Raw genomic sequence first — 144,179 nt, forward strand, 5'->3', positions numbered from 1 at the left:
TTATGAAAAATAAATCACTGATATTTCTTGGTGGGGGGTGTGGAGGGGAAGTATTTTCCATAGGAAAAATTTGTGTACTTCATTTGGCAAGGATAAATATCTATCATGTCTAATATTCTTTGTAAAAATATGTGATCCTTATCAGAGTGGAAATTACTGATCAACTCACCTGCTTAGACAAGAACTCATGCACCTGTTTGGCAAGGCTTTGTCGGTTTTGCACTAACAATAGTGCAATGGATAATCATGGGAAGGTTTCTGGCCCTAGAATGCAGGGCAACACCCCCACCTAGTGGCTCCTTTGCCAAGTTGTGCACAGTTTGTCAGATAATCAGTGCACATCCTGAGTGTACACATCTTTGCACATGTATCCTTGCCTGCTATTTATACTGCAACTATCATCTTGCCGTCTAGAAACATGCAGTCAAAAAAAAAAACTGCTTAAGAGTGGATAATGGACTCACAAGATTTAGAGAGTCACAATACCCTTAGAAATCATTTTAAATTAAGACGTCATGTGTTTGGAAAATGCCTATGGTAAATCCAGGCAGGCTTCTGAGAAAGGTATCCTTAAGTCGTGATTTTTAAGATGGGAGCATGGAAGGTATAAAGAGGATACATTGATATGCCATGTTTGCCTTTGCTTCAAGTTAAACCCCAAGTTATTTCTGGGCGAGGTATCTACCCCATTATATCATATTAGGATGTTGAACGTATTCAGTATGGGAAAGTCACGTGGAATTATAAAAGATTTGTTATTTTCAGGTTATTGGTTTGAAGAAGAAGAAATCTGCTAGAAAATCCAAAAAAGTATCTATCTAGCAGTAGAATCTAGATGTTTAATGGGAATATTCAAAGACTTGTCAGATGTTGAGATAAGAGCTTAAAATTTAGACTTTCAGGGTGTTAAAATTTAGACTTTCAGGGTGTTAAAATTTTAGAATAATACACTGAAATTTTTCATTTTTATTGTCATAGAATTAGAACCTTAGAGGCATACAATAGGATGCTCGTACCTTAAAATCAGTTACTTACAAAGCTAGTCTTGGAAGGCTCTGGAAAATAGTCCCTTTTCCTAACATCAGCTTCAGGGACAAACTTGAGGGACTTACTTCCTTTTGAGAGTTTCACCAATAAATAACTCAGGAATGTTTTTAGGAAGATCTGTTTCTCTTGGAATTGGTCCCTGAAATATTCTCTATCATATAGATAAGTTAATGTTGGGGGTTCTTTATGGGTAATTTCAGTAAGAGATAGCCAGACTAGGATAGCGTGCCTCATGGAGCTTGAAGAATGTAAGAAGGTCAGTACTGTGGGCATTATTTTGTTAAATTTGGGGAAAAGGGGTGTTTGGATAGCTAGTCCTCCCAAAAAGAAGTGGATTGGCACTCACACTTACAGTAATAAGATCTACTTGCAGAGAAGAGCTTTCTGAGTATTATTCACTGCACTGGACCTTTTACAAGTTTATTAAGCTCAACTTATCTGTATGTAATAAAGAAATGAGGAAGGACATTAAAAACGCAAGGGAATATGTGAAGGTTATGGTGATGACTGTATACCAGAAATTTCATTCAGTTTCATTAAATTCATGACAACCTCTAAGCTGAGATTTGTTATTTTTTTCAGACATGAAAAATGAAGCACAAAATGATGAAGTAAGGTCTCCAAGGTCAAATAGCCAGCCAATGTAGATCAGAGTCTTAATATAGATCTATTTTACTCTAAAGTACTTTCTCTTTCTAAAATACTAGGTAGTTTTCAATGACAAAACTACCCATTAAACCTCTAGAACATGCATTTACTCTAGATTACAACTTTGCATGCAATAATTAGTTGTATTTCCTCAATGATGTCATCTTGAAGTGGCTATTATTTTTCTTATTTCACTGATGAGAGATGTAAGGGTCACCTGAGGGACATATCAAGTGGTCAAATCACTATTCAGTAGCTATCCTTCTTACTTCAAAACTCTGTGGTCTGCTCAAAATCCTCTACTAAGTAAATATGCTAAGAATGAGTTCTCTTCTGTTACTGACCTCTTATCTTGGTCCTTGTTAATTTCCCTCATTTTCTTCAAATCTGGCAAATTAATTCAAAAGAAAACATAGTTAGGAATAATCTCTCTCTGATGCAGGTCTTGAAAGCCAAAAAAAAAAAAAAAAAAAAAAAAGAAAAGAAAATGGAATTAGAAATAGGATGACTGTGGTCTCTGTTCTGGTTTTCTTTTTCCATATTCACACAGCCTTATCAGAACCCCTGTGACATTGTACAAAACGCTGGCCTTATTTCCACTAACCGTTGTTGGTTTTGTTGTTTTCTTCCAGATACCTTAGTCATAGGTAATTGGATTTCCTTACTACAGAAGAACTGGCATTTTTGTGATAATGAAGTTGAGAACAGGGGTTTGTTTGACATTAAAGGTGCTTCGCAAATATACTATAAAAACCTGGTTTAGAAGGGTACATTAAGGAATAGAGTGAGGGTTTAATCTTCAAGAAATATACTGAAATATCCAGAGGATACTAGGCAATGGCATGTGAATAAGCTCTTAAAGCATCCCTGCATTACCTGATACTCAGGTATGTTTCTTAAGTGTGGCCCTTGTTTTAAATTGCAGATTCATTTCCCATATTCTTTAAGTCTTCCAGAAAAGTGGCAAGGCTACTGTCAAAAACAAACAAACAAAAAACCCAGGAAACAAAAACTGAAAAAATATAAAATTGGAATATGATTGTTTTCAAAGGCAAGAAAAAGACTGATCAGCTAGAAGGAAGAGGATCCATACAGACACGAAGGTAGAAAAATACATAATGTATAATACTTTGATTTAAATACATTATCACAGATGTCTAACATTTTCAACAAAAACACATACCTAACCAGTCTGAATTGAATATGATTTGAGGTTATTGATTTATTCATATATTCATATGTAAGTTCGAGTCTCACTTGAATGAGATCTTCAAAAATAGGTATAATGTGGATAGAAATAAAATCAAGGATATTCATTAGTTTAAGTGAGCCATTTTTAGTACATTTATCACTGTTAGAAGTAAATGTTGAAGTCTAGATGTTCACTGAGAAACCCAAATGCTAGAGCATTTTGAAGGATTTTAAATGGTTTCATTTAATAGCACATGTGTATGTTTGGAAGGAAATTATTGGGGATAATATAGAGAAAAGTCTTAATGAGACTGTCAAAGAAGAGAATGTGAATTGGAGATCAAGAAAAGAAAAAAAAAGCCATACATTCACATTTTACAATTTACAATTCTGCAATATATAAATTTTTGCAACAAAAAACACAAGAATTATAATGTGAAACAATTTTAATTTTTGAAATATTAAAAAACTTTTTAAAGCCTATCTTTTCCAAGTGTGCATATTTTCCTAAGCCAGGATCAATAAAATACCAACGTAAGGGCACACAGTGGATTCATTTCAGAATCAGACCTGTAGCTAAGGTTTCCTGAGACTTAGTCAAGTGTGTTTAATGGTACAATATTCAAAATGGGTGCAGGATCAAGCACAGGCTAATATTCTAATAAGCTAGAGTGGCATTTTTAACACAGAGATTTTCTTAATAACATAAAATGGACTCAGATGTGTATCTTTTCAAATATTAAAATTCAGTCATTTCTTTAAGTATCTGATCCACTTAAAAACAAAATATGTTTTAAAAGTATGTTAATGAACAAATAATTCTTTGAAAATAAATTAATTCAATTATAGATTCACTCACTCCATCTTTCATAATGACTTGGGCAGTTTAATTGCCAGCATTTTAATTTCCAATTGTTTCCTGCTACTCTATAAGAATGGAATTAATTTTGAATTATTAGCCTTGTGTATCTAAATTCATGAATAATGTTGAGTAAGCTTTTGGTTTCTTGTTTTGTTTCATTTTTATTTTCTTTTAATTTTTGATTCCTTGGGATTTTCTACATAAACAATCATCTCTTCTGCAAATAAAGGCCATTTGGCTTCTTCCTTTAAAATTTTTAAGCCTTTTCTTTATCTTAACTCATTGAAATCTCTAAGACCACCAATGCAAGGCTGAATAGAAGAGGTTTTTTATTTTCCCCAAAACAAGAGGAAACAATTCAGTTGCCTTATTTTTGAAATCAGAGAGAAACAATTGTCTCTCACTGTAAGGTTTGCTGTCAATTTTCCATTTGTGCTTTTTTAAAATTTGAGGAAGTTCCTTACTATTTTTACTTTAGGTGAGTGTTAAATTCTGTCTAATGTACTTTATGTACCTATTTAAAAGAACCTTTTTATTCCCAGAACGTGGCAAATTTTATTGACTGAATTTTTGTTAACATTAAACTAACCACACAATCCTGGGTTAAATTCCACTTGATCATGAAATATTAAATTTTAAATATCTATTATTAGGTTCTATTTGGTAATATTTTGTTTTGTGCCTATAAATGTAAAGAACATTGGTCCGTAATTGTCTTTTTTGAATGCCTTTGTCAGATTTGGTATTAGGGTTGTGCCGGTCTTTTAAAACAAGTTAAGCAATGATCCCTCTTGCAATATTTTCTGAAAACGTTTATAGAAATGTGTGTAAATCTTCCATATGCACACACTCAAACACACACCTACAAACCTCATTAGTTTTCCTTCATCTGAGAAGGTCTATTTTTCACTCTCATTCTGAAAAATATTGTTGCTGAATGTAGAATTCTGTTGTAACATGGTTTTCTTTGATTCTTTTAGTTATTTCATTTTCTTCTGGCCTCATATTTCTGACGAGAAATTCACAATCATTCAAGTCAGTATCTCCTGTGTGTAATATATGATTTGTCTTTTGTTCTAGCTATTTTCAACATTTTATACTTACATTTGATGTTTAGCAGTTTAATATGTTGTATCTAAAAAATGGTTAACTTTGAGTTTATTGTGTTTAGATTTACTGAGCTTTTTTGAAACTATAAATGTAAAATTTTTAGTGATTCTCTAAACATGTTTTTCATAGCTACTATGTTTTCTCTATTTCTGTTACCTCAATGGTATGTATATTAGACATGTTGAAAATTTCCCACAGAATTTTTAGATCTGTTTCTTCCCTAATATTTTTGTCTATTATTTAGAATGGATAATGCCTATTGATCTATCTTCAAATTGACTGGCTTTCTCTTCTATTATCGATTCTGCTATTGAGCTCATTTAGTAAACTTCTCTTTTAAATTCTGTATTTCTACACTCAAAATTTTCACTTAAAAAATACATCTCTTGACTCCGGACCTCTTTCATATGAATTTGAATGCATAGCTCTTTACCTCATAGAACATGGTTTTAATAGCTGGCTTAAAGTTCTTCTGTTTTTATAATTATTTTAATACCTGAGTCATATTGAGGTTAGCATCTATTGATTATTGATTGCTTTTCCACCTGAAAATTTGTTTTTTATTTATTTATTTAATGTGTCTGTGTGTGTCTGTGTGTATGTATGTGTGTGTGTGTGTGTGTGTATACATATATATATATTTATTTTTATTTTTTGAAATAGGGTCTCGCTCTGTTGCCCAGGCAGTGGTACAATCTTGGCTCACTGCAGCCTCAACCTCCTGGGCTCAAGCAATTCTTCCACCTCAGCCCCCCAAGTAGTTGGGACCACAGGCATACACCACCATGCCTGGCTAATTTTTGTATTTTTTGTAGAGCCAGGGTTTCGCTATGTTAACCAGGCTGGTCTCAAACTCCTGGGCTCAAGCAATCTGCCTGCCTCGGCCTCCCATACTGCTTGGATTACAGGCATAGGCCACCATACCTGGCCTATTTTTTGTATATAAATAATTTTGAATTTTAACATGGGTATTGTGAATGTTACCTCGTGAGGATGCTAGGTAGTATTATAATCATATAGATGATGATAATGTTTTGTTCTAGGAGGCAATCAGCCCAGATAGGTTCAGATTGCGAATTCCATCTCATCTTCTCTTTGTGATAGCTCAAATCTCAATCATATCTCTAACTCTACTATGCTACTTTGCATCTGATTTATGCCTGCATAGCTCAGGGAATGGCGTGAGACACGGGTGTTTACTTTTGATTTTACTTCTGTTCTCTAAGCTTTTGGTACATTGGTTTGGGTGTCTTCCCTGCATGTGTAATCCTGGAGTAAGTTGGAGACTGAGCAGCAGTCCAAATCTCAGTTCAGCTTGCCAAACCTCTGTTATACTTGTTTGGGTCTCTCTCACACATGCATAGCTCAGAAATAAGTCTGCAATTTTGGTTCATTTATAGATTTAGCAGACGTATGTCTATAGTTATCAATAATCTCAAATTTTTCCCACGTGCTCCTGTTCGCCTCTTTCCTCTGGGCAGATATAGGTGATTCCTCTTTTTGTTTATCCAGCACCACGGTACTTTTTCTCTCCAAATGGGGGTTGATCGTTGGACCGAAGTTGAGAGAATTTTTTTTTAGAAAGCAAATAGATATGAAAAATTACAGAACCTCACCCCTAGGAGGTCACTTCTCCAAGTTTTGACTCCTCTGTTTTTGCATACTTTACAGAGTCCTCATGTACATTTCCTTGGTGTTTGTATGTTTTAGTATGTAAGTCCAAATGCCTGCTTCTGAATCTTATATTGTAATTTTATATATGTTTGTATATACACTTATCCATATTAAATTTCAACTCAACAGCTATTTACCAAGCAACTACTATGTAAAAGTACTGTATCGTGCATTGCTGATACAGATGTGGATATCTCTAATCTTGAAGGAGCTCAACATTTAATGATGCATTTATCCTTTTACATGAATGACCATGACACAATATGGAAACTACTATCAGCGATAGATTTGCAAAGTATTGTGATCACACAGATGCCAACTTGTTTGATTCTACCAAGAGGCTCAAAAAAAAAGCTCTAGATGTTTGGTTGTTTTTCCTTCAGTTCCAGAAGTAAGGAGGAGAGAATTTTAGGCAAATATGAATGAGAGGTGGAATGATAGGAAGTTCTTTCATGTGGTTATGGAATTAACTGGGTAGGGATAGAAGGTTAATAGAGAGCAAACAAATCTCAGAGTATGCTCTAAAGGAGTTTCAGTTGAATGGGTTGGTGATGCTGTGTTTTTAAAGATGAAAGTTAAAGCAATAGACCTTTTGAAATAAAACATATAAGTGTATTTTTGGTTTATTTCCTAAAAACTTAGGAAATGTTTTCTAGGATCATTCAGCAAATCTGTATGCTATAATTTGAATGTGTTCCCCAAAGTTCAGGTGTTGGAAGCTTAGTCCCCAATTCAACAACATTGAAAGGTGGGACCTTTAAAAGGTGATTAGATAATAATTCCTCTTCCCTCATGAATGGATTAATGTCTTTACCATGAGAGTAGGTTAGTGTATTAGGCTGTCCTTGCATTGCCATAAAGAAATACCTGAGACTCGGTAATTCATAAAAAAAAATAGATTTAATTGGCTCATGGTTCTGAAGGCTTTATAGGAAGCCTGGTGCTGGCATCTACTCAGCTTCTAGGGAAGCCACAGAAAGCTTATAATCACGGCAAAAGGTGAAAAGGGAGCAGGCACATCACATAATGAAAGCAGGAGCAAGAGAAAGTTGTTGGGGTGGGAAGTCTGCAAAAATGCCACACACATTTAAACAACCAGATCTTGCGGGAACTCACTCACTATTGCAAAGACAGTACCAAGCCATTAAGGATCCCACCTCCATGACTCAAACACCACCTCCCACCAAACATCACCTCCAGAACTGGTGATGACAATTCAACATAAGATTAGGGTGAGAACAAATATCCAAACTATATCATCTAGCTATTATGAGAGTGGTTTCCTGACAAAAGGATGAATTCAGCCCCATTACACACACACACTCTCTCTCTCTCTCTGTCTCTCTGTCTCTCTGTCTCTCTGTCTCTCTCTCTCCCTCTCTCTCTTGCATGTCCCTGTTTGCTGACCCCCCATGGGATGACTCAGCGAAAAGGCCCATACAAGATGCAGGCCCATTGACCTTGGACTTCTCATCCTCCAGAACTATGAGAAGCAAACTAATTTTATTTATATATTATCCAGTCACTAGTATTCGGTTATAGCAACAAAAATGAACTAAGAACTCTGCTAGCTTCCTGCCAGGTGCTAGGTTGACTCTTCATAAACATACCTTCTTTTTTCTTTTTCTTTTTTTTTTTTTTTTGGAGACAGAGTCTCGTTCTATCACCCAGGTTCGAGTGCAGTGGTGTGATCTTGGCTCGCTGCAAGCACTGCCTCCTGGGTTCAAGCGATTCTCCAGCCTCAGCCTCCTGAATAGCTGGGACTACAGGGGCATTCCACCACACCCAGATAATTTTTGTATTTTTAGCAGGGAAGCGGTTTCACCATGTTGGCCAGGCTGGTTTCTAACTCCTGGCCTCAGGTGATCCACCTGCCTCAGCCTCCCAAAGTGCTAGGATTACAGGTATGAGCCACCTTGCCCAGCCATAGTTTTATTTATAAACTGACATCACCAATGTATAAAGTAGAAAAGGAAAATGTTGAATTCATAATGAAGGGCTTGTAATGGGTGCTATAATGATATGCTTTTGAATTACCCTATTTGTTGACTTTATACGTTTATGATACAAAGCTCCTGCTTTGCCTTATTTCCTGCTATGAAATTCAAACTTATTTGCAGAAAAAATAAAGAAAAAAAGTCCTAAGAATATTAATGTATTCAGTAAAGGCCTGAGCATTTCCTGTGAAGTACACAATTATTCCTAGAACAGAATCTTGACCAGAGAGCTCTCCTCGAATTTTGCAGGAGTCTTCCTCTCATTTGGACATCAGCCTTCCTGTCGTCTTTGGCCTTGGCACATGTGGGAGTGTGTGTATGTGCAGGGAAACTGTGTCATTCAGTGCCATTCCCAAAGACTTTCAAAGACCCAACAGAGATTTAAAATAGTTCTTTTTATCCAGTTCTGTTATGAAAATGGAATTTTGAATCTGCAGATAGCAAATTTGAGACTCATTTAAAATTTAATAAATAACCATAATATATTAAAAGTCAAATTATAATAGTGTGATGTTGTTGAATTAGGGCAAATACACTACACTGTGAACTCCTTCATAAATTTTACATGAGGCTTTCTGAATTGTTTACCTCAATTTGGACGATTTCAGAGATTAAAGAGTAATTTAGTTTGTAGTTTTAGGGTGTAATGGAGAGAAGAGAAACATAGCTTGTATTTGTTCTGGCTTATTTTTGTATTAGTGTCTTTCACAATTGTGTTTGAAAACATTTATTTATTTATTTACTTTATATTAATATTGCTTATCGTTCAATGTTTTCAGAAGTAAATCAACTTCAATAGAAGTTAAAAATGAAAGCTTCTTTTGGAAATGAATGTGGTTACTCTCACAAATCTTATCTATCTCTTGACTCTTTGTAAGACAATTGTCTACTCATATGTTTATTTTCAAAATCATCTACTTCAAGCTTTAACATCAGATCAAAATGTTTCTTGCTCATGAAACAATGAGAAATAGTAGTGTGTGTGTGGTGTGTGTGTGTGTGTGTGTGAATTTTCCCTGGAGGAAGAGTTGAATGTCTAAAATAGGCAAAATAAAACACAATAAGGTAAATGTTTTCATAGAGATACTTAATTATTTGATGGGTCTTTGCTGCATATGAGGAGAGTAAGCATCAGGGTCGAGAAATATGAACTCCCTCTGCCAAAATAGAACAGAATTGCTGGTGGGAACCTGGGAGCAGCTTAGGCATAGGGACTCAGAATTGGAAGCACAGAGATACTGTAAACAATTGCCTCAAGAAAATATATTTTCTCTTCCATCAACTTGACTTCGTGGTAAGTTAAGATGTAAGTATCAACCCAATTTTTCAGTCCGTCTGCATCCTAATATATATGTTCATGCACCAGTGAATCGCAATTACTCTCGTTCACTTTCAGAGCTGAGATGAGTCCCAGCTTTGTGTTCTGATTCACCAGGTATTAGCACTTCTCTGTCAGCAATATCAGTGTGCTTCTCTGAGGGGTGTACTGCACCATGAGTTTTGCCCTGGTCCTCTCCTAAGGAGAGAACATAGTTTTATGGTACAAAACTATCTCAAGAGGGCTGGTAATTGTAGTCTTCCTGTGTGCGTAGGAAACAGGGGAAAAAAAAACACAAATTGATAAATAGTATCAATCTCTGCCATACCCAGTCCCTTCAGTTTGAAGCTTTGACACCTCATTTGGCAGAGCCAATATTGTATGCCCATTAAATTATTTCCTTTTTGTCCTTAACAAATAAGAAGACTACATTTCTCAGAACTCTTACATTTTCTTGGGATAATATGATGAAGTCTGGCCAATGAACATGGACAGGCATCATGTACACCACAAAACTCTCCAGAGAGATCACTGATATCTCTCTCTCTCTCCCCCAACTCCCTGAGTTACAGTAAAGGCAGTCTGAAGATTTAAGCCACTATAAATAAATTTCTCAAGGCTCTTTCTAAAATGCTACAGATGGCCCTTCATGGTGAGTGGATTTGGCATTGAAAATAAAGGCAAAACTTTGCTAAGCACACATCTGGTGATGTAAATTCATCACAGTCTACTGATAATCTAAAAAGCAACAGCAACAACAACTCATCCTCGTGTCCTCATTCATTCCTGTGTTCATTGCAACTGATACAATCCATGATACCTTTTAGGCTCTGGGTAAATATTTTGGTGAAAGGCAAAGGCAGTCTAGATAGAAAAAAATAAAAGGCTCACTCTTGAGCAGATGTTATTTCGGAGGATAAAAAAAAGGTAGAGAGATAACATCTCTGTATTTTTACAAAGGTTTTTTTAAAAAAAACAAAGGTTATTTCTGCCTTTCCTATTTGTGAGTCAGCAAGGGTTGGTTGGTCTAGTTGAACACGTCTCCAGGCTATGAATTAGAACCAGGTCTGGCCCACTTCTCTTATTCTTCTGGGCTGAAGGGAAAATGTTGCATAACTTTTTCATGGCAATGACAGAAGTACAAAGCAGCAGGTGAAATCACACAAACACATTTTAAGCCCCCACTTGCATCATGTTTGCAATGACCCATTGGCCAAGTTCAAAGCCATAGACAAAAGAAGTAGCCTTCACCTGCTACCAGACCATGGCAAGGAGGTGAATGTATAATGCTTCATATTATAGGAGAGTTAAGAATGGTGACTAGGCCAGGCATGGTGGCTCATGCCTGTAATCCCAGCACTTTGGGAGGCCGAGGTGGGTGGATCACGAAGTTAGGAGATTGAGACCATCCCGGTCAACATGGTAAAACCCTGCCTCTAATAAAAATACAAAAAAAAAAAAAATTAGCTGGGCGTGGTGGTGGGCGCCTGTAGTCCCAGCTACTTGGGAGGCTGAGGCAGGAGAATTGCTTGAACCCAGGAGGCAGAGGTTGCAGTGATCTGAGATCACAACACTGCACTCCAGCCTGGGTGACAGAGTGAGGCTGTGTCACAAAAAAAAAAAGAAAAAAAAAGAAAAAGGATGATGACCAATAACTTAATCTACAGTATGTATTGAGAACTTAATTTATAAAACAAAATATCAAAAAATGGAAGGTATCGGGAAATAGAATAAGACAATAATAAGAAAAAAAACCAAAGAATCAGATGGTGAAATGTGGCTTCACTCTTTATTATCTTTGTTTTCTCAGAAAATTTATTTAACTCAATTTCTACACTTAAACAATAAAAGACTTAATAATCTAGACTTAAAAAAATAGTTTTAACACTTAAAGTTCCTGACTTTAAGCAGAGGTTTGATAGTTGCTAGTTCCCCAAACTTAGCACTGAGAAGCAAATCTATATTTGACTCCAAATTTCAGTCTTTTAACCAGGATGCAAAATTCATGCACTTGATGGGCCCATCATTATTGATAGGGCCAGCCTCATTCATTCTTTTTTTTTTTTTTTTTGAGACAGATCTCGCTCTGTCGCCCACGCTGGAGTGCAGTGGTATGATCTCGGCTCGCTGCAACCTCCCCCTCCCTGGTTCAAGCAATTCTCCTGCCTTGGTCTCCCGAGTAGCTGGGATTACAGGCACCCACCACCACGCCCAGCTAATTTTTGTGTTTTTAGTAGAGATGGGGTTTCATTATGTTGGCCAAGCTGGTCTCAAATTTCTGACCTCAGGTGATCAGCCCACCTCAGCCTCCCGATGTGCTGAGATTACAGGCATGAGCCACCGCGCCTGCCCCAGCCTCATTCTTGTAATGGATATGTTTATCAATGTAATAAAATGTCAGTGGTTTAATACAAAATTAAAAAAATCCTGTGGTGGTGCATTCTACTTCTGCACTCATTTTCAAACCCATTTTCAGCACGTAGATTGTGCCATTTTCAGCACAAAGCTCAATCTCAGTTTTATGGTACAAAACTATCTCAAGGAGGCTGTCAAGTGTAGTCTACCTGTGTGCTTAGGGAGGAGGGGAAAAACACACATATGGATAAGTAGTAGCAGTCTCTGCAATACCCAGTCCCTTCCATTTGAAGCTTTGGTGATAGCCTAGACTCCTCTTTTGGCAGAGCCAATACTGTACGCTCATCAGATTATCTCCTTTTGTCCTCAACAAATAGGAAGACTACATTTGCCAGAATTCTTGCATTTTCTTGAGATAGTATGAGGAGGTCTGGCCAATGTGCATGGACAGGCAGGATGCACACCACAAAACTCTCCAGGAAATTCACTGATCCTTCTCTTTCAGCTCTTTGGCTGATTGGATGCAGAACCCTGTGGAGGATTTTAACAAGACACAAGATAAGAGTGATGTTGCAAAGTAGAAGGGCTCAGGATCTCTAAATAACTACTTGGTGAGTGGAAGACCACTCACCAAATATTCAATTAGACAGGCTGTGTCAGAGACATCAAACACATTTTTATTTTTTTAAATCATTGATGTATGTGTGTTTGTTACAGTAGCTAGTATTAAAACAATAGAGAAAGCTACCTTGAATTAGAAGGTGGCAAAAACAAAATTCTAACAGTTTCAGTCTCAGCAGTCACCACAGTAGACAGAAAGGACACTAACATCAGAGGCTGGGAAAATGTCAGTGCATGATATAAACTAGCAAAATATTTGGTAAGCACATAGGCCCTGTTAACTTGAGAATCATACCATATAACTGTTGAGCTTGTGGTTGAAAAACAGAATATTCATGGTCAACATAGGGGGAAAAAAAAAGCAAAAACAAAAACCAGGTAATTTGTAAACTGATGCAAAGATAAGTAAAGAAAATCCAGACACTCAGGACCTTGTTGAATTAGAAAACCTGACTGTTTCTAGAATCAAAGAGATGGTATCTTCAAAGGACATGAGTGACATGTGAGTGAGAAAACTCTGGCAAAACTTCTCTGTTAAACAAAGTGACTCAGGGCATGGATGTGATTGAAGTGTGACCTTCTCACGTGCTCCTCCTGGTGTTCTCAAGGTTACTGCCATTAATTTGAGAGAAAGTAAGATGTAAAAAAATATAAAACAAAACAAATAGCCAAGTTTGGGAATCATGCCCAGGAATCATGCCCACTTTGATTGTGGTTAACTAAGCATTGGACTGATGGCTAGCAAGGGGATCACAAACACACCATGTGTTTGAAAGGCCTGTGTTTTCAAGCAAAACACAAGCAAGGACTTAAAATGTTTTTGATTTTCCAAACGGTAAAATAATTTCAGATTGCAAACCTCCCAGAAGCAGAAAGCAGACTCCACAGACTATAAGTTTCCCAAAGAAGGCATATTCCTTAAAATCCATTTCAGACACGGCCAACAAAGAAAATGTATTCCCAGAGCTAAGAACCAAATGGAACAATAGACAGACCAGTTTTTCTTTGAGAAAGACCAGAGTCTAATGAATGAATTTCCACAGAGCACAGGAAAACTGGACCATTCCATTGTCCCTCCACAAGGTACTTTAGAGATTCCATGGAACATCAAGTACTATATATATATCAACTACGTCAACTGCTATATGTTTCCTATTTTCCCTAATTTGAAGGCAAGTGCCAACTATGGGGTTCCTTTTTGGGTTCTGCCATCATGTATCAAGTAGGAGTCTGGAGGCGAACAACTTGTATTATTCTGTTCATAGGTTGAGAACCAGGAAAGTCATATCCAAATCTGATAGAGGGCACTGCATTTCACCAGGAGATCCTGGACTTATGATTGGATGAATTCACTGAATGAGATTTGAGGTTGTAATTCTTGAAGAGGAAGTAAAGAGTTCTATAGGAGGGAGGAAAATGAAACAGAAGGAAAGATCATATAATTTATTTCTTCCCTGTTCCCCTCATGCTATTTTCTTCACGAGAAAACCTTCTTCCCCAAATTTCTGACCACATCCCTCTAAGTTTTTTGAGTTAAGACTAAATAACCATCCCTTCCATAGAGCATTTTCCCCTACAACAGGAAAATGTTATCTGTCCTTCCACTAGAAGCCCACAACAGTCTATCTGTATCTTTTTACAGCTCATTGACATCAAGATTGACTATCAAGAAGTGGTGTGGTTTAGGCCTTATTCTCTCACTTTTCTGAACTTCAGTTTCCCCAACTATATAACATGAATATAAACATCAGGATAATGGGAATATAGTGAGAATTAAATGAAATAATTATGAAATTACTCAAAGGAAGACACCCAGTTACTATGTTTCACCTCATCCCCTGCTTTTCAAGACAGAAAGATCTCTAAGATTTTTTAAGAGACGTAGCACATATTAGCTCTCAATAATGTTATTTTAAGAAAATTAGGCTGGGTGCGGTGGCTCACACCTGTAATTCCAGCACTTTGGGAGGCTGAGGCAGGAGGATCACGAGATCAGGAGTTCGAGACCAGCTTGGCCAACATGGTGAAACCCTGACTCTACTAAAAATACAAAATTTCGCTGGGCGTGGTGGCACGTGCCTAAAATCCCAGCTACTTCAGAGGCTGAGGCGGGAAAATCACTTGAACCTGAGAGGCAGAGGTTGCAGTGAGCGGAGATCATGCCATTGCACTCCAGCCTGGGCGACAGAGCAAGACTCCATCTCAGAAAGAAAAAGAAAAAGAAATTTAATTAAAATGTCTTCACTAAAATATATTTTGAACTATGGTTCAGACTTAATAGTCTTTTATAGCATTTCTCAGGTAGACAGTCCTTTGGTCTCCTGAGCACAGCTGAGACTGTCTCAGGTGCCCCAGGCTTAATGAGAAACTCTGTCCCCCTCCTGCATATATGGTGTGATATCCTCTCATGATGTTTAACAAGACAAAATAAATCACAGAAAAAAATGCTGAAGTTTCAGGGAAATGGTAAAACAAGGAAAAAAGAGAACAAAATAATTTATTTCCTCTGTGTGTGTGTGTATGTGTGTGTTTTCTAGCAGTTCCATTTACTTATTTTTAAAGGTTATCACCTGCTTCTCTCTGGCTAAAAATAAATTAATGAAAAATTTTTCCAGAAGGCTTTTCTTTGAAAACTCTAAAACTGCAGTGAATGATGCCTAGACTGAGGGTTTTGAAGCTGAATAACAACCAGAGAAAGGTAAGACTGGTTGAGGAACGAGGAGGAGAAGGACATCATGTCTATCTTGGTAGCAAAGTCACATTCTTATCACAGCCCTGACAGCTGCTCTGATTCACACGTAGATGACAATGAAGCTGTGATTAAACTCATTGTTTTTGGTTTGGTTTTTATTCTCATCATTTTTTTATATACCCAGATGTTTGGCATCTTGGAGTGAAAGCCGACAACTAAGTTTTTATGGATGCATGTGTAGAAATATACATGCAGGCATTAGAGAGATTTCTCCCATATCCTGTGGAATGGCATGGTCATGGAGATGTCACGGGGACCACTTCTGGTGTACTGCAATCTCCTGTCCACCTCCACCTGGGCTTCCAACTCAACACACACATGCACACACACACAAATCAGTACATTTCTCTACATTTATGCATCGCAACTTGTGTCTGTAACCATAGAGCAGGAGAGATTTTGTAGTGTGACAGATCCAGAAATAAAATGGAGGCAGATTAGGATAGTGTAACCTCAGTTTTCTACCACATTCTGGCGACCTGGGTAACATGGGACAGCCAGTGGAAGTCAGAAGCTATTGCAAATATTCAAGAGATATTTTCAGGGGCTCTAGGCATTTGCTAAATTTTTCACACCAGGAGGATCAAATGAAGCATTAAGTAAACTAAAAAATAGTTCTCCATCCTTCAGCAGGGAATTCAGACAGGGGCTGCAACCCTACAGAAAGGAAACTTAGGAGCAGTCGTGTACCAGTCCAGTCAGTGGGAGTGGTCTGTCCTGCGGGGCTGGTCATGGGTTGTTCATTGTCTGTGGAAATGTGGAAACAATGACACTGACCCAGAGTCAGTCTGTTGGTTACAATTACAACGTATCAGACTTTCTAAACACCGTCAGTGATAAAGCACTCTCAAAACAAAACAAAAATAAAACTACATGTTTTCTCCAAATTTTACGCAACTCCTGCTGCTGTTGTTGCTTTGGAAGTACACATACACAGTCACAACACACATTTGCTTCAAATTAGTGCATTTTTCAAATTACTTTTCTTTAAATAAACATGATATTCTCCAAGGAGGTTAAATTCTTAGAAATCTTGGAGAGTCAGGTCCTGATATACATGGACTGAGATACACATAAGGGATTCAAGAGTGAGTTTGTGAAGATTCAAAATCATTGAGCTTGCTCTGGGTGTACTTCATGTTCCATCCCATGTGTCACATGACAGCCGAGGATTCAAGGTGAAGTTGATAGCACAGAGATTGCAAAGAAAAAGACAAAGAAATGAGATAATGAAAAATGCTATCTTTTTTTTTTTTTTTTTTTTTTTTGTGACGGAGCCTGGCTCTGTTGCCCAGACTGGATGCAACCTTGGCTCACTGCAACCTCCACCTCCAGGGTTCAAGTGAATCTCCTGCCTCAGCCTCCCGAGTAGCTGGGATCACAGGTGCGCACCACCACACCTGGCTAATTTTGTATTTTCTAGTAGAGATGGGGTTTCACCATGTTGGTCAGGCTGGTCTCAAACTCCTGACTTCAGGTGATCCACCTGCCTCAGCCTCCCAAAGTGCTGGGATTATAGGTGTGAGCCACCACCCCTGCCCTAATGCTGTCCTTCTTAGTGACCCCTTGCCAGTTTCATTTATGCTTAACATTCACTACAGTGAAGCACTGTGTGAATTGTGAGGTGTAAGATTTCTGTTTGGTGAGTGCAGATTTTAGTTCATATGTAAAATATTTAATTAAATTTATAACATTTGAAAATTGCATTTTGATCTCCTTTAAGGTTATTTTAAAACTAAGGCACAATACAGAAAATAGTGATTATAATGAAAAGCAAGTTTGCCAAAAAGAACCAGGCTGTGCAAATGCCTTCTGGACTCTATGGCTTGGGAACACCAGAGCTGGTTTCATCGGCTTAGTCATACAGCTGTCTAAGCAGATAGAAGCAGTGAGGCTTGCCCACTCAACTCAATGAGTGGGAGAAAAGAAGTGGGAGGCAGGGCAGGAGAGGAAATGTAGGGGGATTGATGTGTGTTGCCTGCAGGTGGGAGCCGGGTTTGTGAAAGCCATGACTCCTTTGGGTATTTCGCAAAATAACTAAAGAGTTCTTTGAGAAGTGCTTTAAGTCCCGATCTTCCAGTGATGTGCTGCCAGGCAATGGGTTTAGATCCATCAACCTCCTCATTTATAAAAACTATAGCCTTCATGTGTCTGGACTTCCTCTCTTTCTAGTACTCAGCCATACATTATCTCACAGGCACTTACAGCAAGTTGATCAGGCTCCAAGAACCCAAACTTCTGAGAGCAAATAAGGCCTTGAAAAAGATTATTTCAATAAACATAGCTAATATATATTGAGAAATACTCTATTTCAGGTGGACATTCTTCTAATTTAAAAAGTGAAAAAACCTGAAATACGGAGAATTTAAATAATTTGTCAAGGATGTATAAAGTTATTCATGTAGGAAGTAGCTGTGTAGGATTTTATCTCAGGAACCCATTCAAGGATGTGTTCTCTTAAACAAGTAATCTTTTTGATTATTGATATGATTTGGCTGTGTCCCCACCAAATCTTATCTTGAATTGTAGCTCCCATAATTCCCATGTGTCGTAGGAGGGACTCTGAATCAGGGGGTGGGTTTTTCCCATGCTGTTCTCGTGATAGTGAATAAGTCTCATGAGAACTGATGGTTTAATAAAAGGGACATTCCCCTGCACACGCTCTCTCTTGCCTGCCACCATGTAAGATGTGACTTTGCTGCTCATTCACCTTCAGCAATGATTGTGAGGCCTCCTCAACCATGTGGAACTGTGAGTCAATTAAACCTCTTTCCTTTATAAACTACCCAGTCTCAGATATATCTTTATTAGCAGCATGAGAACAGACGAATACAACTATCATAAAAGTGCTGCTTTTAAAAATATTTCCCTCCATGTCTTTCCCATTTAAGATTTACATTTTATTAATGCACCTATAATATCTTCCCCAACACTACATTGGTGCATCTGCATTCCATAACCTTTTGTTCAAGTAAGGTCATAGTATTTCCTTAGTCCCAATATACATGGCTATGTAGTATACTAGGCTAGATAGTGCCAGTCCTAGCCATAACAATCCACAATTCAGATCACTTCATTTAGTAGTCATAGTCTTCTCAGGGCTGGAAACACAGAAACACTCAACATGGCACTCAAGTATCATAGTTTTTGATTGATTGATTTTCTACTTGATCTAAGACAAACCAAGGGAAATAACAGCTTACTGCCTCCTCCAATCCAGGAAAATGTTGCAAGCAACCTAGTGAACTTGATAAAAATATAGGTATTTGCTTCTCTTTGCCTTCCAGATGATCGTATGTCAGTGTTAATTCCTGGGTCCCATCCCATGCCCCAAAGCTCTCTTTGTTGTATAACTTTTTAAAATTTTGTTTATTAAATTTGCTTATTTCAGTTTGTTCTCTTTCTCTTAAACATGAGTATAATATTTACATTTTACTATCCCATCATTCTACATTTGAAATTTTTCAATCTATACCAAAATCCTAATGTTTTCCATATTTCTGTCTCCTGATCTTACCTGACAACCCCTATAGTAGTCAGGGTAGGCCAGTTTATGCTGCAGCAACAAATAACCCTAACCCCTCAACCCAGTGACTTATGAAAACAAAATTCCTTTATTTTCACCCCCAGGCCAACAGGGACGTCCTCTTACTCTAGTTGTTTATGACTCCAGCAGATGGAAGCATCATTCAAAAATGTAAGAAGCAAACAAGGTGAAGAGGGAAAGATACATTATTCACTGACTGTCAAACCTTCATTACTGAAGTGACTGATACAAGTTCTCTTCATTTTTATTGGTCAAATTAAGTGACATGATTGTGCCTGATTTCAGTAGGAGCGAGAAAGAACAACCTATATTGTGTGCCATTGTGAACAGCCCTCACTGCTGGGATAATCACGTGATTATAAACCAATGATAGAAAGGGAAAGTGACACATCACTCAACTTTAGTTAAAGCCTTTCAGTAACCTAAATTCAAAGAAAAACAATAGAAACATAAACTTCAAAATAAACATCCCAGTTCTTTCTGTAATACTATATCCCAAGGTAGCAAACCTTTTTGGATTTATAGTTTGCATAGTCCATTTGATATTCTAAGAATTATAATAATATTTTAAAACTATACAATGCTTTACCTGCTTCTCAAATTTTCAGGTTTCTGCTCTTTGATATCAATATGACACAGCTCATAACACACCATATGTGTAGTCAGGATTGCACATACAAGGTCCAGGCTGTGTAGTAAATCAGGTGTGATATCTGCCCTCTCCTTAATTAAGTTTTCTAGTTTTTACTCTATTAAAGCATCATCAGACTATGGCTTCTGAGGTTTGAGAATCTGCTGACACTGCATTACTGAGGGAAGCAGGTGATACTAATGGAATAAAGATGGGGAGGGGAGGAAGACTGTGATGTAGAGAGAGAGGCCTTGATGATAGAGATGGCATTAACACAAAGGGGATGGGAGAGGATATGGTGGATGGTGTAACCTTCAGAAATACAGAGCAGGTGGTTCCAGGAAGGAAGAGCAATCAGTGTAATATGGGTGTTTCCATGTACACCTGGAGATAAAGCAAGGGAGGTGGGGGAGCACAGGCACAGCTTCCTCTGTAGACAGTCACGTTTTTATCTAAGCAAGGAGGTAAGAAGACCATATATGGCGAAGAGCAGGAAGATGTAGGCAAGGTACTTGCCCTCTTATCACTTTTTGCATCTGTGAAAGCGGAATCTAGGACCCGTTTCCTTCCTCCTTCTTTCCCTCCTTTCTATCTTCTTTCCTTCCTTCCTTTAGTCCAATGAATATTTTGAAAATCTTGTATTTACCAGGTTCTATTTTGGGGACTTAGGTCCAGCAATGAACTCAACAGACTATGTACTTGCTTTCTTGGGATGGAGATACACACACACACAAACACACACACACCCTGATACGGTTTGGCCGTGTCCCCATCCATATCTCATCTTGAATTGTAGTTCCCATAATTCCCACATCTTGTGGGAGGGACTCGGTGATCTGATGATTTTATAAGAGGAAATCCCTTTCGTTTTGTTCTCATTCTATCTTGCCTGATGCTATGTAAGACGTGCCTTTTGCCTTCCACTATGACTGTGAGGCCTCCCCAGCCCCATGGAACTGCGAGCTCTTTAAACCTCTTTTTCTTTATAAAACACCCAGTCTCAGGTATGTCTTTATCAACAGCTTGAAAACAGACTAACACACCCCAATACATATATGTTGTAGTCTCATTTATCAATTGTGAAGAAAAGAACAGGATAAAAGGACATAGATGATGGGGATGGGAGTTGTCTCTGGAGATGGCAGGTCAGCGGACACCTAAATGAAGTTACAAAGCAGCTGTTATATAGACATCTGGGGGAAGAGTGTTTCAGGCAGAGCAGGCATCATGGAGAAAAGTGGGGATGTGCTCTCTGTATTCAAGGAAGAATAACAGGCCAAGGATATCTGCAGCCAAAGAAGCAAGGAAGTCATTAAAAAAAAAAAGAGTAGGACTGGCAAGGCCATGCAGAGCACATTAGGAATCTTGGAGTTTGTTCCCACTGTAATGAGAAGACTTTGGAGAGCTTTGAACAGAAGAATAATATTATTTTCAATTACAAAGATGAAACTGAATGTTGTGTGGACAGAAGTCACCAAGAAGAATCAGACAATTCTGAAAAATCTTCAACACATTTATAGGTACCCAGTGAATATTTGGTGAAAAATAAATAAATGAATTATTTATTCCCTTTATTCTAGTTACTTAAAAGTGAAAAAATTATGTAGGAGCCTGATGCATATTTGCTGTGTGTGCACACGAATGAGTAGGCAACACTTGTCACTGTCTGGCTCCCAGAATCTAGTGCCAGGTTCTCTATTCAAGATGAGCCAACTGGAGGGAGGACAGACATGTGACTTGGGTGGGGGCAACTGAAGCCCCCTCTTATTTCTTTGAGTCAGTAACACAGTGGCAGTGGCATGTAGCCCAGTCCAATCCAAAGATGTGACCTCTGCCAGCTTTCAAAGAACTTCATCCCCTGTTGGCAATTTGCTGGAGCCTCCAGTTTTCAGTCCACACTATGAGTTTCCAAGAACATTTTAACAAATGTCCATCATGCTTAAGATAATGTTGTGGACACTGTTATTGCCATAGCTATTTCCCTTCCTGTCCCTTTTACCAGATCTGTACATTCATCCATCTTCTTCTGCCTGAAGTGATACTGATTGCACCTGATATATTCAAGAAGGTATGTTGGACGCTGGAGCTGCATATCAGCTGGTAGGAAGATCCCAAGGTCTGTGAGTTGAGAGTTTTACATACATCCCTACCCTACCCCAAACATACACAGAGCCTACTGTTAATTCTTAATAGCCAACTCATATAACTAACATGGAAGCCCAGATGCCCAGCTCCTTTTGCTTGAGGCAGGACTAACTGAGGTGTCTGGCACACTGAGAGCTTCTTTCGCAATCAGGCTGAACCTGGAGCTTCTTCTGAAATTGCAGCTGTGTTTGTCTCTTTTCCATTCCCTTTCATGCTTCAACCACCCCTTTCTGTTTTCTCTTGGTCAGATTTAGAAAAAGCATATATATAAGGCACCCAGTAGAATTTGAATTTTAGTTAAATAACAATTGTTGCTCTTGTTGCTGTAGTTCTTGTTTTTGTTTTGATTTGTTTCAGTACAAGTATATCTGATGCAATATTTGTGATACAGTTATACCGAAATATTATTTGTTGCTTATATAAAATTGAAATTTAACCAGATATTCAATATTTTATGTGGTATCCCTAGCTGGAAAGTCTTCCACCCAAAAATAACCTGCACCTTTATTCTTTGCTCAGGATCTGCTTCTGGGAAAATTATTTCAAAACAGGCAGTTGGAGTCCATTTCTGTTGTCTACAACCAGTAAAACTGAGGAAGGCAGATGTATTCTGTTTCCAGAGTTACACAATAAGGATAATATATAACCTTTATGGTCTTGTAACAACCAACTATAAAAGTAGATATTGTGTTGGATATTATTTATTGGCTCCTCCAAATCCATTTTCTACCATTTTCCACCTTTGTCTATTCCCTAAGGGCTGAATGGCTGAACCTTGTGTCAGGCATAACCTGTCCTATTCTGCCCTGTGACCTCTGGGGTTTTGGGGGTAGGAACCACGGAAAACCCCCACAGGAAGTCTGAGTATGGCAGGCAGAAGATACATGTTTCGGTGTTCATGTACCTGATCTTTTCCCTATCAGGCCAAGGGTTTAAGCAGCTATACTTCTCCGCTTAAGGCCCCAGCTCCTGTCTGTGGCCTCATCTCCTGCTCTGTTCTCTGTTGATTTTAGTGACTTCTCACTCCTCTTGAGCTCTCAAGCCTAGGGGTAATAACCCTCTTTATTTTGTCTAGCCCAAGGGTGCTTCATCACCCCTTATTAATTTCCCTTACCTTGGCCCACACCTTTGTAAGTATTCCTACATTAATAATCATTCTTCAATCAACACTTTGCCGTGTTTCTGCCAGGGCCCCAACTATTCCAAATATTAAAGCATTAAAAACAAACAAACAAACCCACCCAAAGTAGTAGTAGAAATTATTCTTATCTTATTGTAATAACATTTTTATTAATAATATCTGGGATATTACTAATATCCCAAATTTAATTTATTTAATAACTTAAATTAATTCATGATGATGTGATAATTTATTTATTTAATTAATTTTTTTTTAAGACAGAGTCTTGCTCTGTCACCCAGGATGGAGTGCAGTGGCATGATCTTGGCTCACTACAGCCTTAGCCTCCCAGGTTCAAGCAATTCTTGTGCCTCAGCCTCCTGAGGAGCTGGGATTACAGTCATGCACCACTACACATGGCTAATTTTCATATTTCTAGTACAGATGGGGTTTCACCATGTTTCCCAGGCTGGTCTTGAACTCCTGACCGCAAGTGATCCACCCACCTCAGCCTTCCAATGTGCTAGGAGCAACTGTGCCTAGCCTGATAGGTTAATTTAATTAATCTATTATTAATTTATTAATTTAATGTAGATATTATTTTACATTTAAGCCAATGTTTCCAATTTATCTATAATATTTATATTGCTTTAATGACAATATTGGAAACCTAAAATATGAAGTTTATTTAACAATTAGAGGAGTTATTTTAAATGTTGCGCTTCACTGATGGTCAGAACATGGACTTTGATACCAGAAAAACGTGTTTGTTTCTTGGACCAAATTCATAATAGGTATAAAACCTTAGTTACTTTATCTTTAAAGATTTCAACTTTGATATCCGTTAACTTAGAATCATTGAACTTACTTTGTGGAAAGTAAGTTGTGAAGAAGAAACTGAAAATGTATGTCAAGTTCCCAGCACAATCTGGTATTTGTGTTATAGATAGAATAATTGGTGGCCATTTGTACCCATTTACATATTATTGGATTTAACCTGAAATTTTCTCTAGTTTTGTGATAGTAGTAATTTGCAAAATTTTTAAAGAATTATAAGCACTCTATATGCAATGTATGACCCCATAAATGTAGGCAATCATTAACACGAGGGAGAGAAGAGATGGAAGCCAGACCAGGTACAAGAAATGTTTTCTAGTCTTTCTCCAGGAGTGTAATAAATTATGAGATCAAGTACAACAACAAAAAATAATATTCTTGTGGGAGTTTAGAAATAATATTTCTAAGTAAAGAAAGTTTTTGTGGCCACTCACCAGTAATGACCTTAATCTTCCTGATTGCTAAGACCTTTGCTCTCTTCCCCATCTGAATCCTAATATGTCTTCTTGTTCTAATAGGATTAAGACTGGAATAATTCTGAGGCCAGTATCTGAATGAGGCACACATATTACCTGCATCCACGTTCCTAGAGATGGGGTGCAGTGGCTCATGCCTGTAATCCCAGCACTTTGGGAGGCCAAGACAGGAGGATCACTTGAGGCCAGGAGTTGCAAAACAGCCTGGCCGACATGGCAAAACCCTGTCTCTACTAAAAATACAAAAATTAGCTGGGCATGGTGGCAGACACCTGTAATCCCAGCTACTCAAGAGGCCGAGGTAAGAGAATTGCTCGAACCCAGGAGGCAGAGGCTGCAGTGAATCGACATTTTACCACTGCCCTCCAGCCAGGGCGACAGAGTGAGACTCTCTCAAAATACATATACATATACATATATATATATATATATGTATATGTATATATATATACACATATATATATGTATATGTATATATATATACACATATATATATGTATATGTATATATATACACACACACATACACACACACATTCTGCATCAAATATATATATACATATATGTACATATATATGTATATGTATATATATACATATATGTACATATATATGTATATGTATATATATACATATATGTACATATATATGTATATGTATATATATAGGGAGTATATATATGGAGAATATATATACACATATATGTATATATATATAAGGAGTATATATATGGAGTATATATGTATAGATAAGGAGTGTATATATATGGAGTATATATATATGGAGTGTGTATATATATATAAGGAGTGTATATATATATATAAGGTGTATATATATATCAGGAGTATATATATGTGTATATATATATAAAGAGTGTATATATATATATGTATATATATATAAGGAGTACCAGGGATTCCTGAGCCAGGAAGCAAGGATGCAGTTCTTTTTTAAAGTCATGATTTTATTACATCAAAGGCAAGTATGTTCTGGGGTTAGAATCCAGGACAAAGGATGTATTTATCCTTTTTCACTTCTCTGTGCTCACATTATCCTTCTAATATTGTGTTAACCCTTTCATCATACAGATTAAGAGAGAAATATAATTCTCACATATACCTCCACCATCATAATATGTTTTCTTAGCTCTGTTGCCTTAAAGATGATGTTCAAGCAATCCACCATGGCACACATTTACCTATGTGGCAAACCTGCACATCCTGCACATGTACCCCAGAACTTAAAATTAAAATGAAAATAATTTAATAAATCAATAAAGATGATATTCAGACTCATTTTCATGACAAGAGTAGAGCATCTTTGATGTAGAATTCCTGTCTACCTTTCCGGTTCCCTTTTTTAAATCAATATCCCAAATGTCTTCATGCCAACCTGACTAGTCATTGTCACTCTCCAACCTCACAAGCAGCTCAATCACACAGTTGGTGACGATGACCACCTCTGCATCCCCTCATTTCTCCTCCATGAAACAGATTATTGGAACTGTTTTTTTTTTTTTTCTTTTGAGATGGAGTATTGCTCTGTTGCCCAGGCTGGAGTGCAGTGGGGTGATCTCGGCTCACTGCAGCCTCTGCCTCCTGGGTTCAAGTGATTCTCCTACCTCAGCCCCCCAAGTAGCTGGGATTACAGGCGCACACCAGTGTGCCTGACTAATTTTTGTATTTTTGGCAGAGACAGGGTTTTGCCATATTGGCCAGGCTTGTCTCGAACTCCTGACCTCATGTGATCCACCTGCCTCAGCCTCCCAAAGTGCTGAGATTACAGGCATGAGCCACTGCGCCTGGCCTGAAAGTTTTTTTTTTTTTTTTTTTTTAACAGAACTTACAGGGAGTCACATTCTTCCTTTGGTTCAGTTTCCCATGCTTCATATCCCCACCAAAATAGTAAAGCCTCTACATCCACCATCAGGGCCTAGATAGAGGAAAGACAGGAAATTTGTTCCCCTATTAGGCCAGCTGTTTCCGGTGATCCCTTCAAGCAGCATGCTGCAAGCGTAAGCAGCCTGTCTGCTCTGTGTCATCTCCTTCAAAAACTTCGGCACACCAGTTGAAAGGCACGGGAATCATCTTCTTGCTATTTTGTCAGGTGTGAAATATCATGAAATAAGTTGAAAATTATGTTCTCTAGGCTTTCAATGAACAAACAAAATGAATCCTGGAAGTTCATCTGTGGTCTTGCGTAGCTCACCAGCATATGTCTTCAGCAAGATTTAGGTGTGAAAAGCTTACACGGGGAGAGTTTCCATGAAATTGGAAACTTTATGGAAGCTCAAAGTTGCCCAAGGAGTCAGAGGTCATGCCTGCCTCCCATATCTGCATTTTTAATGTACACACACCTAAGAGCTGACAGAGATCAGCAAATTAAGAGGTTGGTGTTGGAAGCAAAGATCAGTAAGATGAGTAGGAAAACTCCAGTGACAATGCACCTGGGTTTTTGTAGACAAAACGTTTCGTTGGAAGAAGGTGGGGACTAGTATCGGCTCAGAAAGCAAGGTCCGGTTTTGATGGGGAAGAGGGATCAGTTCTGGAGGCAGGAAGGTGTCATCTCCGGATGAAGAGAGCTCTGATGTGTGGGCACTGATGGAAGGTATGGCATTCACTTCTCCAAGTGGATGTGGGGCTCCCTTTGTTTCAGTCAGAGCCCCAGAAGGGATTTAGTATTATTGGGGAAATTGCTACTGGTGAGAAACTGGCAGAAAGTATGTTTCATGATGCTTTTACAGTAGTCAAGTTTAGCCAAGTCTTAAGGAAGAATTCAGATATTAATGCAGAAGAAGGTTTGAGGTGGGACGAGGGGCCACAGGCACTCTCTGGACTTCGGGGCCTTGGAAGCAGCTCTGGCAGCAGCCTCTCCTCCCATCTCTCTTTAGAAAAAGTAGCTGCTATTGTGAATAATGCCGCAATAAACATACGTGTGCATGTATCTTTATAGCAGCATGATTTATAGTCCTTTGGGTATATACCCAGCAATGGGATGGCTGGGTCGAATGGAATTTCTAGTTCTAGATCCCGGAGGAATCGCCACACATGTATACATATGTAACTTCCCTGCACATTGCGCACATGTACCATAAAACCTAAAGTATAATAATAATAATAATAATAATAATAATAAAAAAATAAAATTTTAAAAAAAAAGAAAAAAAAAAGAAAAAGTAGCTGCAGATCCAGGGAGCTTTTGTCTCCTTAACATACATACAGGCGTCTGTAAATTAGATGTTCGCTGTTAAGTTTGCAGATGGAGGATTCTAGATAGCCAGCAGGGATTGAATAGCGCATGCGATAAGTGCACCCTAAACGTCTTTCTTTGGTACTTCCTTTTAACTCCGCAAAATAAGATAGCACTAGTAGGAAAGAAACCAAGGAATCTGCTTGGTAAGTTTTTAAAGTAAAGAGAAAAACATGTTTTAGAGGTGAATACATGGCACATCAGATGGGACATAGGACGAAAACTCTCCACAGTAATGAAGAGTTCACTGAGTCTATATGCCTCCATGGAAAGAGACAGTGGAAGAGCTGAATGCCCGGTAGAGTATGTGTGAGTTGAAGAACCAAGCCACTTCCATCACCTTTTATCACAGACATGACTTAGCAAAGGCCTGGTATCCAGGTCCCTTTCACCTCTCTGGGTCTTGGCCCTGATGCCCTTTGCTGTTTTTCTTTCCACCTCCTTTTCTGTCTCCCAAACTCTAAGTCATTTTACAGCTTGTTGGCTTGTGACCGTAATCTGACCTGCAATTTTTGGATTGCTTTTAAATTGAATTTAAATGTTTTTAGTTACTAATATGCTCTCTCCAGTAAAACATTCGATATTACATGCTTTACTTCTGCTTTATACACGTTCTTAACTTCCTGACGGCTATTATGAGTCTGTGCCTACCAGTGAGTCCCCCTTCACCTCATCCAGGAAGGCTTTCCTCTCCACCGTGTGATGGTTAATATTGAGTGTCAACTTGATTGGATTGAAGGATGCAAAGCATTGTTCCTAGGTGTGTCTTGGAGGTTGTTGCCAAAGGAGATTAATATTTGAGTCAGTGAACTCAGAGAGGCAGACCCACCTTCAGTTGTGGTGGGTATCCTCAAATCAGCTGCCAGCAAGGCTAGGATAAAAGCAGGCAAAGGAACGTGGAAGGACTAGACTGCCTGAGTCTTCCGGCCTCCATCTTTCTCCCATGATGGATGCTTCCTGTCCTCGAATATCAGACTCCAAATTCTTCAGCTTTTGGGCTCTTAACCTTACACCAGTGATTTGCCAGGGGCTGTTGGGCTTTCAGCCACAGACTGAAGGCTACACTGTCAGCTTCCCTACTTTTGAGGTTTTGGGACTCAAACTGGCTTTCTGGCTCCTCAGCTTGCAGATGTCCTGTGGTGGGACTTCACCTTGTGATCCTGTGAGGCAATTCTCCTAATAATCTCCCCTTCAGGTATTCACCTATCCTAATAGTTCTGTTCCTGTAGAGAACCCTGACTAATACATCCTTAATATAAACTGAGTGATCTTGTTATGAGTTCCCACAGAGAAGCATTCCTATATACAGCATAGCTCTTATTACACTGCATCCTTCTTGAAAACAGGGGTTAGTATTTTATCTGTGTCACCAATACTTATTATGGTGCTTGACACATATACATACTCTTTTATCTATCTATCTATCTATCTATCTATCTATCTATCTATCTATCTATCTATCATCTATCCATTCGTCCATCCTCATCTCCCTCTCTATTTAGTTTTAAGGATTCTGAAAACAGAATATTCAGATAATGCTGAGAAATTGTGCCATTCAACAGATGATGAAAGAAGCTGAAGCCTGTTAATTTAGAAAAGTTAAACCATTTGAGGACACAATGTTTTTATAATGCACCATTTCATAATAGAGCAAACTATTTTACTTTTTCCCCCTAATTGCATGCACTGCATTTTTTATTGGACCATGCACTCCTTAGGAGCAGAGAGCCTGCTTGCTACTTCTGCATTATGAAGTCTCCAGAGCCCTGCAGATGGTATATGTGCAGTAAATCTATTATAAATGAATAAAATATCTGAAGCCTTGGGGGTAAGGAAGCATGTTTATTTGCTTTTCAAAATGTAGAGCTAGATCCCATGGGTGACACTTAAAAGGAAGAGGACTCGAATTCTCTGAGAGAGGGGATGAAATGACTGGAGTGGCACAAACATCTGATGGACTATTTAGTGAGAGTCATGAGTGTTGGGGTTCATGGCCATTTGAGATCCCTCTTCAAAAGTACACACTTCCCTTTGAGGCCATGTGGTTTGATGCTCTCATAACTGCAAGTCCCTGGCACTCTATCAAGAAGAGATTTATTAAATGTAACAGACCAGAATATTATTACATAAAGAACACTTTCCCTTAGCTGAAATCAAATTACCCAGCCATCTGACGGTTTCCCTCATTTCCTGAGCAGTTTATATTTTCTATCGCTGCTATGTGGTGAGGACCAGATTTGTGCCTGTCCACCGTGCTGGACACAGCCGCATTGGAAATTGTATCTCCAATATCAATTGAGTAGAAATATCAGAGGACTCAGTACCAGGTGGTTTTTTAGTCTGTTGGATATTTACTGTTATTTTGCTGCTTATTTTTTGGTACAAATTTCTCTTTGGTGTTCCAACAAAAGTTAAAGTAGCCAGTTAGTGACCCTTGATTTTTATCCCACCCTATTGCTTCTAGTTTCTGAATAGTTTTTGAAAATCTTTTAAAGTGTTATGTCCAGTGATTTACATACAAGTAGAAGACTGTGAAGTTGATAGTTGGCTATCACGATGATGGTATGATATAAGAACCCAGGGATACCTGATATGACTCTTCAGGCAAACATGACTCCACAGGTGTGTGAAACATGAAGACATTGAGACATCTGCAAGTTGGAAGCAGCCCAGGTGACAATTCACTCTTAGGTAGGGCTTTAGACACAACTCCCGATCAAACTTGAGTAAGCTGTCATGGATACAAATGAATTGCAACTCTCACATGCTGTATGAGTCATCTGTGAATTTGATTCCTTTTAGCCTCATCACCAAAAGCCACACTCTTAAGCTGTTGTCAAGACATATTTTGTTCTCTGGGCTAATCCAAAGCTATATCCGGTGTGTCAGGCAAGTATTTAACAACACCCGTGAGATCCTGGGAAGTCCTTCGTCTAGCTGAGAGGGTCTACCAGGCATCACCTTAATTATTTATGAATTCTTAAATATTTAAACTCTGACTTCAGGTTTAATTTCACTTAGAGAATTGTATTTCCTAGGGAGACTCTAGCTCAGAAACAGCTTTAGTTTTTACTTGGCAATTTGGATATCTTCTCTATGTATGTCCTGCTTGTAGACTTATACTATGTACAGTTGACCCTTGAACAACATGGAGTTGAATTGCACAAGACTGCTTATACACAGACTTTCTGCTACTCCTGCCACCCCTGATATAAAAGACCAACCACTACTCATCCTTCACCACCCCAGGCTACTCAACTTAAAGATAATAAGGTTGTAGAGCTATATGATGACCCACTTCCACTTAATGGATAGGACATATATTTTCTATTCCTTATGCTGTTCTCAATAAAATTTTCTTTTCCTCTAGCTTACTTTATTGTGAGAATACTGTATATAATACATATAACATACAACATATGAGTTAATCAACTGGTTATATTATCAGTAAGGCTTCCAGTCAACAGTAGGCTATAAGTAGTTAAGTTTGCAGGAAGCCAGAAGTTGTACACAAATTTTAAACTGCATGGGGGGTTGGTTTTCCCTCACCTCCACATTGTTTAGGGATCTGCAGTACCTAGGACAACTAGCTGTTATCTATAGCATACTGACTACAGATTTGTTCAGTTAAGCCAAAAGTTTATTTGATACTTCTTTTTTAACCTTTCAAAATGCTGTAGGCTATGTTTCTGCCATTTACTTTGATACTCCATGAAAAGGACTGCCATTTACCCAGCCAGCTCGAAAAGTTACCTCAATGTTTTCCCAGCCTCTGGTGTTTCCTCGCTTTTCAGCTTCTTTTTGCCAGTCTTTATCAAAGCCAATGAAATACACTATGTTAGTTCCCGAGTCCTAGATTCCAACTTCTGTATCAGTTAGCTATTACTATTTAACAAAAATGTCAAAACCTAATTACTTAAAATAACCATTTATTTAGCTCATGATTCTGTATTTTGGAAAACGTCTGGGTTCAACCTTTGCTAAACTTTTGGCTTTGCTCTCTTTTGTGTCTGTGGCTTGTAGTGGGAAGTTATTCTAACTTGTCCTGGCTCATGTTGTCTTTTATTTTCCAGCAGGCTAGACCATGTGGCCTCCTGATGACTCAATAGCTGATTGCACATACATGAGTGAGCGAAGCTGGGAAATAAAAATCACCCATTTGAATTCAGATAAAATTCCCAACTCAGAATTTTAAAGCTAAATATGTGGTTGTTGTTTTAAGCCCCAGTATTTAGGGGTGTAAAAGCTAACTCTTATTACTACAGGACATGTCAAAAACCTATAGTACGTATATTTCCCAATGTCTGTGGAATTAAGGCAGAAAGGCTACTGATAAATCTGCATACTTAAAAGTCTCTTGTGTATCTACATGGAAACAAGTAAAAATAAATGAATGATAAAAAATAAATAAATAAATGGGAAGAAAGAATAAGTCAGAATTGGTTAGGAAAAGACTAAAAGAGTAAGAGAAGGCCGGAAGTGGTGGCTCACACCTGTAATCCCAGCATGTTGGGAGGCCAAGGCAGGCAGATCACAGGGTCAGGAGTTTGAGACCAGCCTGACCAACATGGTGAAACCCCGTCTCTACTAAAAACACAAAAATTAGCTGGGTGTGGTGGTGTGCACCTGTAATCCCAACTACTCAGGAGACTGAGGCAGGAGAATTGCTTGAACCCAGGAGGTGGAGGTTGTAGTGAGCCAAGACTGTGCCACTGCACTCCAGCCTGGGTGACAGAGCAAGATTCTGTCTCAAAAAAAAAAAACCCCACAAACAATAAGAGAAAAATGACTTGGACATTTCCAGGTCTCAATAGAAAAGAACATGGATACAGTGTATGGGTAGAAGCAGCAGATAACTTTAATTTCCTTCTCCAGAGATCAACATTGATTTTTGGTTGCATGTCAGAAAGTGTGTATGGGGTTGGGACCTCCATTATTGTTTGGTTGGCTTAACAGAGGTCTTGAGGAGATGGAACTATTAGGACAAGTGTTCGGAAATAAAATTGCATCTAAATTAATGACGACTTTCCCTTGCACGATGGGTCCTTTTTTTGGTCCTGGAAACTGGACTCTTTCCATGAAAACAGCGACACATGGCCCCATTACTACAATAAAGGGCAGTCTTCAGGTACAGTGATCATATCCCCCCATGCACACAAAATTATGTTCTGCAGGTGTAAGGGAAGTATAGGAAAAATACTGCGACAAGATTTTCTTACTACTCCAGAGAACATGTTATCCTTGAAAAACCTAAATTACAGTTCAGATCATAGGCCTATCAGTCAAGTTAATCCCTGAACAGAATGAAAAGCTGAACTTTTAATACAATCATAACTCTCTTCACTCTATCTCTTGCCCTTTCTCTCTCTCTTGGTTATGACTTTGTTGAACGTTTACATAATGTAACAACTAATCAAATAATCTGTCCTATAAACATTTAAACTTTCTAAAGTTGTTACTAATTACAACCCTACTTTTGCTGCACTAGAATCAGATTAAATGCCATAACAATAATCCAATGCCTTATGATAAAGTAGTAGGTGCATTAGCAAGAAAAATGTGGTTGTGTTTAATTTAGATTCTTCTTGTATGCTCATGGCATATTCTAGCATAAAACATTTACCTTTAAGCCCTGGAAACTGGCTTTATGGATCTAGGCTTTTACATTTAGTGGTATGTGTCAACAAGGAAATCTTGTATTTTCCCTCGTACCCAACATTTGCAAATCAGTGTAGAGGTCATATTTAATAAGCCCTACGTTCCAAGTTGGAAAACAATAAACAAAATTAAGTTAAAGTTACCAGATGGTGGGTTAATAGATGCTGAGTAGCAAAAATAACATTGGCCACTATAATTAACATTTTCTCTTGCTGAATTATCCTATCTATTAAAGCATGTGATAACCAGTGCTCTCTTTTGGTTTAATTATTGCCAAGAGGGACCAGGGATTCTGTAGACACTTGGATTATACAGCACTGCAGCTGTTGTAGCTGGCTCCCTGCAGTGGGTGCAATAGAGTCCCTGCTGAGGGCTGATCCTCCTCTGGAGGAATACTGAAAAAGACAAAAAGACAGTAGTTGTAGAAGACCAGGAGACAGACCTGTTGGAGCTCTCCATTGAGGAGGTGGCTCAGGAGGCACATGGGGCTAAATAAATCTTGGAAATGGAAAAAACTGGGTTTGTTACAGTAAAGAATATTTGTTTTAATTTCAAACTACAGGATCTTAAAATATATTTCTCCCTTTCATCATATATCCCCCTGCTCCATGAAGATTCATTGTATTGTTTTTATTGATGTAACAAACCTCACTGATATTTACTTACATACAGCTGTAGCAATATTTATTTTAATTATGAATGTACTATTTGGAAAGGAATTGACAGTAGGTCATTACTGCTCCATTTGGCTTCAGCTGGCTCTGGGGGTGAGAACAGCTGGGACAATGTCTCCAGTATCATTTGCTTTGTGGACTCCCTAGCACGGTGGCTTCAGGTAGCTGGACTTCCAGGATGGCAGCTCAGGGTTCCAAAGACACATTCTGAGAGAGTTAGAGAGAGAGAGAAAGAGGTGGAAGATGTAGCCCCTTTTCTAATTTAGCCTCAAAAGTCACACTGTATTGCTTCCACCTCATTCTATGCATTATAAAAAAGTCACTAAAGCAAGTTTATATTCAAGGAAAAAGGAATTATTCCTCACCTTTTTATGGGAGAACTGCCAAACATTTAGATGTAAGGTTTAAAACCCTCACTCTTTGAATCTTAATATGTTAAAATTCTGTGCTTTATATAAGTTTTATTTATCTTTAACCAGATCTTTGGACAGATGCTCAGAACTTATTCTTTAATAATGTCATTTTTAATTGGTATACCTCTTGGTATAGCTGGATTTTTGTTGAACTAAACAATGTGTATTCCACTGTCCCTCTGACAGTCGTCTCCAGTGATCCTGCCAGTAAGATAATTGGGAGGTCATGCTTAAAAAAAAAATTAAAAAAAAATAAATAACAGGAGAATATATCAGGCCACAACTTAAGATACTTTCCAATTAAAAACTTTTAAATGGAGGGCAGTCCATATATAATTTCTATATAAATAATCTCAAGATGAGTATTTTATTGAAAGGAGCCATGTCTATTTTCTAATAATTTAGCATGCCAAGTACCTTGGGATATACCCCAAACACACTAAAGAAATGGTTGTTAGCAGGATGTATAGTCCTCTCAAGATAACCATTATAAGGAATGTAACCACTAATATCTATTGAACGCTTCCTATAAGTCAGACATTGGTACCTAAGTAGAAGTCCTTAAATATTTTTGAATGAGGTGAAACACAAAACAAATCACATAAATAATAATGTATTGTCATTATTTGACCTTCCTGAAGCCTCTTCAGAAGAGCTCCTAGCACAGTGCTGAGCTCTAGAGCCATTTGTGTTTGTGTGGGGCGGGTGGGGGAGGCAGATCCCCATGCCACAGCCACAAGGAAAGGCAGAGGGGGTTCAATAGAGGTACCTGCAGTGCGCCATATGCATGGAAATGGTAGTGAGAGTCCAGCTGTTGTTGCTGGGGGAGACCATTTCATGATGGAAAAATCAAGCCCAGAGAGAGTAAGAGTCTTCCTGTGTCCCAGAACTAATTGATGGAGGAGCCAGGATATGCCCACATGGTCTAATTCAAGCCTTTATTTAGTAAGTGGTCTCCAGAGTGGCAAGGTCTCATTCTATGGATTTACAGATTGATCTACTGGGGTGTCAAAGTAAAATAGAACAATTCTCATACATATTTTTCTCACATTTTAAAAATAAATTAATATGGTTAAATGTGTGCACAAACACATATATAAAGACATTAAGATATATACATATACGTACACACACACATACCTATAGAAAAAAATATTCGTTTTTTAAATTTACATGTATATGTGAAAACGTTTTAAGGTGATCGCTGAATTAAGTCATAATTGGTGCTGCCCACTGGTGTTCTTAAAGTGAGAACCACTTGTTCCAATATTTACATCAAGAACACAAAGGCCGGGCACAGTGGGTCATGCCTGTAATCCCAGCACTTTGAGAGGTCGAGGTGGGCAGATCACCTGAATTCGGGAGTTCAAGGCCATCCTGGCCAACATGATGAAACCGTGTCTCTACTAAAAATACAAAAATTAGCTGGGCGTGGTGGCATGCGCCTGTAGTCCCAGCTACTCAGGAAGCTGAGGCAGGAGAATCGCTTGAACCCGGGAAGAGGAGGTTGCGGCGAGCCGAGATCATACCATTGCACTTCAGCCTGGGCAACAAGAGTAAAACTTCATCTCAAAAATAAAAAAATAAAAAATATAAGAAATAACATTTTTCTGAGTTGAAATATGTGTTTGATTATTCTGAGTAGCTTTCCAGTTGATAGTCAAGTGGCATGATTATTTCAAAAGCTATTAGTTCCTATAGATTAAATTATATCTAACACTCACCACCCTCAACCCCATTAAAACATCAGGACATTTTATACCGTTCTCTCAGCTTTCTCAAGGGCTCCATTAGCATCATGAGAAACTTAACACTGAATTGGCAAGTAATTAAATGAAGCATATGATGAGCTTCCAAAGCCCTGTTTCTTTTTGGAGGAAACCCAAGTGTCTCACCTGAGTGGAAGTATCAGAAGATTTCTGTCATCTGGAAACATTATTCCTGGAGCAGGAAAGATCATATTCTATTGTTGATGAGGGGGATAATAGAAAATGTGCTTATCAGGAAAGACGAAGTTATGTTACCTGGCATGGCTGAGCGTTCACAACCTTTTGTAGCAGAGCTAAGACAATTCACTTCCTTTCAAGACACTGTGAAGCACTTACAATGTGTCAGATCCTATGGAAAGTGAAGAAATAAGTCAAACTCTCTGTCTTGAGGGTCTCATATTCTAGCACAAGAGTCATATAAACAAAAAAAAACTGTATAATGCTGTGTCATAAATTCAAGAATAAATCACTACATAAGGTACGTAACTGTTTCAATTTCAAACGTGACCTACACTTTTTCTGACATTCCCCACTGTTCTGGCATATAAATGTCATCAGAAGACTCAGACACTGTCTTACATAATTGCATCAAGCAATTCATCAGGTGTCCTATGGGTTACAATAAAAATATATACAGAAAAGAAGAGGGAAAAATATTATAATATTATGCTCATCTTCATCCCACATCTCCTAGAATTAACCACTGTTAGAATCTAGGCATTGTTATTTTCATTTTAAATTTAAAAAGTATATTTTGTCATAACATCATACATGGTTATTAAAAATTGAAAAGCATTAAAACAATGAAATAAATCACTGCAAACCTCATTACTTAAAAGTGACATCAGGTGCTACTGTAATGGGTATCTTTCACTAAGCGTGAACAAATATTTAGGGGATTGGATATGTTGAAGGCATGGAATATTTTATAAAGATGGAATTGTCTTTTCATTCTTTAGCTACTCTTTAGTTGGTGCCCTCTTTATTGTCTTTTTTTTTTTTTTGGCTAAGTAATCTCACTCATTTTACTACATTTTGCTTATTTCCTTAAGTATTAGATGAGGGGTTCATTTTCTAATATATGTTCCACACAAGAGAGGGTCTACTACATGTTCCACTCACGATAGGGTCTACTACATGTTCCACTCAAGATAGGGTCTACTTCATTTGTTCTTACCAGCTTTTCCTTGTTATTTTTCTAGGCAATACTTATATTTTTTCTAAGCAATACTCATATCTGGCTAGGTTGGGATAATAGTTTTTATTTGATTACTTTTAAACTCCTTTTTTTAGTTCATGTCGTTCATTTTTTAATACTGATTGGATAACTTTGATTTGTTGAGCGCCATGCCAAGTTCTGGTTTTTGTTCTCCATGAGGGAGAGAGATATAAAACAAATAAACATACAAATAAAATTATTCCAAATATGTACAAAAAGCACAAGCACGGTGCTAAGGAAATAATCATGAAGAGATCTTGTTTATATTTGAGGGGAAGAAAATGCTTCTCTGAAGAAGTGAGAATTGAACCAAAATCTAAATAATGGTACTCCCAACACTAGAATAGTGCCTGTAACGTACTAGCTGCTTAATAAATATTTGATGGCTTGTAACTCAAAGGATAAATGCTTGACGGGATGGTTACCCCATTCTCCATGATGAGCTTATTTCACATGGCATTCCTGTATCTAAACATCTTATATACCCCCATAAATATATATATCTAGTATGAACCCACAAAACTTTAAAAAATGTTTAAAAACAAAAAAAATTTGATAAATCGATGAATGGATAAATACCTTAATATGAGTATTAGAAAGAAGAACTTTTAAGGAGAGAGGTCTACAAGTGCCCAGAATATTTTACTATACTCATATTTACTTATTAATTCTTCTTTTAGTTTTGACATCTTTTATTACTAGAATGATAATGATGATAACTGCTATCTTCATAGCTATTATGTATGTATTGACACCATAAAACAGACACTGAAACTGTGCCTGGATCTGTGTCCCCACCCAGCTCTCATGTTGAATTGTAAACCCCAGTGTTGGAGGTGGGGCCTGGTGGAAGGTGATTTGATCATGGAAATGCTTTCTCATGGTTTAACACCATTCCCTTTGGTACTGTCATAGTGACAGTGAGTCATTGTGAGATCTGGCTGCTTAAAACTGTGTAAGACATAAGACATGCCTGCTTCTCTTTTGCTTTTCACCATGATTATAAGTTTCCTGAGACCTCCCCAGAATCAGAAGCCACTGTGCTTCCTGTACAGCCCACAGAACTGTGAGCCAATTTAACCTCTTTCTTTATTAATTACCCAGTCTATGATATTTCTTTATAGCAGTGTGAAAATGGATTAAAATAGGAAATTTGTGCCAAAGAGTGGGGCATTGCTATAAAGATACCTGAAAATGTGGAAGTAGCTTGGGAAATAGGTAATGGATGGAGGCTGAAACAATTTGGAAATTTGGACTCAGAAGAAGACAGGAAGATAAGGGAAAGGTTGGAACTTCGTAGAGATTTGTTGAATGGTTGTAACCAAAATGCTGGTAGTGATATGGACAATGAAGTCCAGGGTGAGGAGATCTCAGATGGAAATGAGGAACTTATTGGGAACTGTTGTAAAGGTCACTTTTGCTATGTTTTAGCAAAGAGCCTGACTGCATAGTGCCCCTGCTCTAGGGGTCTATGGAACATTCAAATTCAGAGTGATGATTTAGGGTATCTGGTAGGATAAATTTATAAGCAGCAAAGCATTCATGCTGTGGCCTGAAGGCTTCTAACCACCTATGCTTATATACATGAGCAAATAAATGACCTGAAGGTGGAGCTTATATATATATTTTTTATTTTTATTTTTGTTTTAAGTTCCAGGGTACATATGCAGGATGTGCAGGTTTGTTACAGAGGTAAATGTGTGCCATAGTGGTTTGCTGCACCTATCAAACCATCACCTAGGTATTAAGCCCAGCATACATTAGCTATTTTTCTTAATGCTCTCCCTCCCCTCATTCCACCCTCCAACAGGCCCCAGTGTGTGTTGTTCATCTCCTTGTGTCCATGTGTTTTCATCAGTACTTATATTTAAAGGCAAAGCAGAGCACCAAGATTTGACAATTTGCTGCCCATCCATGTGATTGGAAAGAAAAGCCCATTTTCAGGGGAGGAATTCAGGCAGGCTGCAGAAATATTCTATAAGTAAAAAGAAGCCAAGTGTGAGTAATCAAGACAATGAGGAAAAGGCCTCAAAAGCATATCAAAGACCTTTGTGGCAGCCCCTCCAATCACAGACTGAGAGGCCTAGGAGGACAGAATGGTTCTGTGGGCCAGGCCCAGGGCCCCACTACCCTGTGCAGCCTTGAGACACTGCTTCCTGCATCCTAGTTGCTTTAGCTCCAACCATGGCTCAAAGGGGTCCAGGTACACCTGAGACCACTGCTTCAGAGGGTACGAGACTTAACCTTGGCAACTTCTACATGGTGTTAAGCCTGCAGGTGCATAGAATGCAAGAGTTGAGGATTGGGAGCCTCTACCTAGATTTTGGAGGATGTATGGAAAAGCCTGGATGTCCAGGCAGAAGCCTGCTGCAGGGGCAAAGCCCTCATGAATAACATTTACTAGGGCAATGTTGAGGGAAAATGTTGGATTGCAGCCCCCTCACAGAGTCCCCACAGGGGCACTGCCTAGTGGAGCTATGAGAATAGGGCCACCAGCCTCCAGAGCCCAGAATGGTAAATCCAATGGCACCTTACATCCTGTACCTGGGAAAGCTGCAGGCACTCAATACTAGCCCTTGGGAGAAACTGTTGGGGGCTGAAACCTGCAAAGCCACAGGGCCAAAGCTTCTCAAGCCCTTGGGAACCTGCCCCTTGCACCAGCATGCCCTGGATGTGAGACATGGAGTTAAAGAATATTATTTTGGAGCTTTAAGATCTAATGACTGCCCTGCTGGGTTTTGGACATGTGTGGAGCCTCTAATCCCTTTCTTCTGGCCCACTTCTCCTTTCTGTAACCGGGTTATTTACCTAATTCCTATACCTCCATTGTATGTTGAAAGTGACTAACTTGTTTTTGATGTTACTGGCTTATAGGCAGAAGGGACTTGCTTTGTCTCAGATGAGACTTTGGACATTTCAGTTAATGCTGGAATGAGGTACGACTTTGGAGGACTGTTGGAAAGACATGACTGTATTTTGCAATGCGAGAAAGACATGATATTTGGGAGAGACCAGGATGGAATCATGTGGTTTGAATCTGTGTCCCCACCCAAATCTCATGTCAAATTTTATTCCTCAGTGTTGGAGATGGGGCCTGGTGGAAGGTGAATGAATCATGGTGGGGCAGGATTCTCATGGTTTCATACACCATCCTCCTTGGTGCTGTCATGGTGATAGTGAGTTCCCATGAGATCTAGTTGTTTAAAAGTGTGTGACACCTCCTGCCTCTTTCCCTTCCACCTGCTCCAGCCATGTAAGCCATCTCTGCTTCCCCTTCATCTTCTGTCTTGATTGTAAGTTTCCTGAGGCCTCCTCAGAAGCGGAAACTTCTATGTTTCCATTACAACCTGTAGAACTGTGAGTCGATGAAATTGCTTTTCTTTATAAATTACCCAGTCTCAGGTGTTTCTTTATAGCAGTGCAGGAATGGACTAATACAGGCATTCTGATCTCTTTCATTGATATCTCAATTAACCATCAGAAAATTATAAAGTAAAGCTTTGTATGTGTAAGATAATGTTGCGTCTTGTTTTGTTTTTTCCAGATGAGGAAATTCAGCTTAAAGGAGCTAAACTAATTTAGCCAAGGCCACAAAGCAATAGGAAATAACCCAAAATTGAAAACAGGCTCGACTTTCTGCAAATCCAATGATTGACATCTCCAAGCCTAATATGAGGTCCTATGTGGACAACTGCTTGTCTCAGCCCAAATGCCACAAAATATAACAGGTCTGAGTAATTTATCCACCTATATCAAAGGTGGGTAAAAGAATTATGAAAAAAGGTAAAGCAGGGTCAGTTTGAGATCCAATACTGGGGCCAGGTATATCTAGATTCAAATATAGGTCCAGACACCTGCAAGGTGACTTTGGGTGAATAAGTGAATCTAAGTTACCTGGGTTTCAACACCTGTATCATGAAGACAATAATACATTGAGGCTTATGATGATTACATTATATAATGTAAATAAAATGCTGAGCTTTTGGCTTGACAAAGGGTGGTTGTTGTTTAGAGTGCACATATCAAGATAAAGGAAGTAGTTAATTTTTATGTATAGAAAGCGTTTGGGTGACTTTTTAGATGAAATGACAGATAAGCTGAGATTCAAAAGGCAAATGAAAGTTTGCAAGGTAGAGAGAAGGGAAAAATATTCTGCATATAGCAAGTGCTATGCACAAAGACAGGAGACAAACTCCTTATGTGGAAACCACGTATCAGTAATCACTTTTTTCTTTACATTTTATAGCAAGTTGGGGGCACTGGAATGCAATGTTTCTGCTTAACAGAAATGTTGGCAATATTCTTAAAATAGTGTTCATGATGAGAAGAATTATAATGAAAGGACTTCCCAGAAAAGAACAAAAAATTCCTCCATGAATTGTGTATTCATGTTGTATTTGCAAACGGGACACTTGTTTTATTTTCTAAACCAACTGGGCCCGAAGGATTTATTTTTGGCTACTTTTTTTAAGTACCAAAATGTCTTCCTGTATCTTCCTATATTTATTGTCCAGAGTATAAGTTCTCCTAGGCAGAGAGTTTTCAAAATTATAATGTTCACTGAGCATTAAATGCTAATAATTTTATTCTTCCTTTCCTAACACTTTGCAGTTCCAGCTGGGCCCAGAACTCAAGGTGTGAAGCTAAAGTACAAAAGCTGGTATGAGAGGTTTTTCAGGAAAGGAGTACAGGCTGAAGTATTGCAAATGTCTTTGAAGAATACTGGTGCTTTGCTGTTTCCAGCTTAATTTAGCAGCCTTGAGAAATTAGAGGAGATTTTTATTAGCATCTTATCCCTCTATGTTCACCAGCACCATTTGGTAGGAATAAAATTTAAATCTTGCTAGCTATTATCTTTGTCAGAATCATTAAATACTTTCACTTGGGAGGAATTATTAAAGAGAAAAGGGAGTATCTCTTCCTGACAGCCTGCTTGGTGTCACTGTATTGCTTAATCCTCACAATGTTGTAATAGTTAGTGTTGTCCCCATTTGCAAATACAAAATGAATGCACAAGAGGTAAAACTGCTAAAAACAGGCAGCACCAGGATACTAGTACTTCTCACACATTAAAGGCCAACTTTAAAGACATCACCATGGATCAGCTTAGGCTGATCATTAAATAGATGTGCTTTACTGCTAACAAATTCTGTGCATCATAATCATGGACAAATGCACTGATAGATAATGAACAAAGGACACTCATACATTAGTTTTCTTTTTGTATACATTATGTCACCATGTGAAACAGGATTTGGAGTTACATGCTTTAAAAATCACATGCATTTTTGAAAAATAAAAGGATACAAATGCTAAACTATGTTTTTTAAATAAAGAATTGTAGCAGGGGATGAGAAATAAATCAATTCAACACCTAAAGCAATGGAAAAGCACAGCATAAACTATTTCAGAAAGTCTGGTAATTAATGTAAAGAAGCAAATTGCATTATATCACTCATTACTTAATAAAAACTTGAGCATTTGTTTTCCAGGGAAGATAAATGTGGTTGGGGTTCCTACTTTATAACATTTGGTGTGGATTTTTACAAGATTATTATGTAATCCATCAATGGACTGTGGGCGGTGCGGGGCAGCACGGATTCCAAATATTTACAAATCACATGCATTACCTTGAATCGTGTTATTACGGCCTCCACAACCATTGTGCCATCAACTCGAAGGAAGAAATAGCTTCCTCAAGCTCTATTTGAAGGCCAAATATATCTTCCCACCTTTGTTTCTACCATTCTAATTTATCACCTGGTCATTTTCTGACATCTCCCTTTAACACAGCTTCATTTTACACCTCTAGGTCTTTTGATGCATGCTGTTAGGCATCTCTGCCTTACTGCTGCACACATCCACCATGTTATTTAGACTCACATTTTCACCTACTCTTCCAGCTTCTCTCACACCTTTTCTCAATGTGAGCCCTAGAAGTCATCCTAACTACCAAGCTTGGTTAATCTGTATTATGACAAAGAGAGAAAGTCACTCTCTTCCAAAAGCCAAGGCTTCTAATGATCACGTAGGTGGATAGTCACCTGTTTATATACTTGTTAGTCCCACTAGATTGTGCGTACATTTCATGGGACAGTGCATGAAGCTTGTATTATCTTTGAAACGTTACAAGGAATGCCACAGGTCCGTGTGATATCTGCAGAGGTGAGCAGGTAGCAGATGCATGTGGGTGTGAAGGCAAACAGGCAGGACCCTGAAGGTTGTGGAAGGTGACATTTCACCCTAGTGGAGGAGGTATCACAGGGTGGAGAGCAAGCCTCCTGTGCTCCAGCTTGCCTGGTCACATCATCTGCTGTTCACTATCCTTTCATGTCTCTTTTTCCAAGTGTACAGACCTAGATGCTCACACAACCTGAAAACTCTATCATAGTTTTGTACTTTCTAGCTCTGTAGCCCAATATTGACTTTCCCCTTTTTTTTAATCTGCTCAGCCACTCCATCTCTCTTTCATTTCCTTCATGCTGCCAGGCGTCTGGCTGACTCAGCGCTTTTGCTCATGATGTACAGAACAAGTTTCCCCATTTTGCCTCATTCTTGCTCTTTCAGGTTGCAAGGATCACCTGAGGGCAGGCGCGGTGGCTCATATCTGTAATCCCAGCACTTTAGGAGGCTGAGGTAGGAGGATTTCTTGAGCCCAGAAATTCGAGACCAGCCTGGACAACATAGCAGAACCTTGTATCTACAAAAAACAAACAAACAAAAACCAAATAAAAATATAAAAGCCTTTGCTGTGTGCAGTGGCATGCCCCTGTAGATCCAGCTACTCAGGAAGCTGAGGTGGGAATATTGCATGACCCCAGGATGTTGAGGCTGCAGTGAACTGATTGCACCACTGCACTCCAGCCTGGATGACAGAGTGAGACCCTGTCTAAGAAAAAAAAAAATCTTCTCACGAATTGCTTCTTCAGGGAAATTGTGCTCACCCTACAAGCCTCTCTCCATTTTTTTTTTTTTTTTGTCTAATAGCAATTTATAATTTTCTTAATAACATTAATCATAATTTATAATCATGTATTATTTGGGTACATATTTTGTGCTTAGTAAGCTGAAGCAATATTCTCATCTTAGTCTCTGGAGTAGCTGGGAATACAAGTGCATGCCACCACACCCAGTGAATTTTTTATATTTTTATATTATTATCTTTTTTTAGAGACAGAGTCCCATTGTGTTGTCCAAGCTGATTTCAAACTTCTGGGCTCAAGCAATTATCTCACCTCAGCCTTCCAAAGACTTTTGGAAACCTAGGTGGATGTGTTTTTTAAACTCATCATTTTATCCTCAGCACCTAATAACTAAAAGCCATCTTAAAAATACTTTTGAAGAATAAATTAATATGTGTACTTAGTTATAGAAGGAAAACATTAAAGTTATTAAGGGTCCAAGTGAGCTGAAATACATGAAACACCTTGGAAAGATTCCACCTCTCTATTATAAGAAATTAAATCAGGCCGGGAGCTGTGACTCACGTCTGTTATCCCAGCACTTTGGGAGGCCGAGGTGGGTGGATCACCTGAAGTCAGGAGTTTGAGACCAGCCTGGCCAACATGGTGAGACCCTGTCTCTACGAAAAATACAAAAATTAGCTGGGTGTGGTGGCAGGCGCCTGTAATCCCATCTACTTGGGAGGCTGAGACAGGAGAATCACTTGAACCCTGTAGGCGGAGGTTGCAGTGAGCCAAGTTAGCGCCACTGCACTCCATCCTGAGTGACAGAGCAAGACTCTGTCTCAAAAAAAAAAAAAAAAGAAAAGAAAAAGAAATTAAATCAAGTTCTGAATATTCTACTTAATGTAAATCAAGGAACAAACTTAATCATCATCTATAAAAGCTGTTGATAATAGAATGTACCTTACAATTTTGCCATGATGATTAAATAGCACCATACCTGTCACAAAACAGGTACTTAATATTTATTGAATGTATGAGCCAAAGAATGTATGAAAACCTGTTGAAATATATCTATAATGTACTCAAATGGTGAGGGGTACGAATGTACTGATGGCATTAATAAAAAGTAATACAAGAAGAGAGCAGGGAGGGTGGGCGCGGTGGCTCATGCCTGTAATCCCAGCACTTTGGGAGGCCGAGGCGGGCGGATCACGAGGTCAAGAGATCCAGACCATCCTGGCTAACAAGGTGAAACCCCGTCTCTACTAAAACATACAAAAAATTAGCCGGGCACGGTGGCGGGCGCCTGTAGTCCCAGCTACTCGGGAGGCTGAGGCAAGAGAATGGCGTGAACTCGGGAGGCGGAGCTCGCAGGGAGCCGAGATCTTGCCACGGCACTCCAGCTTGGGCGACAGAGCGAGACTCCGTCTCAAAAAAATAAAAATAAAAAAAAAGAGAGAGCAAGGAAATAAAATGGAGTGGAAAGAAAGACCACTTGGACAAACAAAAGGAACTGATTTTTCTTTCATATTCCTTTATTTGAGGATATGAGGCTTCAATAGCAGATTTCAGAATCCACAGATCTCAGCAAGTAGCTTGAGATATGTTATTTGAATGTTTCCCTTAATACTGCCATGGGAACCCCCCAAAACAAATAAAAGTCTCCAGACTTCCACTTAAAAATCTTCCTTGTATTAATAACTCACGGATGGTTGGCAGAATCTGTATTATTGACCAAGATCCATAGTCTGTTTGATGATGGGTCACATGGGGGAAATGTTTGGGAAGTGTTTTTCTCAGAAGAAGGCACAGCACTATACCACTTAAAAGGAGAGGGACCTGTAAAGAGGAATTTGTACACCATAAGGCCATTTGGTTTCTATGTAAAGATTGATTTTATGTTCACCAGACCTCCCAATAAAAAGCAAAGCTCATTAAAATATCTGAATTCCATGCCCTTTCTACACTTACTAACTATTTAACTTCAGGCAGATTACATAATTGTTCTCCAACTCTATTGTACTAGTTATAATTCTCCAGAGAAACAGAAAGAGGAAATTTATTATGGGAATTAACTTACATGATCATGGAAGCCAAGAATTCCCAAGATCTGCTGTACATTAGCTAGAGACCTAGGGATCATTTACCATCACATCTATTCCTTAGGTAGAAAAATAGGGTAATAATTTCCATTTCACAGTATTCTTTTAAATACTATCTAAAATAATCTGGACAAATAACTAAGGACAGTATTGATAAACACATAATAGATGATCCATAAAAGCCAGCAAAGAAAAAGAGGAGAAAAGAAAGGAGAAGAAAAATACAGATGAGGGAGATAGGGAGTACTTTCTTCTATTGTTTCCTTCGCAAATGCTATATAGAATTATTTTTCAGAAGTTAAATAACAATGAAGAGCATATAACCCAGCCAGCTGTCAATGAGAAATTTTAACCACATATGTATTTATATATTTAAGCTACATGGCAGGCCACGTATGTCTATTGATTTCCCTGCTCTGAAATAGATGGTTTTGTTTAGCTCTGAAAAGTGAACAATTTTCTTGACACCAACCACTTGTTTAATAGTTTTGGAATAATCCATATTTCATTAAGATGATGACTTATCATGCCCAGCCTTCTGCTGTCTTGCAAACTATTGATTTAAGGCAGTTTAGCACTTGTATAACATCTAATAAATTGGTCCCAATTGGCAGTGCTGTTATATACTCATTCCTCACTCTGTAAACACTGGCATCGCATATTTTAGAACACGTCCATAGATTTGTTTTCTCGACAAGATCTTTCCCCTCCAAACCCCTCCACTGAAACAGTCATTGCGTTTTTTGTTTTTTGTTTTTTTTTTTTTTGTAAAACACACAAAACTTTTAGACAAGTAGAGGGCACCACAATCAATATTCATAGTGTGATTTATTGGAAGAGGTAGTATTTCACTAAATCCTCCCTGTAAATCCAGTGTGCAAAGTAGTTAGTAAAGTAATCCATCTCCCGGATATTTTAAACAGGGCATTAATGGGCTTGGAAGATAGACGGGCTGTGAATCATTTGCCTGTGATGGAGGTAGTTAGAGACTTTATTAGCTCAAATGCTTCAAACTCAGCTCTGCCTTCTGCCCCTTCCTCCCATCCTCCAGGCCCAAGCCCATTAATCTTCACTCAGCTGCTCCTTTTCTCTGAATATTTGCCCCTAACTTTCTTGGGCATTCCAGTTCTCTTTTGTATGGATGCAATATCCTTCTGAAAGCCATCAAGGGTACTAATTTGACTTTTATAGTTCTATTCCATTTTTAAGGCTTTCTTTTTCTCCAGGGTCAGTTTTACACCCAGATTCTTGTTTTTTCAAATATCTATTGATATGGTTTGGCTCTGTGTCCCCACCCAAATCTCATGTTGAATTCCAATCCTCAATTTTGGTGGGGGGGACCTGGTGAGAGGTGATTGGATCATGGAGGTGGATTTCCCCCTTTGCTGTTCTCGAGATAGTGAGTGAGCTCTCATGAGATCTGGTTGTTCAAAAGTGTGTAGCATTTCCTCCTTTACCATCTTTCTCCTGTTGCCATGTGAAGACATGCTTGCTTCCCCTTCACCCTTCTGCCATGATCATAAGTTTCCTGAGGACTCCCAGCCATGCTTCTTGTACAGCCTGCAACGATAAGTCAATTGAACCTCATTTCTTCATAAATTAGCCAGTGTCAGGTAGTCCTTTATAGCAATATAAGAACAGACTAATACATCTGTGTAAGAATTTGTTTGGCACACAGGTAACTTACATGACTTGCCTATTATCTTTCTAGAATAGTTGCACTTGCAAAGTTGTAGATTGTTTGTAGGAATGTAACAAAATGCACATTAACTGCTTTAAAACATCTTAGGTAATGTCATGAATGTAAAACTCAAACAAGATCTTAGAAATGATTTGGTAAATCCTATGTAGAAAAATCAGTATTACAAATGAGTATATACTTGGCCATTTAGAAACAGAAAAGGGCACTGTGGTTTCCAATAACTGTAATTAGTTCAGTGTTGTTACAATATAAGATGTACAACTATCCATGATAAAAGTGTAGGAAGAAAATTTGAGGCAAATTTGCAGATTCACATATTCAATAACCATTTGTTGAGTAAATGAATGTATGAATTAATTTCTCAACCAAACAATATATCAACGGATAAACTATTTCTACCTTTCCATTCACATGGTTGTGTTCTTCTTCATAGACAAAGTGCTTTTTGTTTTTTTTTTTACTAATTAATATCTCTTTTTTATTTGTATCATGGCATTTTACAAAGAATCCAGAACAATTGTCTTACCCTTTGGGAGGTTTGCTGACCTTAGATATAGAATCAAAGTCTCTCACTGTTTCCTTTAAAGTATCTGATAGCTTTTATGTCCTTGAAGGTGACAATAATTAGATCAGAAATATTGCCACCCTTACTTCCAACTCTTCCCACCTTACAGTTGATAAAAATACACTGAGCCAACACATCAGCTGGTCTTTTCAATTTATTAATCCAAGAATCCATCTGTTCAAATTGAGGCTCTAGCAACACGACTGTTAAGGCCAGATGGGCTAGTTGTCCTTACGCTGCAAAACAACAGCATCCTCAAAGCCTAGCACAAGGACTTTATGCTTGTTGTATTAACAGATGGGGCGAGTGGCATTTCCTATCTGGGAGCTCTGCAATTTGCAATTTCTACCCTGAAGCCATTTAGCAGGAAAATACAGTAAGAAAATAAAATACTTAGCATTTTCACTTTCTTTTATATTAATGCTTTATGGAACAGAAAGGTGTAGACAAAGAAGTCCTAAGATTGAGAACTTTTATTTAGAGAAACTTTTCAGAATGACGTACAACTTAGGCCATTCTTGGGAATACTGGAATATATCTATTGGGCTTAGTGTTCCAGTTGCAGTATCAGTGGGACATTTAGGGAATAATGACAAATCATGTCAAATCCACTGCAAAATCCTTGTGATGGTAGTATAAAATTCAGTTTCGGTGAAGCTGCCCAAAAAATGTCTGCCTGGACGTCCATCTGATGGCCTTTTCAGCTACGAGTTGAATTGATTCTTGGGGGTATGAGGAGGTAAGAGGAGGAAATGTAACTGAAGGGGAGACACCAAGGTGTTTCAATCCTAAATTCAGAAATTCAGTCCCTATTTTGCTAATATCTCAAGATTCTTGCCCGTAATTTAAGTGACTTATCTGACTAGTCAGAGACCTAGAAATATTTTATAGTTTGTATTTGCATTCTATTTTTGGTATTTTACTTGGGCTTTAACTTTTCTGTCCTCAGACCCTTTCATATTTTGTTGTCACACAACCTAATATCAGGTCTGGTGTTAGTTTCTGGAACTCATACCCATGGTAATCACCCAAAAAGTAGTAAAATAATAATAATTATGAAATTATTACACACAATCCTACTTATTCTATTATAAGCCAATTACACACAATGTTTTATAGATTTTAGTGTATGTCTTGCACGTTTGTTAAATTTCTAAGTATGTTATTCTTTTGTATGCCATGTTTTTTCAATGTCATTTTCAGATAATTCTTTGTTAGTATATAGAAATCCAACTGATGTTTTATGTTAATACTGTATTCTACAACTTTGCTAAGCTTATTTATTAGCTCTAATAGGTTTCTTTTTGTCTTGTTTGGTTTTCTTTGGTGGGAGAGAAGTAGGTCCTTCTTATATATAAGACAATGTCATCTGCAAATAATAATAATTTTATTATTTCTTCCTATGCAAATGAATATTTTTTATTCCTTTTTCCTGTCTTTTCATTTTTTTTCTTTTTGTTACACCCTCCAATGCAATGTGAACAGAAATGGTGTGAATAAACATATTTGTCTTACACCTGACCTTAGAGAAAAGACTTTTGCCTTTCACATTTAAGTATGATGTTTGTTGTGGAGTTTTCACAATTGTTCTTTTGTTCTTTTTCAGATTCAGATATCTTTTTCATTTTTTTTCTTTTTCTTTTATTTTTTTGAGACAGAGTCTCACTCTATCGCCCAGGTTGGAGTGGAGTGGTGCAATCTCAGCTCACCACAGCCTCCATCTCCTGGGTTCAAGTGATTCTCATGCCTCAGACTCCCACGTAGGTGGGATTACAGGCATGCACTACCATCCCCAGCTCATGTATGTACTTTTAATAGAGACAGGGCTTCATCATGTTGGCCTGGCTGGTCTCAAACTCTTGACCTCAAGTGATCCACCTGCCTCGGCATCCCAAAGTGCTGAGATTACAAGTGTGAGCCACTGCACCCAGCCAAGAAGTCTTTTTCCATTCCAAGTGTATTAGGTATTTTTACTATGAAAACATGTTGGATTTTGCCACATGACTATTTAGTGTGTGTTGAAGTGATCACATGAATTTTATTATTTTTTACCTATTGTTGTTTACATATAATATACATATTGTGACTTATTAGGCTGGTGCAAAAGTAATTGCAGTAATTGCAGTTTTTGCCCCTATTACTTTTGATGATAGTTGGTATATGGTGCTGTTCACATCTTCTATGTCGTCATTGACTTTCTGTCTAGTGATTCTATCCATTACAAAAAGTGAAGTATTGCAGGCTCCAACTATAATTGTTGATTTGTCTACCTTTTATTCTGTTAGTTTGATTTTATGCATTTTGGGGATCTGTTCTTAGGCGCTTCTATGTTTATAATTATTATATCTTCTCGATTGATTGAAACTTTAATGCTACATAATGTCTTTCTTTGTCACTCCACAATTTTTATTTTAATGTCTATTTTGTCTGATAACACAGTTACTTCAGCTCTCTTTTGAGTACTGTTTGCAATTAATTTTTTTATATTTTTGCTTTAACCCTATTTGTATAATTGAATTTAAAGTGAGTCTCTTATAGACTATGTATAGTTGGATTATGTTTTATTTTTAATCTATTCTGCTAAATTTAAATTAGTTTAATTTATTTATAATTAATGTAATTACTGATAAGGCAGAAGTTAGTCCTGCAATATTACTATTTATTTTCTGTATGTGTTATGTCTTATTTGTTCTTTAATTCCTCCATTGCTGACTTTTTAAATTAAATAGATATTTTCTCATGGATCATATTAATTATACTTTTTTCTATATTTCCTTAGATACTTTCTTGGTAGTTACTATGAAGATAAAAATTAAAATTTTAAATATAATAATCTGATTAGATTAATACAAACTTAAGTTTAATAGCATACAAAAATGTTGTTCTTATATATTTTTTTCCTAAATTTTATGCAGTCTTTTTCACAGATTGCATTTTTATACATAGTTTGCCCGTCAACCAAAATTAAGTATGATTGCTTTATGCAGTTGTCTTTTAAATTAGATTTTTAAAATACAAAGAAAAATGCATGTATAATGTCTTTCTTTCACCTATGTAGTTATCTTTCCAGTGTTCTTTTTTAAATGTGATTTGAGTTACTGTCTAGTGGCCTTTCTTTCCATCCCACAGACTCTCTTTAGCATTTGTTGGAGAACAGGCCTTAGAGTAACAAACTCTTACATTCTATCTATTGATGTCTTTATTTCTTCTTCATTTTTGAAGGACACTTTTGTCCAATATAGAATTCTTTGGTTCCCATATATTTTCCTGTCAGAAATTAGAGTATGTCACCTCACTGCTTTTCGGCTTCCATAAGTTTCTGATGAAAAATTTGTTGTTTATCTTATTGAGAGCCTTTTGTAGTAATGATTGCTTCTGTCTTGCTGCTTTCTTGATTCTTTATTCTTGTTTTCAACAATTTAATAAAGATGTAATTCCATGTGGCTCTCTTTAAGTTTTTTCCTACTTGGACTTTGTTCAGCTTCTTATATATGTAGATTGATGTTTTGTGTCTAATTTGATAAATTTTGAGTTGTTATTCTTTCAAATATCCTTTTTTCTCTTACTTTCTCTCATCCTTCTGGAACTTCAAATTTGTGAATGTAATTGTGCTTCATGGTGTTCCACAAGCCTTTTAAGCCCTCTTTATTTTTCTTTATTCTTGATTTTTTCTGTTCCTCAGAATGGATTACCTCAAATGACGTATTCAAGTTCACTGATTCCTTTTTTCTGTTTGCTCAAATCTGCTGTTGAGCTCCTCTAGTGAATTTTCGTATCAGTTGTACTTGTCAACTTCAGAATTTTTATTTGGCTAATTTTACAAATTTCTATCCCTTTATTGATATTCTCTATTTGTTGCAATATCGCTCTCATACTTTCTCTTAATTCTTGAGGTGTGGTTTCTGGTTCATTTAGCATATTTAAAATAACTGGTTTAAAATCTTTCTCTAGAAGTTCTAACATTTGGGCTTGTTCAAGCGTAAGTTTTTATAATTTATTTTTTCCTACGTATGAACCATCCTTTCTATCTTTTTTAATCCCTTGCAATTTGGGGTTGAAAATTGGAATTTGCATATTATAATTTGATAACCCTGAAAATCATATTACTCCTGTTTCTCAGGATCTGTTATTGTTATTGCTTATTACTGTTGTTGTTCATTTTGTTTAGTTACTTTTTTGAAATAATTCTGTTAAGTCTATATTCTTTGTTGTGTGCGGCCCCTGAATTTTCTGTTCCATTATTTTGGTGGTCAATGTCATATTGGAGAGAGGTTTTCTTAAATGCCTTGTACCATAAATCTTCCAGTCTTTCCATGAGGCTATGTTTGTTTGTTGCGGCATGCCTTCATCATTCACTGGGCAGTTTACAACTTTGCCTCATCTTTCACTTCCTGCTGCCAAAGACTGTCAATATCAGTAGGAGGTGAGAGTATAGGGTCTTTTTAGATCTTTCCTAGCATGTGTGTAGCATTCTACATTCCTGGAATATGTTAGAGCTTTTCAAACCTCTTAAAGATATCTTATTCCCTAGATGTTTCTGCTAAGCTTTTTGGTTAGTCTATTGTTATCTATAGCCCACACACAGCAGCAACTGAGACAACAGCCTGTAAATGTTTTCTGCAAATATTCCCCATCCAACCTAGGAAGCAACTTTGGCATTAAGCCAATTTCAAGTTAGGCAAAATTATAATAATCCGTTTGAGCCAGTCTATCAGGGAGCCACAAGCCAGGTTAAAAACAAATAATTAATTATAATTCTTTATGAATAAGGTCCATTCATCTCTATCCTACAGAGAATACTGGATTGTGGAACTTGGGGCTAGGGTAAGTTAAAACAGCACAAAATTTACTGTTATTACCAAAAATTAGCCTTCTGTAATGAACAAGTGTTTCTTACTGGATTATAGAGGATAGGGCTGGGGTAAATTAAAATGCCACGAAGTTCACCGTTATTACCAAAAATTAGTCTTTTGTAATGAACAAGTGTTTCTTTGGGTGGCTGCAAGCCTTTGGTTCATTTCCAGAATTCAGAGAATTTGATTCTGACAGTTTTCCAGTTTTTAGTTGTCTTTGTGGAGGGGCAGAATTTGAAGTTCCTTATACTATCATTTGCACTAACATCCAGTCTTCATTTCTTGGCAGGGAAAATAGTTATAAATCATGAGAAAAATACATAAGAATATATATTTACTAAAACACTTGTATATATGTTTAGAGCTATGCTACAGACTGAAAGCACAATTTTCTCCTTCCTGTTTCTCTCAGGCCGCAGTGTCTAAGACCACAGCTGACCCTAACGGACCTCCACAAGTGATCTATTTTTTTTAACAATTTTCATTCTTATTTTAATTAAGGAATTTTATTATATTGTTGTAAGGGTCTAGCATCATTTCCTCCTTACAAAATTAATACAAACTCATTATAGATATTCTGCAAGATAGACAGATTTGAAAAGAAATAAAAATAATGATACTGAATAATTGACTATTATTTCTAGTTAAGGACCATTCTGTGTATACTTCTTTTCACATAATTATGACATTCTTTGGATGCAAGTGTGCATACTGCTTATTTTCACTCAAGGAAGTGTTGGCCAGAACATTTTCCTATGTTAATAATATCGCTTAATTTCCAACTGGCATCTGTATACGATGTAGTATTACATAGCCATTGAAGTGCAGTCACCATAAAACAAATTATCTCATATATGATGGTTGTATAATAACTAATCTGTAGATCTAATATAAGCATTTAATCATTCAGATTTTATTGAATATTTAGAACATCTCCATCATTTTAATTATTAAAAGTATCATTGTTATGGGATAAATAGTGTCCTCACAAAATTCACATGTTGAAACCCTAACCTCCAGTACCTCAGAAAATGACCGTATTTGGGAAAAGGACCTTTAAAGAAATGATTAAGTGAAAATGAGATCAATAGTGTGGACACTAATCTAATATGGCTGGTGTTCCTCTCAGAAGAGAAAATCTGGAACTATGTAAAGACATCAATGACGTGTGGGCATAGAAGAAAATCCATGATAGAACACAGAGGGGAGCCAGCCATCTATCAGCCAAGGAGAGGGAACAAGGATAAACCAAACCAACGAATACCTGGTCTTGGACATCTAGCCTCCAGAAAATGAGAAAATACATTTCTGTTGTTTAAGCTGCTGCTTCTGTGGTAGTTTGCTATAGAAGCCCTAGAAAATGAATACAAGCATTGTGATGTACATTTTGATAATTAGTAGCTCACTCATGATGTACAGTGATGACACTTTTTGGAACAAAACTACTAAAAATGGCACTTGCTAAAAAGTTCAGAATGTATTTTCATTAAATATATTTCCCACGATAGAATGCTTCATAACAATTGCTTCACACAGTCCTTCCTGAAGCCCCATGAGTAAAGCAGAATATCTAATGATTAATTGTGAAAGTTATCTATACTGCAGAGCTTTTCAAATATCTGTGTTTACTACCTTTTAAATGCCCAGTGGATAATATTTTACTTCCAAAGATATGAGAAGTGCTTTTGCTAATTGTATTTGGGTAGGGCAAAATGGACCATTATCTTTTTTGGCAAGTCACTCCAACATAAAGACCAAAAATCCTCCTGTTGTAAGACAAAAGAAAATTATTTTTTTACTTATTTCTTTTTGTTCCCCTAGTGTATTAAACATGTTCTGATATATTTGACCAGTAAAAAGTCAATAGAATAGACCCAACAGCAGATGGCATCTGGGTTAGAAAGACATCTTGCTGAAAAGAGAGTTCAGGTAATCAATTATTTGTGATGGAATTGTGGTGAGGAAGGAAAACCTGATAGTCCAAAGGTGATTCTTTTTGAAAGTTGTTATCCATATCATGTGTGCAGTTATGTCCGTATACTTATACATGGTACATATTTTGATATAAATTACCCCAATATATCTTTGCACCCTGCATGTCACAATGTCTCAATTTATATTGTTAGAAACATTGGGTGCCAGGCACAGCACTGGGTATTACGCATACATTCTATTTCATTCTCAAAATTTCTCTGTGATACTCTCATATAAGAAATTAAACCAGAGTTCTCTCAGTCTACATAACTCCAAAAATCAGACCATTTTCCAAAATTCTATGCTGTTTCTTAATGAAAATGTGATGGTGAATATAAGCCAAGGTGCACATTGCCAAAACTATTTGTAATGATAAAACAGTAATTAGAAAAAGAAAAATATGTCTATGAAATACATTTATAATACCCATTTATTTGCACATAATGCAGCTCTAGAGAAACAGATCTATATGTGTTTTTATGGAAAGGTATATTGCTTTATTTTAAGTTAAACAAGTTGTAAATTAATACGTAAAATTGTACTAGTACAAAATTACATACATACATGCAAAATACATGTATTTACTCATTTTTCTATGATATATATATATGTATGCATATACATTTCTCAAACTTTAGTGTGCTTAAGAATTACCTGTAACCTGGAGAATAAAACTCTAAAGTAGAATCTAAAAATTTGCACTTTTAAGAATTTCCCAGGTGATGTTAACATTGCTGGTGTTCAGACATTGCAGTAGAATTGTTATATAAAATGTAGTATGTATGCATGAATCAGATTCAAGCACATATATCTATACACATATACATATATGTGCGTGTATGTATAATTATATGAAAGTTTGAATGGTAATTAAAAAGTGTAGAGACATACATATGAAACTCAAAGTCATGCTTAATACAGGAGAATAGAAATGTGTCTATAAAGGGAACAAGAAAATCCCTTTTCAACTTAATATACACTGTATCTATGTATTTTACATATTTATTAATAACTAATTAAATTAAAGCAATATATTTCTGTTGTACTTTTTAACAATATATCAAAGACATGCAAATTAAAACAATGAGATACCACCTCACACCTGTTAGAATGGATATTTTCAAAACGGTGAAAGATAACAAATGCCATGGAGATAAGATGTGAAGAAAAGGGAACACTTGTACATCATTAGTAGGAGTAAACATTGCCACAGTCATTATGGAAAACAGTATTGTTAAGTATAGTTTCTCAAAACCTTAAAAATAGAGCTACATTATAATACAGTAATCACACTTCTAGGTATATATCCAAAGCAAATGAAATTGGAATAGCAGAGATACCTGCACTCTCATGTTCATGGCAGCACTATTCACAATAGTCAAGATATGAAAGTAATCTAAATGTCCATTGGAAGATGAATGGATAAAGAAAATGTGGCATATATATGTATCTATATATATCTATATTATATATATCTATATTATATATATTATATCTCTATATCTATATTATATATATCTACATAGATCTATATTATATATATATGTATGTATATATGCAATGGATTACCATTCAGTCTTATAAAAGAAAAAAGAATCCTGCCATTTGAAACAATATGGATGAATCTGGAGGACATTATGCTATGTAAAATAATCCAGGAACAGAAAGACAAATACTGTGCAATCCCACTTATATGTAGAATATAAAAATATCAGGCTCATAGAAACAGACAGTAGAATGATGGTTTCCATAGGCTGGGTGGAGGAGGATATGGGGAGATGTTAACTGAGGGGTCCAAAGTTTAAGTCATGCAAGATAAGTAAATTCTGGAAATTTAATGTACAATACGGTGACTGTACTTAGCAATACTGTACTGTGTAATTAAAATTTTCTTACAAGTTAGACGTCAAGTGTTCTAACCAAAAAAAAAAAAGCTTACTATGTGAGGTGATAGATATGTTAATTAGCTCTATTGTTAATATTATATATGTATATACACACACAATATATCAAGTTGTACATCTTACATATAAATTTTTATTGTCAATTATACCACAATAAAGTGGGGGAATAATCCTCTAATTTATTTTCACAAGCCCCTAATTATCTTATTTTCTGGGAGTATTTTTTATTTAACCCCAGCCTTCCACCAGAATCTGGGGACATCTTTCTTTTGAAGAGTACATTGCCTCCCTTTGTCAGCTTGATAGCCACAATAACTCACAACTGATATTTGTTAACAATAGCCATATGACATAGCAACCCAGAGCTCCACAAATCTCTCAGTTTAACAGTGTTCTAAAACATTTATTTTCATTTTTTGTACACAAATAAGTTTTTTGCATCCATCTGCGACTGAGTGACATGATGTGCTGTAGATATTGTCAACTCACCCTTCTCTGCTAGCTAGTATTCACATATATAAGTAGTAAATATTCAGTATGTATTAATTAAATGGTAGATGGATGAATGAATGAATGGTTATGGTCTCTATTTGTTCAGAAGCTGATAAAAACTCACAATTTACTTGCTATGAACTGAAGTGTAATGGAAGCATGAGCATTTTAAAAAACATTATCAGTAACTAAAGTCTATGCTTTTTCCAGATTTTCTCAGTATTCGCTTATATGTTTCTTTTTTATTATCCCATCCAGATACCACGTTACATGTAGGTGTCATGCTGCTTTAGACTCCTTCTGATTGTGGCCACTTATATGACTTTCCTTGTTTTTGATGAACTTGACAGTTTTGAGGAGTATTTATAAGGCATTTTGTAGGATGTCTCTCCTTTGGAATTTGTCTGTTGTGTTACCCTGCTTACACTGGAAGATCACAAAGGTAAAGCACGACTCTTATCTCAGCATGTGAAGGGGATATACTCCCATGTGGTTTGTTGCTTTTTATGTTCACCGTGATCACCTTGTCCAGGTAGTGTTTGTCAGGCATCTCCCACGCAAAGTTATTCTTTCTTTTTCGCCTTTTCATACTCTAATATTTGGAAGGAAGTCACTCTCTACCACAGTTTAATGAATGAAAAGTTATGCTCCACATCCTTGAGGGCAAGGAGTATCTACTTACATTATTTGGAATCCTTTTGCATGGGAGATTTGTCCTTTCTGTCTATATTTTGCTAAACATTAGTTTCTACCAGTGCCTCCGACTCGTATCCAGTAGCACAGGGATAATTTCAGCCTCCTCCTGTTGCTTGTCTGTAACCTCCTGCACCAACAGTGACAGCTTGATCTCACCTCTTGACATTCACTTACCTAATTGTTCAATTGAAGTAAACTTGTATAGCAGTTTCAAAATTGTAAACCCTTGCCCTCCCCCACAAGGAATCAACTTTATTAACTAGAGTACAATACTTATATACAATTCCTTTTACCTTTAATCTTTCAGACTCCACTCTTTTACAAAATTGATTAGACCTTTTCTCCTCTCCACTTCAGTGATTCCATATGTTTATAATAACAGATTCTTTTATTAAAGTATGGGTTCATCCCTCCATCCTCAGACTTCCTAAAAAATTTCATACATCAAAGTATGCCTTAAATGTTATAGTAAGTTCTGCATACTTCTATGGGTTTTGACAATTGCATGGTGTCATATATCCTCCATTACATTATGATACAGAATAGCTTCAATGCCCTTAAAAGTTTCCTGGATTCTAGCTATTCTACTCTTTCCACAAACACTTGGCAAACAGCATTCTCTTTACTATCTATAGTTTTCCACTTGATGTCATATAAATGAAATCTTGTAGTATGTAACCTCTTTAGATCGGGTTCTTTCACTTAAACTGTGCATTTAAGACTAGATTAGTCCATATTTTCGCATGACTTGATAGCTCATTACTTTTTATTGCTGAAAAGTAATGAATTGCATATAAACGTATGACATTTTGTTTACATAGGCATCTACTGAAAGTCATATTGGTGACATCCACTTCTGAAAAACTATTTTTAAAAGTTATGAATCCTTAATACAGGTATTTATATGAATATATAGGGCTCCTAGGTGATAAAGACAGCCTGGAAAGGGGTGAGTGAGGAGGAATTTCCTTCCCCTAGCTTGGATAATATTTTGGCAAATTCCTTTCCCCTGAAGAGTAGGCTTTGTTATAGACATGACTCTGAATATATCTAATAATGATGGTTTCCTCTAGTCCACAAAGGGATCTTTGTTAGATCCTCCCATGGAAGTGTGGACCATCCCCTAATACTGTGTCTTCGAGGAACTTCTCCCTCTGGTAAGCAGATCTTGGCTGTAACTCCCTGGATTCACCTGTGGCTCCACCATATGGGGGTCATGATTTGCCTGGTGGCCTCAGTTTTCTGATGAACCAAGAAAATTAATTAGTTTACAGATTTTTCAGCTTTTTATTATGAGAAAAAAGGAGAAATGACTTCCAAGTTCCTTTCATATCAGAGCTGACTCATATTTATCACATATTTTTCAATAATAATTTTCAGATAGTAAGACTCTGAGATACTGAGTTTTCATTTTTTTCTCTTTTTTTCTAAGAATTTGCCTATAATTTACCAAAGTCAGGAACCTGACTTTTAATCATTGTACCATATTAATATTACCCAAATTGTATTTGTTTCCAATTTATTTTTAATAGCACATCTGCGTACCATCTAATATTATTATAATTAAACCACAATTTACTATAATATAATAATTTATGTAATTCACCAAAATACTAACAATGTATATCTCTGGGTGATAACAATATATATGCGTATGTGAAAATATATATTTTAGTTATATATATAGAGAGAGAGGCATTTTTGGATTTACAAATAAATATATATTTACTACAACACTTATATATTCACTATTAAGATGGTTCAGATATTTCTCTTGCCCCTCAAGCCTAGCAATCTGTCTTATCAAGTGATTCTAAGACTTTAGTAGAAGAACTACTGGGATGGCATGGTAAGCAGACTTTTGGGGACTTATCCTAGAGTTTCTGATTCAGTTCTTGAGAATTTCTAGCAAGTTTTCAGTTGATGTTGATGCTAACTTTCAGGAAACCAAAACTGGGGAATCATTTAAATATGTTAAAGTTCTAGCACCAGTATTTATTACTTATTGAAAGCTCCCTACCTCATTGCAATAGATGGCTTAGCCTAAGAGTCACAGGAAAAAAAATTCTCAAACCCAAGTCCCCACAGTGATAACCAATATGAGCTAATTTGCTTTTTTATGTTGGATGTAGCCACCCCTTTATATAGCTTGCAATGTGTTTTGGGAAAGAGAACCCTATAAATATTAAGATCAATGATATTGACTCAGAATCTCATTATAAAAGCATTTAGCTTGTTATCATTATAGAGGACAAAAGGGTAATCTTTATAACTGAATTGCTACGACAGCATTGTTACCTGTTGAGTATACACAGGGCCGTTATGTGTTCTAGGACTGAGGGACCACTATTGAATCTAGTCAGAACACAACAAAGTAAACTGTAAATTTGTATATGAGTAAATTTATTCATTCATTATGTTTCTCCAACATGGCTGCCAGACCATAAATTAAAATTAACCTCTATGACTCGTTTTGGTGGCAGTGTATCAAATTTCTTCAAAACCAGCCAAGATTATTAAATGTTATTGTGAAACAACAAGCTTTCAAAACATGAACTGTCAGAATGTAGGCCTTTTGTTCACTAATTATTCATGTAGCAATTGTTTACCAATTTATTGACATGTGCTAAGGAATAAAAATACTAACCCTGCCCTGGATTTCCCCGAAGTTTGAAATAATCATGGTGCTCTGGGATTGATGCCGACATGAACAAATATGAACAACTGGAATCCATTTTATGTTTGGGAACTTTTATCTTTCTTTAAACATCTATTTCAATTCCATTTTGATTTGTTAAATCGACACATTTGGAAAACAATTTTAATTTTATATTTCTGTGATAAACATATTTTTGAAAATGCCTTTGAGATGATATAGAGTGGTGGCAAGAGAAGTGTAGCTACCAATTCTAAAAGGTCGAGATTTAAATACCCCGGCATACACAGATGATGCTATAACCCACTTTTGAAAGGAAATGATATCATAATGTTTCTTGGTGAGGCTTGCATCATTTATTTGCTGGTTAGTTACTATTATATGATTATTCATGAGCTGTTGCATTATTGAATATACTATTGTTAATATCTTGTCTCTGAAATTTTAGAAAGTACTATATTATATAATATTCAATAGTCTTATGAATTGCTGTGTCTATATATATATATATATGAGTGTACAAAGTTAAAATTAATTAAGTGATAGAAAATTACTTAGCATCTGTTATGGGTTGAGTGGTGTCTCGTCCTAACTGCCCACTTCAGGATTTGATTTTATTTGGAAATTGGGTCATTGCAGATGTAAATTATTTAAAGTGAGGTGGTACTGGAGGAGAATGGAACTTACTTGTAGTATGACTGCTGTCTTTCTCAAAGGGGAACACTTGGACACAAGACACGTGAAACCCATGTGAAGATAAAGGCAGAGATTATGGTGAAGATTTTACAAGTTAAGGAATGTGAATGCTTTCCAGCAAATCACTAGCAGCTTGGAGAGAGGCCTGGGACAGATGCTTCCTTGCAGCCCTCAGAAGGAACCAACCCTGCCAACACCTTGATCTCAGCCTCTAGAGCTGTCAGACAATAAATTTATATTATTTATTTATCTACTTATTTATTTAATTTTTTTTGAGACAGGGTCTTGCTCTGTTGCCCAAGCTGGGGTGCAGTGGCACAATCGCCAATTGCTGCAACATCTGCCTCCCATATTCAAGTGATTCTTGTGCCTCAGCCTTTCAAGTACAGGTGCATGCCAACACACCCAACTAATTTTTGTATTTTTTAGTAAAGATGAGGTTTCACTATGTTGGCCAGGCTCGTCTCAAACTCCTGGCCTCAAGTGATCCGCCTACCTCAGCCCCGCAAGGTGCTGGGATTATAGGCGAGAGCCACCGTGCCCGGCCAATTTATGTTATTTAAGACATTTGATATCCTGTATTTTGTTAAGACAAACTGAGAAAACAACAGCAAATCACCAGCAGCTAGGGGAGAGGCCTGGGGAGAGATTATTATTAAATCACATCGTTTTATTATTTTATGTTATATATCAATAAATAAAAATATAAGTACATACATTTGGTCCTTTTGAATGTCAGAGTTGGTCTAAATATTCTGGTAGCCTTGTAAAATGAGGTGAGAAACTTTTCTCTCTTCAGCACTAATATTTTATTTTTAACCCAAATATTTTATTTTTCTTGAAGATTTGGAATAATTTGCTTGTAAAAATTTCTAAGGCGCTTTCCATTTTTTGTTTTTTCAATCAATCTCTAGATTTTCAGCCTATTGCCAAACCAATATTGACAATTTATGTTTGAAACACATCTTTTACTTTTTTTCTAGATTAAATTATGTATGTGCTCTTATATATTTATTTAAGCTTCTCAATATTTCTAGTGATTTATGTTCCTCACCGTCAATGTTTCATTAGAATGTCTCTTTCTAGAACACGATTTAAAAATTTTGTTTACTCATGCTTATTTTCTCTCACACTTTGTTTTTCCCTCTTCCATCCTACCTATATAATACTTCTGCTAAATACTGTAATGTAGCACCTAACCATTTCAATAAGCAAGAATAAGAAACTAAATGATTAAGTTTTGAAACCAAAGACAAAAATCTCCTATTTTTAACATATGAGATGATTTTGTGTGTGAAAAATAGAAATAAATTTAAAAATATAATACTAGAAATAAAAACATCCCTTAAATTTGTCAAGGTCAAATATAAATTTTAACAATAAAAATCAGTTGCATAATGATTGTAACAAACAATTGGAAAACTAAACTTAAAATATCACTCACAACAGCGTTGTAAAACATTGAACACCTAGGAGTAAACTTAACAAATACTTGCAATATATATACCATGAAAACTACAAGTAATTCTGAGAGAAATTAAGAAAGACCTAAATAAAAGAATAGGCATATCATTGTGAAAGACTCAATATTTTAAAGATGTTGATTCTCCCAAAATGGATTTACAGAGTCAATGCAACCCTAATCAAATGCTATCTGTCTTTTTTCAAGTTTTGAGCTGATTAGAATATATATGTGTAAATACAAAATGCCTAGATAGCCAAAAACATATTCAAAAAGGAGCAATTTAGATGATTTATACTACCAGATTTAAAGACTTTCTTCAGACGTTAAATTTCATATAGTCCATGGCATATCTGTATAGCAGCACCAAAGAAGTCTGCTGACTCTGTTATTGTTTGTGGTTCTGCTATTTTGGTTTTTTGGTTTGTTTGTTTGTATTTTTTAGCTAATCATTTCTTCAGCAGCAATTATGTTTAACAAGCTCTTCCTCAGAGAGAGAGAAAGTATTTCTCTCTTTGTACACCCCCCACCCTCATTGGACTTATACTGTCTTCCAGGGTAACACAAAATAACTTAGTCTTAAAATGAGGGAGTGAGATGAGAGTTTCCAGTGTATTATGCTTTATCTTAATGTTATAGTATGACTTGCACATTTCATTATCAAAGTAAGATGCAACTGCAGGTGGGTGGATGACCCTGTTCCAATTATTTTTAATAAAATGGCAGAAGGCAGAATCCAAACCCATCAAAAACACTAAAATAACACCATCACATCCAACACACCTTAGACTAGTTAGTTACATTCCCTCATCCAGCTTCCGGAGCTACAGAGGAAGAGATGAACATCCATTTTATCCCTCCTACACAAGGAAGGAGCCAACATTTATTTTACTGTTCAGGGCTACTGGCAAAATTAATATCATGACACACAACAAAGTTGAATTAGCGCCTTAGGGATTAATTAATGTTTGAGAAAAATTAACTCCGAAACAGTAAGGTTTCTTTATTTTTCCTTTACAAGTTTTTCTTTCATTTGAATGTAACCTCAAGTAATTATTAAAGTGGCATGTATTCTTCATTTTGTATGTAAAAAATTTAGACAGAAAATGTCAAATATGAAATTTGAAAGATTCATTTAAAATATCATTTAAGAAACATATAGCTTCCAAGGAAGTGTCACTTTAATTCCACTGAATAATGTCATCAGTACTTGATATACTGCATTTTCTCTTTCAGGGAATTTTGCTATCTTAGGAATAACTTTTAAGACCCTATTGCATCATTTAGAGAAAAAAAGTAACAGGCTAACTACCTTAGGGTTAAACGTAAGGTTATTTCACACTTTTGGAAGTGGCCCCATGAGTATGGATCTGAAAAAATAAAATGAAATAAGATAAAATAAAGCGTGAAAATATATCTAAAAATGTGTAACTTCTGGCAAAATGCAGTTACTTTGCTTGTTCCCCTTGGCTTCTCACATGATTTAAGAAATGTATAGCTTGCAAGGAAATGTCACTTTAATTCCAATGAATAATGTCATCAGTACTTGATACACTGTATTTTCTCTTTCAGTGAATTTTGCTATCTTAGGAATAACTTTGAAGACCCTATTGGATCATTTATAAAGAGAAAAAAAGTAATGAGCTAACTACCTTTGGGTTAAACCTAAGATTATTTTGAACTTTTGGAAGTGACCCCATGAGTATGAATCTGAAAATATAAAATGAAATAAGATAAAATAAAGCACAAAAATATATCTAAAACTGTGTAACTTCTGGCAAAGTGCAATTACTTTGCTTGTACTCCTTGGATTCTCGCTAAAAGCCTGTTTTGTTATAATTACAGAAAGTTTGATTATCTGGTCTTAGTAATCACTAATTATTTAATATTTACTTGTTGCTTAGTTATTGTTCAGGCACTGTACCCTTAAATACTAAGATGAAGAGATACAGACTTTGATTCTAAGCAATGCAGCTGAAGAAAGGACATTTCATGAGAGGAAGAAGATGTAAGAACAGAACTGAGAATAGCATGTGGCCATCAGTAAGGCCATTTTTTTAAACAATTTTTATATAACAAACTATAAGAGTTATGGAGATAAGAATGAAGGCCATTTGGAGTAAGGTTGTACCACTATGTAGAACTAGCATATACACAGTTTAATAATTCATGTTCATAATACCCATGATAAATCATTCACAAAAACATTTACTATTATAATCAAATAATTATTTCTGATATTAACAATGCATTCTTAAACTATAAGTGGAATATTTCTTAAATTATAAGTGAAATATTGTATTTTATTACAATAAGCAATTATTACATTTTAAAATAATTTCCAACCATAGGTTTATATGTACATATTTTAGATAAAATTCTCAAAATGTATCCTGAAATTTTGCTTAAAATAAAGTATTTATTAATAAAACCAGTATGTGGCACACTATTTTACAGTTATAATTACAGAAATTATCTTTTAATATTTGATAGAAATTATTTTTTGGATAAATTATAAAAGTATAAATTATTTTATATTTTTTCCCTTTTATACCTTTATTTCTTTTAGTTTTAACCCATACACACATAGAAACACACAAATATTACAAGTAATTTGTCACACAAAAACACAAGTTATGTGATTGATATGTCACTCATGAATCAGCCACACATATTTCAGTATTGTTGTGTGCTTAAATTACATTTTTTTTTTTTTTTTTCAGACGGGGTCTCACTGTGTCACCAGGCTGGAGTGCAGTGGTGTGATCTCGGCTCACTGCAACCTCCACCTCAAGGGATCCTCCTGCCTCAGCCTCCGAAGTAGCTGGGACTACAGGCAAGTGCCACCACGCCCAGCTAATTTTTTGTATTTTTAGTAGAGATGGGGTTTCACCATGTTGGCCAGGATGGTCTTGATCTCTTGACCTGGTGATCCACCCACCTCGGCCTCCCAAGGTGCTGGGATTACAGGTGTGAGCCACCGCGCCCAGCCATAAATTACATTCTTGTCTTTACCATAGCTACCCAAGACAAGTTTTTTCATCACAGTGTATTACACCTTGCTTTTATTACTCCTGATTATATTACATTAATTTCCCTTGAATCCATATAGTAACTAGTATATTTTCATGTTTTTATAATATGTTAGCAGAATGATGTATCATAATGATTCATATGATATTGATGTTTTGCATCGTTTATTTGCCATTTATAGGTAACACTGTGGTAAATATCCTAATACATAGTGTTGCTTGTGTTTGGATTTCTCCCTTAGGTTAAACTGGAAGAAACAAAGATAAAAGCTTTGAATATTTCTATGATTATGTTACACATCTTTTATTTTATAGTTTAAGTTTTTTATCAGACTTATTGTATCAAGGGTTAGAGTCTTATCAGCAATTTTTCTAGGGTCATTCATTCTTGCACGTATTCAGCACATTTATTTGATGATTCATTCCACTTTCATTAATAGCACCATCACATTTTAAACTAGATTCACATTTTTAAACTAGACTACTTTTAGGTTGTGAAGGGTATATCGCTATAGTTTTGCCTTTTTTAGTACTGGCAAGTTTTGACTACTTTTTTCAAATATCATTTCAACTTTGTGCAAATATACTTGATAAATTCACTATCTATCTCTTTATCTCTGTTTATCTACCTAATTGCTAGAAATAATTTTGCATATATTGGTAGCAATATTTCAATTTTATTTACAGAATTTCTAAAAGTGTCTAAATTACAACTCAGGAAAAAATGGAAATTTTAAAAAAGCCACCAAATGAGATAAAGTAGGTGAAATTATTTGCAAAATATAAAGCAAAGTCAACATATTGTTATTCATATTTATCTTCTGATGATCTTCATAAAATTAGTTGAAGTTTAAGGAATTTAGTTGTATGTGCTGTAATAAAAATAGAAGACTGTAGCTTAAAGTGATTAAGTTACAGATCCAAGAACCTGAAGAAGAATAATTAAGCTAATGAATCTAATCCCAAAACGACATTCATTAACTAATATCCTATTGGAATAAAAAAAGCATTTGCAGTAGAATATAAAAGTAAGCCCTAAAAAAGCACAGGGAATGAGTATTAAATATGCAGCAGCTTTCTAATTATTAGAAAGGACAAACTGCTTTGAGCTTTAAAAACCCACATTCTTGGATAGCTGGGTAACCAAGGCGGTACTAGAAATTGACAATGTGCATTACTGAGCAGTACGTTTTGAGCAGTTATGTCTCTAAGCTTTATTTCTCAGTGTGTTTGTTTGTTCGTTCCGTTTTGTTGTTTTGAGAGGGAATCTCCCTCTGTTCCTCAGGCTGGAGTGCAGTGGTGCCATCTAGGCTCACCGCAAGCTCTGCCTCCCAAGTTCAAGAAATTCTGCCTTAGCTTTCTGAGTAGCTAGAACTACAGGCACGTGCCACCACACCTACCTTTTTTTTTTTTTTTTTTTTGTACTTTTAGTAGGGATGAGGTTTCACCATGTTGCCAAGGCTTCTCTCAAACTCCTGACTTCAAATTGTCCTCCCATCTTGGCCTCTCAAAGTTATTTATCAGTTTTTGAAAATCATTCTCAAACCTATAATATCCTCTCCTATCCAATATATATGTCAGAATGAATGTAGCAGATTTGGGAATGTAAGCTTTTCCCAAGAATATTAACCAGACCCATAGTAGGCATTTTATAAAATTTGCTACCTAATTAATAATGTACTCTGAGCATGATACTTGGCCATGCTTCAAATTAAGTAATTTAAAGCCAGAATATTGGAATTTCAATTACAATTTTGTCATTTGTGAGCTTACTTTAACACCAGTTCGCTTTAGTTAATTTTAGTTTGGCAACAACAATAGAAGAGCTATTGGGCATCTGCTGTGTTCAGGACATTGCTGGGACATTGGTTGGGGTGAAATTTATGGATATTACCATGTAGATGAACATTTTGAATAGCAATGTGGTGAGTATGAGGATAAGAGAAGAGTTTCGATTTTCGCAACCAGAGGGAATTCAAGCAAGCTTCCTGAAAGGGTGATTTCCAATATGAACGGAAGAGATAAACTGGGGCAGGGAGTGGTGGCTCATGCCTGTAATCCCAGCACTTTGGGAGGCCAAGGCGGGCAGATCACAAGTTCAGGAGATTGAGACCATCCTGGCTAACACGATAAAACCCCATCTCTATAAAAATACAAAAAATTAGCTGGGCGTGGTGGTGGGCACCTGTAGTCCCAGCTATTCAGGAGGCTGAGGCAGGAGAATGGCGTGAACCCAGGAGATGGAGCTTGCAGTGAGCCGAGATTTCGCCACTGCACTCCAGCCAGGGTAACAGAGCGAGACCCCATCTCAAAAAAGAGAGAAAAAAAAAGATAAACTGGGAGTTAGATAAATAAATAATAGAAAGTAGAAGGATATCTAAGTAGAGAGAAATATGCAAAACACAGAAATATATAAAATTCAATTTTAGGTTCTTTTTTTTTTTTTTTTTTTTTGAGACAGGGTCTCACTCCTGTCTTCCGGGCTGGAGTGCAGCAGTGTAATATCGGCTCACTGCAGCCTCAACTTCCCAAGCTCAGGTGATCCTCCCACCTCAGCCTCCCACCTCAGTCCCATCCTTAACTGGGACTACAGGTGTGCACCACCACGCCTGACTAATTTTTTGTATTTTTAGTAGAGACAGGGTCTTGCTATGTTGCCCAGGCTGGTCTTAAACTTCTGGGCTCAAGCGATCCTGCTGCCTCAGCCTCCCAAAGTGCCTGGGATTACAGACGTGAGCTGCCACTTGGCTGATCATAGATTTCATGCAGAAAATGGAAAGTCAGTTGATATAAGTGACGTGAAGAGCAGAGAAGATTGTATGAAGATGATGAAGAGGAATTCAGGGGTCTGTTGAAAGTAATTCAGGCTTTTTTCCCATACTTTAGAAAGACTTTGTTGAATTGTAGGCTGGAGAGTCATATGCAAGGTGGTTTGTTTAGATGGATTGCTCTGGTATTTGCGCTTTTACAAATACAAAAATTGAAGATATAAATAATACTTGAGATATTGGATTAGTAGCTTGCTAAAAACATAAGACATCCTTAAGCTTGGGTAACAGTAGTAGATATTAAAAAACTGGAGTGTTCTGGGAAATATATAGGCAGTAAACATGAGACCGCCATAGCTTACGACTGCTATGAAGTGATAATTAGGAATGGAAAGCATCCCCTGGTTTCCAGCTGTGGTCTGAATGGACAGTGATGTCAACCCCATGCAGGGAAATACTGATGGAGGAATCCATGTGATGTTTGGAAGAAGAATATAGTAATCTGATTCAGATGTGTTAGGGTTTAAAAAGTCTAAAGAATATTCTAGTGGATATATTATCTTTAAAATTAGGAGATATATATACACACACACACATATATATACACACATACACACATATATATATAAAATAATTGCAACTGTCATTTTATTAGACATTGTGGTCAAATACCTTTCTAATTATTTTTCACCCACACCCATGTATTTTATCTTTGTGAAGCCCTCACAGTGACTCTGGGCTAGGCCTTGTGATTTGTTTTGGCCAGTGGGATGTAGTAGACATCACACAATCAGAGGCTTGAAAAAAGTCAATGTGCATGTTTTTATTTGTAGTCCTTGCCTCTATCATCACCATGGGGAAGAACAAACCTACAATAGTGGGATGCTCCCAGCAGGAGTCCCATGGGAAGAGCCAAGCTCCCCCTAATGTCTCAGCCAAGGGCCATCTCAGATCAACTAAAAGGCAGCTGATGTTAAGATATCTGGATGAAGCCAGGCAAGATCAGCAAACTATCTAGCTAACCACCTCAGAGTATTAGCAATAAACACTTATTTTTACATGCCACTGAGGTTTGTGGTTGTTTGCAACACCACAAAAGTTGTATTGTAGCCAATGTTAATTATTATTATTCTCCTTATGGTTTTTGTTTTTTCAGTTTACTGCTTGAAATCGAAAAAGAGTATCAGATTGGTGTGAAATCTGTAGAGTCTCAAGACATACTATAGTAGAATGTGATAATCTGTACTGTTTTAAAAAAATCCCTACCTCCCTATATCATTCAGCATTCCTGCAGAAAATAAATGACACATTTAAAAGGACAGTTTAAACAAAAGATAACAATATTTGAAAAAAATATAGGCAGGTTTGAAGGAACCAACAAGGAAAAGTGAGACACATGAAACAGTAATAGCAGGAAGCTGTTAGCACCCCTGGACCTGAAGGTCAAAGAGGTGGAGCTGTTGCAGAAATAGGACCAATAGCCAATTGGAGGAACTGAGGACTTGAGGTGGGCCAAACTGTGATCCGATACAGATGAACAAAGATGGTGCGTTTCTGAATTCTTTATTCTCTTCTCTCAGTGGGGAAAATACTATGTAGAATTTGATTAGGGCATAGGAGGCAAACATTAAATGGGGGAAGGTGGCTAACAAAAATGTCTAGCAAAGTCCACAGCCTCTTTCCTCTATATCTACTTTTGCCTTTTGTCTACATGAAAAATCTGAAGCCTTAACACAAGCCCCCCCATTTGATTATGGAATGATATTAATTCAGTGACATCACCACCTAAACATGTTAGCCCTTACCAGTGCTCTTCATAAAAGATGGCAATCAAAACTGAGGACAAAAGAAATAAATGACATACAACATACAACTTTTAACTTGTGCATTTACAAGTAATTAGATATCAATAAAATCAGCAATCAGTTATAGAACATTTACCATTTTGCATATAACAATACAGAAAACAAATATTTCTATTTTATCAAGTTCCTCAGTTTGAATACTGCATCCAAGGCCCACAGGTATTAAGAGATGCTCTCAGCTGTGTCTCTCAGTAATATTCTATCTATCTATCTATCTATCTATCTATCTATCATCTTTCACATATATAAATAACACATGCATCTTGTGTGTCTATGTGTATGTATGTATATATATTTCTTATATATGTTATATATATATTTATTGTATATGTGGGGTGTGTGTGTGTAAGCAAGAAATCTACAAAAACCAAATATATAGAAATATTCTTACAGGTTGAAATTATTTTATTTATCTCTATGTATTATTTAAATATAATACAGAGAAGTACAAATACAAATATTTTACTTGCATTTCAATAAGTTTAAATTCTTGGATGCAAGAAAAGCATACAAACCTTGAAATAAAACAATAAAGAAAATTATATTATTGATCTGTTTGAATAATTTTTAAATAAGAATTTTACTGCCTTCTCAGTTTTAACTTGTCTTGAAGACTTTGTAAAAAATGAATCTTCCTGTTTTACATAATAATAAAACTTAAAAGTTAGGATGGTTTTCATCTTCAAAACCTTTTATAAATGGCTACAAATATTGCTTTAGCGTTAATTTAATCTGTGAAAGTACCCACTAGAGAACACCCATTATTCCTGATTTATGTCAATTTTATTAGCTCCAGTTACAAGAACACACAGATAACAATCTTTTAAACCAGTGTTTCTAACCCCTGTAAACTGTAAGTGCAATCTCAATTTATCTGTTGGTATAAACTTAATATCTACTCTACTCTAGAAGTCTTAATTTGATGAGCTATAAGAAACCACAGGCAATGAGAAAGTGTTTCATGACCAAGAGTTCATCAGACATCTGGACTTGTTAAGAGAGCTGTGCCTATAAGCAATATAGATTTTTCATTGAGGGGACTGAACCATTTTCAGTTAGAGACTAGTATGTCAGCCAAATAGAAATATTCATATAACATGCCAATATTTTTTTCTGACTACCCTTTTATTTTGCTTTCCTTCGCCCAGCAAACAATAACACATTAAGACCTGGAGCAATAACTCTTAGGAGAGGTCCTTCTATGCCTATTAACTCTCCGCAGGTCTTCTTGCAAAGGGACATTAAGATTTCAAGTTCGGACTTCACACTGCCTACATTCAAATGTGGGATCTTGAATTATAGTGATGCGATTTGAGCTTGGCTCAGTAACCTCTCTGTACCTCAGTGTTCTCATTTAAAAGGATGACTAGTAACCTTGCTTTACACTTAATATTACTCAAATGGAGAAAGAATTTACCCAGCACTTAGAAATTCCTAGGCCCTCAATCAATGTTTGCTCTTAATGATTATTATTAGAATTATTAAGGTTTTTTTGTAAGTGTTAGGTTTCTTTTTCTTTCTGGTTTTTTTTTTTTTTTTTTTTTTTTTTTTTTTTTTTTTTTTGAGACAGAGTCTCACTCTGTCGCCCAGGCTGGAGTGCACTGGGGTGATCTCGGCTCACTGCAACCTCCACCTCCTGGGTTCAGGTGATTCTCCTGCCTCAGCCTCCCAAGTAGCTGAGATTACAGGTACCTCCCACCACTCCTGGGTAATTTTAGTATTTTTTTTTTTAGTAGAGATGGGGTTTCACCATGTTGGCCAGGTTGGTTTTGAACTCCTAACCTCAAATGATCCTCCCACTTCGGACTCCCAAGGTGCTGGGATTATAGGCGTGAGCCTCCATACCCAGCCAAGTGTTATCTTTCTAAATATAAACCTGACACTTAATGGCAATTCAATAAATATTCATGGAATAAATGAATGAAAAGCTAAAGAATAAGGACTCACACAGCCTGTATATAAAGCCCTCTGCTATCTCTCTGTTGTCTACCAAATTATATCTGTATTCTAATTAGCAAGGGCAGTCTGGCATGGGCTCCACATCCACATCCCTGACCCCTTTCAGCTGCCCTCTACCAGGCACACCCTATGCTTTGCCTAAGGAGCCTGTCCAGCGCTGTCCTAACACGAGCTCCTCTAGTGTTTTCTTCCCTCACACTGCAAACTGCTTCTCATCCTTTTAGAATCAGCTCAATTATGGCCCCACTGGAAAAGTTTTTCCTCATTTCTTGTGATGATGGTATTTATCTCCTCCTCAAGGCGTGGGAGATGCTACCTATTGTTGTTATATCCCATATTGTCTGCCTGGTATGGTTTCCCAGTCAACCCAACCCTTCTTGACAATGACTATTTCGAACTCTGCGATCCTGTTACCCTTCGACCACCAATACTCCATCATGTTTCTTGTATTTTCACCAGATAATCTTGACACATACTTCACGGTCAAAACAGTCTCCAACAGAAAATAACTTTTGTCTTTTCTCCACCAAATCTGTAACTTACAGACATTTCTTCCATCCCCTCGATCTAGCTAACTTTTCTCTCAGATCCTATTACATGCTAAGTGAATGATTCAGAAGGCTATACCTTTGACTCCAGTGCTCCAAGCCCATAAATAATTTTTCATTTTACTTAAAGTAAATGTGTCACCGATCATGTTAGTAACATTACATTAGAGCAAGCCATATTTTCCTTAGCTGACTGTGGCCTGGTCAGTCCCACTAGTGGAAGAGGGTGACGTATAATTGCAGTCAGAATGGGTTCGAAAGAACAAAGAAAACAAAAATAATAAAATACATAATTGTGTTGATATATATTTGGAAGACCTTGGGAAACTAAACTTGCCTGCCATATTTTGTATTGGTCAAGTGTGACGTACCATTTGAAAACAAACTTACAAGTTTGCATGACTTACTGTGTCACATCTCTGTTACTTGTTGTCAGCAGTGAACATTTTTGCAAACATTATCCATTTAACCCTTATGAGAAGCCTATGAGTTAGCCTATAATTCATCTCAATTGTACAAATTTTATAAAATGAGGCTCACAGAATGAAATGTCTACCATACGGGGTAGCCTGGTCTAGAATCCAGGCATACTGAAACCAGGGTACAGTTCCTTAAACACCAAATTGTTATTTGATGTTGGAAAATTGTAATTGTGTCAAAACAACTTAGGCATAGGGCGTGTGTTTGTTAATAGAATCCTTTTAAGCCAGGATAAGTAAATGGAGATGATATAGCAAGGATATAGGGGGATCTCATTAATACCCAGAGCAGGAAGTGCTTCCAAGCTTCAGGAAGGGTTTGAACTGGGGACTGAATTATTATCAGGAAGCAATCGGCTCCTCTCAGCATCCCTGTCTCTGCCTCTGCATCTCTGAGTCTCTCTCATGCTCTCTTTTCCTGAAGTAGCCAGGATTCTAAACATTCCTCCAAAGATTTCAATCCCCTGGATATTTAATTAAACATGAACTTAAGTATTGCTATAAAAGCATTTATATAATTAAGATCAGGGACCATAAAATGACATTATCCTGGATATCGGATGGCCCCAGTCTAATCACATGAGCTCATAACAGCAGAGGAGGATTTCTTTCTGGACCTAATAGGGGAGATTCAGCTACAGGAGAGCGCAAGGAACAGAAGAGGCATAAGGGGAAGTGAGAAAGATGTGAATCATGAGAAACATTCGACCCACCATTCCTGACTTTGAATAAGAAGGAAAAAAGCCACAGTTCAAGGAAAGTAATTAGCTTTTAAAAGCTGAGAGGGATCCCTGGTTAATAGCCAGCAAGCCAACAGGGGCTCCAGTCCTGCAATCACATGGAATTGAATTCTGCCAACCACTTGAATGAGCTTGGACGTGGATGATTCCCAGAGCCTCCAAAAAGGAGTGCAGCCCTGCCAGCACCTGGATGTTAGCCCAGTGAGACCCGTGTCAGCCTCCTGACCCACAGCACTGGGAATTGTAACTGTATGCTTTTCTAAACCACCTAATTTGTGGTAATTTGCAACAGCAGCAATAGAAAACTAACACATTTGTATACTTTTAACTATGCATCTCCCATATTTGTGCATTTTATAATTTTTTCTCTACATACAGGTTCCCTCATCTTTTTTGTGTATTCCATTCTGGCAGCCTCTGACTTTGCCTGCAGTCCTGAGTCACATGAGCCTTTCATCTAGTCTGGAACCTATGATTAATTAAACCCATCTCCACATTTCACTTCCAATTTCTAAGTGAGGGAAAATCAAATTTTGCCAACCCAATCACTGAGTTAATCCCCCTGGTCAAGACACCGATTCCCACCCGGTCACATGGAAAAGAGTCATGAAGAATGTTGACAGCTCATTCCAGGACTTGGAAAGTCAGTTTCCTGAAGAGGGTCAAAGTGAAGAGGATAAGATGTCAGGGAGGGAAGGAAGAAGCCTATCTGTAGTAGAGATATTTGAAAGACATAAACTGCATGGGATAAATTCAAACTGATGACAATGTAGAACAGATTAAGATGCTGAGAAAAGGACATATGGGAAGGAATAGGACTGTAATTTTTTTCTAAATAACAGTTAGTTTTACATCTATTTTCTAAATCCAGGGAGGACTAAAATCAACACCAGACCCTCATTAATGCATATATAGGGGTTAATTATGAGTCTTTTGTGTAAGTATGTGAGCTTGTGCTAAATGTATACGAGTATGTATTGATCACTTAATTTTGCTGCTCATCAATTTTTTCCCTATTTTTTCAACCCTATAGGCTCAGCAAAATAAAATGGCAAGAGGCACAATGAAAAGCACAACCAGCTGAGATTAAGTTCTGCAAAGATTAGTTCTGGCATAGGTTTTATTTAATGTTGTAGGATAGTGACCTGGGGAAATAAAAATGCATCCATTTGAGAAACTGTTGACAAAACAAGAATAGAAATGCAACAAAAATCAAAGTGCAAAAGTGGATTTGGAAAATTCTATTCTGTGCAACTCAAGTAAACACTGACTTCCTAAATCCAAATGTCCACCTCTGTTATGTAAAGCTTCCCCTTCAGTGCAGTTAGGGTGCTTGGCAATGCATGAGGTCAGTATGACTCATGCTGGATAGGCAGACACTGAGCAGACATTTATGAATCCAATTTTTTATTTTTTGTCTCTTCACCATCTATTGAAAACCCACATTTTGAGGCCCACTTTCTGTGAAACTTTCTTGGCATTCTCGGACATATTCCTCTTAGAAGGGTGCATGTCTCAGTGAAGAAAAGCACCCAAGAAGGAGAGTGGCTTAAACTGAAGAACAGTTTGATAACTTTTCATCAATGCATTTGCCATCAAATATAAGCATCAATGTGACCGTGAAAGACATAAGATAGTATAGTACCTAATTTTTAAAATTCAATTAACTCAACAAATTGTTACTTGTTATCGATTACATGTCAAGGGCTGTTCTGAATGTTGGTGATACATGAGTGTGTAACTAAAATTGAGTTTTTGTCCTCCTGGAACCTTGAACTGTCAGATAAAGAAATTGAAGTCCAGATAGCAGCTTGTCAAAAGCTACATGTTGTATTGAGATGGGGCTACAGAGTCGAGCTTCTGTCTCCAGATTCCTACTTCAACTGTGTTTGAAAGAAGATGGAATATACAACATAAATAACAACATAGAATGGAGCTCTTGTTTTATTACACTATGGTACTACTCTGTCATTTTTCTTCAAGAAAGAATTTGGCCACCTCGAAATAGTTTTTACCACTTTTAATAATATGGAAATTAAATTGAATTGAATTATAAATAAAGAGCAAGCAGTTGCTATTTTTAATTTAAAAAATAAAACTAGGTCAATAGATTTAACCACATGTGAGCTTGAGACCCATAAGGACAAATACCTACTGAACAACTGCAGCTGGAAATTACAGTTGATATTTTCAAGACTGAACTCATTACCTCTGTGAACATAAGTGACTCTCATATTTAGCATTTTGTTGAATAGCACCCTTCTCTTTCAAGCAGTGCTAGTCAAGAACCAAGAGAATCATCCTGGATGTCTCCATCTGTTTGATCATTCTCCCTCAAGCCATACCACACTGGCCCATGCAATGAATGAACTTCTAAGTTAATTTCATTTTATTTCCTGTGATGAATTATATTTTTGTTCTCAAACATTCCCTCCCCTTAAAGGATTATATATCTCCATTCCTAGGGGGCTTGGCCATAAGAGTTGCTTTATCCAAAGGTGTATGAAAGGGCATGATATATGCTACATCGGTGCAAAAGCCTTAGTGTCATTGAATATTGGGTCCATTCTCTTTCCTTTCCTCTGTGCTATAATAATAGATGTCCTGTATAGGGCTGTTCCTTCAGTTTAAGCCAAAGCATGAGAAGAGACATGAGCAAAGTCCCAATGACCTAGAGAAACCAAAATGAGTGAGAAATAAGCCATTTTTGTAAGCCACTGAAAATTGGAGTGGTTTGTTACTGAAGTATCTCCTAGAAGCAAATGACTATAACCTCCTAACCTTTCTTATAACTGACATCTTCCCTCCAGTCTCACTGTCACATCTTCATTCAGTCTGTAGTCATTTCTTCCTGGAACCCTGGAATATCATTAAGACTATTTACCTTCCTACCTTCATTCACCTCCCACTTACAATCAATTCTCAATATGGAAAAAAATAGTGATGTTTCTAATTATAAATCTTTTTATTTGAAGTCATTTAAGATCTCCCAATCATTATTGTAGCAAAGTCCAACTCCTTCTCATTCAACAGATATGTCTTCATAATCTCTTATGTAATTACGTTACCATCCTGACCACTGGATATTTTAATGTTGAGATTCTACAATGCAGCTACATTGAAGAGTGTAAAGTTATGCAAAGACAGCTTAGGCATTCATGTACCTTCACATATGTCCATTTTTTTCTGAAACATCTTTTATATCTTCAGCCACGTAGTAAATTCTGATTCATCCCTTAAGAATGATCTCAACAACACCTGTCTTTCCTTATGTGTCCCCTTCTCTGTTCCTATAGTACTTTGTATATATGTGTGTTATCACATGAATTACACTTTGTACTGAGTGCTATTTTAATTTTCTGTCTTCTCCTCTGAACGATGAGAAATTTGAGGAGAGGTGCATGTCTTACTAATTTGCACATTCCAGATGGCAAGCATAGTGCTTGGAACACAGCAGATAATAAGTGTTTGATGAAATGAATTTATTAAGTTATGAAAATATACTACATTGAAGCACTTAAGGACTTATCTATGTTTTGTTTAGGTCTAAAATTAACCAAACCGCAAAATTTAGTGTTTGGGGCTTTCTGCCAATATTTCAATATTTAACAAAATCTGTATTTTGGAACAGAAATAATTAGTTGGTTTATCTGTGTTAGCAATGAAAAGTGTTTTCTGTTCCTCATGAGCAGAACTTCATTGCCACCCTTGCCCCATAAGTGTAAGCTGGAAGGGTTTTTGTTTCCGTGTTGGTTTTCCAGGTGTGTTGTTCATCCTCCTAGAGGCCTTGGAAAGATTTGCATGCCAACACTGACTTGCCTCTTCACCAGGCATCTTGATCCCACTGGATAATTTTAGTGAAAATAAATATTCCAGTCTCACTGAAATAAATATTAACATAACGGTGTGGTACCATGTGTCAACTGCAAACAAGCCAAAACAAAAATCAGTGTTTGTAATGAGCAAAGGTTGAAATGACTGCTCTCATGCACTACTGGTAGACATACAAAATATCAAATACTTTCTAGCCTGCAATTTCACAATACTCATCAGCAGCCTCAAAATAAACTTAGTTTCATCTATATTAAGGAATATTTCTTTAAAAAAGTCAAGTATGATTTTGATGGTCTCCCAATGTTCTGAGAACTGTCACTCAATTATCCCTCTGTACTTATTAATGAAGATATTTATTGATGATGGTAGTATTAGTAATTTTGAAAATGTTGAAGGCATTTAAATTTCTCTACTTCAGAAATTAGTTCAATAAATAATAGTATGGCCCAAGATTGCGTGTTATGCATCTATTTTCATGGTGTATCAAAGAATGTTTAATGCTATGTTAAAGCACTCTTGATGATAACGTTAAGTAAAAATGTAAGATGTTCAGCCTTATAGAAAATACAGTCCCAATTATATAAATATCCATTAATCCAATAAAGGTGTTTTAAGAACCTGCTATATGTGCCAGGCATTATGTTAGAAATCAGAGATATAGAACTGGAGAAGGGAGTTAGGGACAAAAACCAAAAACAAACAAAAAATCCCACGTCCTTAAAGAGAACGCCTAGAAAGAGTGACTTTCTCTGAATATGAGGTCATCATTGATTTATAGTTTGCCTTCCTTATTTGTTTATTTGCCAAATTTGTAGCATAAACATATAGTACTTTTATCATGATTTATTAAGAAGAAAAATTATCACAATTATTCATCTCTATCAGCCAGGTCTAATTCAGCCAAAAAAAAACCCTGAAATCATAATTTATAACTAGTTCATCCTGAAAACCTCAGCAGGCAGCAAAGTAATGTACAATCAGATTAACTACATTGTGGTTCTCACACTCACTGCGGACATTATTTAATGCTTCTGTGGACACAGTCCAGTAGGAACCCCTTTCCCAGGACGAATTACAGAGTGAAGAAAAGACGTGCATGCTGCCCCTTGCAATGTGCCTTCTCCTAGTATTTTCATCCTTGATTTTAAAATATTCTCAAAACAATTATTGGACACGGTGTTGTCTTCACTGCACAGATACAGAAAAGGAGACTCGGAGAGTTAAGTTGCTTCCCAAGGTCACACAGTGTGTGAAACCAGATCTTCCTAATACCGAAATGTATTCTTTCAACTGCATTGCATCGTTCTTTCTTTGTTTCTTTCCTTCCCTCCCTGCCTCCATTCCTCCTTTCGTTACTTTCTTCTTCTTTTATTTCTTCCTTCCTTCCTTTCCCTCTCTGTATGCTAGACACTCTTTTCACTAGGCATATAATAAAGTTCTCAAGTATTCTGTGAGGCATTGCCCCCCACTTGTAGATTTCTAGAAACAAATAAATCCATTGGCCGAAGTGATGGAAAAAATAAGAAATAAAACATGTAACTAAACGAACAAGGAAAACCATACATTTCTCCAGCCTGAAAACACTGAAATGGACTAGAACCAAGTTCATATTAGAAAGAAAAGGTAATACATGGGTGAGTTTGGGGATACAGATGGAACAGAAGCCAGCCAAATAAATATTTTTGATTCCTCTATTTGTATATGTTAAAATATGATTACCAAGTTGGCCAAGCTATATAAACTCTCTCAGTTAATGTGTTTTTACCTTTAAAATATCTACCCATAGGTTTGTGCAAAGATCAATGAAGGTTACTCACCTAAGGTACTCAACGTCATATATAGCAAACTCAATAAGTGAAGCCCTCCCTATCCTCAGATATTACCTGCCAGCCATTAAAAGTCCCTGAATTAAAATGTTTATACTCTTGGGACACAGATTACTATACAATCAAGTTATTACAAGGCAGCACCATTGACCTTTACTCATTCATTCAACAAATATGTAGAACTTGCTCTGAGTCATTCTTTATTTTAGGTGCTAGAAGTACAGTGTTGAGCAAAATAGCTAAAATTAGAAATGCAGATGAGTGGTTAGGAAAACACTGCAGAGGTAATGATTTGTTCTGCCTAAAGGTGGAATGTAAAGAAAGATTCAGAGAAAGTGCCATTTAAGGAAACTGAAGAATTGGGGAAGTTTGATGAGGCAATGCATTCGCTGCAGTCCTCCTTGCTTGAAGCTGTCTAAGTGCTTGCTTCCTCCAGTGTGGTTTAATATAGTATTCACAAGCAAAGGACCATTTGAAGACCCTCAAATAGCCTCTCACCATGACCCCATGTAGCTTAAGAGTTGACAATTTTATGGAAATCTGTTTTTATGATTGTATGTTTTTCCTATTTGCAGGTGCCGTTGCTTGGCTTTTCCATTCAGGTTTTAGCTTGCCCTTCTTTGCAAAAGATCCAACTAATGGATGGAATTAGAAAGAGACTTTTTTTTTCTCAGAAATTAAGAAACTATCAAGAACACTCAAAAATAGAATGGGTGATCCGGAAAGGCAGGGAGGTTTTTGTCCCAGACATATTCCCCTGAGGAAGAGTAGATAGCTGTCAATGATATGCCATTGACACCTACGCCAAATAGAATGGGGCCTCCCTCTGTACTTCATTTTACTGTCAGCAAAATGGAGACAAAAAAACCCCACCTACATCACAGGGTTATTGTAAAGATCGCATGTAAACAATGACTTGCACATAAATAAAAACCTCAATAAACATTTAACTCATAATAATAATAGTAATAGATGGATTAGTTGTAGCAATGCTACATCATGACAATTAGAACTAGTATTATTAATATTATAGTTCTTCTCGAAACGCTGGATTAAGGTTGTAATTATCCCTTTGCAATTTGTCTTTCTGATTTTTCTTTTCCCCCTCATTTTGCTTCTAATAAATATCAAATCAGTATTTTCTATATAATGGCACAGTTTGGGACACTTTGGATAACATATAGTTAGATCAGGGAATAATCACGTGCTTAAGATATTTCAGGACTGTCCCCTTAGTTCAGCTAAAAGCGGGGCTCTTGTCACATGGCCGTGAGAGATTAGGCTTGCAGACACTTTGAAGGGTGAGAAAAATGGAATGTATTGGGCAAAAAGGAGAAAAAGGGAAACAGGGACTCTCAGCAAACCTAGAGTCCTGCTAGCCAGTTTCCCGCCTCACAAATTGAATTCCAGTTACCACCCCAGGACAGGAGAGGCCCATTCTCCCAGTGCGCAGGCCAGTCGGAGTTTCTCTGGGTACCCCTTTATACTTCGCTGTTTCAAAGAGACGTCTGTGGGACAAACTCTAGAACTGGGGAGTCCATTAGGAAGACATCAGTCGCATCAGTCTTTGTATATCTGAAATAATTAGAATTAAATGACATCAAAACTCAGTCTTTTGTTCATAGGAGCTACCTGTGGTCAGTGGCTAGCAAATTGGAAAGTGCAGACATGGAACATTTACATGACGGCAGAAAGTTCTGTTCAACAGTGTTCTTCTAGAAGAGCTTGGATGTGCACACACATAAAAATGAGAAAACAACAATCACAAGAATTTGGGGACCTTCCCTCTGTGGCCACCCTGCCCCCTTACTTCACCATCTCAGACACATCATGTTTCTTTTGCTGCAGGGTCTTTTCCCCTTTCTGAAAACTCCTAAAATGCACCTGCTGCCCTCAGTACACACCTAACACCCATAATCTTTCTCTAAACACACAAAAGCTTACATCTTTATCTGCCAGTCATTCTCTCTTGTTTCAGACTTTAGCTCAATGATGGCTTCCTCAATTAGCCTCTCCCACTCTGACTGACTTACCTGCCATTTCTCTGTTACATACCCACATTCCATTATCGCCTCCTCTTTGCAACACATTATGTGAGTGTGTCTTTACATTTATTTATGAAATCACTTTATTAAAATCTGACCCTCCTAACATACTGAAATCTTCATGAAAGCAGATATTATGCCTGGTTTTGCTCACCATTTTATTTCTGTACCTGACATAGTTCCTGGTCCATAGTAGGGTCACAGTAAATATTTAGTAAATGAATAAACAAACCAGAGTAGAAGAGATCACTTTTTCTAGTGGACCTCAGCAGGCCTCAGGGAGAAACGGATGCTTTAGCTACACTGCGGTAAATCTAGATTCTGATAGCTTATCAAGATAGACATGGCCCTTGTTAGGCAGAGAGATGAGATAATTTCTAGTTACTGAAATATGGCTGGACAGGATAACCATTGACCCATAGCAGGGAGAAAAGACCAGCAGGTTTTTCTTTCCAAAGGCTGTATTAGTTATGCAACGAGCATGCTGAATTACATCACTTCAACACAACTTAGAAATATAGGAGGAATGCTTTCATTATAGACGTACTAAAAGTAGAGTCAGCCTTCTGTTTAAAGCTTTCTGTTCCAGGCACATCACTCTTCACTTATTCTCTGCTATACCCTTTGTGCTAATAGTTAACGAAAAACCACCGCTTTCTTACTCTGTTTCACTCTGCAAATGTTGAGATAATAAATGGCCAAGGCTTAGTGAGCAGTTTACCCAGTAGCAGACACTAAATGCTTTACTTGTGTTATCCCATCTAATCCTAAAAGCAACCCTATGGGAGAGCTACTATTATTATTTTAAGTGAGATTTTAAGATAAGAACTTGATGAAAAAGTAAGTTTAATAGTTTACCCAATGTGATACAGCTCTTCTTCCCTAATGGGATGCCCCAGCCAATGGTAAATGGGGCTACTAGCTGACCTAGACTGTTGGAACTCTTAGGTCGATTATTGTAATACTATATGATAACAATGGCAAGGTATTCTAGATGCTGGGAGGAAGCATAGTGAAGGCAGCCTGCCAAAAAGACTTTGGAAGAATGAGGGTAAGTGTTATGCTCTGCTGATAGAGCTGGGTTTTTATTTTAGTGCAATTAGTGCCCTCACCTAGAAACACACATCTGACATGATGTGTCATGTGTGCTGTACATGATGTGTACATGATGTGCTGTAATCTCAGCACTTTGGGAGGCCAAGGTGGGTGGATCACATGAGGTCAGGGGTTCGAAACCAGCCTGGCCGACGTGGCAAAACCCCGTCTCTACTAAAAATATAAAAATTACCAAGGCATGGTGGCACCTGCCTGTAATCCCAGCTAATCAGGAGGCTGAGGCAGGAGAATCACTCGAACCCAGGAGGCGGAGGTTGCAGTGAGCCAAGATCATGCCATTGTACTCCAGCCTGGGAGACAAGAGCAAAACTCTGAAAAAAAAAAAAAAAAAGAAAGAAAGAAAGAAAAAAAGAAGAAAGAGAAGAAAGAAAGAAAGAGAAACAGAGAGAGAAAGAAAGAAAGAAAGAAAGAAGGTAATGAAGTAGGTAGTGTTAAAAATGTGCTTTAGAGAGAAACTACCATCTTTTCAACTACTTAACCTTTCTGCGCACATTTTCCCATTGACAAAATGTGAATACCCACCAGCATCACTACATTGATATAAGGATTAGATGAGAATGTATCCGTAAACCCTTAGAAGCCACTCAAGGCACACTATTATTTCAATTACAGTTAACTCATTGGCTGCACCGAGAGTCACATTTGCCCTCTGATGGTCCATGGGCTTGCTGTAAAATCACCAACTTTCACAGCTGAAGGAGGTTTCAGAATCTAGAAGGTCATTTCACTGCATCTCAAGATGCACCTCAAGTAGGTGTGACTGGTATAAGGGGGTATCAGACTGTGGCATCTGCCCCCCAGGGATAGCACTGAGCATATCACATGTGAAATCTGATTTCCTTTTCACACAGTCCCCTAGGAGGTGTGAAAAACCTGACAGTTAAAGAAACAGGCTCAGGGAGATTATATAAATTTCTCAATGTCATGCAGTTAATGAAGGAAAGGAAATTCCAGCACTTTATTAGGCAGCATCATATATTTTTATCTGTGTTCTAATTAATGAGACGTGTCTAAGGAATTTAATAATTGTACTTAGTAAATTGGTTTCAATTATTTATATTTTTAAAAATTCATTTTATTTCCTTATTGATGAAATACTTTCACTATTTTATCCTAGCCTACTTTTGGAGGTGTGATAGCAATAATCCCAAATCAGATAATACTTTTCTGAAAAAAAAAAAAAAAAAAAACACATGCAAAAACATGTTTCCTTTAAAACATTTAAAAAATAGAAATCAGACTTTCTATATTGTCTTACAAAAACTGTTTTAAGTTTATCTGTAAAATATCTTTCTGTTTTACTTTCATGAATTTAATTTATTTTTTTATAGAGACGTAGTCTCACTGTGTCACCCAGGCTGGAGTGCAGTGGTACAATCATAGCTCACTGTAAACTCGGACTCTTGGAATCAATTGATTCTTCTACCTCAGCCTCCTGAGTAGCTGGGACTACATGCCTGGCTGATAAAGATCCATTAAGCTGTGTTAAGCGGCTATTTTTTTTGTTTTATTTTAAGAGCCTCTGACAGGTAACACGTTCACATCAGCCAGAGCATTGCAGTGGCAGCAGAAGTCTCATAGGCCATGTTACACACAGAAAACTCCAATCACAACAGAAAAAGTGAAAATAAAACCATAGCAGATGGTCACTACGTATATGTTTAATATTAAACTAATACTTAGTCATCAGTTAGTTTAACAAATGACTATTGCACACTACTGTCTTTACATGCATGATACATGTTTGTGTTCCAAAATAACATGAAATATAGTGTCAGCTGCGGCCGGGTGCGGTGACTCACGCCTGTAATCCCAGCACTTTGAGAGGCAGGAGATCGAGACCATCCTGGCTAACACGGTAAAACCCCGTCTCTACTAAAAACACAAAAAATTAGCCAGGTTTGGTGGCGGGCGCCTGTAGTCCCAGCTACTCGGGAGGCTGAGGCAGTAGAATGGCGTGAACCCGGGAGATGGAGCTTGCAGTGAGCAGAAATTGGGCCACTGCACTCCAGCCTGGGCAACAGAGAGATGCCATCTCAAAAAAAAAAAAAAAAAAATATATATATATATATATATATATATATATATATATAGTGTCAGCTGCGCTTTCCTCATTTTAGTACCTCCGCATTACATTTATATCTACCATGCCAAATGTTCATTGGTTTTAGTGAAACTGACCTTTTATTCAATCCTCAAATTAATCCTTATTTGGACAGCATTTAATTGCATCTCTATTATATAAATAAAACAAAAGCAATATACAAAATTAAATACTCTCTTACTGTCTCCAGAAGATTAGAAAATTTGGATATGCTTAAAATCTCATAGAACCTAAATCCTATTCTGTGTTTTAGACTTCAAACCCCACAAATTCAAGCTACAAAACTCCCTTGACTTAAGAGGTCACTGAAGGCGGTTGAATAGTATCCTCCAAAATTCATGTCTATCTGATTGGGAATAGGGTCTCTGCAGATGTAAATAAGGTATGAATCTGAAGAAGAAATCATCCTGGATTATGGTAGGTGCCAAATCTAATGATTTGTGTCCCTATAAGACACAGAGGACACATAGATACACTCGGGAGAAGGTCAGGTGAAGATAGAGGCAAAGATTGGAGTTTTTGCTCTCATAAACCAGGGAAGCCTGGAACTATCAAAAGCTGGAAAAAGTAAGGAAGAACTCGCCTCTAGATTGTTCACAGGGAGAGTAGCCAGGTCAACACTTTGATTTCCGACTTTGGGCCTCCAGGACAATGAAAGAACAGTTTTTTTCTGTGATTTGAAGCCACCTAGTTTGTGTTAATTTGTTACAACAACCCTAGGAGATCAAAGAGTCACTGTCCTTAGATCTCCCTGGAAACATGGACCTACTGGAATGCGCTCTTCCCCCTGAAACCACAAGCTCATGCAGATGCTCTCTCTTGAGGAGCAGCCTTGGCCATATTCCACAGGGCAGTTCTTTCTCCTCCAGGGCCACATCCAGATGCTAGCCCAGAAAAAAGATGCTGTGCTTCATGTTTCAAAGATCAAAGTTTCCAACCTTCCATTTTACTACAAGGAGCTTGGTTTTCTCCAGGTGCTCATTCCCAAGCAGGTGGGCGGAAGCCCCATGGAGTGCTTAGACTCTTTATTGTTATTAGAGGCAGTAGAGAAAGAGAGTCAATTAGACAGAGAGGATGCGTGTGACTACTTTGCATGCTGTTACATGCCTCTACTAAACAACTCTGGGGGAGATTCTGCTGACTTGCATTTACTATTTCTAGACATAATTCTCAAGGTTTTGTGCTGTACAAGGAAGGCAATGTTAGTGCTTTTACTCATCAGGCTTAAAAAATATCTTCATATTTTTATGTAGAACCACCTAAGAAAGGGAGAGTTCAGGGGGATGGGGAAGATGGATTTGGCTTTTCATCTGAAGGAGCTCACTTTCTCTCTGGGGAGAAGCACAAGAGCTGTAAGAGTTTCTAGTCTCACATATAGAGCTTGGTATGCACATCTGCTCTTCTTTCTCCCCTCTCCCCATCCTCATCACCTCAGTTGCCATAGGTCATCCAGTGCCTTTTCTTTGGGATACTGTACAGACTTTTGCACCCTTAGCTTGTGGCTCAGCCCAGTTGTCACATTTCTAAGAGGGCCTCTGATGGCCTAATCCAATGCCACCCCACCCTTCCATCGCTCTCTATCACATCATTTTTCATTTGTTCTTGGCACTTTTTTATTATTATCATGTAATATATATATTTTTTCCTTTGTTTGTACTGTATTTTCATTTTGTATCCCTGTCCCATCACCACATAACTTGATAAGGGTAGATGAGTCATTTTTTTCCTCTGCGGTGTCCCTAACCCCTCGAAAAGTGACTTGCTCAGTGAATGTGTTCAATAAATGAAAAAAAGAAGGGAAGAGTATATGTTTCACAATGCAATCCTACAGAATTCTGTAACTACTCAGCAGGTTCTTCCTGCGTGCTGTGCAAACAAAGATCATGACACTACAGTAGAGAAAGAGTTGAATTGATGTGAGGCTTGCTATACTATACGGAAGACAGAATTATTACTCAAGTCAATCTCATAGAAGGTTTGGAGGTTAGAGGTTTTTCAAAGGTAGTTTGGGAGAAGAGGCGGGAGCAGTTTGGCAATGAGTGCTTGCCACTGATTGATTAGGTCAATATGAAATCATAGAGACTTGTAGCTGTCCTCTTGTGCTGAGTCACTTCTGGGTGGCGCAGTAGGAGCTGTGTCAGGTCCAGGTGGAACCATGGGTGTCAGACATGCAAAAACCCTAAAAAGATACCACAAAAGGCCAATCTTAAGTTTCACAATAGTTGTGTTATCTGCAGAAGTAATTGGGGAAATGGCATATCTTGTGACCTCTGCAATAATGGATGCCAATTCTTTATGTGTATACCTTAGCAGAGTTCAGATTCCTCTATCCTCGTATCCCAGTGGTCTCTCATTAACTTGACAAAGGCATTTGAGTTTTGGGGAAAAGTTGTGATCATTTAAACTATAAAGTCAACATCTGGCAGCTTGAAGGTTAAAGGCACGATGGAGATTGGCCAGATCAAATCTCCCCCACTGCCATAATTTTCTTACTGATGTAATTTTTGCAAAGATGGTTTCAATTCCAGGACCATCTACTGCAGAGTGGCACTACCCTTCATGAACTCCCAGGTCTCAGCTGGTAGTTTTCCTATAACCTGAGACCAACATTTCCAGGAAGAATCTTGACGTACCATTTGTAAGTGGTGCCTTAGAGTCTTAATGAGTGAGTCTTAATAGTCCACCATGAGCCAAGGCAAGAAGGTTTAGACAACGGAATGTGATTAGCTAAAACTTGCCTCAGGGCTTTGTTCTACCTCTAACAAAGACTTCCAAATCTAATAGACAGAAGTGTTAGTTTTATAGCTAGGAAGCACTTCGTGGGTGCTGAACATGTCCTAGGTATTTTTCATCTATGCATGAACTCGGGGATAAATGTAACCCTCTTTTTATGGCTGCTCAGAGAAATAAAAAAATGCTCAAGACTACATAGTTTGCAAATGAAGTGAAGAGCTGAGGCCAATCTTTAATGCCTTATCTCTCACTTTCTCCACTTCTTAAAGTCTTGTAACCCTATCTTCGGAAAATTGCGTCTTATTATCAAGTCCAAAAGTTAGGGGTTTCTTGGGGCAGTTTTTAAGACAATGACTCCCTGCCAGTTCTAGCCAATTCCTAGGATGACGAATAGTGGCAGACTCTCTTGAAAACAGTAGACCAACAGCAATGCCTAATGGCGAGGGGCCTGACTCTGTGGAGCACAGCAGAACCAACCTTTAGCTGACCCAGGCCTGGATAAACATGGCAAGCACCTCTGGAAACAAAAAATAAAAAAATAAGAAAATCCATTTTACCTCTCATTTTTATTAAGAGACACTTTTGAATAATTACTATTCATGGAGGTGGACCTTGAATTTGTGTGGCTGGTTATTGTCTTTCCCTAAGCTGCTGACATTTGGAAGACACTGCTTAAGGTTCTTTGTGGAGGCAAATCAGCACTTGGCATTTTCTGTGAATGTCCTGCTCCTGTGAAAAGGGCCTCCTGATCATCCTCTCTGGAAAACTTCCAGTCTCCAGAATGAGAGCAACCCTGACATAAAATGTCGCTCCTCTTGGCAGGTGGAAGAAGTGACATCGTTTATCACAAGCGGAACTTCTAAAGAGCACGCACTGGAAGTGCTCAGAATGGGACCTGCTCTGCGCGCTGCCATCTCCCAGCTGATCCTGGTCTGGTCATTTGTTCTCTAGGTCACCACTATTTTTATGTAGAACAAAGAGGATGGTGACAATGACAATCACTAATGTTCTCTTAGCAATAAAATTCAGCTTCTAAACAAGTCCATGACCCTCTGTGTTCTACAGCATTTGGGACTTGTGAAGGTTTAATCAAGGGTAACCACACACTAAACAGTATCCTAGATTTGTGTGTGATTTCTTGCCAGAGTAAACATTGTATCTCTCAAGAGTCAGGTTCATTATTTTCTAACACTAGTGAGAGTACCTGGATTACATGGCACCTGGTACTATGAGGCTAGAGGACTTGCCCAAGGGCACGGGGAGTTAACTGTGAGGCACGGTTAGCATGCAGTATCCTGACTGAGATGGTCAAATTCACTTTTTGCCAAACTGTACTCATCCCCTGGTGTTATCTTTAGATTGTTAAAGCTGATCTAAATTAAACAAATCTGCATTGCTGTGTTTGAACAAAGAATAGAATGACTGCACTAGTCAGGGTTCTCCAGAGAAACAGAACAGAGGAAGAAAGGGAGATTTTAAAGAAGTAACTCACATAATAGTGAAACCATCTTTGCAAAAATTATAACAGTAAGAAAATTATCACAGTATAACAGTAATAAAATTATCACAGTAAAAGAGATCTTCTTCATCTTGCCTTTCACCTTCAAACTTCCCTATCATTTCTGGATTTGGGCCAAGTTAACTTTAGGATAAACTTGGTTTCTAGTTTAAATAATCATAGCCCTCCCCCAGAACTATTCCACATATGTAAAGCTAATGAGAGACCACTAATTTAGGAGGATGAGAGGAGCCTGGGTTCTGCTGAGGTATAGATGTAAAGAGGTCACACGATTTGTGCCTTCCCCAGTTACTCCTGCAGATGATATCACTATTGTGGAACCTAAGATTGGCCTTTTGAAATGTCTTTTTTCTGTTTTTTGCATTTCTGATGACTGACCCACCAACCTGTCCTGTGGCCCCAACCGGAAGAGAACTCAGCATGTGGGAGGACCATTTTTCCACATGCCTGTGATTGTACCTGCAACTGATCAGCAGCACCCATTCCTTATCCACCCTACTCCCCCCAGCCCCAGAATATCTTTGAAAAATGCTAACTCCAAATTTTCAGGAAGGCTGATTTGAGTAATAATGAAACTCCAGTCTCCTATCTAGCCAGCTCTAGGTATGTACAGATCTTTCTCTATTGCAATACTCTGTTTTGATAAATTGGCTCTATCTGGGCAGTGGGCAAGAAGAACCTATTGGGTGGTTACAATAGTAGGGCTGGCATGTCTGAAATCTGCAAGATAGGCTGGCAGGCTGGAAATTCAGGTAACAGCTGAGGTTGCAGTGTTGAGTTTGAGTTCCACAGAGCAGCAGGCAGGAAACTCAGGCAAGGGTTCCATGTTGTGGTCTTGAGGAGAATTCCAGAACCCATTCTTCTTCACGAAAACTCAATCTTTTCTTATGGTTGTAAATTAATTTGATGAGGCCCACACACATTACTAACAACTTTTCTCAAAGTTACTACACTTAGTTACATCTAAAAAATACCTTCACAGCAATATCAAGACTTGTGTTTGACCATACAACTGAGCATCTTAGCCTAGCCAAGTTCTATGTGACACACAGAACATCACAGTGACCATATTTAACCTCTCAATGGGGAGGAATTATTGGGTGGCATGGACTTCAGATTCTGACAAACTGGATTACAAAATTGAATTTGCTATTGACAAGCTGTGTGATTTCAAACAAGCTTCTTAACTTTTCTGAACTTCAGGTTTCTTGATCAGATGGGATATTAATAGGATTCCTTGAGATAATTTGTATAATTCCTTAGCAGAAGGGCACCTGGTTTGTACATATAATCTGTTGTCTTTTCTCTAAGACACCTTTTCTAATTCTGTCTAAAGCGGCTCTATCTCTTTTTCCCCTGTAGAATGTAGTTTCAATTTTGATTACATGACATCCAGAGTCTGTATTAGGCAACACTTCTATTACTTTTTCTCCATATTTACTTATTAATTCACTCATTCATTCATTCATTCATTCATTCAACAAATGTGGTATATAACCATAAAGATGGCCACTAGTTACTGACCAATTTATTATAGGCCAAGAAGAGTACTCAACACTGACCATGTATTAACTTATTTAAACCCAGGAATAACCTTAGAAAATAGGCATTATTGTTATTACTTTCATTTAACAGATGAGGAAACTGAGGCCCAGAGAGGCTGTTAACTGCCCAAGGCCACACAGCTTAGAAAATGACGAAAATGGTGAACTAGAATTCAAACCTGGGACTTAAATTACAAATAAATATGAACCTAATAAAAGGAGCTGGTGTTTTTCTTGTTTACAACTTCTATCCACCCTAGCTCAGTAACTGTTTATGGTCAGCATTATAATAGCCCCCTCCAAATATGTCTATGTCCTCACTCACAGAACCTCTGAATATGTTACATGGCAAAGGGAAATTAAAATTGCAAATAGATTAAAGTACCAACAAGCTTACATTGGATTGTCTGGATTCCAAATGTTACCACATGGGTTCTGATAAGTGGAAGACAGAAGCAGAATAGAGAGAACGAGAGAGATGGCCATGTGAGAAAGACTTGGCCTGATGTTGCTGGTTTTGAGGATGGAAGAATGTGGCCACAAGCCAAGCAATGCAGGTTGCTTCTAGAAGCTGGGGAAGGCAAGGAAACAGATTCTCCCTTAGGGCCTCCAGAAGAAGTACAGCCCTGCAGACACGTTGATTTTAGCCTGAGGAAACCTATTTCAGACTTCTGGCTTCCAGAATTGAAACTTATTCTGGCTTCCAGAGTAAGTTTGTGTTGTTTTAACCCACTAAGTGTGTGACAGTCTGTTACAGCAATGATAACAAACCAATACGCCCTTTATTCCTTCATTGATGCAAGTTCCATATTAAAAAAAAAAAGAGCTTCATCCATGTCCCTACAAAGGACATAAACTCATCAGTTTTTATGGCTGCATAGTATTCCATGGTGTATATGTGCCACATTTTCTTAATCCAGTCTATCATTGTTGGACATTTGGGTTGGTTCCAAGTCTTTGCTATTGTGAGTAGTGCCAAACTATCGCAAGGACAAAAAGCCAAACACCACATGTTCTCACTCACAGGTGGGAATTGAACAATGAGAACACTTGGACACAGGAAGGGGAACTTGGGGGGAGGGGGGAGGGATAGCATTGGGAGATATACCTAACGTAAATGGCACATGTGTACATATGTAACAAACCTGCATGTTGTTCACATGTACCCTAGAACTAAAAGTATAATAAAAAATATATATATATAAAAAGAATGTAAAAAAAAAGAGCAGACATATTCACTGCGCTTCCCAATTTCCAAAGTACATTATATGATTTGACCTTCACTCTAACCCAGGGTCCTGCCCTATTTTCATACCCATTTTATGAGAGAATATTGATTCAGAGCAGTGTGGCATTTTCTTAAGGTTGTGTACTGAGTGAGTGATGGAGCAGCCCTGGAGTTCAGCTTATGTCTGCAGAGGCGATCTCTGCTCCCTGCACCAAGAAAATACTTAATTCAAGTTTGCTGTGAATAAAAGAGTAGGACAAGACATTTTACTTAGACTGTGCCACATGCCAAAAGAGGATTTCAAAGGAATATCTGTGTAAGACAGAACTCATCACCTAACTCACCCCCTCAGACTTCTGTGGCCCCATTGGTGTCACATGTGGCTGGCTGCTTTCATTACTCTGATTTTCTAAATCTTCTAATCAGGGCTGATGCCTCGAGGGGGCTTAGACAGACCCCTCAGGGCTGGGAGGGAGCTGCAAATGCGGTCTCTAAAATAGCATTCTGTTTATGTCTTCATATCACACACTGGCTGACCAGAATGCCAGAGTACATATTGTACCCTCCCCCCTTGCTTTTATTTTTATTTTTTCTAAATCAGGCAAATGACAGAGCCATGTGACTCTACTTCAGAGTCCACTTAACTTAATTGAACAGAATGTGATTTCTGTGAAGCACAGGTGGCTGGCAATGGAGGCAGCACCCCAGCAGCTTATTATCTGATTGAGATGATGGCCTCCAAATGAATGGCTTGCAGAGTATATTTTAATGGGCAGAGCCTGGGGGAGGCTGGGAGGCAAGGTGTGGAGTGCTATTTACTGATAAGGACTGCAGTGAGCCAGGCTTTTAGAAGGAACTATCCCACTTAGTGATCCCAATAATCCCCAAGTGGAAGTATTATCCTGAATAAGAGATGAAGAACTGAAATTCAGAGAGCTTGTGTACATTCCTCAAGGTCTCACAGCAAAAAAAGAATTTGTCTTTGTCTAAATTCCCAGCCCAGCTGTCTCCCCTAGAATCCCTAGAACATGCCACCTTTTTGAAGTACTGTATTCTTCAAGGGCTGGGTGATAATGGGGAATTGTGAGGAGTAACAGGTCAAGTCCTGTTTCTGATGGGCAGGTCATTGAAAGAAGAAAGCTGGCCATCTCTGTGACCCCAATGCCTCATATTGTGCATATAGTCACAGGCTCTACTCTCAGCAGGGCTGGGTTGAATCCCAGCTCTGCCCTTTCAAGCTGTATAAACTCCAGCAAGTTATTTATTCTTGCTGATCCTGTGTTCTTGTCTCTATGTTAGAAATATTAACAGAGTATTTCTCTTTTATTTTTTATTGATACATAATATTTGTACATATTTATGAGGTTCATGCTATATTTTGTTACATGCATAGAATATATAATCATCATAGCAGGCTATCCGGGGTGTTCATCACCTAGAGTATTCATCATTTCCATGGGTTGGGAGAATAAGTTATCTCTTCTAGCTATTTTGAAATATGCAATACATTGTTGTTAACTATAGTCACCCTACTCTGCCATCAAACAAATTATTTCTCATAACGCCGTTGTAAAGATGAAATGAAATAACACATGTAAAATTGTAGCCTAAGACATACAGCACGTGCTCAGACACTGTTAGCAGAGCTGACTATTATCAATAGTGTTGTTCTCCTCTGTCCTTGTTGGAAAGGCAATCACTTAGCTGGAAGTACTTTAGGGGCAGTGGGATAGGCCCATCATCTTTTCAACAAACTTTCCTCTTTTGTTAATAAAACTGACTCTAAAGTAAAAGTGTGTTCTCCAGAGCTGTAGGATCCTGTGATGGTTCTGCAATGATCCCTGTGACAGGAGTAAACAGTTAAGAAGTAAGTTGAGATGCACAGTTTGCAAACACCACTGCTACTTTAAGTAGAGGAGCTCCACTTTTATTTTCATCAAAACTGGCATTTCCCATAAGATCGCATCTGAATACAAACAGAGGTGAGCTTACAGGTCCCTCTCCAAGAAGGCCTCCTTGGCCATCTCTGACACATTTATTCTTCCTCTGACCTCCGCATTCCTCACCACTTGATATGGTTTGGATGTTTGCTCCCTCTAGATCTCATGTTGAAGTGTGAATCTCATTGTTGGAGGTGGGACCTGGTGGGAGATCGTCAGATCATGAGCATGGATCCCTCATGAATGGTTTAGTGCCATCGTCGTGGTGATAAGTGAGTGGTGTTTTGTTTTGTTTTTAATTATACTTTAAGTTTTAGGGTACATGTACTCAAGTTGTTATTAAGATGTGGTGATAAGTCAGTTTACGTGAGATGCAGTTGTTTAAAAGAGTGTGGCACCTCAGCCCCCTCTCTGTTGCTCCCACACTGTGACACATTGTCTCCCACTTCACCTTCCACCATGATTCGAAGCTTCCTGTGGCTTCACCAGAAGCAGGTGCAGGTGCCATGCTTGTACAGCCTGCATAACCATGAGCACATTAAACCTCTTTTCTTTATCAATTACCCAGCCTCAGATATTTCTTCATAGCAACACAAAAAAGGGCTAATACACCACTGTTTCACTGACCTGTGTCACCTACAAATTCCTTTTTATAAATCAAACCAAGTCATTGCAGTCTACTCCAAAGTATGAACCACTTTCATATCTCCCCATTAGGAAATAGGCTATTCCTGTTCCCAGAAATGCCTTCTCGTCGTGCCGCTGGGAGTCTCCTACCAGTCTTTCCAGCTCAACCCTTATCTTCTCAGTATTTTCTGACTTCTACTTCTTTGAACAAGCAAAATTACCCTCCACACTTTTAATCCTACAGATCCTCAGATTCTCCCTTATCACTTCATTTGATAGCTAAAATACAGCTTTTAGAATTACTGCAAATACTGACTTCTCTGCAAGAATCTGGGACATATTCCACAAATCACCTTTGCTGTAAACATCTTAGCAAAGAGTTATTACAAAGGGGTTTCCTGAACAATCATACACTATATAACACTACTTGAGCATTAAGTGTTATATAAGTTAGGATTTACTCTAGCTCTTTGTAACAGAAACTGAAATATAATAGCTTGAACAAGAAAAGAGTTTATTTTTTCTCATGTAGAAGTCCAGAGTTAGATGGTCTAGGGCTGATGTGGTGATTCTATTGTCTGGGACCTAGCCCGCCTTTATATTTATAATTTTCCATCCTTAGAAGATGACTACCTAATACAATATGGCTGCTGGAGTCCCAGCCCTCATGTCCACTTTCCATATAATAAGAAAATAAGAAACAAAAGAGAGGAGTAGTGCAGAATGGCTTCTATCTTAAAGCTGAATCACTCATCTCTCTGTAATTGTTTAGTAGAAAACCCTTCTTGTTGGATTATTTTTATACACAATTGGCCACCTTTATATGTAGGACAGTTTGGGAAATGTGACATACAATGTTAACCCAAAGTTCCCTCTTAATATAGGAATCTGTTACAAAGAAAAAAAGGGGGTCTATTATATACTAGGCAGATAAACAAGAGCATATAAACTGAGAGGATCCCAGCTTCCCTGGTAAACAATCATCAACATGTTTCTCTGTTCTGCCTAATAAAGCTTGGGGTGCATGTTTCTCTCTAATGGATGCTGGAGATGTACAGTGACTTCCAAGAAGTTCACAGTCTACTGGGGCAGAGTAGACTAGCACACTTCTTACTATAATAGGATATAAAAACTTATATATTAAAGGCAAACACATGGAATTTGGGCATTTAACTCAGGCACTGCGGATCAAGGAAGCTTCCTGGAAGAGGTATGCTTGAGCTTTGTTTTGCAAGATGTGTAGGCAGTAGCCAGATAAAGAGGTACTGAGAAGCATAACACCATGATACGGTATTCCCACATGTGGGTGGACATTGAAGTCATTTCTCATCTTTTCCATGCTCTGATTCCAATGCAGTCATGCACTCAGTATTTATTCAACTAAAAATATTTATGTCATGTATATATTTGTGCCAGATGATATTTAAAAGATTGGGTTGCAGAGGAGCACAGGGTAGCTTACACCGTTGTTGCAGAGAAAGGTAGAAAACAGGCAAGTAAATCAATAGTTATAGAGTCTAATTATAGCAATGAAGAAAATAAAGAACGGTGACAGGAAAGCGTAAGGACTATACATATATATCTATACAGATATATAGGTGTGTGTATATACATATATACACATACATATATAACATATAGACACATATGTATAAGATTTATATATGCATACATATATAGCATATAGACACATATGTATAAGACACACACATATATACCCTTTGTATGTGCATATATATACACACACGTATATAAGTATATGTATATGTGTGTATATATACATGTATACATATATACATGTATATATACATATATACACACACATATATACGTATACTTATATACGTGCGTATATATATACACACACACAAAGGGTATATATACACACATACAAATATATATACACACACACATATATATGTACACACACACACATATATATACACTCACTACAGTTAACTGGAATTGAGGTTGCACACTGTGATTTTTACACTGAAAAGTCAAAAGTTGCTGGCCACCCAGGGCCTAGGGAGGCTAGACTTCCTCAGACATGCTTGCAGAAACCAGCAGGATGCTTTAAAGAGCCCTGCTCCATCCCTCATTGCATGGATCTTTCTCTTGGTGTGGACTCTGAAGGGTCTGTCTTTGGAGAAGAGAGGTGGGTGGAGCTATCAGCATCCCAAATTAGAAAATAGAGAAGTCTGTAGCCAGCAGCCTGTAAACTGGAAACACTGGTCTCAGCCAACCTCCTCAGGGTGCCCTGGCTTCTCCCCAAGGATGGATGCTGGCGTCATCTATCCATGCTGGGTGACGCCAACATTGGGATGTACAGGGCCCTGAAAGGGCTGGTGCAGATTGGCTCCACGTGCAGAAGAGAAGTCAGGGCTTCCAGGGAATTGCAATATTGTGACATCTGACTCACATGTCACATTTGTGTAAAATGGTCTGTTCTTTAAAATAGTGTTGATAACTGGAATAGCATATGTTTGCTTGGAGGTATTTGTGTGAATCTACGACTGTTACCAAACAGATGTTGGATTGGGAAAAATCCAAAACACAACTTCAAAATAAAATACCTTTTTAGGTTTCAAATATTCATATATTTGAAACATTCATACATAATAAATAAGTTGCGCCAACTTAATAAATCCAAATTTATATATATATATATATACACACATACACATGATATATACACACATACATATACATGCATTCATATATATGTAGTCTGGAGTATGGTCTGGAGGTCATCTATTTACAAGAAACACAGGAAAAATATTGCTCATCTCCATCTATGTTTCATATCAAATTAAAATTCTTCAAACCTTTGTTTCTGTTTTGCTAATAACCCCTTCTCCAGGAAACAGAACTCAGGCAATGAGTCATTGCCAGGCTTTCAGACTAAATTGATAAAACATTGTAGTCTCTGCCTGGCACCCAGTGGTCTCTGTGCTATGATCTTGTCCCATCTAGATACTGACTAGAAACAGAAGTGGCCAACTGAGAGCTGAGAGAGAGAGAAAAGGGTCATGTTTGTAATATAAAAACAAACAAAAACAAAATGAAAATCAAAACACAACCAAACAAGAGAAAACAACACACGAAAAACCTAAACAGCATTCAAAGAACACTTTGATCTTTTGTCTATCTTTTTTATTATGGAAATGAATGTATATATAAATAACAAATATATATGTATATATACGAGAGAGTAACATAGTATGCTAAAACCAATGTACCTGTCAGCTCCAAAAATTATTGCAAAACCACCAATCTTTTTTATTAATATTCAAAATTCCTTTCTTCACTTCAAATTATTTTACCAAAGATCCCATACAGAATGGCATTTTATTTTGTAAATACCTAAGTAGGTTTCTTTAAAATATAAGAATTCCTATAAACATAGCACAATATCAATTTTATCTTTAAAATGTATTCTGTCATTGATAATTCTAAGATATAGTCTCGTGTCTTCCAAGGCCCCATATTTTATTTAAAAGTTTGTTTATTTGAAGTACAGTATAAATAAGCTACATACTCTATAATTAGTTGATATGCTTCTTCATTTTCTGTATATAAAGTTGCTCCCACACAGATTCCCTCCTTTGGCAATTATTTGGTTGATGAAACTGACAGGCCCATTGTGTAGAGATGACCACAGTGTGGATTATACTGACAGCAATGCCGTGGTATTACCTACCATGTACTTCTGTCCCTGGTATTTCCTGTAAACTGATCAATTGATCTAAAGTCTCAATCAAATTCAGGTTTTTTTCTTTTCTTCTTCTTTTTTTTTTGCAAGACTACTTTAATAGTAGTTTTGTGTAACTCTCACAAGAGGCTCATCGTATCTAGATGTCTCTCTTTCTGTGATGCTAATAGCTATTGACAGTCATCCATTAGTTAATTAGGGGTTTCAGAATAGTGCTATTCTAATTGTATAATTTCTTCTTTCATTGTTAGATAGACTACTTCTAAGAAGAGAAACTTTCCAGGGGAACATATTGCATGCACATTTCCCCCGCATTAACATTATTATAAGCATTAAAGCATTCCTGGTCTGGATTCCCCTCTGAAGCCTGGTCAGTTTGAGTTTTGATAATTTGCATTTTAGTGCACAGGATTCCCATTAATATCTCCCTAATTACTATCTATTTTGAACACCTTCCTCTCTGAAGTTTTTTGTTTTTTCCCATAAAGACATTTCCAATTGTTCCTTTTGGATTTGTTATTTTTCTTCTTTCTTACCACAACAGTAATGACTCTTTCCTCTATTCAACTTACGCTCAGCTTTCTTAATAATAGTTGAGGATTACAACCCTATCAATGAAAAGGGGAGCAGAAAAAAGTGTCAGTTGAAATTATATGCAAAAGGGTGAATTATTAAGAGAACATCTGGCATTAGCATCACTTTTCTTCCCCACTGCCCCAGGAAAAAAAATTCAGCATTGTATTTACAAAGGCCTATTTCCCACCCTGGGGAGGAAATCTAGAACCTCTGTATTTTTTTTTTCTTGTTTCAATTATTTATTTTTAATTAACAAATAAAAATAGTATATATTTATCATGTACAGCATTGCTCTTTTGAAATATGTATATATTGTGGAATGGCCAAATTGGACTAATTAACATATGCATACTTATTTTTTTGAAATCTGAATTGTAAAATCTTTAAAGATTAAACTGGTGACCTCAAATGGGGGCTGCTTAGTCAGCTGCACAGAAAAAAAGTTGTCTATCAAAGAGTTTCAAAGGCCAAGAGAGCTGATGGAATTATAGGTTTTAAGACAGCTGTAATTTTCTTTAGAATCCTTGTGCATGGACAGTATGACATCATGTATGTGATAGTTTAAGCTAAACTGCAGAAGTTATGGCTTGTTTTCATCAGAAATACATACTCCACAGATGGCAAGGAGGGGTTTCAGTTATCTTGAACTCTGGTCAACACCAGATGTTTTGCTAATTAGCATAATTAACATTAGAAATAAGTAGTCAATGGTGAAATTAAGGAGTTTATAAATAGCATAATGGACTTTAGAAATAGATGCTCAGTGTAATTAATAGTACTCAAGATAAGTGAACTGGCTAAAATATTTTAGAGACAGTCTCAACTTGGCATGGAAAGGACTACAGATCTAGGAGTGCTTTTTCTGTTCAATACCATACGGATTGTCATTAGAGGTATAATACAGTAAATGTCTTGAGTTCACCTTGAACTTTGAGGATTTCATTTGCTAACAATAACTAGGTCTTACTGAATCCTCCTCTAGAATAGTGCTGTTTTTCCACAAAAGGATTTTTCATGCAAAGTGCCCTCAGAGTACCTAAAAAAATAGTGAGTTGAGATTTTTTTTCAAGCTATATGACTGTCTTTTTATTTGCTTGATAACAAATGTTTGTTTTCAAAATGTCTTATGGAGCAGTCCTTGTATGATTGTACCAGTCATTTGCAGTAGGAATGACCAATTAATAATGCCCCAGCTCCTCGAGGCTCATGATCTGCCAAGAAGAAAACACTAATGGATGCATGAATAATTACATAATTTGTGTCCATGATATGGGACGGACCCTTCTGAAAGGGGCAGAGCCAGTCCCCTCCGGGCCTGTGGTCCTCACTGGGAGCCACTTCCTTCTGCTCCCTTGTTCCATGGTTCACCCTCTTCATCCTCTGGTTTTGATGGCGGGCTAACACTCTTCAACTCAAGTTCTCCTGGCTATTCTGCTAGACCCAGCCCCAGCCCCATCTCTCAGGGGGTGCATCTGGTACACAAGAAGAATAGCTTAGCCCAGGAGACATCTTTGGATGTTGTGGGTGGGGGTGGGGTAGGATCACCCAGGGAGAAGATGTGGGAGTAGGGGAAAAGAAGACAGTTGCAGATCCCTGCTATCAGGGGCTGAGGGCTGGACATGGGCTGCCAATATGTAAGGAGCGAGCTGGGGAAAGTGTGCAGGGGTCACAGGGAAAAGCAGAGGGAGGCCCAGGAAGTGAGGGGAGAAAAGATCTTCCAGAAGGAGAGAGCAGAATAGCCATGCTTCCCTCTCTGTTTCCTGTTCTTGTCTGGTTTCAGTTTTCCCAGGGGACTTTGTAAGAGTATTTTTATGGAAGTTTTCTCCTTACCAAGGTGGGCTGCTGCCTTCTTTTAGAGCCAGGGAGGAAAGACACCAAGCTTTGAAATGTTCATACACATTACACTTTTTTCTAGTAATTGATTTCTCATCTTATTTTATCCCAATACCTGCATATTCTTTTCTCTTTCCCTGTCAGCCTCATTATATTAATCTCATTCCCTCACAGACATCGATTAGCAAGTGTTCTCTGAAGAGCTCCACATGCTGATGCTTGATGCCAATATCTGGAAATGGAGTAGGTAAGGACTGTGCAGAGGGACCAAAAAACACAGCAGGGACAAGAGACGCCAATTGTCAATAAGAAGGGGGCTTTGCACCGCTGAACGTGGCTTATGCTGTTGCCTGGAAAAAGAACAAAGGTTCATTATTTGTGATGTGGAGCAAGGTTGTGCTTGATACCAACAGCCTGTAATCACTGGCTGAGATGATAGGAAACCCTTTTATTCCGTGGGCTGTGTAAACAGGGCATGAGGTGAGGATTGTTCTGTGTCTTTGAGAGAGAGGATGCTTCAGAGACCGACTCTTCCTCTTAGCTATTTACAAATAATTTCTACTAATTGGAGACATTTTTAATTTACAAATTATGCTGTAAGTTTTTTGTTCGTTAATCTTAACCAAACTCTGGAAGGTATTATTGGTGTTTTTCTCCAGTTAAAAACAATTAGGCTAATTTCAGCCAAGTTTGGCCAGCTGGATAATTGTGAAAGGATGCTCAAACAAGGGTTTCTACTTTCTAAGCTGATGTTCTCACCACTGCAACATGGTCTCTTCCTTATAATATCCAAGGTCTTTGCTTTCTTGCTAGGCAATATTGCCTAGTATTATGTGAGGCCAGCCAATATGATAGGTATATTTGATCACTGGCTCAGTAAATAGAGCCAATGCCCTCTTGTGAAAACTTCTTATAATTACATTTGCCTTTAAGATAACAATATGATTATCAAATATTTGACAGGATTATCAAGCGTTAGTGAAAATTATTTACAAATTAAAAACTTCAGGAGGGCTGTCCTGAGTGTCAAGAGAACAGAAGTAGGTATGGGGAGAAGAGTAGCAAGAATAGAGCCTGCTGCATGTGTTCCACACTGTGCTGGGGTTTTATGCACATAATTGTTTTTGCTTCTTTTTTTGTCAATTTCATTAACTGGATAAAATAGGTGATATTTGACCCAATTGATAAATATGAAGTATGGAGCAGTTTTATATAGTTGAATAGCTTATGAGTAGCAAAGCTGGATTTCCTTGGTTAATTTTTGTCCTGAGTCTAGCTGTTAGAATTCCCATTCCAGTGATCTATCTGTCTCACATGCAAGGTTGCCTGCCCATTCTCTGGCTCCAGGAAAAAATTAAGTAGCTCTTAATTCATCAACCTGAAACTATTCTTCAGACATCAAGGTCTAAGTGTGATGTTACAGATAAAATAAATAGATAAATAAAAGTATGGAAAAGATCAAGATACCTATTTCTGCTTGTTTTGCAGGGATCCATACACTTCAGCTAACTGCAAATCCAGAATTTCCAGCCCTCACCACTGTACACCCCAGAATCATTGCACACATGGCATCACACAGAATGGTGCTCAGGGGCTCCATTCAGACCCTGACTGTCTTTTCTCCCCAGTAACTCTGGTGTGTACTCTCTTCCTAGTGGTCCCTTGCTTGATGAATTTAAATGATGATGGATCCATTGATTCATTAATTTCTACTAAACACATTAATTGAGTCCTGGGATTGCTCTAAATGCTTTAGAATAAAGATTCCATCTTTAAGTGCTTTAAGTCATTGAGAGATTATAAGGTTATGAGTTTAAAGATTGGAAAGCCAAAGAGAAAGTGATGAACACCAAAGTATAGACAAAGTGATCTGACATTTAGAGGATGAAGAAATATATTACAGATGGGGAAATAATAGTAAGTTTAACACTGATAACCATTAATTTTGCATATATTATATGCTTCTCTGTGGGTCACATTCTTTATGTAAATGGATTCATTGGATATGCCATTATAATATAAGCAGCATTCAGCTGTTCATAGAGCACATATTTATTGCATGTGCTAGGCACTGGGTAAGCTTGTCTATATGTGAAAATACCATGAAGAAAGGAGAGCTTCAAAAACTTTCCCAAGGCTCCACAATCCAGAGTTAACTCATATCTGTTTGACACCAAGTAGATCTCTTTCTCTACAATTGGAAGACACCCAGAAGTCTTTGTGAAAGGGACACCTCATCTAAGCATATAGGATGAATAGCAATTAAATTTGAATTCAAGAAATAAACGTCCACCAGATGCAAGCAGTGAGCTTCGCTTCTGAAGGCTGAAGACTAGGAGGGGACCATATATTTGAGATAAATATATAACTATATGCAAAGAATCAGGGAAGCCAGAGTAATACACTATGGGAGAACTTTTTTGTTTTTAAATCACAATCTAATTTAACTGAATAAATAAGGAAAGATTTCTCAGGGATCTTCTTGTTTATGCTTAAAAAGCAAGGAGACAGGGCTGTGCAGGTAGAGGGAACTGAAAGAATTAAGGATGGAGATAGACAACTTGAGACTGACAAAATGATGTCTCATTGCTTGCAGCATTTATTATGTGAATGTGATGAAAATCATTTAAGATTTTATTGGAAGAGAAAGCTCCACAGACCAAAAATGATTAAATATCCTTGAACTAAAAATCAGGTGTTGGCAAGTGTGAGCCTGCAGGTGAAATCCAGCCAACTGTCTGCTTTTGTGAATAAAGTTTTATTGGATTGCAGCCATACTCAATTGTTTATGGATGATTTATGTCCCCTTTCATGCTATAACAGCAGAATTGACTAGTTGCAACAGAAACCTTAAGGTCCACAAAGCCAAAAATATTTGTTTTCTGGCCCTTTACAGAAAAATTTGGCAAATTCTAGAATGACATTTGATTTTGGAGTCCTGGAAATCTAGTTAAAAGTTTTGATTGCACCTTTGTTGTGATTGTCCTCATTTTTGTTTGTTGGCTTTTTGGTTTTATTATTAGGAGGATTGAACATGTAGCAATCTGTGGCTCAGAGAGGCAGATAGGGTGAAAACATCTGGACAGATAAACTCAACCATCACCGACTGACAGAACTACTGTACCTTGCTGAGCTCTGACATAGGCAAAGCTGAATAACACACACTTTTCATGCATAAAGCAATGTCGTGGGAGACATGATTGTAACACTGATTAATTGGGCTAACAAAGAAGGAATGCAATACAAACAAGCATAATACGTGTATGTCTTTAAAAACACGTGGAGTCACATTCAGTTAAGGAGAATCTGAGCCAGCTTCTTGGAGGAAGTAGCATTTGAAAGGAGATGGAAGGGGTGGTAGCATTTCAGCAAGCACAGATTTGGGGGAAGGCATTGCTTTGTTGACAGGATTGAACTGGAAGCACACGTTTCTGACTCTTAAGTATTGCTTTCATGTCCTCATGGAAATTTATCAATGCTGTAGGAGCTTTCATGCCACTGCCAGTTTCTATTTATACCTTGCCTGATTTCTTTTTGGCCCGGAGCAAATTTCCCCATGTTAATTTTTTACATGTGCAGATATCTTATGACTAATTCTAATAATTAGAGCAGAAGAAAGGAATGATGATGGAAATATTTTATTCAATCCATTCATCTTGGTTGCCCCATTCAGCAACTTACTGACTAAATTAAATCTTAGATTCATTGGAGATATGTTGGAAGCAGATAGAAAACTGAAAATGTATTTCCACTACATTAAGGAAATGGTCATTTTCAAAATGAATCTCTTTATGAGAAGTAATCAGAATTAGATAAGGATAGAGAGCAAATGCCTGCAATATTTAGATGGTTGCAATATTAAGGGTGATTAATTATCATCTTAAAATATCACAGGCAATGCTTACCTCATCTGTTTGCCTGAATTGACCTCTTCTGTACCCATTATGTTTCTCTGCAGTTGAAATGAGTTTTTAAATGGGCCTTGCACAGGCTGGTGCGCTCACGTGTGTCTGTGATGAATGGGACGGTGTGGGCGGGGATGAGCCTGGCCTGTTGATTCGTTTCACAATGTAAAAGAAGGATCTGGGGTGCGAGAGTCAGGCAGACCTGAATCAAAAATCTGGAAATTTACTTCTCTTTGACTTATTTTTCTGGATTGTTATAGTAGTTATTTCATTTGGTGTTTATAAGAACTAAATGAGAAAATAAATACATTAGAAAGATAAAAAGAGTGCTGCATCCAACCATGCAGGAGCTCAATAAATGTTTGTCTCTACTCTCTTTATTTATTCAAATTGATTTTATTGTAGAAACAACACCAGAAAAGACTTGTGGCAAAGCGGGGACTGTTTTCTCAAATGTTGAAACTTTGGCATCCCAGGAAGGAACAGACTCCTTATGTTATCCTTTCTTTGAAGATGAGTAAAAGCAATTGAATGAAGCCATAGTAAGCAGAAAGACTGAAAGCCAATTACCAACAATGGTTAATGCTAGAGAGTAGGAGGATATGTTCATTAAACATTTATCATATGGCAGGAGCCACTCTAAGTGCATAATCCTCACAGCAGCCTTAAGATACAGGTACTTACTCTTTACAGACAAGGAGAAAGAGAAGTTGCCTTGATGAAACACCAACACACAGACACATCTGCCCAAAGAAATCAGGCCAGAGGAAAATAAGTGCATCCATGCACTCTAGGTTGTGTTATACTAATCTGTAGTTCATTCTAAATTAGATATGGGCCAGGATCACACAGGGGATATATTTTTTATAATGCAGTAAATCATCAGCTAAACAACTGGCTTTATTATGTCTGGGAGGATGTATTTATATGTGTCTATTTATATATCCCTGGAGATTTTGATGATCACTGGTTGTCTTTATCTGGGAACCACTAATAAAATCGTTAAAGGAGATTATCAGACTGGACAAGATAAAACCACTTGGAGTGAAGATAGGTGGATGGTGGGCAGTTGACCGTGGAAGGTGTTTTCAAACCTATTTAAAATTGTTCTATCTTTTCCTAGAAGAACTACCTAAGGCCAATAGCTCTAATCTAAATAATGGCAAGTCATACATGAATTTAGGCCATCTCATGAGCAAAAGTACTTCTGTCTGAAACAATAACGTACCTTGGAGCATTCAGGTGAAGACATAGAAAACACATTCTGGGATTATAGTAGAAAAATTCCTGCATGAGGCATGAAGTATAGAAATCAAACAGGATGACTGTGGAGGTGACTTCTTGTTGAGCAATTTCATGATGTCCAGGCATTGACACAGAACAACATCACAGTCTGCATAGTTGTTTCTCAAGCAAGCTGGGTGACTGAAAAACAATTTGAGCACATAGATTATGCTGTGCTTATCCTCCTTTCTTTTCAAAACCAAATTATTCTAACCACAAATATAACATTGTAAGATATAATCATAGCCAAATTGGCCATGTGTTCTCATAATGATGTACATTTTTAGCATGAAGATGCTAATTATCTGGCCCCTCTCAATGAGAGAGTCAGTCTATCTGTGTAAGCTTGAGGACATTTTAGAGGCTGCCGTACAACCTGCCTGGGGCAAGCCACTAGGAATGGCCCCCCGACATAGACTAAAACCAACGTGTGGTGGGAACCTTAGCAGTGAATGAACATTTGGTGGAGAGGAGAGCAGCCTGAGGTTCCAAAGACAGGGTGCTATTTCAATAAGAACAACTTTTTTTTCTCAGCTCAACTAAAAAATAATCATATCCCTTTTGGACATCTTTGGATGTCAGTGATGGATAACCAATTCTAACTAGCATAGGCTAAAAGGAGAACTTGTTCTCTTCTATCTAGAAGGGAGAGGTTCAGCAGCTGAGTTCAGGAGTGACAGCAAACACCTCCAGGAATCACTTGTTCACTCATCATCCTTTCCGGTGTCTTAAGACCTCAGCTTCATTTCCTCCACCCACTTTTCTCCACTGGGATTTCCAGCAGCTCATCTCCAAGAGTTGTCACTAGAAAGGGATTGGCTCTTATCATTTCTAGTACCAACTTCAAATCTTATCAAATATCTCTGACTGGTAGTAGCTTCTCACATGGGGCATGAGAAAAGGATGCAATGGATATGTCCCAGAAGCAATAAGGAGGTATGCTAAGAAAGAAATGAAAACCAGAATGCATGCTCAATATTGAGTTAAATGTTTTAGAGGTGAGATGATTCTTCTGAAACAGTGAAATGGTGTTAATAAGGTGATAAGGTGAGATATGAACAGAGGTGGAAAGTGGCTTGACTGAGATTCATTTGAGGATGTTTCTAGGCTTTGTTTTAACCAAGGAGGCTTGAAATTTCCAACCCTTATCACCGTTGTTCCCTGCGATTTACCATTATCTGTACTTGGTCTTCTTTCGCTACGCATTGTTCACAGAGACAAGAGAAGATAGGAAGAACTTGGCTGTGGAACCAGGCAGACTTAGTTTATCAGTCGGGATTCTTTTGCTTTCAAGTAACAGAAATTTAGCTATTGCAAAAACACCACCACAAACAACAAAACATGAAAAGTATATGTGTAGGACTGTTTCCAGTTGTTGCTGGACATCACCCAAAAACTCCTGTGAATCTCTTTCTCTACAATTTTAATTTCTTCTGGCCTGGCCATACTCTGTGGAACCCCTTATGGTAATAAAGATGGCTCTAATCGGTGTCATGATCACTCGATGTGTGCTGCTTACCAACTCAGATACAGAGAGTTTTTTTGCATGGTGATCCCTACCCTTCTTTCTGAGTCACACCTGCAGAACCTCACATACCCCCCTTGGAAGTGGTCAATGCATCCCTGATGGTAGGACACATTGTCTTGCCAGACAGGATCTTGTGCCTGCCACTCAACTGCAGGAAGCAGAGTCCCTTATATGAAGAGAAAGAGGCACCTCACATAAGATAGGCCTAATGGGATTTATCTCCTGGGAAATTTGAAACCAAAACAAAACTTCAAAGCCAAAAAATGGTCATCCTCTAGCCTAAGAAAGAAACATGTTCAGGCAGATGTTTAGACAAAAACATAGAGGAGAATCTCTCCAGATCACATGTCTACAGTCCTCCTGTCACTGTGTCCTTGGATTCCAGTTGACACCACCTTATATTTATAATGAGTTGCCTATCGTTTGCTTAAGCTAACTGGAATAGCTTTCTACTCCTTCCAACAAGTACTCACAAGTAATATCATTGCAAGTCAAATCTGGCCAATTATGTTAACCTCTCTAAGTCCTAAATTTCTTACAAGAAATACACAACTTAGAGAGTGGAAGTGATTTGATAAGAAAATATCTATTCAATTTGAGACACAGTGGCCATTCAAAAACACTTATAAAACCTGTATTATTGAACTCAGGTTAAACCCTGAAAATACAAGAATGAAAAGACAAGATTCTTGGTCTATAAAAGATCATTATTATAATTGATACCCTTAGTCTGTGCTGAATAAATACATGAGTGCTCACATATGTGTCAGTATTTGTGGAATGAGTTTACTATATATATCTGGAGAATAAATGCTGTCTCTTTCCCATAAAGTTTGTTTTGGTTTCAGACACACAATTGTCTGTCCATTAGTACCAGCTCTGTACCATCAGCAATCAGGTAAATTAATGGTTGACTACTTTGATTAGTAGGATTCCATTAGGGTTATTTCCCAAACTTGGTAGAAGTCTGGCTTTGTTATCTGTTAGCACCGACTGTAAATCTTTCTCTCATCTCCTACTCTTTTTTCCTGGGGGCTTAATGATTGCCCCACTCTAATAAAAATAGCATAGACTGGTTTCTCCCTGATATGAACTGTATTGTTGCTTTTCTCCCGTTCCTTCAGGAACTACTTTGAGATCCATGCATCCTTAAGAACAAATAAGCAGCTCAATTGATTTTTAGAAAGCTGAAAAAAAAAAAGATAATTGATTGATAATATTAGAAAACTTAATAACTATATGGTCTAACAGTTTAAACACTTTGTGGTTTATAAATATAGCCTATACATATTGGCTCACTTAAAGGAGTATAGGGAACTTGTTATAACATGGGCTTTGATATTAGAGAGATCTGAGTTAGAAATGTGACCTTAGGGAAATCATCTGAGCTCTTATCGCCTAAGGTTCCTCAGCAGAAATAAATACATACATGAATAGAATGTATATGTATATATATACTGTATATAAGTATATATATATACTGGCTCTGTATGTGTATAGATAGATAGATAGATAGATAGATAGATAGATAGTACCAGCTCTATACCATCAGCAATCAGGTAAATAATAGTTGGCTACTTTGATTAGTAGGATTCCATTAGGGTTATTTCCCAAACTTGGTAAAAGTCTGGCTTTGTTATCTTTTAGTGCTGACTGTAAATCTTTCTCTCATCTCCTACTCTTTTTTCTCTTTCTCTCTCTTTATATATACATACATTTGCAAGACTCACAAGCGAAAGATGGAAAGTGTCCGCACACTGTTCAGCACTGGATGAGCTGTCTGTCATTGGTAGAGACACTCATGAAGTCAGCTCTTCCTTTACTGGAATTTAGGGGAAAATATACACAGGATATTGAGAGGTAGATCGAAGAGAGGGAGCCCCCTTCTTTAAAATAAAGTTAAATACATTTCTTTATGGCATGGATTCTTAGGCTTATTTTCCCTATGTGGTTTTAAGAGCTTTAGCATTATTCTGAATGCGAATTTCTCTTCATTATTTTCACATCAGGCATCACGAGCCATTTCTATCTAGATGGTCTCTATGAACAAAACTTTCTTTTCTGCATAGGGAATGTTTGTCATTTTTTACAACCATAATGTTTGTTCCTCTTCCTTTCCAGCCAGGAAAGTGCCAGAGTTTGCAGGTTAGGTTTGATCTTCATTATCGACTCAACTATACCATCCATCTTCATTCCCTTTTCAACTTCTTATCTCTTTTTCACTTCCTTCTATATGAGATGAATGTACCTTAATTGTACCCTAGTTATCACTGATTCCAGGGCATTTTCAAATTTTTACTGCCTTTAGTAGATATCATGATTTCATGTTTTTTAAAATCACTCCAGTACCAAACATTTCCCTTTTATCTCTTCCCATTACCTTCATCTCAAACGCCTCCTTCGCATTCGTTTCTTTTTTCTTTTTTTTTCCAGATGAAGTCTCTGTCTGTCCCCCAGGCTGGAGTGCAGTGGCACAGTGGTGCGATATTGGCTCACTGCAACCTCTACCTCCCAGATTCAAGGGATTCTCCTGCCTCTGCCTCCCGAGTAGCTGGGATTATAGTCACGTGCCACCATGCCTGGCTAACTTTTGTATTTTTTTTAGTAGAGAAGGGGTTTTGCTGTTAACCAGGCTGGTCTTGAACACCTGACCTCAAGCAATCTGCCCACCTTGGCTTCCCAAAATGTTGGGATTACAGGCATGAGCCACTGCGCCCGGCCCATTCACTTCTTTTATGTACAGTCACGTGTCACATAATGACTCAGTCAGGGACAAACTGCATATACCATGGTGGTCCTATAAGATTTTAATACTGTATTTTTATTGTACCTTTTCTGTGCTTAGATGTGTTTAGATACCCAAATACTTACCACTGAGTTACGACTGCCCACGGTATTCAGTACAGTCACATGCTATACAGATTTGCAGGTTGGGAGCAATAGTCTATTCAGTATAACCTAGGTGTGTAGTAGGCTCTACCATCTCGGTTTGTGTAAGCACACTCAGTGATGTTCTCACGATGACAAAATTGCCGGATGACACATTTCTCAGAATGTATCCCCACCGTTAAGTAATGCATGACTGTATACAAGACCCAATATCTTTTTATTTCTTTTCTTTTTTTTCCTTTTATTTATTTATTTTTTATTATTATACTTTAAGTTCTAGGGTACATGTGCACAACGTGCAGGTTTGTTACATATGTATATATGTGCCATGTTGGTATGCTGCACCCATTAACTCGTCATTTACATTAGGTATATTTCCTAATGCTATCCCTCCCCCCTCCCCCCACTACACAACAGGCCCCAGTGTGTGATGTCCCCCTTCCTGGAAACCATCATTCTCAGCAAACTATTGCAAGGACAAAAAACCAAACATTGCATGTTTGTTTCTTTTCTATTGAAGAAGTCAAGTAGTTTATTCTTTTTTTCTTTGGGTTCTTGTAGAGTACAAAATTTTGAAAACCATGTTCTATATCTGAGTTTTTGAATGATATTTCATTTCATCTTGGACAAAAAAAAATGATTAGAATTGAATTTGATAAAGGGGACCATAGATAAAAAAAACTTAAATATATATGTTATAAGTGTATTTCTCTTAAGTGTAAAATTCTGGGAGCAGGCAATATTGGCCTGCATAGTAGTTGTGTTCCAATGAATCCTCAGGGCCCAGCTCCTTCTGTCATTGCCTCATTGGGCATGGCCTCGGTATTAAGATGATGTAACAAATTGCCACAAACATAAAGTGGCTTAAAGCAGCACAAATGTGTTCTCTTACAACTCTGGAGGCCAGAAGTCGAAAATGTGTCAGCAAGGGCAGATTCCCTAATTCTTTCCTTTTCTAGCTTCTAGAGGCAGCCTGGATTCCTCATGGACTCCTTCTCCATCTTCAAAGCATCAGTGGAGCCTCTTCCAATTTTTCTCTTTCTGTTTCTGTCCTCATATTGCTTTTTCTCTGACTCTGAACCTCATCCTTCTCTCTTATAAGAACTCTTGCAATTATATTGGGCCCACCAAGATAATCCAGGATTATAGCCCTCAATTTTACTTACACCTGTAAAGTACCTTTTTCTATGTAAAGTAACCTAACCTATTCACAGACTTCATGGACTAGGATGTGGACATCTTTGAGGTGTCATTATTCTACCCACCACAACTGTCACTTCTGTTTTTTTTTTTTTTTTGAAATGGAGTTTTGCTCTTGTTGCCCAGGCTGCTAGAGTGCAATGGTGCAATCTCTGTTCACTGCAACTTCCACCTCCTGGGTTCAAGTGATTCTCCTAACTCAGGCTCCCAAGTTGCTGGGATTACAGGCACGTGCCACCACACCCAATTAATTTTTGTATTTTTTTAGTAGAGATGGGGTTTCACCATGTTGGTCAGGCTGGTCTTGAACTCCTGAGCTCAAGTGATCCACCCACCTTGGCCTCCCAAAGTGCTGGGATTATGGGCATGAGCCACTGCACCTGGCAACACAGGCTTCATTTCAAACTTCCTGTCCTAGTCCAAGATAACTGCTCCAGCTTTCATCCCCCAAGAAGGCAAGAGTGGTGGTGAAGAATAGTCAAATGCTACATCATTTGGCCTGTGAATGAGATGTCCTGGAAGATGCCCCATGAGCCTTGGGTTTACATCTTATTCGCCATAAGTAGCCTCATGACTACACCCACCTGCAGTGGAGACTGGGAAATGCAGTCTGTATTCTCAGAAACATGAGCCCAGATCTGACAAAAGAGAAGGCATATATGTGCTCAACTAGAAGGCTTCAGAGAGCAGTTTTTCTTTGATAACGTTCCTTTGTCTTCTACCATTTTATACTCACTCGTAGAGCTGTGTGTTAAAGAACCCACCATGAGGGGCTTTTTTCTTGCCTCAACTTACTGATGTTCTAAGGCTGAACTGTTGGAGTCTGGGAGAAGCTTTGATCTCCACTGTGTCTAGGACTCTTCTTTCCCTGACCCCTGTTTCTAGGACAGTTGGAGCAATAAGGCATCTCAGGGTATAATGTGTTATGTACAATGTCCTAGATACCCTTTTTCTGAGCAGCACTAACGGACTGCTTTAATAAATGAAGAAAGTCCAGTGAGGTAGTATTCTGGCCATCTTTACATATAGCCCCTGCGTAGCGAATGGATGAATATCTTTCTTTTTCTGCCATTACTGCATATATAGCAGTTTAAGCAGTCTGGATGTACAATAGACATTTAATAAATATTAAGCACAAAGAATATTTAATACATATTTGTTTTATAAAATGAATATTTAGGTTGATTCAGTATGTTGTAAGTTTTCATCTTTTGAGGCACATTGGAAATCATTTTATTTGAAAGAAGAGAAGTAAGGATATTAAATTTCTAATTTAGAAAGCATAAAAGCACAATTTGAGTATCTGTGGAAATGTTTAATCTATTTTAAATGTTACATGTGGACATCTAAACATAAACTTCTTTGTTAGTAGGTCTTGAAACATTCAAAAGACTTCCTCGTTCATTTTCGCTTTTGGTCACAAAACAGTCTGATCACTGAGTCTAATTCCCTAAATGGGATTTTAAACAACTCCAGTTTCTTCTTTTGCCATTTGGTTAAACGACTTGGCCAGTGTCACAGATAGAGAAGGGCCTACCCAACAGATGTTCTAACCCTGACTTTCTGTATATAATGCACTCTTTTCTACCGGACAGCATTTATCATCATAGTGAATAAATTCCCTCAAACAAAACTTACAAAACAGAGATGAACTACAAACAGATCTACCCTTGTTTTTTTTAGTACACTAGACCAGATAATTCTATAAACATGAAGGTAGAAATGTGCCACCTTATACTAAACCATGTATCAACTTTGAGGGAAACAACAAAGAAAAATAACATGGAGGTATAATGTTTTCTGTCTTCCATCGATGTCCTATCCTATTTTACAATTGGGTGATTTTTTAAAAGAAGAGCAGATAATGAAGAGAGATAGAAAAGTCCAAAGGTCTGGGTCCTTTACCATGTAAAATGAGAATATCATTAAAAAATAAAAGAACATTTTGTATACAATTTGACAATTTATAGCTATAGCTTTAAAACATCCATATATCCCATATCAGAGACTCTTGATAATGATGAAACATCAGAATAACCTTCACAAGGTTTTTAGTAAAATATTATGTGTGACCCTGATCAATTCTTTTATAAGTTCATCAGAATTGACTGACTTTCATACTTCTGAAGGAAGTATGAAATACTCCTTCAGTTTTATAGAGTAACCAGACATCTGGTAATTAAATAACCCAAAATGTGTGTGTGTGTCTAAATAACCCAAAACGTGTGTCTGTACATGTGTGTGCACGCATGCAGGCAGTCACACATGTGTGTATCTCAGGTTATTATTTATAATAAATAACAAAAATTAAGATCTCTTAAAAGGAGTTATTGAATAAAATAATTTTCTATAGCATAATGTGTGGTCATTAAAATATAATCATATGATTGGAAGCTACTTACAAAATTGCAAAACATGATATTTAATGAATCATGAAAATATACAACTCAGTGTGGCATGACAATGAAATTCTTTTTCTTTCTTCTTCATCTAATTGTCTTTAAAACTGATATATGGGGCTGGGCACGGTGGCTCAAGCCTGTAATCTCAGCACTTTGGGAGGCCAAGGGTGGCGGATCACGTCAGGAGAGCGAGACCATCCTGGCTAACACGGTGAAACCCCATCTCTACCAAGAATACAAAAAAAATTAGCTGGGCGTGGTAGCGGGCGCCTGTAGTCCCAACTACTCTGGAGGCTGGGGAAGGAGAATGGCGTGAATCCGGGAGGTGGAGCTTGCAGTGAGCAGCTATCGAGCCACTGTACTCCAGCCTGGGTGACAGAAGGAGACTCCATCTCAAAAAAAAAAAAAAAAAAAAAAAAAACTGATATATGGATTACTTGACTTCATATGATCTAATGAAGAGTGGGGTAACTTTTTTCATCTTGATTTCTACCTCTAGAGCCAGTGTTGCCTGCTTCCTGTTCCCCTTTCTGGCTTTTAAATGTTGGTGTTTTCAGAAAATTATCTGTGTTCTATGCACATCCTTCTATTTTCTCAAAGATCTCATCCATTTTATGAATTTAAGTGCATCTTTATGTTGATGACTATAAATGTTTGTCATATCTTTTAAAAAGTGTAACTGTAATATTTGTAGGCCCTTCCTTGAACTTCGACAGCCACTAAACATACTGCATGTCAAACACAACATTTATTCCTCTTATGCCACCCTCTCCACCTTCTAGATTCTTTATCTTGGAGGAATCACCATTCACAAGTTTTCAAATCACCCAGACTACCCTACACCCTGAATGCCATCCTGTTGACTAACCTTCACTAGCCTCTTCTGAACACTGTAAATCTTTTTTTCAGATATTAATTAAATAGCCACAAATCTGTTTTGCACCCAGTAACTAGGGGATCCTGTGTAGAATTTGAATTCATCTGCTGTTTACAACTCTCCAACAGTGTCCAATACCTTTTGGATAAACAAAACACTAGTTGGCAAGGCATGAAAGATTCTTCCAACCTGGACTTTCTCTGAAATTTAGAGCAAAGTTGCCTGAGATAATTGCCACAACACAGGACTATTTGTATTTTTCCACAAGCTTTGAGTTCTTCTGACATATATGAAGTGAGCTTTGTCAGACATTATATGGTTTAGATTTGTGTCCCTGCCCACATCTCATGTCAAATTGGAGGAGGGGCCTGGTGGAAGGTGATAGGATCATGAGGGCAGATTTTCCCTTGCTGTTCTAGTGACAGTGAGTGACTTCTCATGAGATTTGACGGTTTAAAAGTATATGGCACCTCCTCCTTCACTCTTTCTCTCTCCTGCTGGCATGCGAAGGAGGTGCTTGTTTTCCCTTTGCCTTCTGCTATGATTGTAAGTTTCCGGAGGCTTTCCAGTCAGGCTTCCTGTACAGCCTGCAAAACTGTGAGTCAACTCAACTAAACTTCTTTTCTTCATAAATTACCCAGTCTCAGGCAGTTCTTTATAGCAGTGTGAGAATGGAAAATACAGGCATTCTGCTTCTTTTCCCTTTTCACCAATTTAACACACCCATGCCCCTAATAATTCAGTTCCTGAGTTGCCATGTACACAGAACATGCTGTTAAATCCCTGATGCATGAATGTATTAGTCTGTTTTCATGCTGCTGATAAAGACATACCTGAGACTGAGAAGAAAAAGAGGTTTAATTGGACTTACACTTCCACATGGCTGGGGAGGCCTCAGAATCATAGCAGGAGACAAAAGGTACTTCTTACATGGCAGCAGCAAGAGAAAAATGAGGAAGATGCAAAAGCAGAAAGCCCTGATAAACCCATCAGATCTCTTGAAACTTATCCACTATCACAAGATTAGCACAAGATAGACTGGCCCCCGTAACTCAATTACCTCCCACTCGATCCCTCCCACAACACATGGGAATTCTCCAAAGTCTCATCTGAGACAAAGCCAGTCCCTTCCGCCTATAAGCCTGTAAAATCAAAAGCAAGCTAGTTACTTCCTAGATACAATGAGGGTACAGGTATTGGGTAAATACAGCCATTCCAAATGGGAGAAATTGGACAAAATGAAGGGGAGAAATTGGCCAAAACAAAGGGCCCATGCAAGTCCAAAATCCAGTGGGGGGTATTCAAATTTTAAAGCTCCACAATGATCTCCTTTGACTCCAGGTCTCACATACAGGTCACACTGATGCAAGAGGTGGGTTCCCACGGTCTTGGGCAGCTCCACCCCTGTGGCTTTGCAAGGTACAGCCTCCAACATGGCTGCTTTCATGGACTGGCATTGAATATCTGTGGCTTTTCCAGGCATATGGTGCAAGCTGTCAGTGGATCTACCATTCAGGGGTCTGGAGGATGGTGGCCCTCCTCTCACAGCTCCACTAGGCAGTGCCCCAGTAGGGACTCTATGTGGGGGCTCCAATCCCACATTTCTCTTCTGCACTACTCTAGCAGAGGTTCTATATGAGGGCCCCACCCCTGCAGCAAACTTTTGCCTGGGCATCCAGGAGTTTCCTTACATCTTCTGAAATCTAGGCAGAGGTTCCCAAACCTCAATTCTTGACTTCTGTGCGCCAGCAGGCTCAGCATCACATGGAAGCTGTGAAGGTGTGGGGCTTGCACCCTCTGAAGCCACAGCCTGAGCTGTACCTTGGCCCTTTTCAGCCATGGCTGGAGCAGCTGGGACACAGAGCACCAAGTCCCTAGGCTGCACACAGCATGAGGACCCTGGGACTGGCCCACAAAACCGCTTTTTCTTCCTGGGTCTCTGGGCCTGTGATGGGAGGGGCTGCTGTGAAGGTCTCTGACGTGGCCTGGAGACATCTTCCCCACAGTCTTGGGGATAAACATTAGGCTTCTTGCTACTTAAGCAAATTTCTGCAGCTGGCTTGAATTTCTTCTCAAAAAATGGGTTTTTCTTTTCTACTGCATTGTCAGGCTGCACATTTTCTGAACTTTTATGTTCTGTTTCCCTTTTAAAATGGAATACTCTTAACAGCACCCCAGTCACATTTTGAGAGCTTTGCTGCTTAGAAATTTCTTCTGCCAGATACCCTAAATCATCTCTGTCAAGTTCAAAGTCCCACAAATCTCTAGGGCAGGAGCAAAATGCCACCAGTTTCTTTGCTAAAACATAACAAGAGTCACCTTTGTTCCAATTCTCAACAAGTTCCTCATCTCCATCTGAGACGACCTCAGCCTGGACCTTATTGTTCATATCACTGTCCATTTTTGTCAAAGCCATTCAACAAGTCTCTAGGAGGTTCCAAACTTTCCCACATTTTCCTGTCTTTTTCTGAGCCCTCCAAACTGTTCCCAGCTCTGCCTGTTACTCAGTTCCAAAGTTGCTTCAACATTTTTGGATATCTTTTCAGCAATGCCCCACTCTGCTGGTACCTATTTACTGTAATAATGCATTTTCACGCTGCTGATAAAGATATACCTGAGACTGGGAAGAAAAAGAGGTTTAACTGGACTTAAAGTTCCACATGGCTGGGGAGGCCTCAGAATCATGGTGGGAGGCAAAAGGCACTTCTTACATGGCAGTGGCAAGAGAAAAATGAAGAAGAAGCAAAAGCGGAACCCCCTGATAAACCCATCAGATCTCATGAGACTTATTAACTATCTTGAGAATAGCATGGGAATGACCAGCCCCCATGATTTAATTACCTCCCTAGGTTCCTCCCACAACACGTGGGAATTTTGGGAGATACAACTCAAGTTGAGATTTGGGTGGGGACCCAGCCAAACCATATCACATGAGTGAATGGACACAGGTTAGGAATTGAGAAGGTGCTTTTCTAGATATGGAAACTGAGGGTAATAAGAGGAAGATGCTGTGCTTAGCATGGTGTTAGAATCTAGTATGTGCCAGACCTAAATGCTTTATGGGCATTGAATCATTTCTTTCTTGCTACGATTTGAATGTGGCCCCTTTGAAATTCAGGTGTTGCCAATGTGGTATTAACAGGTGGAACTGTTAAGAGGTAATTTAGCCATGAGGGCTCCTGGCTTGTGAGTGCAATTAAGGCCCTTATAAAAGCTGCCCCCATAGCATTCAGAGAGTTCACCCTCCAGCCTTCTGCCAGGTGAGGATGCAGCCATCATCACTCCCCGTGGAGGATGCAACAGTAAGGCACCGTCCTGGAAGAAGAGAGCAGCCCTCACCGGACACCAAACCTGCCAGCGCCTTGATCTGGGACTTCCCAGCATCCAAAACTGTGAGAAGTATGTTTCTGCCTTGTATAAGTTACACAGTTTGTAGTATTTTGTTATAGGAGCACAAATGGACTAAGACAATCCTCATAATAACCCTCTGTAGCAAGTTTCATTGTTGTCCGCGTTTGAAATTTAAGACAGCTGAGGAGCAGGGAAGTTTTTTATCCAGTTACAAAGACACTGTGCTGTAGAGGCAGGAATCGATGCCAGGCTTCTTAATACTGGACAGTTGTGTCTTAGATAGACACAACAATATCAGATCAAGAAAAAATGAAATGAAACACAAAATCAGTAACCCACATAGAACTAAAATCATCAAGATTTTATGCCTTTTTTTCTCTTGCATTTCTGCTTCTGTCTTGCAAATGTATTATGTATTTTTGACAAATTGACAACAACAATGCCACTGGTTTGAATTGCCTTTATTTAAAGCAGTGATGTCACACTTTCTTTTATGTCAGCTGCACAGTATTTCTCTCTCCTTTTTGTCTGATCTATAGACCACTTAGGCTACTATAAGATCCCATGATTACCATCTCTACCCTTACCCAATTTTGATGTAGGAGGGGGAAAAAAAAACAGTAACTCAGGCTGGGCGTGGTGGCTTATACCTGTAATCCCAGCACTTCGGGAGGCCAAAGCAGGTGGATCACAAGGTCAGGAGTTCAAGACCAGCCTGGCCAACATGGTGAAACCCCATCTCCATTAAAAATACAAAAATTAGCCCAGTGTGGTGGTGCATGCCTGTAATCCCAGCTACTTGGGAGGTTGAGGCAGGAGAATTGCTTGAACCCAGGAGGCGGAGGTTGCAGTAAGCCGAGATTGCATCACTGCACTCCAGCCTGGGAGACAGAGCGAGACTCTGTCTCAAAAAAAAAAAAAAAAAAAAGGGTAACTCAATAATGACACAGACATAAAAAAAAAGTGAATGGGACAGAGAGCCTTTGTTAAAAAAAAAAAACAAAAAAACAGTAATGGTACAAGAAGAAGATGATCAACAAAATTAAACCTAACCATAATCTACCGTATGTGTTAATGACTACCAAAATAGCAACAATAAAATTTCTCAAGAAACTCAAGACAGTGCAGATGACGTGCTTCAGAACAAAATTATGAGAATCCCAATTATCTTTGATTATGTATGCACAGTAGGAAGTTTACAATATTGCAGACAAAGTGTTGCATGGCAACCATTTTTTGTTAGAATACTAAATTATGATCTTGAGGAAATTCTAGTTATACAGTAATTTCAGTTTTAAAATATCTAATATTAGTCACCTTTAAAGACAAATTTTATAAGGTTGCTAGAAAATTAATCATAAACACGTTAGAATATTAGTTTCTGGAATTGTCTGTTGGCTTCCTGTAAAATACATAAACAATGTGTGCATTTTTGAATTTTTTATCAGTGCATAAGAGAATCTAGTATCATGACCCACCAGCGGACATTCACAACATCATTTAACTCCTAGTGTTAAAATAATTGTTTTAGAAAAACACACACTATATCTCTATCATATTGTTTTTATTTGATCTGACTTCACTTGGGCGGGACCAGAGTTTAGCTGGAATACTATCAGACCTGTTTTGGGATTGAGGGTTGAACCTCTACCTAATGCCCACATAGTTTCTTATCAATGATGTTCTAAAGTCTCTCATAGCCATGCCTGTTATTTCTTATGCGTACTCTCTCCCAGAATAGACTGTAGGTGATTTAATTGAGCTCAGTTCTGTCTCTGTTTATCTGATGATGTGGGTGGAAGAAAGGAGGAACGTAGGCTTCTTCATATCTCATAAACTGGATCTAAATGCTTCAGAGTCCAGAAAACAAGTTACTGGCATGCTATGTAAACTCTAACTCTGCAGCCAGACTGTGTTCAAGCCCAAGTTCTAGCCGGGTGTTTTCAGAGCCCCTGGGTAAACTGGGGTTCCAGCAGCAGAGCAGCTAGCAGCCCTGCCTTAACAGGAAATGAAGGAGAGCTGGACATGGCAGTTACACAGTACCTTTCATGGGATACTTCTTTTACCTAGTGGGCAGCCAAACGCCTAGTTGTCCAACCTATGCACAGGTGTTCTTCAGGTGAGAAACCTATTGATACTGGCAGATGCTCTTGGGGCTCTTGTCTGATCCCTGTCCAGTGTCTGCCTGCTTTACCATGGCTCTAGTGCTGATTGCTCAACCTTGCATTGTCCCTGGTGTCATGGGGAAAACCCAGCCTAGGGCAGCCCCTAGTTCTTCAGGTGGAAGGTGCACATTTAATCCACAATAGGAAACAACTTCAAAGACTTTTACTTAAAGATCCTGGACTAGGAGGATATAATGATTTGGGAGGGCAGTCCTTTCATGGAGCAAAATTATCTTGGTTTATTGTGTGAATTTGTAGTTGGTTTCTAAACAGTCATGTTGACATCTCACATTATTCAACTATTTGTCTCATCAGTCATCATCTTCCCTCCCTCTCTCTCTTCTTCCCTTTCTTCTTTCTTCCTTTCCGTTCTCTCTGCCTTCCTGCCTTCCCTTTTTCTTCCCTCCTTCCCATCTTTCCTCCCTTTCAGGAATATTTATTGAGCACCTACTTTGTTTCAATACCGTTGTTAGATATCCATCATCATTTAGTGACTCAGTGGTTGTTGAGAATTAATCAGAATACTGCTGGCTATCAATTATACACATAGAAAATATAATATAAATTCAGAAAAAGTTACAAAGTCATTTATCTCCCAGAACATTAATAAAGTAGAAAATACAGAACACTGGTTTGGGGGCAAAGAATGATGATTTTAAAATGCTTTCATTGAAAATGGTAGCAAATAAGAGAAGATGCTCCTGGGGAAATAGTTTGTATTTTGTTGAATTCCATTTTGAAAAGAGTAAGTGGTGATATGAAAGTTCCTATGTTTTTATCTTGCTGTATGAGAAAAAAAAATAGTAGGCTAGTATGAAAAGGCAATATCATCACTCTGTTGGTTTTGCACAAAAAACTTTTATTAGCTTTGGTTTTGTTTTTCTTCCTACAAAGAATATTATGTGTAATTTTTAGAAATTTAGGGAAAATCAGAAAAGCACAAAGAAGGAAACAATTTATTTACACCGAGAGCACAGAAGTAACTACTGATAACGGCCCAGGCTCAATTCTTCTGTCTTGTATCTATGCATATTATGCATGGGAGGACTTTTTTATGTCATGACATTTTAAAGACTTCGTGTCATGTTCTATACTTTGAAATAAGCTGTTCCTATTTAATATTATAACTTAGAAAAAATAATATTTTTTAATGAAATTTTGGGTTGCTACACCCTTTGTTGTAGTGAGCTGGCTTTAGAGGGCTCTGGTCTTTGGTTCTGGCCATTTCTGTCCTGGTCCCAAATCCTCTATTAACCATTTGTATTGCTTTGGGAAAGTCCCTGCCTCTCTTTGGATATCTATCTCATCCACCGTATAAAATAAAAAGATTGGAATTAAATGATGTGACTTACAAGCGCTAGTGCTCTAGAATTTTCTAATTCTTCATCAGTGCAACGTCTCCCCCCATTGCCATCGGAATCCTGGGAGCCTGTGGAGAGGAGCAGGATCCTGTCCATTCCAGTGATCCCTGAAGGCACTGAGGAGGAGGAACATTGGTCCCTCTGTGGCTTCTCTTTATTCATTACTTTTTCTCTCTGCTCAAAACATCCCCAGATCCTGCTCAGGCCCACAGAAAGGGAGTAAGCCACTGCACCTAGCAACATTTTTAATCTTAGCATATATTGCCTGTAGTGCTTCTATGAAAATAAAGTCTTTTAAGACAAAACAAAAACAAAATCTCCATTTGGGAAAATAACTGCCTTTTTTCAGGACTTTAAATTTTGCATAGAGAAGGGATATAGCCAAATTGCACCAATGCAATGACATGTTTTCCATCAATGGCTCTTTGGCTTTGATGAAGTCATCAACCTCCTGAAGGGCAGCATCATCCTAGGAGCACAGAACTAGTCTGGAGTTCAGTGGATGTAGGTGCTGTGTGAGTTTGAGAAATTCGCTGAACATCTCTGAACTAAATCGTGATGTATCATGATATAATAAAATGTCTTAAGTACATCATTCTTATTATTTTACTTGGATCTGGAAGGCAGAGGTTGAAATGAGCCAAGATCATGCCACTGTACTCCAGCCTGGGTGACAGAGTGAGACTCCCTCTCAGAATAAATAAATACATAAATACATAAATAGTACAGTGTTGCCAAGTGTAATGTGAGAATTTTTTAGGAAGACGGACTGAGGACATTTCATAAATATTAAGCATGACTTAATATTAGGAGCTAAGTTAGGTGTTAGAGGCACAAGAAACACAAGATAAATATGATCCCTGTCTTCATGGAGCTTGCAGTCTAGGGGAGGGTGAGTAGTAAGATGACCAACAACAAACAATTAAAAACAACTATAATTACAAATTGAATTTTTTCTATGAAAGAAATAACTAAGACTAAGAGTTAAATGGGGTAGTCAGGAGATGTCTCTAAGGCGATAATATTTGACTCATAATCTCTGAGGAGTCAGCCACAAGAATAACAGGGGAAAGCTTCCAAGTAGAAAGACAAGTATGTGCAAATGTCCTGAGATGGAAAGGAGGTTAAGGAAGTGTTGGTGGTTGGAACTTCATGAGGGAGTGTATGGGATGCCAAGGCACAAACAGCTAGGAGATAGGTCAAGGATGGCCAAGATTCCAGGTTTGATTTAATTATAAATATTATAATAATGATATTGATAATGATAATTGTAAAGATAATTAGAATTAACATTTACTGAGTTTTACTCTGTGTCTGAAGCACTTTACATTCTTTAACTTATTTATTTGTCACAACTATCATATGGGATGACTGCTACCATACTCTTTATTTTACAGACATGTAAACCGAGGCACAGAGGCAGGAAATAACTTGCCCTAAATTACATGCATAGTTATGTAAAGTTAGCAAAATGTTTTATACAACAATAGCCTAATTTGATTTACTTTTAAGAGGATAATTTTGACTGCCATTTGTAAAAATATTAGAGGACAGCAAACATATAAACCATAATTTTTAAGAGCATATTACAATAGTCAAAGAGAACAGGATGGCTTATACTAGGATTTTGGTAGAAAAGATAAAAAGAAAAGGTCAGATTTTAAATATATTCTGAAAAAAAATTAGCAAAATGTTTTAAAGGATCAAATGTGGGAGATAAAAGGAGAGAAATTAAAGACAATTTGAATATTTCTCACTTGACCAATTAGACGGAGAAAACAACAACGTGCATTTCTTGAGTTAAAGAGTTCTGGGGTAGAAACAAACAAGGGGCTAAGGCAATCAGAGTGCAGACTTAGACTTATCATTGTCCTGCTGTGGTTTGCAAAAAGGTGGCTCCTTTGTTAACAGAAAGTAGTTGAAGAGAGTGAGCCATCAAGAACATGATTCTAGATTCTCTTCCATGTAAAAAACAGGCAGATGCTAAGACAGAGGAGGGACGAATAGATGCATAGCAGGTTATATTAGATACAATGTCTCAAAAGTACAGTAGTCTCAGCCTCTCCCTGCAAATCTTTCTATTTTTTCTCTCTTTTAAACACATATGCGTACACACACACATATGCAGTAGAAATTATTTACGGTGTGTATCAGCATGTCTGGAAGGGAGCTGTGGGGTTTAGATCAGCTGGGTGAACACAGCGTGAGGCATCTAGGAACTGGCATCCACTTTTGTGCAAAAGTCATATAGAAAACCACAAAATTGGTCCAAGTTCAATGAGGCCCTAATCAACAATCTGGGATTTGGGCCAGGGCTCCAGTCTGCCACTGAGAAACTGAAAACAAGACAGAGGCTAGAATCAAAGCAGCTTGCTCTCCTTTGGAATGTGGCATGTTGAGGTGGAATTCAGCTATGCAGGGACACATTGCTCAGAGGTCTTCCCTGCAGCATTGGAACCTGGATCCAGCTGGATGTCACCAAGGCTCTGGCCTGAACGCAGGAGCTCATCTTGAGTTTTACGAGTCTATTTATCAGAGATGCCTTCCTTGAATCGAATTGATGTGTGTCCTCAGAGCTCTCTCCCCACTTTTTTTCTTCCCTGAGAATGGCACTCGTCACATTTTGCTGCAACTACATAAAACCTAGTGAAAGTATAACATTCATTAAAATAGACTTTTCACTGTTATCTCTTCAGTTGATAGCACAGCGTCTGAAACATGCAAAACCTACAAAATGTGGGTCGCTGAGTGGATGTTACCTCTTATCCAAATTCAGTATAAATAAGTGTTGGTATCACATAAACATGAAGACTTCTCCGAGTATCCATTTGAAAATATTCATAATTCCATTAAAATTATACAGCCTGCAAAAAACATTTCCTAAATTCAGATGAATGTCCCAAGTTATCTTTATCTGAGTTTCCCAGGATGGCCCTAACAAGCACCACAAACTAGGTGGCTTAGAGAAGAAGGAACATTTTCTCTCACAGTTCTGGAGTCTGGAAGTCTGAAATAAAGATGTTGGCAAGATCGGATTCTTCTGGAGACTCTGAAGAAAAATCTACTCCATTCTTCTTTTGTATCCTCTGGTGGTTGCTGGCATTTTTGTCATTCCTTGGCTTATAAATGCATCACTCCAGTCTCTGCTTTTATCTTCCCTCTGTGTCTGTGTCTCCCCTGTGTCCAACTATCCTTTTACGAGGGCATTTGTCAATGTATTAGGGTCCATCCTAATCCAGTATGACTGCATTTTAACTTGATTACATCAGCAAAGACCCCTTTTCCAAATGAGATCACAGGAACCAGAGATTAGTACTTCAACATATATTTTGGAAGAACACATTCAACCTACAACATAGTTCTTTCAAATGGCTCTGGGATGGTGTGGGGTGAGAGTTTTTGTAATGAGAGGCTACTTTAAGAAAATGTTTATCTTTTTTTCTACCTTTGCATGAGACTAGCCCCCATGCTGACCTTTTGCATAGTTGGTCTTTATTAAATATCCAGCTCCTTAGAATAGCTGAAGAATTTTGTTTGTGGGAGGTTCTTCTTCAGGTGCCATAGTTTAGAAAGCACCATTCCCTGTTCTCCGCCCTGGAGGAATAGAATGTCCTCCTTTCCTGAGGGCTTCTGTATTAGTCAGGGTTCACTAGAAGACAGGACTAATAGGGTAGATGTAAATATGAAAAGGAGTTTATTAAGGAATATTGACTCACATGATTGCAAGGTGAAGTCCCACAATAGGCCATCTGCAAGCTGAAGAGTAAGAAAGCCAGTCCAAGTCCCAAAACCTCAAAAGTAGGGAAGCCGACAATGCAGCCTTCAGTCTGTGGCCAAAGGCCCTGGCAAACCACTGGTGAAGGTCCAAGAGTCTAAAAGCTGAAGAACTTGGAGTTCCATGTTTGAGGGCAGGAAGCACCCATGGCCCTCCACGTATCCTTCCTCATTCCTCTGCCTGCTTTTATCCTAGCTGCACTGACCGCTGATCAGATGGTGTCCACCCAAATTGAGGGTGGGTCTGCCTCCCCCAGTCCACTGACTCAAATGTTAATCTCCTTTGGCAACACCCTCACAGACACACCCAGGAACAATACTTTGCATCTTTCAATCCAGTCAAGTTGACGCTCAATATTCACCATCACGGCTTTCCAGACCACTGGCTTCTGCAAGTCGGCAGAGGGAAATCCAGCTCTAATCAGCAGGAGAGGGGCTGTGGAAGGGCCCCACACAGTATTTAACCCCGTTTCTCTCCTCCATTATCAATTAGGCCAGTGTCTGGTTAACTGGGAGTCTCAAGACAGCATTTTTTAATAGATGCATATTTTATCTCACCCCAACTAGCTCTTTATTATGCAAATAAGCACTGTGTACTTTATGTTTCCGCTAAATCAAAGAATCTTCTGGCGGGAACTGCATTCTTCCAGCAGTCATATGCTGTTGATTAATCACACATAATAGGGAGTTACTGTATGGAGTAAAGCAATTTCATACCAATTGCTACCCATTATTTAAGATCTTGTTGACACATTGTCTCATTTTATTATATCATACCTTTGAGAGTAGTGGGAACAGAACAGAGAGAGAAAGCGAAGGGGACGGAAAGTGGTTTAAGGAAGGATGAGGGGACTGCAGGGCAGAGAGGGAGAAAGAAAAGCATCCAAAGTTAAAACGGCAGGAAGAAATCAGAAGTATGTTAACATGGGTTTGAAGGAATTTCATAGCTGAACAAGTCGTTCAACAAATAGCGCTACCCTGTGGATTAGAGTTCTATGACACCTGAAACAATAAACATGATAGGCAAGGCAGAGCAAGGCGCCGGATTACTAATGTTGTTCTTAGAAGCATCCAAATGAAAGTGACTCCCCTACCTGAGGATGGAGAGTGCGGGGAAAGTGTCCAGCACAGGAGACATTTAAAATACATTTTGCAAGGCAGGTAAGAATCTACTTCTTTGCAGGCTAAAAAGAGTTCCTCTGTATCCCACATGGACTGTGCATGACACAGGGCACAGGACAGCCATGCATTGTTTAGTTTGTTTGTTTGTTTGTTTTGGAGATGGAGTCTTGCTTTGTCTCCAGACTGGAGTGCAGTGGTACAATCTCGGCTCACTGCAATCTCCGCCTCCCGGGTTCAAGTGATTCTCCTGCCTCAGACTCCCGAGTAGTTGGGATTACAGGCACATGCCACCATGCCCAGCTAATTTTTGTATTTTTAGTAGAGACGGGGTTTCACCGTGTTGGCCAGGCTAGTCTTGAACTCCTGACCTCAGGTGATCCACCCTCCTTGGGATGGATCAGGCGTGAGTCATCGTGCCCAGCCGCATTGTTTAGTTTTTGCAGATAATTGTTTAAGGTAGGTATTATTGTTCCCAGATGAGACATGGAGAGTTTAAGTGACTTGTCCAAAGTCACATAGCCTGTAGGTCACAGATCGATGCAAAGCCATCCAAGCCTGGATGCTTTCCAAACTCAGCTTCCTCATCAGTGTTCTTTCAAGGGTCCTCTGTAGTAGGTTTTTCTTGGAGAAAGCCAGGTAAACAGGCTGGTGTGCCTTCAGCTTGAAGCTGCAGACCCTAGGCACACAGAGCCCTTGCTGAGTAAATGTATATGAAATGGGCTATGGGGATGTGTGGCTTCTAGCACACAGACTTGCCCTTCCGTAGTCTAAACTCAGTCTCGTCTTCCCACTGCCCACCCTTTCTTACACCAGTGCCAGTTAGTTCTTTGAGAAAATAGTTCAAATCCTATCAATCGTCTTCTCAAAAACATCAAATGCCTTGGAATTAGTGGGTTGGGGCAATGCTGGTGGAAAGGAACTCCTCCTCAGTGTGCAGTGGAGCCCCTTTATAATGCAGCTTTCATAAACGTGTCTTTCACTTTTGCATTCTCACTCCAATCTCTTCACTCTAATTACTCTGAGTGCCCTGAGAGTTCCCATTTCTGAGCCGACACCTTCTTTCCCAAAATTATTATTTTTCCTCCTAGTTTCACTTGCTATTGACATTTGTCTCTTCTTTTGAGCCTCACATCAGATGTCTCTCCCATTTAAAAGATTTTTTTCTAATCTCTCTGGAGTTAGCATGGTGTTCAGGTGTTAAGAGGACAATAAATAGTAAATGAAGAAGATGGGGAGAAGACTAAGAAGAAAAGACAATGGCTTCATTAATTAGTTTTATTTGGATGCTTTTGTTTGGTTTCATTTTTTTTCTCTTATAAGGAATTCTGAGATAGAGAATATAGGATTGGTGCAACAAAACCACGTCATCCTGGATATTGAAGGATGGAGACTTCTGTCTAATACACTCAGTATGCTCAGTGTGTAGCTTTGGTCTACACAGGAATCCTTTGAACTATGTCAGATCATGTCACTTCTCTGCTGAAAACCCTCCACAAGCTGATCTTCACTTGCTCAATCACAGGAATCCCCAGTGTTTAATACAATAAATGTGGGGTATGTGGGAGCTCTTCTTAGCAGGCAAAGATGTAGAGTCTCACTCATTGGCAGCCCCTAGCATCCTGCAGTCCCCTGGCCTCCCTCACTCATCCACTCCAGACACATCTGCCTCCTCAGAGAACCACAACTCTACTAGCAGATATTCTCTCAACCAGCCTAATGTCTCGTATTCTTCTCATTTCTCATGTAAGTTCATTCTAATTCCTTATTAACGTTTCGTTGTGCATCTAGGAAAAACACTAGATGCTTTATGAAAATGGTTTAGAAAGATCCAGAAAACAGCATATCAATCTTTTGATTGCTCTAAATAATATTATCATTATTAGCACAGTTGAGGCCATGTTTTCTAATAAAAAATTTGAGGTATGTATCAATAAAAAGCTCAAAGAATGCTCTGGAATTTTGGCGAGCATTCTGAGTTGCACTCCTTTTTCTTTACCAACATTTGAACTCAAAATACTTTTTAAATTGTGTAAGCAATTTATTGTTCATATTAATATCTGTTCACATTAATATCTGTTCAATTGTTACTTTCATTTTAAATTCTTCATGTTAGAGAAGGATCATTGTTTCATTTTTTTTTTCTTCTCTCACTACTCCCCATCTTACAGGTTTAGCCATTCTGACATTAGCTTTTAGAATTCTACTGAACTTGGGAATTTTAAATTGTTCTCTATAAATATTAGACCATCAGTGCCATGTTACCCTTGTTATGCACCACTAAATATTATTTTTCTTCAAATTATTCAAAGTTCTGGATAAGTGTTCACTTGTCGTGGTTGAGTAATATTACCGGCTTGTGATTTATTTTTTTTTCTGTTCTTGTAATCGCATGGGTGTTTTATTGGGTATAAATATTTAAGTGTTGCTAATTATAAACTCTTCATTCATGAAAGTTGATATTAAAGATGTATTGTGAAATATGTAAGAGTAATAACAAAATACTGTGTCTTCAAATTTAGTATATAAAATCCACTTACTTTCTAATCTGAAAGACTTTTCTTGTAAAATTAACAGTAATATGTTTTATATTTCAAAATAACTAGACAAGAAGATTTGAAATGTTCCTATTACAAAGAAATGATAACTCTTTCAGGTTCTGGAGATCCTAAATACCATGATTTCCTTATCCCACATCATATGCATGTATCAATATATCACACATACTCCACAAATATATACAATTATGTATAAAATAATAAAATTTTATTTTTAATAAAAATTAAAATTAAGATATAATAAATATATGAAAGTATCAATATAATCCTAAAAAATACTACTTTCTCTCATAACCTTCCAATAGAAATTTTTTATTACATACTAACTAATGTCAAAATTAGATTTCTATTCCTAGAAACCTTCTTATAATCTGATACAGCTGTGATGAACATTTTCCAGAACCATCATTCATCACAATAGCAAAGTTCAAAGTGTTTTTGTCTTTCTTGTTCAATTTAAGTGTAATTTTCTTTATCTTACAATGGGAAGGCCAGCCTTATGAGTAATTCTCTGTAAAGAATGTGTAATATCGTGTAGGCGTATAAATTAAATGTAATATCCATTTAATGGAAATCTGCTAATTTTTATTGTTTCAAATTTCCTAAAAATTTAATCAAAACGATCTTAAGAATTCCTATTTAATTTTAACTATTAGTTTTTCTTTTCTTAAGATACTTTTGTGGCCGGGCGCGGTGGCTCATGCCTGTAATCCCAGCACTTTGGGAGGCCGAGGCAGGCGGATCACCAGGTCAGGAGATCGAGACCATCCTGGCTAACAGAGAGAAACCCCATCTCTACTAAAAATACAAAAAAATTAGCTGGGCGTGTTGGCAAGCACCTGTAGTCCCAACTACTCTGGAGGGTGAGGCAAGAGAATGGCATGAACCCGAGAGGCAGAGCTTGCAGTGAGCTGAGATCGCGCCCCCGCACTCCAGACTGGGCGACAGAGTGAGACTCCGTCTCAAAACAAAAAAAAATACTTTTGTATCTATTTTTCTCAGTATCCAAACTTTTCTTATTATTATCTATGAATCAAAAATTAAATGTAATTATATTAAAAGAGTACATATTTGAACATAATCACATTAAAATTTAAATTAAATAGAAGAAATCAAAACTTAACATTTAATAATATATTATAATGGACTTACAAAAGATTACTAACATTATAATACAAAGTACAAATTATATCAAATAAAATAAAAATTTATACTTTTAATATATTTTGAAGTTGTGAAGCAATCTGGTACTTACAAAAAAGCTGCAAGTACAGTACAAATAATGTTCTTTGGCTTATCTTGATGCTTCATCACTTCAAATCATTTAATGTAATTTCTTACAAAGACTTTCTCCTACATACCCACAAACCAATCATTAAAATCAGGAAATTAACATTGACACGTTGCACATTTAATTGACCCCTGTAATCTGCAGACCCTGTGTAACTTTTGCCAATCTTGTCAAAAATGTCAAACTTATTAAATGGAATGGTGGTTGTGAGGGGATGAGAAAAGTGAGAAATGGGCAGGTGTTCAATGGGTATAAAGTTAGAGGTAGACAAGATGAATAAATTCTAGAAATCTGCTGTGCATCATAGTGCCTATAGTTAACAATATGCTACTGTGAACATAAAATATTGTTAGCAGGGTAGATTTCATGTTAAGTGGCTTTATCTTGTCAATCAATCAATCAGTCAGTCAATCAAAGGCTCACTAGGATTCTGACCAATTTGTGTAATTCACATTTGAGGAACAATCAACAAGACCAACCATGTCACTCCCAGCTTTCCACCGTCATTGACCAAGATTTCTCTCAATAGCTATTTCTTTGGCTAAGACTATAAATGCCAATTTGAAATGAAAATATTTTGTTAATGAAACCACCTGATGGCCAGTCCTAAGTGTCAAGGCAGCAAGCAGGATGCAAAGGCAAAGACCTAGTGAAGAACAATTTTAGAAAATGAAAATGGAGTCCAGGTGCAGTGGCTCATGCCTGTAATCCCAGCATTTGGGAGGCCGAGGCAGGTGGATCACCTGATGTCAGGAGTTCAAGACTGACCTGACCAATATCATGAAACCCCGTCTCTCCTAAAAATACAAAAATTAACCAGGCATGGTGGCATGTGCCTGTAATCCCTGCTACTCAGCAGGCTAAGACAGGAGAATCGCTTGAACCCAGGAGGTGGAGGTTGTAGAGAGCTGAAATCGGGCCACTGCACTCCAGCCTGCGCAACAAGAGCGAAACTCTGTCTCAAAAAAAAAAAAAAAGAAAAGAAAAGAAAGAAAGAAAAAAAAGAAAATAAATGCTCTGGCATGTTTCTCCACAGAGACGTGAGATTCAAGGTGTTGAGTGAGTACAGATCCACATTCCTGGGTGTTTTCAGTCTGTACGTGGACAGTAGCCTACTTGCCATATGTAGTCATGGCTAATCCAGCACTAAAAATGACTATTGACGCATTGTGTGTGTTTCTTTCCTCCTTTAGGTAGGTTTATTTCTTCCTTTCCAGATGGGTTTGTAAGTGGAAGTAGGTTAAATTTAGAACCCTGCTTTCATCATCCCACTTCCACTCAACCCTTTTCTCTTGCCCTGTCTTGCCCTCCTGCTTTCATTGTGCTCTCTATTCATTCAAATCCTTTCCATGCGATCTATGGGGATTCTGAATCACCAAATATAGGAAATACAATGATAATTATCTTCTATTGTAATACTCCTGCATAAAGCAATCTCTGTGCCTGGAGAAATTCATTTCTCGTCCACCAGTAATACTCATCAGTAAAAGAATGCTGGAGAAATACCCTATTGTGTACTCCAGGCACTGTCACAGATACTGCCCCTCCACAGCCCCTCTCCTGAGCACCACAAAAACTGCAGTATGCAGTCCAGTGCCTGCTACTTCGTAGATTCCAAAAAAATATACTTGGTGAATGGATAGTCTGCTGATTGCACACTTCAGTAATATTCATAACCAGTCTTTGAGTCATGATTACTGTCATTCTTTATAGATTTGAAATCAGAAACTCAACAAAGTATAGTAACAAAGACACCAAATTGGAACTCTCATCTTAGGACTCCAAGTCCAGCACTGTCTCCATTACCCCTTGGTTGTCTCTCTATTGTAGGAAAGTCCTAGTATTTTTTTTTAACTCAGTTTAAATAGAGCAAAATGTTTCTATTTTCAAATTTTCCTTCAACTTGGACACTTTAACTTGACGATAGAATGGTTCAAGCTCCGTCTCTCTGAGGGAGGGATCTATAATTTCTCATCAAGGACCTCAGAGATAGATGCACAGGATACACCATAAAGATGCACAGGGTGATGGGCAGTATGGATTATCTTGTTGCATCGATGAATGTGAGATTGAAATGTTTGACCTATTAGATTTTCTTCACACTGATGAAATTTTGGATGGCAGCTTCATTTAGAAACTAAATTAACCAAAAGCCTCCATCCTGTTGAGGAATAATTTGAACTCTGGATGGACGATTTGCTTTTCTGCCTAGTCAGACCCCTTTGCCATCAATAAGTGATTGGGGAAGAATCTGCAGCCTCATCAGTTTGGGAGTCTGCATGAACTAAGTACCAAAGTCTTGTTTGGTTCCTGTGGCAGGGAAAAAAAATCATCATCAATTTGTTACTTTATTTACTAATTTGTTTATTGAACCATCTAATAAATATTAGTGTCATAGAATTCAGAGTTTAAAAATGCAGGCATTTACTGCTTCCCAAAATCAACACACATTTCTCAAGAAAGTAGATAGAATGGGACCTGTGGCCTCTAAAAGACTATGTTTAAGGAAGTTTCCACTTCCAAAGGAAACACAATCCAAACTTTCTTTAAAGTTGATTATGTGGGTGCCATACTCAAAGCTCCAACCTTCTCTGGGTCAAATGTATAGGCATCAAAAACAAAGTAGAAGCTCCTTAAAAAGTGCCTGCTCATAGGTTTTCCAGCATATGGGGAGACAACTCCATGGCTAAATGTGACTGGGTCACACACTTGAATAGGTACTTCTTCTGTTCCTGCCCCATTGGGAAGCTTCAAGGCTAACCCTACCTTCTGCTTGGGAGGTACCCCCATACTCAAGACAAAGAGGAAAACAATGTGGAGTCCACAGGAAAAGACACATTATTGGATTAATTTGGGATGATATATACTGGGAATTACTCATTTTAATTTTATTTATTATCAAACTATTACATGCTGTAATGAACATACCAGTTAGAGCTAAAGGCTTATAACACAACAGATTCAAGAAACAGTGCTTTTTCTCTATTTCCACTTCCATCTTGCTCCCAGAGGCAAACTTCTCTACTTTTAGTTTTATTTTGCTTATACTGTATTTTTATTTTTATTTCTGCTTCAGTTTATCTCCTACCTCCCACTTTTAGGATCTTAGTTCATTTATACTGCCACTTGCACTTTCCAAATACAATATAAATATGTATCAATGGAGGCAGGGCGTGGTAGCTCACACCTGTAATTCCAGAACTTTGGGAGGCCAAGGTGAGCGGATCACCTGAGGTCAGGAGTTCGAGACCAGCCTGGCCAACATGGCGAAACCCCGTCTCTACAAAAATACAAAAAATAGCTGGGCGTGGTGGCAGGCGCCTGTAATTCCAGCTACTCAAGAAGCTGAGGCAGTAGAATCGCTTGAACCCAGGAGGTGGAGGTTGCAGTGAGCTGAGATTGCACCACTGCACTCCAGCTTGGGCAACAGAGTGAGAAAAAAAAAAAAATCAATGGCCTTATCTACTGTATGCTAATTTCAATATTCTGACTATAAAAATGCCCACTGCTGAGTCAGTGTACATTTAATAAATTACTCTTGTTCAATTTTGCATTATCCTTGAGAATAATCATAACTTACTTTTTTGGTTGTATATTTATTTGATATCCGTGTCTTTCTATATCCTTTAAAAATCTTTAAAGTATCTCTCCAATACATTTTCTACACAGTCTAAACTGTCAAATTGAGTTACATTTTACCTCCAAAGAAACATTTCTAAAACCATGTAAACTATCTAGATGATTGGTCTTGGGATCTGCTTTCCAGTTATAATCTAGGAATTTTTTTCCATATCATGCTGGCACTTAATTTGTTTTGCATCTGTACTGTTGCCTTTCAGTGCCTGTATCTCCATCCCACTGCCACATTCCTTTTTGTTTGTTTATACCATATTTTAAAATCTGCATACTTGATCATATGTTTGGCTTTAAAATTCTAAATTGAGTATATATTTAGAAGTTTGTCTGTGGAAAATGATTAACTAATATGACTAAGAAGAAAGGACAAAAGAGGCAGGAGAAAATATTGAAAGTATCACAGACTAATGAAAATAGTGTTTCATGGCAAAAATGGTGATTATTGCTACCTAGAATTCAATTAAAATGAGAACTTCAAATTTCTACTAGATTTTGCAAAAACAGATATCACTGGTATGTCTTAAAAGGAATATTTAACAGAGAGCTAGGATAAAATCTGACTGGGAATGTTCAAGGGGGAAGTGTGCTGTGGTGAGTGGAAATGGGAGTGGAGGATACTCTTTTTGGGAATCTTTGCATAGATGGAGTTGGAGAAAAGAAATAAAAATAGCTAACATGGGGCCAGTAGTTAGAATACATTACAGGCTTGTACATTTGCATGCTGAACTAATAGAGAAGGACAAGAAGAAGAAAAAGAATGACTGAAGAGCGAAGAGATAACTTCAGAAGCCAAGCCATTGATCAGATAAGATGGGATAAAAACCACAGAATAAACAGAGGGTTATCTATAGGTAGAAACAAGACTACATTTTCAGTTTTAAGGTGAGGGCAGGAGAGGTAGATGTGATTTCATATAGGTAGAGGCGAGAGTAAAAACTACTTTAAATAATATTATCTGACAGTGGGAATTACAAAGAATGGCTTTTAAAGCCATCTTAGAAGGAAAGGTCACTTCTCAATCATGATATACTCAGAAAACAGAGGCAGATTCTTTCTAAACCTATTACATATCTTTTATAAAGATGTGTACTAGATGTACTTTTATAAAGATGTGTAATAGCAGAAAAGCTCCTCTTAGCAGAAAGCTAGGAGGCCACTCCTTAAAAGCGTATAACACACAGCATTTTCAAAATTATATAAGTTGGGAGCTCAATCACGTAACCAAGAAGAAAAACTTGTGAATCCATCTTCAAATATCTATTAAACACCTACTCTCTCTATGTCCTAATAAATCCTTTCTGAGGTTTATAAAATACAAAAATAAAGTGTTTGCTGTTTTTTTGCTAGGATTGAAGAAAAAGCCTTCCAAAGTAAGCAATTCACGTGAGAATAACATTTGGGTAATGAGAAGACCACTCAAATAACAGAGGAAAAATCATTCCTGAAACCAGCAAACTGAAAGGCCATGAGATGAAAATGAGTTTGGAGAATCATAAACTGAAGGCAGGACAGGAAATCAGTTCCTCTTGCATTTTATTTCCAGGTTATTTCACTGGGCCAGAGTCCTGCTGTACTTACTCCATAGAGACATTCACATAATCAGAAAGTCCAAGGGGTGTGATGTGGTTTCCAAATGTTCAACAACCATGGCCTGCATTAATAATAGTATAACTTCCAGACCGAGCACTAGAGCTCCAATTTATTTTTTATCCTCTGCAAGTCCCATTTATGTCATCATCTTATGGCATTAACTAAGAACTCCATGCACAAGGAATAAATTTCCCCTTTCCTCAAGAGGATAATATATGTAGAAAATGACCATGTCACACTTCTCCACACAGCTCTGCTGACCTCAGCTAGATCCACACTTCTATAAAATTAGCAGTCTTTTTTACATTCTCATGATTAGTATTGACCTATCTCTTTATTATTAACATGTTTTTTTAAAAATATATTCATCTGGCCGGGCGCGATGACTCACGCCTGTAATCCCAGCACTTTGGGAGGCCGAGGTGGGTGGATCACGAGGTCAGGAGATCGAGACCATCCTGGCTAACACGGTGAAACCCCATCTCTACTAAAAATACAAAAAATTAGCCGGGCGTGGTGGCGGGCGCCTGTAGTCCCAGCTGCTGGGGAGGCTGAGGCAGGAGAATGGCGTGAACCCGGGAGGCGGAGCTTGCAGTGAGCCGAGATCGCGCCACTGCACTCCAGCCTGGGTGACAGAACGAGACTCCGTCTCAAAAAAAAAAAAAAAAAAAATTCTTCTTTATTAATTTTATTCTGGATGCACAGAGAAGGTATTTTGGATCACAGATCGGTCTCTTACTAAGTACCTTGCAAGAAATAATAAGCACACCATCTCCCCTTGCCACCTGAGTCAAGGAAATGAGAAGAAAATGGTGACACCTTCTACAAGCCTGTTTGGACATTCCAAAGGCAGAAATGAAGAATAGGTTCTCTCTCTCTTTATATGCAGGAGAGTGACAGCTGACCTCCTGCCTTTCAGCAAGGAAAGCAACAAACTTTTGCTCAACTGAGACATAGTAGAAGGGATCCCAGGTTATCACCCTAATGTTTCGGAAGGTAAATCTGTCTCCAACAAGGACCAGGTAAACCCAGGATTCAGTCTTTTAAATCCTAAAGATGTCTTCTTCAGTCTGCCCTTCACAATGTTTTGAAATGCAAGCAGCTGGAGAGATGGCAATCTTGTCTTTCTGGGTCTGCAGGGCTTAATTTAGGGGCCTAGTTGGAACTGTAGTTTTTTAGCCCTCTGGGATCAGAACAGTTAACCAGGAAAATGACTACAGAGCTTATTCTCGTGGGATATGAGGAGTGAAATGCATCAAGGGGAAGTGAAAGCAACATTTTCTATCTTTAACCATAGTCATTTCCATATCTCAGGAGGTTAGGGCTTTTTATAGGAGTACTGAGAAATCCAAAGGAGTTTATTTTCGAAGAGGTAACTCAATACCTTCCAAGGCGGTTAGTTTCATGTTTGAAATGCTCTTATGGAAAAATAACGGGAATAGCAGTCATTATAATCAGCATTGGTAATCACTTACTTATGGGAAATACATTATACTAGCAGTTTCACATTGATTTGATTCTCACCACAACCCTATGAGATTGAGACTCCTATTATACAATTTTAGAAAAATATAAACTGTGGTGAAAACTGATTATAAAACTTTCCTGAATATTCACAATTAGCGTATCCTTGTACCCTCTTTACACTGAAGAAATGAAGCTATCCCTAATGGCAACATTCTGTACTCTCTACTAAGCTGGTTGTAACACACACCTTCATCCTGCACTGATAACTTTCTTACTATAACTTTCTCTCATCCCATTTCCAGGACCTCAGTTCTTTAAGATATTTATTCTGTGAAGATTCCCAGATCCTCGATAAACCTTATCACTGTCCTCTAGATGCACTCTTGTTTTTCAAAGTCCTTTTTAAAATGAAGTGCTCTGAATTGGATCCAAGTGCTTTTGTGTTAAGATAAGGAACTGAATTTTCTTCTTAAAGGTGATTGAGAGGCATTGTAGGGGAGTACAATAAAGCAGATTTGCATTGTTTAAGGTCACATTCACAAGACAATGGAGAATGACCAGGAAGGCATCCAACTAGTGGAAGAAAGGCAGGAGTTTGATAGCCATTGAGTCAATGTGGTTTAGAGATGAACGTAAAAGAACGTCTTAGCAGTGGGAATTTCCTCCTGTATTAAATGAGTTCTGACCTACTCATTCTAATTACTGTAGAACACGTTTCACCTTTCAATAAATAAAATTAAATCAATTCTTGGTATTGGTACTCTTGATGTCTGGATTTTTCATTGCATTTCAGCAAAGAGGTTTATAATCTCAAACCACAAGAGGGGTTTGTTGAAGGAAACTCCCCAAGACTGTAGGTGATGCCATTTGGGTCTAGAATTTCTAGTATTTTTAAATAACATTCCCTCAACTTATTATTTTTCAACCCAGATGGTTACCACATTTTATCTGGAAGGGGAAAAACTCTGAAGGCTATAAAAATATTACATTGGGAGAAAAGGGTTTTTCTGGTCTATATAAATTTTGGTCATAGGTATTCTTTTTTGAGATATATTTTGGATACCACATTCTCAACATTGTAGATGTTTCCCAAGCAACTCAATATCCAAGAATATAAAAAAGGGATTCTCATGTTATTTCCTAATGAACATTCATACATACACATTCATGTAGACACATAACATGGAGTAATTTGTATATATAAATTACATGTAAGGAGTCGATGTCTGCTCAGACTTGCTTCTACATATAAAGACACCAGTATATGCCTGTAACATATTGTGGCCTTTATGGAGAATTGGGGGACATCAATCAGGCCTTTCATGTCATCTCCAAAGGAGAGAGTTTTAGTAGTTACAAGGCAGAGACAAGCCTGGCCACACAGCTTTCAGGTTGAAGAATAAAGCTTAAAGGTTCTTGTTCCATTCAGTTTTGAAAGGATAATCTTTTTGATTTATTAAAATGTTTTATTTCTTTTTAGTTTGAAATCACTGTCTTTTGAAACTGTAAGACTAATGCAATAAGATATTCTTAAGCTGGCCATCACTTTTCAGGAAATTCTGTATACCAAGGTGGAGCGAAGATGGAGTGAGGATGGAGCCAGGTTGGGGCAACTTAAAGTTTCTTCCACTGTAGGTAGAAGGAGGGCTTCTGCCTCCTGTATGGTCCAGCCCAAGCCAAATAGACTGTACTTAATGCAACGTCTTATGTGATAAATGGCATGTTTTGCCTAGCGTGTCCCTCAGGAAGTTTCAGTCACTTGGGATTTGAGGATTTGCCCATCTTCACTTTTCTCCCTTTGCCTATTTTTTTCTCACACTTCTTATTCGATCAACCAACCTCTTCCCCTGCCTTAGACTCAATGCACATACCTCTGATAGGACTCAGCTAATATAGAAGAGCCATTGCCTACAAATCCTGGAACCATGACATTGGTCTAAATTCTCTTTTGTGAATCAACTAAATCAGGACAACATATTGGACAGTTAGGGCACACATTTGCAAGACCTTTCACAAACTGAAAATATGTGGGAGAAATAGCTAAATCACAGACTAGTAAAAGGTTATTATCCTTTTTTTTTTCTGAAGAAAACATCCCTAGACATTTTCTGTAATACCCACAAACTTAATTATAAAAATGCCTATAAAACTAGAATTACATTTTGCAGGACTTGACAGGTCTTGAATGAGATACTTAATAATTAAGAAAAAATGAAGTTGTATAAGTAGACTGTCAAGGAAAGCAAGCAATGTAATTCCGATATTCTGGAGAGTTTAAAAGAACAAAAGTTTATAATACAATTGTTTCTTGTTAAGATGTTTGCTAAAAAAAAAATACTATGTGGTTGCTAAAAAAATAAAATAAAATACATTTGAAGAAAAAATGGTTTGGAAATCCAGCTCTGATGAGTATTAGTCTATGACATTGGATAATTCCTCTAAATATACCAGTTTCCTTTTAGTAGAATATAGATAATTTTTACTTACATCAGTTACAACAATGAAACATAATATTCATATATATGAATATAAATTATGTGAAAATATCAACATGTTGTAAATGATTATTAAATGTAAGTGAATTTAAAAGACCAAATTCCCATGTCTCTTTAATGTTAATACAATGATATTATTTTCCATTTGACAGTAAGCCTCAATAACCTTTAAAGGAAGATTTGACCATAGTAAAATAACTCCATTATTACCTACAAAATATGTTTGACATGTTGCAAAGTCACACATAACTTATGACACTCATGTGAGTCTATGCAATAAAAGAGGAAGCTTTCATTGTGATTTTGCTGAGGAGCAGAACAAATTTGGCCCACATTTTCATTTTGATATAAGTTTACATTAATATATAATTTCCCCCTTGAGAAATACTGTTATAAACTTATAGAAGGGATTATGGGTAATATGGACATTATTGGAATACAAATGTTGGTATATTGCTCACTTTCCCTCCCTCATTTCTTTCCCCAGGCCTCAGTAAGAATGTGGCTATTTGGTATTCATAAGAAATTCATAGGGAAATAAGTTTTGAACCATTTAAAAAGATTCTATAACAAACCACCTTTAAAAGTATTATTTTATTTTTTAAATTGATAGGTGACATTGTATGTATTTATTGTGTACAACATGAAGTTTTGAAGTATATATACATTATACAATTAATAAATCTAGCAAATTAACATGTCTATTACCTCACATAGTTATCATTTTCTGATGAGAATTGTTACCATTCGCTTCTTAGCATTTTTCAAGATTGCAATATATGGTTATTAACTATAGTCACCATGGTATATAATAGACCTCTTGAACTTATTTCTCCTATTTAACTGATATTTTGTATCCTTTGACCAACATCTCCTTCAAGTACCCCAGCTCCTAGTAACCACTATTCTGCTTTCTGTTCAAGGAGATTAACGTTTTTACTTGTTTAGATTACATCTATGAATGACATCATGCAGTGTTTTGTCTTTCTGAGCCTAGCTTATTTCACTTAATGTCCTCCAGATTTATCCAGGTTGTGAATATTAAAATATTTTCTTTCTTTCTATGGCTGAATAGTATTGCATTGTGTGTACATACCACATTTTCTTTTCTTTGTCCATTTATCTGTCGAGAGACACTTAGGTTGTTTCTATCTCTTGACTATTGTGAATAATGCTGAAATACACAAGCGGATGCAGACATCGCTTTGATATACTAATTTGATTTCTTTTGAATATTATCTAGTAGTGGAATTGCTGGATCATATGATAGTTCTGTTTTATTTTTGAGGAGGTTTCATGCTGTTTCTCACAATGTCTGTACTAATTTATATTCCCACCAACAACAATGAATGGGCAAGGGTTCCCTTTTTTACACATCCTCAACAACACTTGCTATATTTTGTCTATTTGATAATAGCCATTTTAACATGTGTGAGGTGAAATCTCACTTTGGTTTTAATTTGCATTTTCTGATGATTAGTGATGTTGAGCACTTTTTCATATACCTGTTGGTCATTTGTATGTCATTTTTAAGGAAATGTTTATACAGTCCTTTGCCAATTTTTCAATCTGTTTGTTTTCTTGCTTTTCATTTGCTTGAGTTTCTTATGTATTTTGGATATTAATCTCTGGTCAGATGTATAATTTGCAAATATTTTCTCTCAGTCTGTAGGTTGTCTCTTCACTTGGTTGATTGTTTTCTTTACTGTGCAAAAGCTTTTAGTTTGATAAAATCTCATTTGTCTATTTTTCTTTTGTTGCCTGTGATTTTGGGGTTATAGCCAAAAAAATATTGCCCAGATCAATGTCATGAAGCTTTTTTCCCTATATTTTCTTCTAGTAGTTTCACAGTTTTGGGTCTATGAAAGTATTAATCTATTACTATTAAGTATTTAATCAATTTTGAGTTGATTTTGACATATGGTGTGAGATAAAGGTCTAATTTTATTCTTCTGCATGGTAATATCTAGTTTTCCCAACACCATTTATTGAATAGACTATCCTTTCCCCATTGTGTGTTCTTGGCATCTTTGCTGAAAATCAGTTGACTATAAATGTGTGAATTTACTTCTGCACTCCCTTTTCTGTTCTATTGGTCTATGTGTTTGTTTTAATGCTGGTACCATGCTGTTTTGGTTACCATAGATTTGTAAGATATTTTGAAGTCAGGTAATATGATGCCTCCAGCTTTGTCCTTTTTGTTCCATATTGCTTTGGCTATTCAAAGATTTTTTTGGTAGTTCTGTATGAATTTTAGGATTGTTTTTCCTACTCCTGTGAAGAATATCATTGGTCTTTTGATAAGGATTACATTGATTTGCAGATTGCTTTGGGCAGTATGAATGACAATATTAATTTTATTAGTAATATATTAATATGGATTGTAATAATCATTAATATGGATATTAATATGGTTAATAATATCTATACACATGGGAGATTTCTCTTATTTGAATCTTATTCAATTTCTTTATCAATCTTTTATAGATTTCAGTATAGAGATATTTCATCTCCTTGGTTAAATTTCTTCCAAAGTATTTTATTTATTGTCATACTATAAATGGGACTGTTTTATTTCTTTTTTAGGTAGTTTGCTCTTTGATATGGTTAGGCTTTGTGTCCCCACTCAAATCTCATCTTGAATTATAATCCCCATAATCCCCACATGTCAAGGAAGAGACCAGGTGGAGGTAACTGACTCATGGGGATGGTTTCCCGATACTGTTCTCATGATAGTGAGTAACTTCTCACTAGATCTGATGGTTTATAAGGGGCTCTTCCCCGTTTTCCTGGCGGCACTTCTCCTATCTACTATCTTGTGAAGAAGATGCCTTGCTTTCCCTTCACCTTCTGCCGTGATTGTAAGTTTCCTGAGGCCTCCCCAGTCATGCTGAACTGTGAGTCAATTAAACCTCTTTCCTTTATAAATTACCCAGTCTCAGGTATTTCCTTACAGTAATGTGAGAACAAACTAATACACTCTTAGTGATTATATCACTAATATCACTGATATCAGAAACGATACTGATTTTCATATGTTGATTTTGTACCCTACAACTTTACTGAAATTATTTTTAGTTCTAACAGGATTTTTTTTTTTTGATGGCATCTTTAGAGTTTCCTATGTATAAGATCATGTTATCTGAAAATGTATAATATAACTTTTTCCTCTCTAATTGTAATTCCTTTCTTTCTCTTGCCTAGTTGCTCTGCCTAGAACTTCCAGTACTATGTTGGATTAAAGGGCAAAACTGAGCACCCTTTTCTTGTTTCAGTTTTTAGAGGAAAAGCTTTCAACTTTTTTCTGTTGAGTATGATGTTAGCTATAGATTTGTTAAATATGACCTTTCTGTGTCCAGGTACATTTAAACCACGTATTATATTTTCTTAAACCTTGACATCTAGTTATAGCAAACCTTCCTCATTTATCCTCTTTCTTTTTAAATATAATTCAGTATTTTTTAACTTAGACATAAAAAAAGCCTTAAGAAAGTAATGGATCCACTTTTTAGTTGTTGAGTATAATTACACCACTGTAAATGCTATGCAATGCTCTGAATCCATCTGGGTCTGTGTGCATTTCTAGAACAGTGAAGCATCCATCAAAACAGCCTTTTCCTTTGTGTGTTTCTATGGGTTGAGAACATTTAATAAACCCAGTCTCTGTCATCAAGCAGCAACAATTTGAAATTATAATTTACTCACATAAACAAAAAGCTAATGCAAGAGGACATTGAGGTTTCCAAATAGGTATTCTTAGAGTAGTTTATCTTTTATAAAAGTGACTAAAAGTAATCTAATTCTGTTGTTTTTTCTAAATTTATTAGATACCATTGAGTTATAAAGCTATTACCTGGCAAGGGAATTTTGTCTCAGACTAAAATATTGTCAAAGTAATACCAAGTTGAAATAGGATTTACAATTGAAATTATCCA

The sequence above is a fragment of the Pongo pygmaeus genome, chromosome 7, assembly GCF_028885625.2.
Source record: "Pongo pygmaeus isolate AG05252 chromosome 7, NHGRI_mPonPyg2-v2.0_pri, whole genome shotgun sequence".
Classification (NCBI taxonomy): Eukaryota; Metazoa; Chordata; class Mammalia; order Primates; family Hominidae; genus Pongo; species Pongo pygmaeus.